We start from the raw sequence: 143191 nt of genomic DNA, 5'->3' as shown, positions 1-143191 counted from the left end.
TATAATAAAGGCTTCTTATGACAAGCCTACAGCCAACATATTACGAAATGGGGAGAAACTGGAAGCTTTCCACTAAAATCAGGAACAAGACAAGGGTGTCCACTATCCCCCTTTTATTTAATATAGTACTGGAAGTCTTAGCCATAGCAATAAGGCAAGAGACACTCATAAAAGGGATACAAATTGGAAAGGAAGAGATCAAAAAAATCATTATTTACAGATTACATGATTCTATATATAAAGGACCTTAAAGACTCTACCAGCAAATGGTTAGAGCTGATAAATACCTACAGCCATGTAGCAGGACCAAAATAAATACACAGAAATCAGTAGCCTTCCTATATGCTAACAACAAACACACAGAGGATGAAATCAGAGAATCACTCCCATTCACAAATGCATCAAAGAAAATAAAGTACCTTGGAATAAACCTAACCAAGAAAGTAAAGGATCTCTACAATGAAAACTATAAAACACTCAAGCAAGAAATTGCAGAAGATACTAGGAAATGGAAAAAACATCCCTTGTTCCTAGATTGGAAGAATCAATTTTGTGAAAATGGCAATCTTACCAAAAGCTATCTACACATTTAATGCAATCCCCATCAAAATTCCAAAGGCATTCTTCATGGAAATAGAAAAAAAAATCCAAAAATTCATTTGGAATCACAAAAGACCTTGAATACCTAAAATAATACTGAGCAACAAAAATGAGGCTGGTGGTATCACCATACCTGATTTTAACCTATACTACAGAGCCATAGTAACAAAAACAGCATGGTACTGGCACAAAAGCAGACATGTACATCAATGGAACAGAATAGAGGACCCAGATGTAAGTCTAGGTAGCTATAGCCACCTGATATTTGATAAAAATGCCAAAAATACTCATTGGAGAAAAGACAGCCTCTTCAGCAAATGGTGTTGGGAAAACTGGATATGCATCTATAGAAGGATGAAAATAGATTCTTCTCTCTCTCCATGCAGAAGAATTTAGTCCAAATGGATTAAAGACCTTAACATCAGACCTGAAATTCTGAAACTGCTAGAGGAAAAATTAGGGGAAACCCTTCAACATATTGGTCTTGGCAAAGACTTCTGAATATAACCCCAATTGCTCAGGCAATAAAATCACAGATTAACTACTGGGACCCCATGAAATTACAAAGATTTTGTATGGCAAAGGACACTATGAATAAAGCCTAGAAGCGGGCTGGAGAGATGGCTTAGCGGTTAAGCGCTTGCCTGTGAAGCCTAAGGACCCCGGTTCGAGGCTCGGTTCCCCAGGTCCCACGTTAGCCAGATGCACAAGGGGGCGCACGCGTCTGGAGTTCGTTTGCAGAGGCTGGAAGCCCTGGCGCACCCATTCTCTCTCTCTCTCCCTCTGTCTTTCTCTCTGTGTCTGTCGCTCTCAAATAAATAAATAAAAATTTAAAAAAAAAAAAAGGCTAGAAGCAACCTATAGAATGGGAAAAAGTCTTTTCCAGCTATACATCTGATAGAGGATTAATATCTAGGATATACAAAGAACTCAAAAAATTAAATAATAAGAAATAAAACAACCCAATTAAAAAGTGGGCTGTGGAACTAAAGAGAGAGTTCTCTAAACAAGAAATACAGATGGCAAATAAGCATCTAAAAAAAAAAATGTTCTACATCCCTAGTCATCAGGGGAATGCAGATTAAAACTACATTGTGCCAGGCATGGTGGTGCACGCCTTTAATCCCAGCACTCGTGAGGCAGAGGTAGGAGGATCGCCGTGAGTTCAAGGCCACCCTGAGACTACAGAGTTAATTCCAGGTCAGTCTGGACCAGAGTGAGACCCTACCTCGAAAAAGCAAAAAAAAAAAAAAAAAATACATTGAGATTCCATCTCACTCCTGTCAGATTGGCTACCAGCATGAAAATAAATGACCATAAATGCTGGCAAGGATGTGGAAAAAGAGGAACTCTTGTACACTGTTGGTGGGAATGCAATATGGTCCAGCCATTGTGGAAATCAGTGTGGAGGTTCTTAAGACAGCTAAAAATAGATCTACCATATGACCGAGCTATAGCACTCCTAGGCATATATCCTAAGGACTCATCTCATTACCTTAGAGATACTTGCTCAACCATGTTTACTGCTGCTCAATTCACAATAGCTGGGAAATGGAACCAGCCTAGATGTCCCTCAACTGATGAGTGGATAATGAAGATGTGGCACATTGATACAATGGAGTTCTACTCAGCGGTAAAGAAAAATGAAGTTATGAAATTTGCAGGAAAATGTATGGATCTGGAAAGGATCATACCAAATGAGGTAACCCGGGCCCAGAAAGCCAAGCACCACATGTTCTCTCTCATATGTGGATCCTAGCTACAGATGACTGGACTTCTGTGTGAGTAGGAAGAAGACTCAGCAGCAAAGGCCAGTAAGCTAGAAAAGAGATATAAAGGGAATAGAAAGGAAAGGAGGGGGTACTTAATAGGATGGTATTGTATATATGTAAGTAGAAGGATAGATTAATGGGGATGATAAGGCCCAAAGTGAAGTCAGGGGAAGAGATTGAGTACAGGAAAGGTAGAGGGAGAGCTAATCAAAATCTAAGAGGGCCAGGCATGGTGGCACACACCTTTAATCCCAGCACTTGGGAGGCAGAGGTAGGAGGCTCACTGTGAGTTCGAGGCCACCCTAAGACTCCATAGTGAGTTCCAGATCAGCCTGGGCTGGAGTGAGACCCTACCTAAAAAAAAATGAAACACTCAGGAGCCATAGATTGTTGCTAGAAAACTTTCAGTGCCAACGATGGGATACCTTCCAGTGAATTGCTGTCCAGGGAGGTCCCTGATGCCCCTAAAACATTATAGGCCATTGCCAAGGCCCTTGGTTTCCCCTCAGGAATAGATGGTAAGGCCCTATTGCTGAAGACTCCACATACTTGGACTGCAAGGCCACTGACAAATCCTGCCTTAACTGAGCTGATAACCTCCTTCATGTAGACCAGCTGACAGAAAGCTGGAAGAAGCCATTCTGCATGCAGTTCAATGGGAGAGAGAGAAAACACCAGTGAAGGTACTCAGCAGTGGATACTGCAAGCCTTATATTTGGCCAGCCAGGCCAAATGAGCCAACAGGTACAATAGTGGCACATCTGTTATGGGAAAAACCAACTGCCCTCTACTTGGACTGGAGGCCCACTCCATAGGAGGGAATATATCCCTGATACTGAAAACTTAAAACAGGGGTAGGCATGAGCCCTAGGGGTGTAATGTCTGCTGCTGTCTGGCTAAATGTATATACTATGCTTATCAAACTGCCCAGTAAGCACTTCTCTTAATGTTCATACCCTTATATTAATGCTACTCTCGCTTTTAATAGAAAACCTTCTCTTTTAAGATGGCAGTGACCTTGGGATGACTCAGAAGGCATCATGGTGCTGGGAAGAAGTGACAGAGGAGTGCTCAGCATTGCAATATCTCTATCACATCTTCCAAGGATCAGGCTATTGCGGAAGAGGTGGCAGAAAGAATGTAAGAGCCAAAGAAAGGGTAGGACTCCTTACAGTGTGCTCCCCCAGACACAAAATGGCCTGGATATCCATGACCTCATAGTGCCTGACACTACCTACACAAGACCATCATAAGAGGAGGAAAAGATCATGACATCAAAATTAAAAGAAAGACTGATTAAGATGGGGAGGGGATATGATGGAGAATGGAGTTTCAAAGGGGAAAGTGGGGGATATTGTTTATAATCATGGAAGTTAATAAAAAAATTTGAAAAGAAAATTATATCATGAAGCCCATTATTCTGTATCCTAAAAATAAACTAATTACAAAAATCATAAGTGGAAAGAAGTTTAAATATGTCACATGAAATTAATTGGGCATTATAACTCAAGTATAACCTCCAGTTAAAAGGTACAACAATGAAATGAAATGAAATGAAATGAAATGAAATGAAATGAAATGAAATGAAATGAAATGAAATGAAATGAAATGAAATGAAATGGTGTTAGAAAGTGGAATCCAGCTGATTTTAATGAGGTCAACTCTAGTGAGTCCCGAGTTGAGGAATACCAAAGGAGGACTTATTAAAGGACATTTTTGAGAAAATCCAGGACAGCTAACAGATAATTTTCCATGAGTACAAAATGTGAACATGAAGGTGATATGGGCTGGAGAGATGGCTCCACAGTTAAAAGTGTTTGCTTATAACGCCTGATGGGTCAGGTTCAATTCCCCAGTTCCCATGTAAAGCTAAGTGCACAAAGTGGTGCATGCATCTGAAGTTTGCAGTAGCAGGAGACCCTGGCATATGTATTCTAAATAAATAAATACTTTAGAAAAGATAGTGATGGTATTTAGGAAAGAAAGAAGGGAAGTAGGGAGAAAGGGTTTCAGACATTTGTTCTTGAGGTAAAAAGAAAATCATCAGGCCTTCTAAGACATCATTCATCTTTTTGGCTTGAATTAGTAATAATGTCTTGGCCATATGACTCTGAACTTAATGCAGAGAAAAAGAGCATGATTTAAAATGTTACACAGACCCGGGCGTGGTGGTGCACGCCCTTAATCCCAGCACTTGGGAGGCAGAGGTAGGAGGATCGCCGAGAGTTCGAGGCCACCCTGAGACTACAGAGTGAATTCCAGGTCAGCCTGAGCTAGAGTGAGACCCTACCTCAAAAAACAAAAACAAACAAACAGACAAATAAAATGTTACACAGAGGGCTGGAGGGATGGCTTAGCGATTAAGGCATTTGCCTGCAAAACCAAAGAACCCAGGTTCGATTCCCCAGGACCCACGTTAAAAAAGATTAGCTGAAAATCATATTTATCCAGTCATCTGAGCTGAGAGAGGAATGACTCAAACAAAAGTAGAGGAGAGGCTGGAAAAGAACTTTTTAGCCAGAGATATGCCCAATCATCCCAAGCAGAAATAATGAACTCATTAAGAAACTGAAAATATGGATAGCTTAACTCATGTCAAAATTTGAAGCCAATTTATAAAACATATTAGAAGTCAGTTTCCATTTTGTCATTTTCATGCATTAGTAGTTTTATTCAAGTGATAACTCAAAAACAAAAAAGAATTAAATATCTGGGCTTTTAAGGTAACTTATTCTATTACTTTACTGTGGTCGTATCTATGATTATATATGTATGCATGTTCGTGTGTGTGGATGCACATATGTGTGCATAGGTATGCACATACATGTATACATATATGTAGAGGCCAAAGGTTGATATTGGATGTCCTCCTCAATCATTTCCCACCTTATTTCCTGAGGTAAGATCTTGAACCCAGAGCTTGGGAGGCAGAGGTAGGAGGATCACCATGAGTTTGAGGCCACCCTGAGATTACATAGTCAATTCCAGGTTAGTCTGGGCTAGAGTGAAACCCCACCTTGAAAAAAAAAAAAAACAGAAATTCTTTAACTTGAAAGTTAAAATTTAAGCAATCATTTCTAAAGCAAATGTAAAAAAATAATCTTTTGTCAGACATTGGGACACACAATCCAGCACTCAGGGGATTATGATAAAAGGATCACTGGAGGCCAGCCTGGGCTAGTCAAATCCTGTCTCAAAAACATAAATTCATTTTTTATACTTCTCCTAGAAAATGGAGCAATCTGAGAGAGTAAAAATATTTTTTGAACACTACCATAACCAAATCTTAAACAAAACACCATAAAGAGTTATTTTTCATTAAAGGTCTTGCCCAGCTGAAACTTGGCTTCAAAAGCACTGGAGGGCTGGAGAGATGGCTTAGCTGTTAAGGCACTTGTCTGAGAAGCCTAAGGACCTATGTTCAACTCCCCAGATCCCACATAAGCCAGATGCAGAAGATGGCACATGTGCACAAGGTGGTGCATGCACCTGGAGTTCAAATACAGTGGCTAGAAGCCCTGGCTCAACAATTCTCTCTCAAGCTCATTCTCACTCTCACTCTTGTTGTGTTTCGTAAAGAAAGGCCAGTCAGTCTCAAGCCGGGTGGGGGGGGGGTGCACACCTTTAATCCCAGCACTCGGGAGGCAGAGGTAGGAGGATCACCATGAGTTCAAGGCCACCCTGAGACTACATAGTGAATTCCAGGTCATCCTGGGCCAGAATGAGACCCTACCTCGAAAAACCAAAAAAAGGAAAAAAAAAAAGAAAGAAAGAAAGGCCAGTCTGAGAATGGGCACCCCAGGACCTCTTCCAGCTGCACACGAGCACCAGACATAAATGCCCCTTTTCGTGTCTGGCTCACATGGTAGTGGAGAATTGAACGGAGGCCATCAGGCTTTGCCACAAATGCCCTTTAACCTTAAACCACCTCTTCAGCCCCAGAAATAAAATTTTGTTCTTCTGAGAGACCAGTTTAAAAATGTTTCATGGGGCTGGAGAGATGGCTTTGCAGTTAAGGCATTTGCCTGCAAAGCCTAAGGACCCAGGTTCAATTTCCAAGGACCCACATAAACCAGATGTACAAGGCAGCACATGCATTTGGAATTCATTTGCAGTGGCTGGAGGCCCTGGCATGCCCATTCTTTCTTTCTCTCCCTCTTTCTCTCTCTTTCAAATGAATAAATAAAATAAAATTTCTAAGTGTTTTATGACAAAAAAATTATCCAACAACTCCTATAAATAAAATCTTGCCCCAGAAAAGAAAGAAAGAAAGAAAGAAAGAAAGAAAGAAAGAAAGAAAGAAAGAAAGAAAGAAAGAAAGAAGGAAAGGCCAGTCTGTTCAGCTTGCCCCCCACAAAAAAAAGCACTGGAAAAAGACTTAGAGAACAGAACAGTAAGTGGCTCCGATACCCTTCTTACAGTTTACATGACTGTTAGTTGTTCTGCTAAGGTGGTGGGAGGAAGTTGCTATGGGAACAGCCTGAGGACCGAGGGGTCTATACAGGATCACGGGTATGCTGTGAGTCCCGCTCCTTTTCCTGTGCTTGCTCCTGTGTGATGCAAGCACCCAAATCCTGCAGACTCAGTCATCATCCTTCCCTTCAAAAGGGTACCTTTTGGGCCTATCCTTCTTCCTGCATAACTGCAGAAGAACTAGTCCTCTGTCAAAATTCCAGAGGATTCCAGGAGGACACATTTTAAACCAGTCTGGAACCCTCTACTCTGCTTGTGCCCTATGGACCATGGCTGGTGAATCTTGAGCCTCTCCTGTCCAGGGCTGTAACACTACAAACCATGGACCCTGGCCCATCCCTTTATTCCCCAAGCACAGCTGAGAACAAAGCTTAAAGAAACAAAAAGTGATTGTAAGACAAAAGCTTAACTGTTAACAGGATACAGTTTGTCTTCACTCCTGGTGTCACAAAGGAGCCCCCCTCTAGCCCTTTCTCACTAAATCTCTGGCTTGTACCTCCAGCACCCTCTGTGATAAGGTCTGTTCCCCTTTTGTGCATGGATATGTGTGGTACGTGGGTGCAGGTGTGCATGCACATGTGTGCACATGCATGTGAAAGGTCAGAAGTCAACGTCAGGTATCTCCCTCAATTGCTCTCCAACGTTTTATGAAGACAGGTTCTCTCACTGGACTCAGAGCTCACCAATTAGGCTAGTCTAGCTAACCAGTTCATGCTGGGGAGCCACCTGCCTTCACATCTCTAACACTAGAATTCCAGATACATGATTCCATACCCACTGTCCACATGGGTGCTGGGGATCTGAGATCAGGCTCTCATGCTTGCATGGCGAGTGCTTCCCAGCTGAACCAACGTCCAGCCCTACATCTGTTCCTCTGAACAATTAGCATGTCTGCCTGACATATCTCCACTACCTTTCTCCTACAAGCAGCTAGCAAGGCCAGATTCTCCTTATGGTCATTAAAAGCTCTGAAGAGGTGATTCCTGAAGTCATTAAGCAGAACATCTGGATCATGCGCAATACTTGTCGCTAATACTAAGGTCTCCCTAACCACCAAGGAGTAGTGAAAATCTCTGATTGGTCGCATGGCATGCCAAGTGAAGCAATACCAATCTCATCCCCAAAAGCAAGATCCATTCAGGTTACTTCCTGTTGGGATTTCCTGCTTTCCTCTCCCTCCTGCCATCCACATTGGGCATGTGCCTTGGGTCTACAGGACTAGAAAGGAAAATCCAAGTGGTCTCACTCAGAGCAGAGGTTTCAGTTTCTAGTGCAGAGTGCAGAAATGTTAGAGTTTGGTTTAAAAAAAGCACCAATAAATCTCATGTCTGCATCTTCAAGGTGTAAAGATGTATATTCCAGATATCATGGTTTTAAGGACAATCTGGAAGTACAAGGGGCTGCTATCCAGAAAGTGGCATGTACCCCATATTCCTTGGTGCCTTTTCTTCCCAACTGACTCAGAATGTCTCCTACCCACCCTGAACCACTGCTTATGGACTTGAGCAAAGGTGCAGGTGGTCATGGCTACCTCAAAAATTTCAGTGAAGGGCTGGAGAGATGGCTTAGTGGTTAAGTGCTTGCCTGTGAAGCCTAAGGACCCTGGTTCGAGGCTTGGTTCCCCAGGTCCCATGTTAGCCAGATGCACAAGGGGCCGCACACGTCTGGAGTTCATTTGCAGTGGCTGGAAGCCCTGGTGCGCCCATTCTCTCTGTCTCCTTCTATCTGTCTTTCTCTCTGTGTCTGTCACTCTCAAATAAATAAATAAATGAACAAAAAATATTTTTAAAAAATTTCAGTGAATAAATGAACATGACCACTGATACCCTCTACCTGTGTCTCTGACCATGGGGGTCAAACCAGAAAGAAGCCAGAGCAGCAAGCAAAAGATAGATGAATTTGCAGTTCCAGAGTAACTAAACACTTTTTGGAGAGGGGGTGGGTTGTTAAGCAAATTCCAGTTTGATTAGAAATCAGTATGGTCCATGAGTTGAAAGTCATCTTCAGATTAAAGGGTTCACTAAAACATAACGGAGTTAGTAAAGCTGAAAGAAATATATCTTACTAAATGCCTGCTTATTAAATGTTCTGTTTTGGGTTGGAGAGATGGCTTAGTGGTTAAGCGCTTGCCTGTGAAGCCTAAGGACCCCGGTTCGAGGCTCAATTTCCCAGGACCCATGTTAGCCAGATGCACAAGGGGTCACACGCATCTGGAGTTCATTTGCAGTGGCTGGAAGCCCTGGCGCGCCCATTCTCTCTATCTGCCTCTTTCTTTCTATGTCACTCTCAAATAAACAAAAATTAATAAAAAAATTAAAATTTAAATGTTCTGTTTCAATATAGGTTAGCAGAATAAGTTAAAAGACTGAAATACCGAGTGCTCAGTACTGCAATATCTCTATCACACCTTCCGAGGCTCAGGGTCCATTGCAGAAGAGGTGGCAGAAAGAATGTAAGAGCCAAAGGAAGGGTAGGACTCCTTACAACGTGCTCCTCCAGACACAAAATGGCCTGCATATCCATGACCTCACAGTGCCTGACACTACCTACACAAGACCATCATAATAGGAGGAAAAGATCATGACATCAAAATAAAAGAGAGACTGGTGAGATGGAGAGAATGGAGTTTCAAAGGGGAAAGTGGGGGAAGGGAGGGTATTACCATGGGATATTTTTTATAATCATGGAAGTTGTTAATAAAAAAAAATTGAAAATGGGCGTGGTGGCACACACCTTTAATCCCAGCACTCAGAAGGCAGAGGTGGGAGGATTGCAGTGAGTTCAAGGCCACCCTGAGACTACATAGTGAGTTCCAGGTCAGCCTGAGCTAGAGTGAGACCCTACCTGGAAAAAAAAAAAAAAAAAAAAAAGACTAAATGAAGAGTGTTGTAGTCTGGTTCACATTGCTGGTATAAATCACCCAACCAAGAGCAGCTTCTGGGAAAAAGAGGTTTATTTTGGCTTACAGGCTCGAGGGGCAGCTCCACGATGGCAGGGGAAAATGATGGCATGCGCAGAGGGTGGACATCACCCCCTGGCCAACATAAGGTGGACCATAGCAACAGGAGAGTGTGCCAAACACTAGCATGGGGAAACTGGTTATAACACCCATAAGCTCACCCCCAACAATACACCACCTCCAGGAGGTATTAATTTCTAATTGCCATCAGCTGGGGAACATAGCATCCAGAACACTTAGGTTTATGGGGGACACCTGAATCAAACCACAACAAAGAGTCACTGGGATCTCTGCTGATTTTCCAGGTATCAGGGATAGGTAGAAGAGGAGCTTGGGACGCTGGCTTCCACCTCATCGTGGGATGTAGAAGTGGAAGCTTGCCCCCCTGAAAGCACCCAGGACTGCCACACACTGAAGAGAACTGCTCAGGAAGGAAATAGGGAATAACACCAGAGACATGGCCCAGGCCCCAGCATCTGAAGAAGGCCGTCTAGTTTCCATTGCTGAGAAAGCGCTGGAACACAAAAACCAAAGCGGATCACTGAGTCTATCTGAAACCCTTAGAGGGTTTCATCTTGCTAGTGCCTTCCACATCCTCCTTGTTTCCTGGGCATTTCAAGAGCCACAGGAGAAACACTCTCAAGCTGTCTTAGCTGGCTTCGGCTTAGGCAGACCTTCCTTCCCACAAACGTCACTCCTTCCTCACTTTGGTTCTCACAGTAGTGATCAGCTGATGTAAATGTTTTAAACGTTCATCTGAAATAATCAGAACAGAAACTTCAAATTGGCAACTACCAGGCAGGAAAGCAAGCACTGGTCTTATTGATTGTATGTGTGTGTGCTGTGTGTGTGTGTGTGTGTGTGTGTGTGTGTGTGTGTGTGTGCATGTCTGCATGTGTATGAGTGCACATGTGTATGTGAGTGCATGCGCACATGTGTGTCAAAGGACAACCCAAGATGTCAGCCTCAAGGACATCATCCATCTCCTGTAAGATAGAGTCTCTCATGGCCTTAAGCTCATCTATTCAGAAAAATTCCTATCTCTGTCTCCCTGCCCCTTCTAGAATTACAGAGGTGTGTCACCATGCCTAACATTTTGATGTGGGTACTGGGAGTTAAACTTGGGTCCCTCATGTTTGCAAGGCAATATTTTATCCACTAAGCTATCTCCCCAGCCCTTCAATCATACTTTAGATCAACTATTTTTTTAATATTTTATTATTTTTTTTATTTATTTGACAGAGAAAGAGGGAGAGAGAGAGAATGGGCGCGCCAGGGCCTCCAGCCATTGCAAACCAACTCCAGACATGTGCACCCCCTTGTGCATCTGGCTAACATGAGTCCTGGGGAATCAAACCTGGGTCCTTTGACTTTGCAGGCAAATGCCCTAACTGCTAAGCAATCCCTCCAGCCCATAGATCAACTACTTTAAAAGAGAGGCTAGGGAGATAGCTCAGCAGTTAAAGGCACTTTCTTGCAAAGCCTGTTGGACGGGGTATGACACCCTCCACCCCCGTACACATGTAAAGCCAGATGCACAAAGTGGCACATGCATCTGGAGTTCATTTGCAGTGGCAGGAGGCCCTGACACGCCCATTCTCCCTGTCTCACTCTCTCTGTCTCTGCTTGTGAATAAATACATAAGCCATTCAAAACATTTAAACAGTAAGAAACAAATTCAATATATAAATTTTAAAAGTATTTGTCATAAATGTGTTCCCAAAATAAGAGACAGTTGGTCCTAAATAGTCAGCCATAGCTTTTCTTGAAGCCACCCACCACCCACCACCAACGTGCATTGTGTGTCCAAAAGAACAACATTAAAATGAATGGAAAGAGGCTAGAGACATTTTTAATTCAATAAAAAGAACTTCTGGGGAAAGTTCTTTGTTCATGGAAATGTTCAAGCAGATATTTTCAGGACAGGATGGTTTTCCAGCATCACAGACTAAAGTTGGCCTAAGAAACCAGCAAAGGTCCTTCCTACAAAGTGAGTAAAATTAAATTACAGTGGGCGGCACATAAAAGACACTCGACAGATAATCTTCCCATCCTGAGTCTGCAGGTCGGTGATCACATAGATCAGATGTATTTCTGGAAGGGTAATTAGATACATTTCAGATCTTCAGAAACACAATTTTCTGAAACAGGGCCATTGGGAGGGAACGGCAAAGAGAAAGAAGGGAGGCATCTTCTCTGTCCGCAGCTCTTCCTCTACTTGGAATTTCAGCACCTTCAAGCAGTTACAGGTTTGGGTTTCATGCTATCCACTACCGCAGAAATAAGGACGCCTGCAGCCTTGGCTCCCTCCCTCAGAGCGTGCTCTACCTGCAAAGCACATCAGTTCAAGGACAGTCAGAGCCAATCCCGGGCTTAGCCCCTCCTCCCCTTCCTCTACCCCACCGTTCCCCTTCAAGACCCACCCTACCTGGAGTCTTTTCCTAAAGGAGGTGCCCTACACTAGCCTACATTCCCAAACACCCCAGAGCTGCAAGAGACCAAGAGAAGCTGGGGTTGCTGAAGACAGACACCCAGGGCCACAGGCTTCCTTTCCCCTGGAAGGCACCCACACTTCCAGTCCTTTCCCTTCTGCAGACACAGTCAGCACAGGGTCTGCCTATAGACTAGTGCCCAGAGGCAAAAAGAGAAAGAAAACAATCTCTACAGAGAATCGATTATAGCCACTGAGGCCCTCACTCAATAACAGAGGTCTGAGAGCCAGAGGAGGGAATTCACTTGGGCAAAACCGGATAGTGAATCAGGATCCACATTTAACACTTGTGCTTGGGCCTTGCAACCCCTAGGCCAGAGGTCTTCAGAGGGCCTCCTATTATGCCCTCCATCTTTAGGGTCTTTTTTTCTTTATTCTGTGTGGGAGGGCAGGGGGTAGGTGCATTCATATGGGTATGGGTGTGTGGGCACAGGTGTACGCGTGTGTGGAGGCCAGAGGTCAATGTCAGATGTTTTCCTTGGTTGCTCTCCACCTTGTTTTTGAGGCAGGGCTTCTCATGAACCTGGAGCTCAGGGACTCAGCTAGACGACCCAGCCAGCAAGCCCCGGGGATCCTCCTGCCTTCACCTCCCCGGCACTGGAATCATAGGTGCACATTACCACTCCGGGCTTCCGTGTGAGAGCTGGGGGTCTGAGTTCAGGTCCTCGCGCTTACATGGCAAGCACCTGACCCACTGGGTCCTCTCCTCAGCCCCTTGTGGTCTTGTGCTCACTTGCAAATGCTCATGAGATAGGCGGTCCTTCCTACCAGAACCCACCGTGCTCAAGTACAATGCCTCATGAGAATGAGGGCAGGTGCGTGTGAGGTGCAGAGTTTGGAGGATGAAGATGCAGAAAGCAAATGGGGAGGGGGTGGGGGAGGACCCTGCTCACTGAGAGTGATTCGCAGGGAGACCAACGGGGATTCGAGAAGCTAAGAAGCACAAAGAAGAAAAAAAGAGAAAATTGGCATTCCACCTTTAATCCCTTTTTTTTTTTTTTTCATGTATTTCAGAGGGACTAATATGTATTATCTCTGGGCCTTTAGGAAGAGTCAGCTATTAACCATAGAAGCTTAACTTGGTACAGATACTGAGGCTTTCAAGGCTCTTTCACGTGTACTGTGTATACTGCATTTAGTTATCACTGCCCTGTATGGGGCAGGGGGAAGATCACAGAGCCAAATGCATTACAAGCCAAGCAGGTAATAAGACTGGAGCCGGCAGGTGGCATGCCCACCTTCACACATCACACAGAGCAGAGGGCACCTGTCCTGGAATGCTGACCTAATGTTCTCAGCAGTTGGTTGAAAACCCAGATGATTTTCTGTAAATTTTCTGTATTTTTAATTATAGAAAAGTCAATAAGTAACTCAAATTTGAAAATAGGCTGGGAGGATGGCCAGTGAGTATGGCTGCTTGCCACACAAACGTGAAGGCCTGAGGAGAGGCACAGTAGTGCAAGCTACTTTGCAGTAGCAAGAGGCACTGATACACCCATTTATACCCCTTCATTCTCTCTCTCTCTCTCCCTCTCCCCCCCCCCAGATAAGTAAAATAATTTAAAAAAAAATTTAAAACAGCCAGGCATAGTGGCACATACCTTTAATCCCAGCACTTGGGAGGCAGAGGTAGGAGGATTGCCATGAGTTTGCAGACACCCTGAGACTACACAGTGAATTCCAGGTCAACCTGACCTACAGTGAGACCCTACCTCAAATAAATAAATAAACCATAAGGGCCAGAATCACCCTGAGTTCAATTCCACAGCACCCACAGAAAAAGCTGGGTACAGCCAGGTGTGGTGATTTACACCTTTAATCCCAGCACTCAGGAGGCTGAGGTAGGAGGATCACCCTAAATTTGAGGCCAGTCTGGAGCTACAGAGTGAGTTCCAGTTCAGGCTGGGCTACAGCGAGACCCTGCCTTGAAAGAGACAAAAATAAATAAATAAATAAATAAATGTTGAATGTGGCCACTCATGACTGTAACCCCAATACTGTAGGGAGTGATCAGAGAATCACTGGGGCTCACTGATCATCAGTGTGACTGTACTGCGCAGCTCCAGGGAAAAACTGTGTCTCAAGAAAACACATGAATGAGCAACATTCTCTTCTGGTCTCTGCATGGGTGTGCAACACACACATGCTGTACATCCATCCATCCATACACACACACACACACACACACTTAGCCAAGATGTAACCTGTGGGCTACTAGTCTGCAATTTTAATGGCAAAGTATCTACCCTGATTTATTCACACTTAATGTAGAAAGGAACAGTCTGGGCTGCAGAAATAGCTGTTGGTAAAGTGCTTGCCGCACAAGCATGAAGATCAGAATGCCATCCTCTGAACCCATGTGAAGAAGACGGGCTGGGAGAGTGCTCGTCATGCAAGCATGAAGACCTCAGTTTGGATTCCCAAAGCCCACACAAAATGCCAATAATTGTAGTTCATGACTAATCCCAGGGCTGCAGAGGAGACAGAGAACCTTTGGGGCTCACTGACTAGCTAGCCTAACCTAGTTGGTGAGCTCTGGGTTCAGCAAGAGACTTGTCTCAAAGAATAAGGTAGGGAGTGACTGAGTAAGACCTCCAATGTCAACTTCTGGCCACTGCATATACATGCATGCATGTGCACATGCACTTGCACATACACACACACACACACATGCATTTCTTTTTCATTTTTAAGGGTTTTTTATATATTGATTTTCATTTATTTATTTATTAGAGTCAGAGAGAGAGAGAGAGGGAATGGGTGTACCAGAGCCTCTAGCCACAGCAAACAAACCCCAGATGCATGCGCCACCTTGTGCATCTGGCTTATGCGGGCCCTGGAGAATCTAACCTGGGTCCTTAGACTTCTCAGGCAAGTGCCTTAACCACTAATCCATCTCTCCAGCCTGTTCTTTTAATTTATTAGAGACAGAGGGATGGAGAGAGAGAGAGAGAGAGAGAGAATGGGCCTCTAGTCACTGCAAACAAACTTCAGACGCATGCACCACCTTGGGCATCTGTCTTATGTGAGTATTGGAGAATCAAACCTGAGTCCTTAGGCCTCACAGGCAAGCACCTTAACTGCTAAACTATCTCTGCAGCCCACACGTGTGCATTTACAATTGCAGCACTAAGAAGATAGATACAGGTAGATCCCTGGATCTCACTAATTGATAGGCAAATTCCAGGCCAGTGAGAGAACCTGTCTCAAAAAAGAAAGATAGCCAGGCATGGTGGCACACACCTTTAATCCCAGCACTTGAAAGGCAGAGGTAGGAGGATCACCATGAGTTCAAGGCCATCCTGAGACTACATAGTGAATTTCAGGTCAGCCTGAACTAGAGTGAAACCCTACCTTGAAAAACAAACAATAACAACAACAACAACAAAAAAGGATAGACAGACAGTACTGCCAAGGAAACAGCACAACCTGAGGGTTGTCCTCTGGCTCATACACACACGCACGCGCGCGCGCGCGCACACACACACACACACACACACACACACACACACACACAGGGAATAGCCAGAAACAGAACAACTGAAGGAAGGAGAAAGCCACCCTAGTCGATGGCTGAGCTGGGATTCCAACAGATGAGCTTAATGCTTCTTCTCCCTGGGGAAATAGAGGTGGCAGTGCCTCCTGAACCACGCAGTCCTGTAGAAATAGAAGGCCCCACTAACAACACAAAATGCGATGAAAACAGCAGCTGCCACCCTGCTCACTGATGAGCCGGCACCACCCACCGCAGTCCCACGAGAACCCCAGGAGAGCAAGCAGAAGCGCACCTGCTGGCTCCTGGGCACGCCGTATCTGAGGTCATTGACAAAGTGCTCACAGTTGCCCTCGATCAGGCTGTACTGCACGATCTTGTTGACCATCTCCTTGGTCCGCTGCATGATCTTGTCCACAGGCAGGGGCAGGTACGTCCCGTCCAGCTTGTTGTTGATCTTCCACGAGCAGCCATGCAGCACATCCTCCAGGCGACTGTACTTGACAACTGCTCGGTTGCTGAAGATGGAAGTGATGCTGCCGACTTCAAAGTCCTCACCTAGAGAGCAAAGACAAACAAAATTTGGAAAGCTGCACAGAGGGGTGGGGACAGGCCCAGACAGCTCCACCTGAGACCTCCGTCAGCTTCTTCCCGAGGGCCTCGGTGTCATCAGCAACAAAGGGCCCAGAAGAGAAGACAGAGAGTTGGAGTAAATGGACCAAAAAGGACCAACTTTCCCAAGGAATAGTTCATCCTGCACTATGTTCTTGATTCTCCACCTCCACAAGATCTTGCACTAGTAACTCTAGAAATACCTTCTGGGGGGGGCCTGGACTGAATTGTATTGACCTGACCAAGTCCTGGAATTTGAGTCTTGCTTTCTAATCAAACTTCACTAATATCAACTCTCCTGGATAAGAGCCTGTCATGTTCATGATCACAATGATTTTACAACATGCCTCCATGTGTGGCCACGTCAGGGGCAGAGGAGGGCTAAGCAGATGGGACTCAGGATGGTGTCCACTCCCACCAGCGTCCACGCAGACCCCCATGGCCTTCACCAGTATTCAAATATGGATTTTGTTTTTCAAACAGAGCTCCATGACATTGAGATAAAGAAGCAAGTAAAAACTGTTGCTTCCCATGTTTGAGCCTTAGAAGACACAGGGACTCTAAGAGGGTCAGGAACCTGCCCAAGGCCAAAGAGACGATTTTGAAACTTCTCACACACAAAAATATGAAAAGATACATGTTTGAGGTGGTGGATATGCTAGTTACCTGCACGTGATCATCACACATAATATACATGTATCTGAACATCATATTCTACCTCAACAATATCTACCATCATTGTATCAATGAAAATCAAAACCACCTTTTTAAAACATTTTTCTGTTACAACCACTTGGCTATACAAGTATGTGTCTCCTTCTTTCTCAGGCATCCAAGAGCAGAAAATGTTGCTTATTTTGGGGCTGGGGAAATGTCTCAGTGGATAAGAAAGCAAGCTGCACCAGCATGATGCCCTGAGTTCAATCCCCAGTATTCATATAGAAAGCCAGGCATGGCCAGACGTGCCCGTGACCCAAGTGTTGAGAAAAGCAGAACCAGGAGGACCACCAAGGCTCCTTGGTCAGAAAGTCGAACCAAAAAACAGCATCTCCAGGTTCAGTGCAAGACTGTCTCAGGGAAACAAGAGGGAAGTGGGATAGAGGAGGCCCCCCTCACATCCTCCACCACATGCATCTGTGCATACACTGTCTACACATACTCCAAAAAAAATGCTCCTAGACTGGGAAGATGGCTCAGTGATTTAAAGACACTTGCTTGCAAAGCCTACCAGCCTGAGTTCAATTCTCCAGTACCTATGGAAAGCCAGATGCACAAAATGGTACATTCATCTGGAATTTGCAATGACAAGAGGGCTCTGGTATACCCATTCATATTCTGTATGTCTTTCCCTCTTCTTGCAAATAAATAAATAAAAGATTTTAAGATGTTTCTTGTTTAGTTCTGACACATTCCAGGAAAAGCTACTGATATTACAACAGTGGTCCAGCACTCAGGAGCAGGGATGGCAGAACCTTTTTTTAGAGGAAGATCTAATGGCAGGGGTGTAACTCTTGACCATCTACTCAGTTATATACGAGGAGGGGAACACTCTTGGACACAGTCTGCAAGGTGAATTTTCATGTTCTTTTATTAGACAGGAAGTGGATGGAGTAGGACAGGAGAAGAAAAGGAGGATTCTACTATACAGGAAAGGCCCAGCAAGGTAGAAGATGGGGCCACAGGGAGAGCATCCAGAAAACAGAGTTGCAAACAAGTTGGAGCCAAAGACCCTTGGTGGTGCCCTTATGTAATACCATTTTGAACTAGCAATAGTCACAGAGATACAAAACTCAAAATGCATCCACGTAAATAACAATGTCCCCCACCCCCTAGGTCTACTGGGAGTGTCCCTGGCACCAGTAGCCATGGTTCTGGACATTCAACTTCAAGCTGTGTCACATTCTGCTGTGATCTCCCTCCTACCACCTGGCCTCCCGTCAAGTCTCCCCTAAGCTTTCATCAACCACAAATTCAATGTCAGCCTTGTGGGAATGCTGCTTTGAGGAGTGAAATGAGCACTGTGTGCATTTAGCTTGAAGCAGCCTGGAGCACAATAGAACAGGACAGGAAGGTATCAAGGATGAACAGAAAACTAGAAACAGCATTTGAGGACAATAGGAAACAAGTGGCATATAAGTGTCTTCCCCATTCCCAAAGTACCCTCAGAAGTGTGAGGACGGACGCAACAATGGTAACAAAGGGAACTCCACATTCATGTCCCTCTTAGGGCTGGACACACGGTGATGACTGGTGAACAGAGACCAAAGCCTATTATGTAGTAAATAAAGGTCCAGGCATGTTCTGCTAAAGAGGGACGCTGCGGAGGAGCATGGTGACTGGCTATATTTCTGTTTACTTTGTTGACTTCCATATCAATATTTCAACAGCGTATCCACTCTTACTCGGGGGAGCCAGATGGACCACGCAATCATCTTCCACATAGATGGCCCAGTGTTCATAGCCGATTCGAAAAATCTCAATCAGGTCTCCAGGTCTGGGTCTTGGTTTGCCCTGTGGTGGGGAAAAAAGCGAAAGGTAAACTCCACACGCCCAAGGAATTCCACAGACCTTGTCTGGAGATCACCTATCCGGCTCAGCAAAATGTAAGTCCGTGTGGATCTCTGAGGTTCAGCACTGGGCAGAAAGACCTCACCTAAGCCCTCTCTTCCCACGGAAGACCACAGGGTGTCCTGCTCCTGCTACAGTACACGCTGCCACAAGTACTGAGGTTGCCTGTGCCAGCGACCAACATTCAAATGTACCAATGTGCGCCTTGTTCCACTCACTGCCCCTTGGAAGTGGACCTGTTTAAGCTTCCAGGGTAGAGAGCTCCGAGGGCCACTGCAAGGGGAAGGGGTCCTCCTGAGGTCTCGGGCGGGGTGGGCAGGATGCTGGCCGTACTGAGATGGGAGGGTACCTGGGAGAGCTCTGCCTTGACCCTGACTCCTCAGCCCCACCCATCTTGCAGCCTTACCTCTCTGGAGCACATCGTCACAGGATGATCAATTTTCAAAGGTCTGTTGCCCTCCTGGCACCCTGCTTTCCTCAGCAAATCCCCTAGATGGCCCACCTAAAAGTGCCCACTTTCCCATGGGCCCAAACCAGTGGCTGGACACTCCAGCCCTGACTGCACAGTAAGGACACACCAGTTGCAGCCCAACAAAAGTCGGTGTCCTTCCCTGGGTGCTCCCCCTCGGTCCTGGGGCACCCTATACAGTGTCCTCACATTTTTATAGACAGTCTTTCATCATAATGATTCTCCAAACGCTTCCTGTTTAACCTACTATGTGGTTTGGATCTACTCACTGGACCCAGACTGCTGACAATATACTGGCTCTCAAAGAGGCTTGGACAAGAGAGAGTGATCATCGAGCAGGTAATGCGTGTGTGCATGAGTATGCATGAACGTGGGTGTGTTTCAAGGACAGACATAGAGAATGAGAATATACATAAAGGAGTAAATATGCCATTGGGAATATGAGGGACTTCCACGTTACTAAAAACAGTTACTGGGGGGGGGGGGTCTGAGGAAATGGCTTAGTGGATAAAGTACATGCCACAAAAGCGTGAAGACCTAAGTTCAGATCCCTAGCACCCATACAAAAGGTGGGTGCAACAGCATGTGCCTATAATCCCAAAGCTAGGTGGTGGTACCAGGATCCCTAGAGCTTTCTAGCTAGCTGGTCTAGCCAAAGAAGTGGGCTCTAAGTTTAGCAAGAGACACTGTTGACGAAGGGAGACAGTACTTAAGTGTCGGGAGCCGCGGGGGCGCTGCAGTTGGTATTTGACTTCGGGAGCTACAGGTGGTCTTTAATCTCTTATCCTACAGCCTAGGTGAGAAGGCAGCCCAGGTGAAATAACGCCAGGCATTACTGAACATAAGGCACAGGCACCTGATAGAGGGGCGTTACCACATGGCCCTGGCACGGGGGCATTGTCTTCTGTATATAAGCTTGTGTCTGCCTGAATAAACCTGAGCCTTGATCAGAACTTGTCTTGGCTCCATTCCTTGTGTTCTTGTCTCAGAACCATTCCCACTCCCCCTTCGGGGTCTGCTTCGACCTTCGTGCTGCAGGCCGGCACACTTAAGCCTTGAGGAAGGAGGCAGAGGTCAAGGAAGGGCGCCACCTCTCTTTGTAGAATGTGGAATGGGCCAGCCCCCCACCTCAGGAACTGCAGTTTCACAGACTGAAGACACGTCCATCACTGTAGGCAATGTGTAGAAAGAAGTCTTTGTGGTGTTGCTGGTATAGCTGGCCCATAGTGGCACTGGTGAATGGAATGACTTTGTTGGCAAAGACAAACCAGGCATCCTCTGAGATGAGTTCCCATCTGAATCAAGAAGTAGAACTGACCAGCTGTGAGATCACAACCACCAGGTACCGCTTTTTGTCCAGGTCTCCTAGCTGAACCTTGGGAACCATTTCTATTATCACTGGACAGGTGTGAGTATTTATGTTAGATCTTCTTTTTTATCATACATATATATATATATATATATATATGTATATATACATATATATAATTAATATAATTATAATATATATTATAGAATATATAAATTATATATAAATTATATATAAGATATAAATATAAATTTTAATATCAATATTAAATATATTTAATTTTTAATTATTGGAGAGAGAGATAGAGGCCGAGGGAGGGAGAGAGGGAGAGAATGGGCGTGCCAGGGCCTCCAGCCACTGCAAACGAACTCCAGATGCATGTGCCCCCTTGTGCATCTGTCTTACATGGGTCCTGGAGAATCGAACCGAGATCCTTTGGCTTTGCAGGCAAATGCCTTAACCACTAAGCCATCTCTCCAGCCCTCTGTTAGACATTCTTATCCTCAGATGCACCTCTTTGTTCACAAACTTCATTCTCCAGAACTGGGCTGCGCCGAGCCAGGTTGAGGGAAGTGGGGTGAGGGAGCTGGGTCAGGGGATGATGCGCAGACAGAGTCCTAACATAGTGTTTTGTTTTATCCATGTTGCAGCAGAGCTCAGATAGAACACGTTTTGCTTAATTATTCTCTTGATTTTTTTTCAATATTGATTTGGATATTTTGGGTCCTTTACTTTTCCATATAAATTTTAGAATCATTTATTTTATCAATTTATACCAAACAAAAAGAACTAAAAGCCTACTGTTATTTTAGAGAAATGTCACTTATTTATAAATGTTAAAGACTGATACATTAGTATTACAGCATTTTCCAATGCACAAACATAAAGTAACTTTTCATTTAAAATTTTAATCTCAGGCTGGACGGATGGCTTAGTGGTTAAGGCGTTTGCCTGCAAAGCCAAAGAACCCTGGTTCGATTCCCAGGACCCACATTAGGCAGATGCACAAGGGGGCACATGCATCTTGAGTTCATTTGCAGTGGCTGGAGCCCTGGCGCACCCATTTTCTCTCTCCCTCTTTCTCTGTCAAATAAATAAAAATAAACAAAATTTTAATCTCACTTTGCCAACACTTGGTAGACTTCATAATACTACACTTATTCCTGAGTGCCTTTATACTACTGTGAATAAAATTATTTTTAGTTCATTGTCATATGACTTGTAGCTAGAATACAGAAACAACACTGATTTTTGGACATTAATCTTCTAGCCTGCCTCCTTGCTGAATATAGTGATTATAATAGTTTTAAGTACATGTTTATAGATAACTGAGGTCTGTCGACATTCATTGATTAGAAGTGATTAAGTGAAAATCCTTGTCCAGATTCCAATCTAGTCATTCAATAGTAAGTACATTAGTTGCAGGGTATTCAGATTTCCTTTTTCCAGGCTAAAGAAATTCTCTCAGTTAGGTATTCTTTTTTTTTTTTTTTTTTTTCTTTCCACGTTTCATGATCCATTGCTTAGGTTGCCATACATGCAATGGGTTTCACTGGAGCATCTTCACCCCCAGCCCTGCCCTCCCCCCAGCTGGTTTCCTCTCTTCCTGCCGTTAGTCCCCCTTCTGCTTTCCCTTTACATGTATTCCATTATCCTGTTTTTTACCCCCATTAAGATCTCTTCCTCCTCTTTCATGATCCCTTTTCTAGTTTCATGTCCTATAAAAATACAAACACAGGGCTGGAGGGATGGCTAAGAGGCAAGGCAATTGCCTCTGAAGCCTTAGGACCAAGATTCAATTCCCCAGTATCCACGTAAGCCACATGCACATGGTGGCACATGCATCTGGGGTTTGTTTGCAGTGGCTGGGGGTCCTGGGGCACCCATTCTCTCTCTCTCTCTCATAAATAAACTACTTTAAAAATACACACACACATATACATATATGTCTAGATTCTGCATATAAGATATGTAATATTTGCATTTCTTAGTCTAATTTATTTCACTTAACATGATTTCAAGTTATATCCATCTTCCTGCAATTTTCATGATTTTTTTTTCTTTATGGTTGCATAAAGTTCCATTGTATATATGTATCACATCTTCTTTATCCATTCATCTGTTGATGGACATCTAGACTGGTTCTGTTTCCTGGCTATGGCGAATGTGGATGTGCAAGTATCCCTGAGGTGTGTCGACTTATCCTTCAGGTGTATACCCAACAGTAGTATAGCTGGGTCATAAGGCATCCTATTTTCAATTGTTTCAGGACCCGCCTAGCTGATTTCCATAGAGGCCGCAGAAGTTTACATTCCCACCAGCGGTGAATAAGAGTTCCTTTTCTCCACATTCTCACCAGCATCTGTCGGTGATAATAGCCATCCTGACTAGGGTGAGTCAGAGTCTCAAAACACTTTTAATTTGCATTTCCATGGGGGATAAGGCTGTTGAACATTTTTTCAAGAACTTATTGGCCAGGGCTGGAGAGATGACTTAGCAGTTACATTGCTTGCCTGTGAAGCTTATGGACCCAGGCTCAACTCCCCAGAACCCACATTAGCCCGATGCTCAAGCTGACACACGTACACAAGGTCATACATAAGCACAGGGTGGCGCAAGCATCTGGAGTTTGAATGCAGAGGCTAGAGGCCCTGGGGTGCCAATTCTTTCCCTCTTGCTCACTCTCATAAAACAAGATTAAATTAAATTAAATTACAAAGTATTGGCAGCCAGGCATGGTGAGGCACACCTTTAATCCCAGCACTCAGGAGGCTGAGGTAGGAGGATCACAGTGAGTTCAAGGCCACCCTGAGGCTACATAGTGAATTCCAGGTCAGCCTGGGCTACAGCAAGACCCTACCCAACACCCGCCCCCCCCCCGAAAAAAAAGTATTGGCCATTTCTATTTCTTCTTTAGAGAACCATATATTCAATTCACTAGCCTATTAATTAATTGGATGCTTTGGGGTTCTTTATATATCCTGGATATTAATTCCAAGTCTATTGATAGTTGACAAAGATATATTCTCCATTCTGTGGTCTGTGTCTTCAGTCTGCTAATGTTTTCTTTGGCTGCAAAAGCTTCTTAATTTCTTGCAATCCTATTTGCCAATTCATGGGGTTATTTTCTGTGCTGTTGGGAGTCCTGTTCAGACAATCCCTGCCTGTGCCTGTATCTTGAAATGTTTTACCTATGCTTTCCTCTAGCAACTTCAAAGTTTCAGGTAGTACAGTAAGGTCTTTGATCCACTTTGAATTAATTTTTGGACAGGTTGAGAGACTTTGATCTAGTTGAATGCTTCTGCATGGGGAAACCCAGATTTCCCAGCACCATCATTAAAGGGACTGTCTTTTCCCCAATATATGCAGTTGACAGCTTTGTCAAAACTTAGGTGACTGTAACTGTGTGGGTTTATTTCTAGTTCTGTGAAGAATATCACTGGGGGCTGGATGGATGGCTTAGTGGTTAAGGTGTTTGCCTGCAAAGCCAAAGGACCCAGGTTCAACTCCCCAGGAACCCACATTAGCCAGATGCACAAGGGGGCATATGTGTCTGGAGTTCATTTGCAGTGGCTGGAGGCCTTGGCATGCCCATTCGCTCTTTGTCTTTCTCGCTCCCTCTCTCTCTCTCTCTCTCTCTCTCTCTCTCTCTCTCTCTTTCTCTCCCCCATCCCTTTCTCTGTCAAGTAAATAAATATAAAACATTTTTTTAATATATATATATATATTTTAATTTTTATTTATTTATTTATTTATTTGAGAGTGACAGACACAGAGAGAAAGACAGATAGAGGGAGAGAGAGAGAGAATGGGCGCGCCAGGGCTTCCAGCCTCTGCAAACGAACTCCAGATGCGTGCGCCCCCTTGTGCATCTGGCTAACGTGGGACCTGGGGAACCGAGCCTCGAACCGGGGTCCTTAGGCTTCACAGGCAAGCGCTTAACCGCTAAGCCATCTCTCCAGCCCAAAACGTTTTTTAATAACAAAGAATGTCATTAGATTTGGCTGAATTGCTCCCTTGATTAATATGTTGTGGCTGATTGTTTCTCTGCTTTTGTCGGATCACTGTTCATTCTTTACTTTCCCCCTTTTAGTATCACGGATTCTCTCAACTGTGCTCAATATGGCAGAGTCCATCTTAGTGCCTTGTTCAGACAGTCCTGTCATGAAATTCATGATGTCTTGTGCTCTCATGATTGAAAATGCCTTTTTTCCTCCTGTATTCACATAATTCCTCTAAGTATCTTCTGTAATACTGACTTGGTGGTCATGAACTGCCTTAGTTTGTGCTTGCTTTCAAGTATCCTTATTCCTCTATCACCTTTCAAAGATGCCTTTCTCAGATGTAGCGGTCTCAGCAATTAACTTGATGCACAAAGTGGCACATGCATCTGGAGTTCGTATGCAGCAGCTGGAGGCCCTGGGTTTTGAAATATATCCTTCTCTGATCACTTGTCTTTGAGGATTGCTGTTGAGAGAAATATTATTCTGATGTTTCCACTTTTGTAAATGAGTTGAGGTTTTTACCTTTTAACATAATATTGTTCCTTTACTTTGTATTTTTTGACATTTTGATTAGTATGTTATGGAGATTCTTCTCTGGTTGTGTCTACTCAGAGTTCTAAATGCCTCTTAAGTTTGGATGTCTATTTCTTTCCTAGATTTGGGGGGGGGGTTGTTATAATAATATGCCTTTTACATTTATCTTAACTCATTCTATTATCCAATGGATTCTTAGGTTTTTGTTTCTTTGGGGAGGTTTTCTGGGGGTTTTGTTGTTGTTGTTTGTTTTGGGGTTTTTGTTTTGTTTTGTTTTGTTTTTTTAGAGGCAGGGTCTCATTCTAGCCCAGGCTGACCTGGAATTCACTCTGTAGTCTCAGGGTGGCCTTGAACCCACGGCAATCCTCCTATCTCTGCCTCCCAAGTGCTGGAATCAAAGGCATGTGCCACCATGCCTGGATGGATTCTTAAGTTTTATCTGTTGATCATATAGCCCAGCCTTGGATGTTGTGGCCATGATGATTTTTTTCCTTAATTATATTTAAATGCAGGATATTATCAACTTTTTCCTCCATCTCTGACATTCTTTCTTCAGTTGGTCAAACCCCACTGGTGATGCATTCCACTGTTTTTTATTTGACTTCAACATTTCTGTTTATTTTATTGTCAAAAATTTCAATTTCCTTGCTGAATCTTTCTTCCATGTTGCTGCCATTCCTCTCCAGGTCCTGGCCTGAATTCACCTCCTTGTTTCTATCCTCTTTCAGGTCATTGATCATTATTCACCAGAAAACTTCTAAATTTTCATCTGGCTTTTTACTCATTTCAAGTAACTTTGAGTTCAGTAGTTGAAGAATTATGATCTTTTGGAAGAATACTTTGCCTTGTGTTTCATGTTTCTTGCACTTCTCTGTTTTGAGTTGTTCATTTCTTGGTTGGGCAATCTCCTCAGGACTGGACAGAGTCGTTTTACTGATCAACCCAATCTTGAAGGCTTAATTCCCAGTACCACTCACTGAGGAGGAAGCAACTGCTGTAGCAGCAACACCAAACCATACAAGATCCAGAAATGCCCTTAAAATTATTACAGCTCACTAATACATCACCCATGAGCATAAAAACTGAAAATGAAGAACTCTAGAATGTGCTATCAGGTTAAAAATTATTAAGAGTAGCAGGTGTGGTGGCTCATGCTTTTAATCCCAGCCCTCTAGGGGCTGAAGGAGGGTTGTTGTGAGTTTGAGGCCAGCCTGAAGCTACAGAGTGAGTTCCAGGTCAGCCTGGGCTAGAGTGAGATTCTACCTCAAAAAAAAAAAAAATTATTTACAGTAACTGTGGAAATAGTGAATGAATGAGAATGTGGGAGTGATGCAGGGAAAGAAAAAGAACCAGACAAAAGAAAAAGAATAGTAAATACATGAAAGGAGAAAAAAGAAGAGGAAGAGAAAAGAAAAAAAAGATTTTAAAATCAAGAAGAAGGGCTTCAGAGATGGCTTAGCAGTTGAGGTGCTTGCTTGCAAAGCCTAAGAACTCACATTCAAATCTCCAGGTCCCACCTAAGCCAGACACACAGTGACGCAAGCGTACAATGTCACACATGTGCACAAGGGGTGTACGCATCTGGAGTGTGTGCACAGTGGCTAAAGGCCCTGGCACACCCATTCTCTCTTTCTGTCTTTTTCTCTCCCTCCTTCTTTTCCGATCTCTCTCTCTCTCAAAATTAAAAATAAAAAGCAAGAATAAAAAACAACCAAAGACTTTTAATAGTTTAAAAGTTCACAAACAAAATTGGAGAAATTTAATAAATGCTATTAAATTAAAATGTAGAGGTAATTAACCAAAAAAAAAAAAAAACTCAATAAGTTAAGTCAAGGTACAACTAAATAGAAAACAGGGAGGAAAAAACAGAGAACAAAAAAAAAAAAGTAACTGAGGAAAAGAACGAAATTGCCCAAACAGAAAATGCAGAAACAAAACTAAATAAATATATAGAGTGGAATAACAAAAACATTTTAAAAAATTTAGGGGAACTGGAGAGATAGCTTAGTGGGTAAGACACTTGGCTGTGAAGGCTGACCCAAGTTCAGGTCCACAATACCCACATAAAGCCAGATGCCCCAAGTGGCACATGCATCTGGAGTTCACGTGCAGCAGCTGGAGGCCCTGGCTTGCCCATTCTCTCTCTCTCTCTCTCTCTCTCTCTCTCTCTCTCTCTCTCTCTCTCTCTCCTTGCAAATAAATGAAAATAAAAATAAATATGAAGTGCTGAATACCTCAAAGGTTAAACAAAAAACTTTTAGGACTCAAGAAATGGCTCAGTGGTTGAAGGTACTTGTTTGCAAAGCCTGATGGTTTGAGCTCAATTTTCCAGTACAAATGCACAAAATAGTCCATGCATCCAGAGTTCATTTGCAGTGGCAGAAGGCCTGGTGCACCTATTCTCTCTCCTCGCTCCCTCTCTCCCTCTTTCTCTCTCTCTCTCTCTCTCTCTCTTTCTCTTTCCCCGCCCCCCCTTACAAGTAAACAAATAACTTTTAAATACAATGACATAATAATCCTTCTATTCATATAAAAAAGGAACATGGGGGGGGAAGGCAAGGAGTTTCATCTTACATTTTGGAGCCCTGTCCCCACACTGGGGAACCCTGCCTGAGACTGGTTGCCCTGCTTCTTTGCGCATGCTCATCGTTGTTCCTGCTCCTTCTGGTATCCTTTCACTTCCTTTGTGGATTTCCTAAACTGTCCCTTTACTTAACTCTTTACGATAAAATCTATGTTTTTCTTTCTCACTCTCCTTCACCAGCTCTCATAGAGGCAGCCACTAGTCCATCATCGTACCTGGAAATCCCAGCTCACCATAGCTTTTGGGGGAGAATTTTTATCATGAATGGTAGTTTTTGCCAAATGCTTTCCCTGTGATATTAAGAAGATTTCCGGCCCTTGGATTTCTTAACACAGTATACTACTACATTAGATTTGACGGTGTTAGACTAAAGTTGAAATCCTAGAATAAATCTCACATAATCATTGTGCATAATCAATTTATTAAAAGTATTACATATGCTGATAGAATTGCTAGGCTAGTATTTTTCTGAGGACTTTTGTGCCCGTCTGCCCAGAGCACTCTGAAATACTACAGACTTCCACTGCTCCCTCTGAGTCTGAGATCCAGCAGCTCATCCCGAATTAATGCTTCTCAACTTGAATGACTTGAGTCAGACGTCCAGACTTTAAATGGCTGCTTCAGGCAATTCCTAAAAGCTGTTTCATCTTGCTTTGGGGTGGAGAGGGTGTACTGAGGCCTGCACTAAAGCCATCCACAAATCCTCCCACTGGAGGAACTCCTTTTATGGGCACCAGGCATGCAGTCCACACCACAATGCTTCGTAGAAGAACTTGAAGCCCAAAGAAACAAAGTGATTTTCCAAGGTTCCGAAACAAGTCATCGACAGAGCTAGTGCTTAACCAAGCCTACTAAAGGGAAAAACGCAATGGCAGCTAGTCAACACTAGAGGGCATCCCAAACCGGGATTCTCACCCAGAAAGCACCATTCTATTATAGAAGTGAAAGGGATTCTACTTTTGCCGTAGGACTAGAGAAAGAGAAGGCGCTAGTGCAGGGATGGAAAGGAGGCTAAGAGCTAGGGCTGTGAGAACAGTGCATCAGTGGTGTCAAGAACGTGCACAGCAGAGGCAAGACGGCAAGCAGAGGGTGCGTCTCACCCTTTTGAAAACAGTGAAAAGAAATGATTGGTGAATTAGCAAGATTCTCTCTGTGATACAAAGAGTGACGAGATTATTTTACCCAGATGCTTCTGTCTTGATAAACAGAAAAAGAATCTGAGAGCAATATTTTAAAATGTCAGAAGGAAGTCTAAATTGTAAGCCCTTTTTTTTTTAATTGCTACATAACTTTATTTTCAGTTATGGGAATTCAGAATTGTAAGGCACATTGGAGAGATGATCTACCCTATCCTTTTGTTTTGGTTTGGGGTTTTTTTTTCGATTTAAATTTTATTTTATTTTTTCTTTTCACAATTTTTATTAACATTTTCCATGATTATAAAAAATATCCCATGGTAATACCCTCCCTCCCCCCACACACACTTTCCCCTTTGAAATTCCATTCTGTAAGCCCTTTTAAATTCTTTGTTGTTGTTTTGGGGGGAGTTGTTTGTTTTGTTTTTGAGGTAGGGTCTCACTAACCCAGGCTGACCTGGAATTCACTATGTAATTTCAGGGTGGCCTCGAACTCACAGCGATCCTACTACCTCTGCCTCCTGAGTGCTGAGATTAAAGGCGTGTGCCACACCACGCCCAGTTTAAATTCATTTTTTTTCTTAATTAACACAAGTTCAAATTTTTCATGTGCTGATGCAGGTAAAGAATTGAATTACCTTTAATTGTGAGCAGAATTTTTAATTCATAGACTTTCTAAATGATATTTTTCCTATTACACGTAAGTAAGAGAGGAAGATTATTTATTCAGTCTAATGTCTTTAAAGGGACACGTATGCACTAAGCTGAGGCTAGTTCTACTTTTATATCCTCATGACACACAAAAGCCCATGGGCCTATCCTTGACGAGATGGTAGCCTAATGGCCACTAATGTCTACATGCTGCAGCTAGGAGGAAGAAATGAAGATAAGGAGGAAGAAAAGAAAGACAAAGGGTAGCAGGAGGAGGACAAAAGGCGAGCAGTAAGTATCGTCGAGGGTCGAGGGGCGCACGCAGTGCCTGCAGCTCTGCTGGGGGGGGGGGGCGATGGCAGTGACGTGGGGCCGAGTCGGTCCACAGCGCCCCCGACAGGTGAGATGCTGTGTTACCTCGGAGACCACCGCCGACTCCCAAGCCTGAGTCCTGCGCAGTGACACTCCCTCCATCCGCCTGAGCCAGTGGACAGTCCTGTCTGCTCTTTCTAGGGACACGCAATCCTCCTGCCCACCAAGCGAACAGCCACTCCTCTCCCAGGCGACCTGGCTGGGCCATTCGCGTGGATGACTCAAGGAGGCAAGATCCTGGTTGGCTCTTCCTGGATCTGAGGGTCATTAATCAGGTACCTTTACTTTCAGGCAGTCAGCTAGGGATGGACCCAAAACGAACTCGGCGTTTCATCCAGTCTAGTCTCATCCTCATCCTTTGACGCCGGCACCTACTCAGGTGTTCTGGCCTCTTTCTGAGTCCGGACCGATCAGCCCTCCCTGAGAACTCACCAGAGCAAGAAAATTCTAAATAAGGCCTATGGGAGGAGCTCCCTCTTCTTCTTGGCTGCTCTCCTCTCCTCGCCTCAGCCTCGGGTCCCAGTACCACTTAATACCTCATCTCCCCCATTCTAGCAGCCAGGCTGAAATCTTTTTTCTCTGCTCTTACTACCTTTTAGTTTTTTTAAGCTCTGACCTTCCCCCTTTCATGTCTGCCTCCAACCCCAAGCTTAGCTTTCCGCATCGGCTCCCAGGCTGCGGTGGATCTAGCCCCTCCCCTGAACAAAGCTCCCTGAAGCTCGGGCCCTCCACTGCTGCAGCCTTTCCCTGGATATCAATTTTCTCAAATAAACCTTATAAGTTAACCTCTTTGGAATCTGCTTCCTCAGTTCTATGTGCAACGGACAAGGATCTAAAGTTTGGGATTCACAGGCCAGGGAAAAAAGCTCACTGGCCCTGGGATGTGGTTACCTAAAAGAGAGCAGTGTGGAGACATCTATGAGAAGAAAGGCCAAGGAAATCCCACTTCAATCTTCAGAGACTTGAACAGGCTTTGAGGCACAAGAAACAGAAAGCTGGGGTTGGGAGGAAGGGGAGAAGAGAATCTGAGGACCTTAAAGGGATTGCTGCAGCTTTTATTAATGCTCTCTTGGCTGCACCGTTACCATTGCATGTGCAGTGGGGTGAAAAACTGAATGAGATTCACACCGACTTAAGAGTCAAGAGGCGCTGGGCAGGTGGCTGAGTGAGCTAAGAGAGCTTGCCGCACAAGCGCGAAACCTGAGTTCAGTCCCCAGCACCCAACATAAAAAGCCAGGTATGGCTTTGCATTCCTGTAACCTAGCATTTAGGATGGGCAGAAACAGGAGGATCACTGCAGCTAGCTGGTCAGCCAGTTTAACTAAAAAAACAGCTAGCTCGAGCTAGAGAGATGGCTTAGTGGTTAAGGCACTTGACTGCAAAGCCAAAGGACCCTGGTTCCATTCCCCAGGACCCATGTAAGCCATATGCACAAGGGGGCGCACGCATCTAGAGTTCATTTGCAGTGGCTGGAGGCCCACGCCCATGCGCTCATGCGCTCTCTCTCTCCCTCTTTCTCTGTCAAATAAATAAATAAATAAAACAGCTAGCTCCAGGTTCTGTGCGAGGCTCTGTAGAAGAGTGACAGAGGAGGACATTGGGTGTCCTACCTCCGCTCCGCACACATCTACACACACGCATGCACAAGCACACATATATGCACCACGTGGGCATAGACACGTGCTGAAAGGAAGGAGCAACTAGGATGACTGGACCCCTAAGGTAAAGGTTAAAAACAAAGGCAGGAACGTCTGCACTTGCTGGAAATCAAGCATGACCTGACTTCTTAGCTCTTGCCTAGTTCCCTAGACCTGTTTTTCCACAAACAGCCAGGGCTCCTCCTGGGAGGGAGGGCTTTCATAGGATTTAGACATTGTGGTTGGTCAAGTTCAGCCCCTGGAACGTGGTACAAGGACTAACCTCTTCCTAAGACAGACCCGAGGCCTAACCAACCAGCTGGACCTCCAGTCACCAGAGCCCGAAGACAGCCCACCTCCACGAAAAGGTTATAAATATCTTTGCAAGGGGAGAGCAGGTTCTCTGAGCACTTGAGAACTTCCAGCTATGGGTGAGTTTTTCCCTCAACTGGGCCCTTAGTCTTTACTCTCCACATGGGCTTCTTTATCCCCTCCAGCTCCCCACAGGCAGGAGCTCCTTGAACTTTCTTTTCTCTTTTCTTTCCACACTTTTTTCCAGGCTCTCCTCGTGGGATCTTTAGCCACATGAGTACCTTTTCTTGCCTCTGTACTTTCCTCAATAAATATAATAATTTAATAATTATCCTTCTCAGTCTTCTTTCTTATTCAATTCTTTAATTAAAATTAGAAATGAAAGCTGGGCATGGTGGTGCATGCCTTTAATTCCAGCACTTGGGAGGCAGAGGTAAGAGGATCACTGTGAGTTTGCGACCACCCTGAGACTACATAGTGAATTCCAGGTCAGCCTGGGCTAGAGCGAGACCCTGCCTTGAAAATCAAACAAACAAAAATTAGAAATGAACCTAGGGTTTGGGATTCAAGGATTTTCCTGGAATCCCTAGAACCCTGTTACAATGCCACACACAAACACCAAAAAAAAAAAAAAAAAAAAAAAAAGTCATCTAGAGTTACCCATGCTAAATTTTCTCTCCCTATGAACTGGTTCTTCTGAGCATTGGTTCTGTCTTGATTATAGACTACAACCAGTTGTAGTGTGTTTTTTGTTTTTTGGGGTTTTTTTTTGGTTTTTTGAGGTAGGGTCTCACTCTGGTCCAGGCTGACCTGGAATTAACTCTGTCATCTCAGGGTGGCCTTGATCCTCTGCCTCCCGAGTGCTGGGTTTAAAGGCGTGTACCACCACACCCAGCTAGTTGTAGAGTTTTGAAAAGGGAAATGGGCCTGGATTATGGCTGTGGAATGCTAGAGTTTTAAGTATTCCCAGCTTCCCAGCAATTCTAATGTGCAATAAAGATTATGCTAGGCTGGAGCTCTTCCAAGAGCTCACCCTTCCCTTTGCTTTGCTTTCCCATTTCCCCAGCCTTTGTGGACCGCAAGAACCTCTCTCTCCTCTGAATGGCCTCCAGGCCCAGCCAACCCTCACTCCAGTCTCCATTTCACAGTAAGGTTTTCCTGACCTTTTTCTCCTTCTACAATAAGCTGTTATTTCAAACCATCCATCTGCTATTTACTTCCTTTGCACAGACTGGCAATCCAGCTCAGGCCCTTCTCCCATAAATAGGCACACACTTAGAAGTGGTCTTTCATAAGACACCCTGGGTAATGACAGACTCTAAAAGCTTTGCAAACCAAGCAGATGTGGTACAAGGAAGTGGGTAGAAAGTTTGTTCCTGCCTGTCAGAGGCAGGAGCATGATCACAAAGGAAGAGTATTGCCTTTAACTCTTGAGAGAACAAGATGTAAGGCCTCTAGATCATTTCTAAAGTACATTGACTCTTTAGCTAGTGTCTGACCAGGGCTAGGGATGTAACTCAGTTGATATAGTGCTTATCCAGCATGCATGAAGTCCAGGTGGAGGCAGGAGGTTCAGGAGTTCAAGGTCATCCTTAACTACATAGTGAATAAATAACTCAGAGCTGCCCAGACTCCTACAGTAAGTTTTTCCTAACTGTAAATCATCCAATAATATCAGATTATTAAAAAGTGATACTAGGGCTGGAGAGATGGCTTAGCAGTTAAGCACTTGCCTGGGAAGCCTAAGGGCCCCTGTTAGAGGCTCAATTCCCCAGGACCCACGTTAGCCAGATGCACAAGGGGGCACACGCATCTGGAGTTCGTTTGCAGTGGCTGGAGGCCCTGATGCACCCATTCTCTCTATCTCTATCTGCCTCTTTCTCTCTGTGTCTGTCTCTCTCAAATAAATAAATTAAAAAAAAAACAAAAAGTTAAAGTGATACTATGGGGCTGAAGGGATGGCTTAGCAGTTAAGGAAAACCCAAGGGACACAGGTTGGATTCCCCAGGACCCACGTTAGCCAGATACACAAGGGGGTGCATGTGTCTGGAGTTCATTTGCAGTGGCTGGAGGTCCTGGAACACCCATTCGTATTCTCTCTCACTCTCTCCCTCTTTCTCTGTCAAATAAATAAATAAATTTAAAAAATAAATAAATAAATTGATACTATGGGCAGGAGAGATGGCTCAGTGGCTAAGTGCACTTCCTGCTTAAGCATGAGGGCCTGAGGGAGCCTGAAACCACCCAAGTTTGAATTGTCATGACCCACATAAATGTCTAGGAGGCACTGTCATGCACACCTGTAACCAAGTCCTGTGGACACAAACAGGAGAATCACTGGAGCTTGCAAACGGAAAACAGTAGAATCAGTAACCAACTCCATCACAAGAAAATAACAGGCACGTGGTGGGAAGGGGGCACACCTGATGTTCTCTGGCCATCGCAGGAAATCCCAGGGGGTGTCACATCAGCACACACATGTGCATACACGATACATACCACACACATGGCACACACCACCACCACCACCACCAAAACCACTCCATTCTCCACCAAATGCTGGGATCACAGAAGCCCTCCACAGCTTCTGTTTTTTCCATGGGGCGTGGGGATCGAACTCACGCTTGAGTGACAAGCACTTTATCCATTCAGCGCACACACACACACTGTTTGTTTGGTGGTTGGTTTTGGGTTTTGTTTTTGTTTTGAGGTAGAGTCTCACTATAGCCTGAGCTGATCTGGAACTCACTATATAGTCTCAGGCTGGCCTCAAACTCACAGCAATCCTCCTACCTCTGCCTCCCAACTGCTGACATTAAAGGCACATGCCACCACATCCACTCCTTTACTTTTTTTTTTTTTTTTTTTTTGAGGCAAGCCCAACAAACTGCCATCTTTATACAAGAGTGAGTGAGAAAGTGAGAAAATTGATGCTCACAGCCTCCAGCCACTGAAATTGCACTCCAGATGTGTGTGCCCCCATGTGCACATGTGTGACCTTGTGCACTTGCATCATTGTGCACCTGGCTTATGTAGGACCTGGAGAGTTGAACGTGAGTCCTTAGGCTTCACAGGCAAGCACCTTAACCCCTTAACCACTAAGCCATCTCTCCAGCACCCCTTTATAATGTGTAAAAGTCTTATTTAAAACTAATAGCCAAAACATAAACAGGCAGCCTGGAGAGATGGCTTAGCAGTTAAGGCGCTTGCCTGCAAAGCCTAAGGACCCATGTTCAACTCCCCAGATCCCATGTAAGCCAGACACACAAGGTGATGCATGCACACAGGGGGTGCACACAGCTGGAGTTTTATTGTAGTGGCTAGAGGCCCTGGTGTGCCAATTCTCTCTTTCTCTTTCATAAAGGCATATGCCGCCATGCCCAACAGAAAAATAATAAGCTGGGCGTGGCGGCACATGCCTTTAATCCCAGCATTCAGGAGGCAGAGGTAGAAGGATCACTGAAAGTTTAAGGCCATGCTGAGACTACAAAGTGAATTCCAGGTCAGCTTGGGCTAGAGCGAGACCCTACCTCAAAAAAATTAAAATAGGGCTGGAGAGATGGCTTAGCAGTTAAGGTGCTTGCCTGTGAAGCCTAAGAACTCATGTCTGAATCTCCAGGTCCCACATAAGCCAGACACAGTGACACAAGTGTGCAATGTTGCACATGCACAAGGGGCACACGCATCTGGAGTTTGTTCACAGTGGCTGAAGGCCCTGGTGCACCCACTCTCTCTCCTTCTCTCTCCCTCTCTCTCTCTCTCTCTTTCTGCCTCTCCTCTCTCTTTCAAAAATAAATAAATAAATAAAATAGGAGCTGGAGAGATGGCTTAGTGGTTAAGGCGCCTGCCTGCAAAGCCAAAGGACCCAGGTTTGATTCCCCAAGACCCATGTAAGCCAAGGTGGCACATGCATCTGGAGTTCATCTGAAGCAGCTAGAGGCCCTGCCATGCCCATACTCATTCTCTCTCTCTCAAATAAATATTTTTAAAATAAATAAATTAAATAAAATAAGAGCCAGGCATGGTGGCTCATGACTTTAATACCAGCACTCAGGAGGCAGAGGAAGGAGGATAGCTGTAAGTTCAAGGCCACCCTAGGACTACATTGTAAATTACAGGTCAGCCTGGGCTACAGCAAGACCCTACCTCAAAAAAAAAGAAAGAAAAAGAAAATAGGGGCCAGAGAGATGGCTTAGGGGGTTAGAGAGATTTCTCAGTGGTTAAGGCACTGACTGCAAAGCCTAATGATCTAGGTTTGATTCCTCAGTGCCCACATAAAGCCAAATGCACAGTGGCACATGTATCTGGAGTTTGCAGCAATTAGAGGCCCTGGCACATCCATTCTCTCTGTGTCTGTCTCTCTTCTCTCTATTTTGCTCTACTTGCAAATAAATAATTTTTTAAAAATCAATGAGGACCCTACAGCTAGAGAACAGCTATAACTTATTCTCCATCCTAGAACTTATTTTTGAAATCCCACTAAAGTACTGAATTGAAAACATTTACAAGAACATTTAAAGGCCTTGTAGTATAATGCAATATGAAGACCTTGTGAATATTCCTAACAGTTACCGATTTGTTCTATTCTTTACTAATAATAAATCAGTCCTTGGAAGCATATTTCGAACCAATTCCTAACAACACTAGAAATTGTAACAGTCTGTGAAAAGAGCCTTCAAGAAGAACCTGAAATTGTCTTTGATTGAGGCTGATAATTCTCTAGTCTAGTAATCATTCTCCAATGGGTGACATTTCTATAATCCTAATAATGAATCTGTAGAGTCAATTGACAAGTTCCTTTTTGGTCATCTAACAAGAAATTGAAATCTGTGACTTCTAGAATTACTCTTTTGCTAAAGAAATCAAGAGTTTCCTCCCAGTTGACTAGCTGTCAGGATGTTGGAAAGAGATATGCAGCATGTAACCTTTTGGGGAAAAGATGCCATCAAAGGTCTTAACCAATAGTAGACCCTGCAAGTATTGCTGCCAGCCTGGCAGGCCACATGTGCCAGCTGGTGCAATGACAGCATGTCTCTTATGGAGAAGTCAACTCTGATTGGACTAGGAGCCCACTTCATGGGAGGGACTTCCTGTCTGGTACAGAAAACCCAGTAAAAAGCCTATGGTTAGGAAGTTCATAAGCCCTAAGGAGGAAACTACTACTGTTGTATGGCTAAACGCATATATTATGCCCACCAAATTGCACTCTAAACATTTATATTTATTCCCATATATTAATGCTACTCTCACTTTTGGTTAGAAAAACTTTTCTTCTCTGGGATGACTCAAAACTCACCCTACTGGCTAGACAGATGGTTTATTTGTTAAGGCGCTTGCCTGTGAAGCCTAAGGTCCCATGTTCAACTCTCCAGGTCCCACATAAACCAGACATGCAGGTTATGCAAGCACAGAAGGTCACACATGCACACAAGGTAGCACACATGTCTGGAGTTTGATTGCAGTGTCTGGAGGCCATGGAGCACCAATTCTCTCTCTCTCTCTCTCTCTCTCTCTCTCTCTCACACACACACACACACACACACACACACACATAAAAGAAACGCAAGCCAAACAACTTGTGAGCTGTGTGGACCTTCACAAGCCAATCAACTCATGATTTGTCATATGTCAGAAATCACATTCTTTCAATCCAGTTAAAAGGTCCCCATAGTTTTCTATTAATTAACCTTAAATAATAGCAACAAGTACAGCCAGTGTGGGGTTCTCTCTCCAGGGAACCTCCAACCCTCCTTTAAATGATACATTCTGTTGTGTGTTCATTTTGTGATCATCCAAACACTGACAGTCACCAATGGTGTGTACAGCCACTATGAAAGTCAGTATGGAAGCTTCTCAAATATCTAAAAACAGATCTACCAGTGGAGGAGAGAAGTGGATTAGAACAAAATATAATGGCACATATTTGTGAAAATACCATAATGAAACCTATTGCATTGTAGGCTAATTCTGAAAAAGAATTAAAACAAACAAATATCTATTTATATATGACATGAACATAGACTATGACAGGAGAGAAACAGGTCTAAACATAGAGTAAGCAGCTCATTAAATATGAGTGCTGCTCTCACTGATAACCTGAGAACTCCTCCAGGGAGGTGGTGACAGACACTGAGAAGACTCAAAACTCATCCAAGCAGAAAACCAGAAGTTGCTGAGAGCTCAACGCTAAGAGAGACTTATAACATGCCTCCAAGGCCCAGAGAACATTGCAGAAGAGGGGCAAAAGAATTTAAGAGGCACAGAGTGGGAAGGCATATTGTGAGACACTGTCTCCCCAATCCCTTCCTGGAGACTGACAGATGCATTCATGACCCCACAGTGAATACCAAAAAGCCCACTGAGGAGGGTCCTCAGTGGGATGGGGGAGGGGAGGGGCAACATAAAGTATAACCCAATGGGACTATGACCACTATGCAATATATTAAATAACTAAATAAAAATGGTTAGTGTCATTAGCTATTAGAGAAATACAAAATCAAGCCACACATAACACATATATAATAATAGAATAACAAAAATATGAAATGGTAGACAGGCATGGTGACTCATGCCTTTAATCCCAGCACTTGGGAGGCAGAGGTAGGAGGATCACCATGAGTTTGAGGCCACCCTGAGAATACATAGTGAATTCCAGGTCAGCCTGGGCTAGAGTGAGACCCTACCTCAAAAAAAAGTAATATATATATGAAGTGCTGATGAGAAAGAATGTGGAGGAACTGCTGAACTCTCATATGCTGTGGGTCAGAATGAAAAGTGGCAGAACTGCTTCGGAAAACCTACCATATGGTCTAGGATTCACCCAGAAAAAAAGGACACATCTGGACAAAGTCTTGTTCTCGCGGCATCAACAGCCAAATGAATAAGCAGTGACATCTCAATCTGATGAAACAGTGCTTAGCAGTAAAAAGGAACTGATTAATAACAACCAGCAGCAACACCGACGGGCCTCAAAAGAACTGTGAAAGGAGGCAGGCAAAAGTAATCGCACTAGAAAATTCAAACTGATCTATAATGACAGAAAACAAATTGGGTGTTGCCTGGGGATAGAGTAAATAGGGAAGGGTTAAGAGACATAAAAAAGAATGTGTGCTTGAGGTCTGGAGAGATTTCTTAGAGGTTAAGGTGCTTGCCTGTGAAGGCTAAGGACTCAGGTTGGATTCCCCAGGACCCATATAAGCCAGATGCACAAGATGGCACATGCATCTGGAGTTTGTTTGCAGTGGCTAGAGGCCCTAGCATGCCTATTCTCTCCCTCTTCCCCCCCCCCCCGTGTGTGTGTGTGTGTGTGTGTGTATGCCTCTTTCATGATCTCTCTCTCAAAGAAATAAATAAGAAATGAAGGAAGGAGCTGGGTATGGTGGTGCACACCTTTAATCCCAGCACTCGAGAGGCAGAGGTAGGAGGATCACCGTGAGTTCAAGGCCACCCTGAGACTACAGAGTTAATTCCAGGTCAGCCTGGACCAGAGTGATACCCCACCTCGAAAAACCAAAATAAATAAATAAATGAAGGAAGGAAGAAACAAACAAAACAAAAAGATTGTGTGTGATGAAGATGTTCATTATCTGGTTGTGGCAATGGTTTCATAATTGGGTATATACATCTACATGTATTAAAAGTTTTAAATGTGTAAAATTTAAATACATAATAATTCTACCTCAAAAAAAAAGCTGTTTAAGAAAAAAAAAAATGACTGGGGAGACAGCTTCAGTATTTTTTTTTTATTATTTGAGAGAAAGAGAAAGAGAAAGAGGTAGATAGAGAAAATGGGCACACCAGAGACTCCAGCCACTACAAACGAACTCCAGATGCATGTGCCACCTTGTGTATCTGGCTCATATTGTGTATCTGGGTCCTTTGGCTTGGCAGGCAAGCGCCTTAACCACTAACCCATCTCTCCAGCTCAGAATCAGTATGAAAAGTTTTTGCTGGCAAAGCCTGCTGGTCAGATTCCCCAGTACCAATGTAAAACCAGATGCACAAAGTGGCGCGGGTGTCTGGAGTTCCTTTGCAGCAAGAGGCCCTGACAGCCCCATACGCCCATGCTCATGCCTCCCCTCTCTCCCTCTCCTCTTTATTTTTTCTTGCAAATATATTTTTGTGGGTTTTTTGGTTTGGTTTGGTTTGGTTTGGTTTTTCGAGGTAGAGTTTCACTCTAGCCCAGGCTGGCCTGGAATTCACTATGGAGTCTCGGGGTGGCCTCGAACTCACAACAATCCTCCTGCCTCTGCCTCCCAAGTGCTGGGATTAAAGGCGTGTACCACCACGCCCGGCTGGCAAATATATTTTTTAAAAATAGCCAATATCCCAAGTCAACAAGTATAGATATTTCTTAGACCTGGTCTAAAAAAAATACAACACAACATAACACAACACAACACAGAGAAAAGTTGGCAAGAGATTAAAACATTCACGGTGCAAATCCTTGGGACACCCACCTCAGCTGCTTGCTTTCTCAGTTTGCCTCCACTCTCCTGCTTAGGTATTGAAATCAGCTCTGCCCTCTTCTTGCTGGGTATAATCTCCAAGTTGGTTACTGGCTTCTCTCTGTAAACAAATTTGCAATCACACTGTAAAAGCATTATTTCAGTTGTTTGAAAACATCTACTACTGATCGTTGGAGACCAATTCCATAGCAGGAGTCCAGCAGTCACCTGGACCAACCCTTGTGTCCTGCACAGCAGGAGGAAGAGGAAAAGCATTTTCAAGTGAACACTTCCAAGTGTTCACGGAAGAACTGTTAACCCTATGCAATGGATGAAGTCCAAAAGTGTTTCAGCATTTTTGCCATGCAATTCACATGTTTTTCGCACTGTTTTCTGTTTGCTAAGTCACAATGCTCTTGTTTAAGTTCTTTTTGTTGTTGTTGTTTGAGGTGGGGTCATGCTGTAGCCCAGGCTAAACTGGAGTTCATTATGTAGTCTCAGAGTGACCTCGAACTCATGGCAGTCCTCCTACCTCTGCTTCCCAAGTGCTGGGATTGAAGGCATGCACTGAGCTGGGCATGGTGGCACACGCCTTTAATCCCAGCACTTGGAAGGCAGAGATAGGAGGATTGCCGTGAGTTCAAGGCCACCTCGAGATGACATAGTGAATTCCAGGTCAGCCTGAGGTAGAGTGAGACCCTACCTCGGAAAAAATAAAAAATAAAAAAAAAAAGGCATGCACCATCACACCCCCAGCTCTGTAAATTCTTTTTTTTTTTTTTTCAAGGTAGGGCCTCACTCTGGTCCAGGCTGACCTGGAATTAACTCTGTCATCTCAGGATAGCCTTGAACTCATGACAATCCTCCTACCTCTGCCTCCCAAGTGCTGGGATTAAAGGTGTGTGCCACCACGCCCGGCTTTGTAAATTCTTATTAAATCCCCAGTGTACACTAACATAAGACACAAAAACGCTATTGTATTGTGATGTACTTTCCCATGTAAACTTGTTAATCACTTCCTTATATGCCTCTTACTATAAATGCCATACTGGAGCTAAGACGCAGAGACATTACCTGATAATATCCTCTCCCAAGCCAGCCTTTCTGCTCTAAGTCTGAGCATTGTTGTCTTCAATGAACTGGGACCAATTCTTTTTTTCCCCATACTGTCCAAAGCAAACATGCTAACTGAGGCAACTAATCACTTCAAGTTTGGGATTTTTTCTATTATTTTATTATATGGGTAGGTGCTTGCCATAGTGTATGTGTGGAGGTCAGAGGACCACCTCAGGTGCTTCTTCTCCCTGGCCACCCATGAGAGACAGTTTCTGTTACTACTGTTGCTTGTGGGCTTGGGATTCCCAGGGCTCCACCGCCCATTGCTATAGGCCTGTTGGGATAAGAGACATACGCGCCACTTTGCACCTAGCTTTTTACATGAGTGCTGGAGAATTGAACTCAAGCTCATAGGCTTGCAGGCAAATGCCTTTAGCCACTGGCCCATCTCCACAGCCCCCAGGTTTGTGATTTGAAGACAACTTTCAGGTTGTCAATGGAAGAAGCAGTCTCCAAGTGTTGCTCCCAGTCGTTTAAAATGCTGATGATGAGCCGGGCGTGGTGGCGCACGCCTTTAATCCCAGCACTCGGGAGGCAGAGGTAGGAGGATCGCCGTGAGTTCAAGGCCACCCTGAGACTACAGAGTTAATTCCAGGTCAGCCTGGACCAGAGTGAGACACTACCTCGAAAAACCAAAAAAAAAAAATAAAAATAAAATAAAATGCTGATGATGGAATGAAGTTATGAAATTTGCAGACAAATGGATGGACCTGGAAAGGATTATACTAAGTGAGGTAACCCAGGCCCAGAAAGCCAAGCGCCACATGTTCTCCCTCCTATGTGGATCCTAGCTACAAATGATTGAGCTTCTGCCTGAGAAGGAAAATACTTGGTAGCAGAGGCCAGTAAGTTAAAAAGGAGACATAAAGGGAAGAGAAAGGAAGGGAGGAGGGTACTTAATAGGTTGATATTGTATATATGTAAGTACAATGATTGTGATGGGGAGGTAATATGATGGAGAATGGAATTTCAAAGGGGACAGTGTGGTGGGGAGGGAGGGAATTACCATGGGATATTTTCTTATAATCATGGAAAATGCTAATAAAAATTTTAAAAAATAATAAAAATAATAAATATAAAGAGAAAAAAAATGCTGATGATGGGTTGGAGAGATGGCTTAGCAGTTAAGCGTTTGCCTGTGAAGCCTAAAGACCCTGGTTCAAGGCTTAATTCCCCAGGACAAACGTTAGCCAGATGCACAAGGGATGCACGCGTCTGGAGTTCATTTGCAGTGGCTGAAAGCCCTGGTGCGCCCATTCTCTCTCTCTGTCTGCCTGTTTCTCTCTGTCTGTTGATCTCAAATAAATAAATAAAATAAACAAAAAAATAAATGAGAGGGAGGGAATTACCATGGGATATATTTTATAATCATGGAAAATGTTAATAAAAATTTTAAAAAAATAAAAAAAAATAAATGAATAAAATGCTGATGATAGGGCTGGAGGGATGGCTTAGTGGTTAAAGCATTTGCCTTCAAGATCAAAGGACCCAGGTTCAATTCCCCAGGACCCATGTTAGCCAGATGCACAAGAAGGCACATGTGTCTGAAGTTTGTTTGCAGTGGCTGGAGGCCCTGGTGTGCCCATTCTCTCACTCTCTGTCCCTCTTTCTTTGTCAAATAAATAAACAAATAAAAATAAAATATTAAAATACTGATGATGGGAGTTCATTCCTTTGATCTGTTAGCTAGTGTCTGTGGATGATTAACCAAGGGGAAAGAACCAAGTCAAACTCTTCTAGGGTTATGAGGAAATCTTTTGTGAGATGCTAAATTGGGAGCAAATATTGATCAGTGAAGCTTTGAAGCTCCCAGGGAGGTAGCTGAGGTCACTGCTTCTCTGAGCATTTGTCCTTAGAAAGTTCTCTCTTAAAAACTGTGCATCGGCCAGGCATGGTGCACACCTTTAATCCCAGCACTCAGGAGGCAGAGGTAGAAAGATAGCCATGAGTTCAAGCCCACCCTGAGACTACAGGGTGAATTCCAGGTCAGCTGAGCTAGAGTGAGACCCTACCTCAAAAAAACAAAAAAAAAAAAAAAAAAAGGCTGGAGAGATGGCTTAGTGGTTACGGTGTTTGCCTGCAAAGCCAAATGACCTAGGTTTGACTCCCCAGAACCCACATTAGGCAGATGCACAAAGGGAGTTAGTTTGCAGTGGCTGGAGGCCCTGGCACACCCATTCTCTCTCTCTCTCTGTGTCAAATAAATAAATATTTAAAAATAAATAAATAAAATGCTGATGATAAAGCCAGAAGTGGTAGTGCACACCTTTAATCCCAGCATTCAGGAGGCAGAGGTAGGAGGATCACTGTGAGTTCAAAGACACCCTCAGACTACATAGTGGGGTTTTTTTGTTGTTGTTTTTTGTTTTGTTTTTCATGGCAACCCTCCTACCTCTGCCTCCTGAGTGCTGGGATCAAAGGTGTGCGCCACCACGCCCAGCCAGACTACATAGTGAATTCCAGGTCAGCCTGAGCTACAGTGAGACCCTACTTCGGAAAAAAAAAAAAAAAAAAAAAAATCCTGATGATAGTAGTGAGAAATGGGTGAGAGGTCACATCCAAAATAGAATCACTTGTGTCAAATGTCAACAAAGTAGAGCCAGAGGGAGGTCATGGAGGGAAACTGGACGTGTGCACGTTGCCTGCCAACGAGAACTACTGCAAGCAATTCCACAAAACCGTAGCATTGCACAAGCACCATCACACGGACCATCCGCTCTCAACTCTCCAGGGACGCCTGCCTGCCCAGCAACTGTTTGCTCAACGTGGCCCAGAGCTAATGTTGGTCCTTGTTATTAAAGCTGTAGCCAAAAAGTATTGCTTCAAAACAATTTACATCATCCTCTGTTTTGCCGTGAAACATTGCTCTTCACCCTTGCCCTTGGAAAACACTCATGGTTTCCACAGCAGGTGCATTGCAATATTTCCTACTTTCTTTCAACATTTTTCCTCTCTGTCTCCTCTCTCCCCCACTAATGATAGCTTTCAGATTCATTTATCTAATATGATAATCCTTATATCAGTGATACTTGCAGATCAATTTATAAAGGAAGGAAAGAACACGGTAATTTATAATAAAATACACCCTTCCTTCTTACCCCATCACACGGCCCAGGGATAAGCTCTCTTGCACTCTTCTCTATGGGTTAGTGAGAGTAAGGAACAATACTGTAATATCACCTCCAAACAATTTAATCTCCGGCAAGGATTCCAGGGAATTACCCTGTGGTTGAAATTACAAGGTCCCAGGTCCCAAGTCTAATGTGATCTGTCGCCCATCCCCACACACCAGACTCCTGCTCCCTGGTTAGTGGTAAAGTGAGGCACACAGAAAATACTCCAGGATTTGCTCTGCAGAACTACCACCCGAGTCAATCCTTCAGAAAGCCTTTCCCTTCCGCAAGACCTAGTCCTCTCATACAAAGAATCCTGCCCCTAAGCCACAACACCTTTAGTGTCAGCTAGAGACAGGTAGGAGGATCTGTGAGGTTAAGGCCAGCCTGGGGCTAAAGAGGTTCCAGGTCAGCCTAGGCCCTGCCTCAAATAGATAGAAAGGCCCCCAACACCTCAGCACTGAAGCAGACCAAAAATGAACCCAACATGGCTCAGGGAAATCTTGCGGAAGAGGGGGCGGAAAGAATGTCAGAGTTACATGTTGGGTCATGATTTTCAGAGACATTTATCATACTAGTAACTGGGGGCTAACTCCACAATGCACGACCCATTTTCAATAATAAGGAGGGTCTAAAGGGAGGGGGTAGATCACAGATGAGCCTAAATAATGGTACCAAACTGCCTGTATTTACTGAAAAGAAAACTAATAAATTAAATTAAAAAAAAATTATAAAAAAAAAATAGATAGAAAGATGATGGTCGATCGATCATCTTACCCCTGCTGAAGGCCTCGTCCCTGGTCTATCACGCAGTGCTGGGATTGTTTAGGCAGGAGCTGGACCAACAACGCTTTAAATCCCACGGATTCATCTGATTCAACTAGAGGAGAGAGTTATTTAATCTACAGTTACCTTCCATCGGGGATAAAAACTTGTAGATAAGCTGGGAGCTCTGGTCTAGAACCGTCCCAGCTCCTGGTTTGCCCTAGATACCATTTTGGAAAGGGGGTTGGGAACTCGGTGCTGGGGAGGGCTTCGCAAGGAGATGCTCGCAGAGCCTGAGAGGGAGGGAGGTGAGTCACTGGATGGCTGGCTGTCTCTGATTAAACAAAGGCCATCTGGAAATACCCATTGCAGGTGACGAGCGGTTAGCAAACATCACAAAACGTCTATGGGAAGAAGCGTGGAAGGCAAACTGCCATGCCTGTTGTGGGCATGGAGAACCACCCTGGGAGGCTCCGGCGCCCGGCGGGCCCCCTGGGGAGGGAGCCCACTCCCGGGCGGACCTGAGTGGGACCCGGCCCAGCGTCCGGGCGCAGCTGGCCCCTCCCTCGGCCAGGTACGGCAGCTTCTGGGGGCGCGCTCGGGCCGGGGCTGTGGGAGCGCCGAGCCGCAGGGCTCGCTGTCCCGGAGGGCGGCCGGGCTCAGACCCATCCCGCCGCTGCGGCCCGGCCCGCGGGGACCAGGCGCCGTCCGGGGTCGCAGGCTGCGATGGCGAGCAGCGCCGCCAGGGGGCGCGCGGCAAACGGCGGCGGGGGCGCGCGGGGCGGGGGCGGGGGACGAGGGCGCGGCGCGGGGCCCGAACCCTAAGCGCGGGAGAACGTGAGGGACTCCAATGGAGGCCCAGGCGTCACCGCAGCTCTGTGCGAGCGCCCCAACCGCTGAGCCACCCCACGCATTTTTAACACTACCTGAAAGTTGAATTAAAAGTTAAGATAATGAAGCCGGGCGGGCGTGGTGGCGCACGCCTTTAATCCCGCCACTCGGGAGGCAGAGGTAAGAGGATCGCCGTGAGTTCGAGGCCACCCTGAGACTCCATAGTGAATTCCAGGTCAGCCTGGGCCGAGTGAGACCCTACCTCGAAAAACAAACAAACAAACAAAAAAGTTAAGATAATGAGGGCTGGAGAGATGGCTTAGCAGTTAAGGCGCTTGCCTGCAAAGCCCAAGGACCAAAGTTCCATTTCCCAGGACCCCCATAAGCGAGATGTACAAGGTGATGCATGCGACAGGAGTTCGTTTGCAGCAGCTGGGGGCCCTGGTGTGCCCATTCTCTCTCACTCTGTCCCCACTGTCTCTCTCAAATAAATTTAAAAAGTAATTTTTTAATTTAATTTTTATTGACAACTTCCATAATTATAGACAATAACCCATGGTAATACCTGCCCTTGTCCCCACTGTCCCGTTTGCAACTCCCCTCTCCATCATACTCCTTTCCCTTCTCAATCAGTCTCTCTTTTGATGTCATCATCCACCTATTGATAGTCTTGTGTAGGTAGTGTCCGGCACTGTGAGGTCATGGCTATCCAGGCCATTGTGTATATGGAGAAGCACATTCCTTTGGCTCTCACACTCTTTCCACCACCTCTTCCACAATGGACCCTGAGCCTTGGAAGATGTGATAGAGATGTTTCAGTGCTGAGCACTCTTCTGTCACTTCTTCTCAGCACCATAGTGCCTTCTGAGTCATCCCAAGGTCACTGCCATCTAGAAGGAGAAGCTTCTCTAACCAAAAGTGAGAGTAACGTTAATATATGGGTATGAACATTAACTGAAGTATTTCCTGGGCAGTTTGGTGAGCATAGTATATACATTTAGCCAGACACCAGCAGACATTACACCCCTAGGGCTCATGACTACTCCTGTCATAGATTTTCAGTATCAAGCACATATTCCCACCTGTGGAGCCCATCTCCAGTCCAATTAGGGAGTGGTTGGTTCCCCCATAACAGACATGCCACTACTGTACCTGTTGGCTCATCTGGCCTGGCTGGCCAAATTTAAGGCTTGCAGTGTCCACTGATAAGTATCTCCACTGGTGATTTCTCTCTCTCCCACTGAACTATATGCAGCGTAGCTTTTTCTAGCTTTCTGTCAGCTGGTCTACATGGAGGAGGTTTTCAGCTCAGCTCCAGCAGGATTTCTCATTGACTTTGCAGCACAAGTATGTGGAGTCTTCAGCAGCAGGGTCTTAAGATCTATTCATGATGGGAAACCACAAGCCTCAGCAATGGCCTGTAATGTTTTAGGGCCATCAGGGTCCTCCCTGTCCAACAACTCACTGAATAAAATTTAAATTTTAGGGCTGGAGAGATAGCTTAGCGGTTAAGTGCTTGCCTGTGAAGCCTAAGGACCCCAGTTCAAGGCTCGATTCCCTAGGACCTACGATAGCCAGATGCACAAGGGGGTGCAGGCATCTGGAAATCGTCTGCAGTGGATGGAAGCCCTGGCATGCCCATTCTCTCTCTCTGCCTCTTTTTCTGTCTGTCACTCTCAAATAAATAAATAAAAATAAACCAAAAAAATTAAAACTTAAATTTTTAAAAAAGTCAGGCATGGGGCTGGAAAAATGTCTTAGCAGTTAAGGTGCTTGCCTGCAAAGTCTAAGGATCCAGCTTCAACTCCTCAGAACCCATGTAAACTAGATGCACAAGGTGGTGCATGCATCTGGAGTTCTATTACAGTGGCTCCCTCTCTTTCTCTCATAAAAAAAAGTCAGGCATGGTGGGTGTCAGTGCTTGTAAACCCAACCCTGTCAAGGTGGAGACAAGCTCATCTCTTGGACTACCTGGCCAGCTATTCCAGTCCACTTAGTGAGTTCCAGGCCACTGAGAGAGCCTGTCTCAGAGAAGGTGCATAATGCCCAAGCAGCAACACTCAGGTTACCCTCTAATCTCTACATGCACACGTGTGAGCACACATGAACACACATAAATACACACAATAAGTGAATGAATAAATAAAATTACTATCCCCACATCATCCTACTGAAGAAGTGGGTCATACTCAGTACACATGCTTTACTCCTGACTCCCTTCCCCTCACCATCCTGGGTCTTATGTCTATGTTGTCCTTGTTTCTTATTTGTTTTGCTTATTCATTTATTTATTGTAATGGGGTCTTACTATGTTAAACAAGCAGACCTTGAATTCTTGAATTCCTAGACTTAAGCTATCCTGCCTCATCTTTAGCTAGAAATACATACAGGTGCCTGCTACCCACCTGGCCTTGCCTTTGCCTTTTGTTGTTGTTGTTGTTTCCGAGGTAGGGTCTCACTCTAGCCCAGGCTGACCTGGAATTCACTATGTAGTCTCAGGGTGGCCTTGAACTCACAGCCATCCTCCTACCTCTGCCTCCCAAGTGCTAGGATTAAAGGCATGCGCCACCACACCTAGCCGCCTTTGCCTTTTTGATTCTTATTTTGTAACTAGGACATATTAATTGTACAAAGTCATGGCTTTCACTCACAATTTGATACATGTTTGTGATGTGCTTGACCAAATTCACCCTTCAAGGCCTGGAGAAATGGCTTAGCAGTCAAGGTGCTTGCCAGCAAAGCCAAAGGACCCAGGTTTAATTCCCCAAAACCCACATAAAGCCAGATGCACAAGGTGGTAAACATGTTTGGAGATCACTTGCAGAGGCTAGAGGCCCTGGCATGCCCATTCTCCCTCACAAAAAAAATAGAGACCCGGGATAGCCATATGAGAACACAGCAGCCATTGGCAAGTTTGGGAGAGAAGTCTCGGGAAAAACCACACCTTGATCTTAAACTTCTATCCTCCAGAGCAGTAACAAAATAGATTTCTCTTATTTCAACTTCCCAGCTTGGGGTATTCTGTCCTAGTCAATGCAAACATTCTTTCTTATTTCCCAGAAGAGCTGAATCCGGCTAGGAGGGGAGGAGTACCACTGGTGTCAGGGACTCCAGATCTGATTCCACCTTCCTGCTCAACTGGTCTGTCCACCTTTGATAGCTCTCCTTCCCAGGTACATAGATTACTCTCCCAGAACACACCCCCATCGGATCTCCCCACACAAGCCCCTTCAACTCCCCACCCAGCTTCAAACAAACTCCATAGCTCAGCACCCAGTGTTTTCAGTCTTGACCTAAGTCAGAGCTTCCAAAAATTACCACAAATCATAATCACAGGGCATATTAAAATGCAGATTTCTGGACCTTACCCACAGAGAGTCTTCTTCAATTTTGTATTTATTTTTTATTTATTTGTTTGTTTATTTGAAAGAGAGAGAAAGGAAAAGAGAAAGAATGGGCACACCAGGGCCTTCAGCTGTTGCAAATGAACTCCAGATTTATGTGCTACCTTGTGTGGCTGGCTTATGTGGGTCCTGGGGAATTGAACCTGGGTCCTTTAGCTTTGCAGGCAAGTGCCATCTCTCCAGCCCTTACACTTTTTGTTTGTTTGTTTGTTTCTTTTTTTCTAGGTAGGGTCTCACTCTATCCCAGGCTGACCTGGAGTTCACTATGTAGTCTCAGGCTGGCCTTGAACTCACAGCACTCCTCCTACCTCTGCCTCCCAAGTGCTGAGATCAAAGGCGTGCACCACCACACCTGGAAAAGGTTTTATTTTTGATAAGTTTCCAGGGGAGGAGCCAAAACTGAGTAGTCCCCGCCAGATGCCTCAGCCTGGGCCTTGCATTCGCTCTCCCCTCCATCCCAGGAGCGGCTTGGTCTTCCCAGCACCGCATGCACTTGACCTTTTTCCCAGCCGGTCCTGCCAGTAATTCCCTGCTGCCAATTGTAACTCCACGGTTAGATCCCAAGACCTCCCAACTCCGGCTAAAGTCGAGAAGTGCTACTTTTTCTTTGATTTTGCATGAGTGCACATGCATGTTCATAGGTGTGTGGCTGCGCATGTGGGGAGGTGTGCGTGCTCATGCATGTGGAGGCCAGAGGTCAAAGCTGGGTATCTTCCTCAAACACTCTCCACCTTATTTTTTCTTTAATATTTTATTTATTTATTTGAGAGAGAGAGAGTAAGTCAGAAAGAGAGAGAGACAGAAAGAGAATGGGCACGTCAGGGCTTCCAACCACTGCAAATGAAGTCCAGCTGCATGCGCCCCCTGTGCACCTGGTTTACATGGGTCCTGGGGGCATCGAACCGGGATCCTTTGTCTTTGCAGGCAATCGCCTTAACCGGTAAGCCATCTCTCCAGCCATCCACCTTATTTTTTTGAGACATGGTTTCTCACTAAACCCAGAGTCTCATCAATTTGGCCTGACTCAGGGGCCAGCAAGCGACAACGATCCTCCTGTTTATGCCGCCCCAGGTGGCCTTGCTCAGCCTTTACATGGGTGCTGGAGAGCCTAACTCAGGTCCTTTTTAGCCACTGGGCCATCTTTTTATCCACTGAGCCATCTCCTCAGCCCCAAGCTACTTTTGAGAAGAAAGTTTTACCGAAATCAGAACTAGACCTGGAAGGGCTCTCCTAGACCACAGGTATCTGGATCCGCTCTCGGTCACAGTCCTCCCGCGAGACCCTGCTTGGGCACACTCTCGGTACGCTGGGGAACAAGGTGCGGGAAGCGACTGGTCCAGGGACACCCAGCACCCTGGAGCAGCGGCTGAGCACGTGTCCTCCGCCAGCTGCGTGTCCCCGCGGACCCAGGCTGCTGCAGCTGAGACTCCGTCCCTCCCTTTCCCTCTTCTCACTCTGCTTTCTTATGACTCAGGCTGGCATTTCCAACTAAGACTGAAATGGGAGCCCCCGGGGACTGGGGACGTGGTGAAAAAAGAAGCAGATCGCGGGGGGTGAGCGGGGGGGGGGGGCAGGGAAATGAGGCAGGAGGCTGCAGGAAGCCCGGGCGGAGCTTCTCCTGGAACCTGCACACGTGTACCTACTGCAACACCCCTTCTTCGGTCCCGGTGGGAGCTCGGTAAGCCCCAAGACACACACCCTCGCTAGCCCCGAAACAACCGGTAGTCCCTGGCCAACCCCTTCAGTGGCCATGTGCTTCGGACGCAGCCAGGCCAGCTAGCTAGTTAGTAAGTGCCAGTGACCCGCCCCTGGACACTGCTGGCCGCCCCAGCTCAGCCCGAGCTGCCAGCGCTGCTGCGGACCTCCTCCAGGGCGCGGGCAGAGGCGAACCGTGCGCCCCGCCCCGGGCTGCTCGGAGTACCAGTCGGACCCCGCTGGCCGCACGTGAGACGAGCAGCTGGCGTCGCCGGTCCCCGGGCCGAGGGCACTGGCTAGGAAAGGTGAGTCCGTGCAGTGGGAAGCCGGACTCCCGGATTCAGGATCGGCCGCAGTGCTCGGAATTGCCCCACCCCCATGCCACCTGGAGAAAACCTGGACCCGATTCCTGACAGCTTCATCCTGCAGCCGCCGGTCTTCCACCCGGTGAGCGAGCCCACAGGGGAGCCTCCCAGGCCTGGGGCCTCCTCCTCTGTAACGGGGCCCAACCTCCTCCCCGCCCCCCAGGGAATGTGGGATGGTGAGGACTTCGGCTTGGACCTCCTGCCCAGGGTTCTGGGTGGCCCTCTTAAACTTTGTTAACCAGCTGCAAAACTGCTGGGCTCCCAGGCTCTTGCATTTTTTAAGTTGGTGAAACCCAGAAATCCAGTATTTTGTTCTCTCCTGGGATGCACAGCTAGGCCAAGGGACGGTTGAGTGGGACACTGGTTACTAGAAAGGACAGCCTCCTCTCTAGGCTGGAAGGGATGGTCCTGGGATCCTGCCAGTCAGGGATGGAGTGGGCAGTTCCTTCCTGTCTCCCTCCTCCTGCTCGGCTCACAGGAGAGTCTGAAGCCGGGCAGTGCTTTACAAAAGGCTGATCTCCCAGCAGGCTCCACAGCTAATGAGCACTTATTATCACTTTCGCTGGCGTGGCCCTCTCCTCCCTTGAGGGCTACATCAGCTCAGTTAATTACACTACCTGCCAGGAGCTTGGGAACTGGAAGCCGCTTAACTACTGAGCCCTGCAAAGCTATGAGTGCTCTGCCAGGTGGGAATCCTGGCCTCTGGCTCCTCTCCAGGTGCCTGAGTAATGGGCAGAAGCAGTTGACACCTCCTAGGTTCCCACATCTTCTTGCTTCACAGGCTGGGAGGTACCAACCAGGAGGGCAGTACTGGGGACTCCCTACCCGCGGGCAGTTTTGGCCTCTGCTAGGAGTTGGCAAGCAACACATAGGGACTGATCTTGTAATGCTGCCTGGGTGCACCTCTATTTTGCTCATATTCCTTCTGCAAGCATGTCTGCAGAGCCCACACTGTGTCCTGCTGGGTGCTAAGCCTACCTAAGAGTGAGGAATCAGCTGTGAGGGGCTGTGGCCTCCCAGAGCAGACAGCCAGCCAGCCCCTCTCTATTCAAGAGGCCAAGAGCCAAGCTACCCATGTAAGCAAAGGGCTCTGAGAACTCAGGGCAAGGGACTGCTAGAGATTGCTCAGTGGTTAAAGACACTTCTTTGCAAAGCCTAAAGGTCCAAGTTCGAGTCTCCAGTACCCACATAAAGCCAGATACACAAAGTGACACATGTGTCTGGAGTTGTTTGCAGTGGCAGGAGGCCCTGACTTGCCTCCTCTCTCTCTAATAAATGAAGTTTTTAATTTTTTTGTTTATTTTTATTTATTTGTTTGAGAGCGACAAACAGAGAAAGAGACAGACACAGAGAGAGAATAGGCACGCCAGGGCCTCCAGCCACTGCAAACAAACTCCAGATGCATGCAGCCCTCATGCATCTGGCTTACGTGGGTCCTGGGGAATCAAGCCTTGAATCGGGGTCCTTAGGCTTCATAGGCAAGCACTTACCCACTAAGCCATCTCTCCAGCCCATGAATTTTTTTTTTTTTTAACTCAGGGCAGAACTGGAAAGATGGCTCAGCAGTTAAGGCACTTTCCTGTAAAACCTAAAGACCCAAGTTCAATTCTCCAATATCCATGTAAAGCCAGATGCACAATGTGGAACATGTGTCTGGAGTTTGTTTACAGTGGCTAAATGCTCTAGTGTGCCCAATTATTTAAAAAAAAAAAAATTGGGGGCTGGAGAGATGGCTTAGTGGTTAAGGTGCTTGTCTGCAAAGCCAAAGGACCAAGGTTCAATTCCCCAGGACCCATGTAAGCCAGATGAACAAGGGGGTGCATGCATCTGGAGTTTGTTTGCAGTGGCTAGAGGCCCTGACACACCCATTCTCTCTCTCTAATAAATAAATAAAATAAAAATAAAAAATCTTGGTAGAGCATCTTGGGCATGGTGGTTCATGCCTTTAATCCCAGCACTTGGGAGGCAGAGGAAGGAGGACCACCATGAGTTCGAGGCCACCCTGAGACTACACAGTAAATTCCAGGTCAGCCTGAGCTAGAGTGAGACCCTACCTCAAAAAACCAAAAAGAAAAAACTTGAGCTGGAGAGGTGACTTAGCAGTTAAGGCACTGCCTGCAAAGTTTAAGAACCCATATTTGACTCTCCAGATACCACATAAGCCAGATGCACAAGGTGATGCATGCACAAAGCTGCACATGTATACAAGATGGTGCATGTGTCTGGAGTCTGATTACAGTGGCTGCTGGAGGCCCTAATGCATCAATATTCCCTCTCTCTCTCTCTCTCTCTCCAGTCTGTTGGCTTGCCTCAAAAGAAAAGAAAAAAAAAAACTCAGAGCAGAGAAAGAATCATTTGGGTATCCAAATGAATAATGTTAGAGCAAGAATCAAGATGGAGCTAAAGAGCTGGCATAGCAGTTCAGGCACTTGCCTGTGAAGCCTAAGGACCCAGATGTGATTCCCCAGTACCTATATGAGCCAGATGCACAAGGTGGTACATGTTTCTGGACTTTATATGCAGTGTCTGGAGGCCCTAGCATACCTGTTCTCTCTCTCCCTCTCTCTCTCTCTCTCTCTCTCTCTCTCTCTCTCTCTCTCTCTTTCATCTGCCTCTTTCTCTTTTTCTTTTTTTTTTGGGGGGGGGGTTGAGGTAGGGTCTCACTCTGGTCCAGGCTGACCTGGAATTAACTCTGTAGTCTCAGGGTAGCCTTGAACTCGTGGCGATCCTCCTACCTCTGCCTCCCAAGTGCTGGGATTAAAGGCATGCGCCACCACGCCCAGCTTGCCTCTTTCTCAAATCAATCAACCAATCAATAAAATATTTTTTTAAAAAATGAAAGGAGGGCTGGAGAGATGGCTTAGTGGTTAAGTGCTTGCCTGTGAAGCCTAAGGACCCCGGTTCGAGGCTCGATTCCCCAGGACCCATGTTAGCCAGATGCACAAGGGGGTGCATGCATCTGGAGTTTGTTTGCAGTGGCTGGAAGCCCTGGCGCGCCCATTCTCTCTCTCTCTCTCTCTCTCTCTCTCTCTCTCTCTCTCTCTCTCTCTCTCTCTCTCCCTCTCTCCCTCTCTCTCTCTTTCTCTGTTACTCTCAAATAAATAAATAAAAATGAACAAAAAATTTTAAAAAAAAATGAAAGGAGAGGAGAAGGTAGAGAACAAACCCAGAAAAGATCAGGGGATTAAGAAGTGCGGATGTGCTTTAGGAAGGCCAGGCCGCCTTCTGTGTGGAAAAGATAGGTCTGGGAGGGTGACCAGGGATAGACTGGCCACTGGTGGATATCTCTCCAGGATGTCCACATCAAGGTCAGCTCTGTTCCCAACTTGTCCATTCTTTTGCATGTGTGTATGTGTGTTCAGTGGGCATGCCTGTTTGTATGTGTCTGGGCTCACGTGTGTGTGTGTGTGTGTGTGTGTGTGTGTGTGTGTGTGTGTGTGTGTGTTTGCACATGTGGAGGCCAGAGGTCAACATAAAGAGTATGCCTGAATTGTCATCCACCTTCTTCTTTGAGGTAGGATCTCTCACTGAACCTGAAGGTCGCTGATGCAGCTCGACTGCCTAGAACAGATGAGCACCACGGATGCTCTGTCTCTGACTCCATAGCACTTGGAGTATAGGTGCGCATCACTATAGCCATTTGTGGGTGCTGGGCATCCAAATTCAGTCCCTCATGTTTGCTTGGCAAGTGCTTGCCAATGGAGCCATCAACCAGCTCCAACTTGCCCATTGTTTTTGCCTCCTAGCTCCCAGGCTGTGACCATGAAACAGGCCTCAGGACTTCTCCCACCAGGCCTCTGAGACCAGGGTGGCATTCTGTGGATGTCAGGCCTCAAGGGAAACATGGCAGCCTGTTGTGCCCTAAGAGGCCTGGGCAGAGCTAGCTGTTTGGTGCCCTGAGGCAAAGGAATGAGCTTTCCTAGGACAATATAGCTTTGATGTGTATGTCTAAGAAAAGAGAGTCGGTAGGAGAGAATATTCCAGTCAAAACTTTTAAATTTTTTATTTTTATTTATTATTTATTTGACAGAGAAAGGAGAGAGAGAGAGAATATGGGTGTGCCAGGGTCTCCAGCCACTGCAAAGGAACTCCACACGTGTGTGCCCCCTTGTGCATCTGGCTAACGTAGATCCTGGGGAATCGAACCTGGGTCCTTTGGCTTTGCAGGCAAATGCCTTAACTGCTGAGCCATCCCTCCAGCCCAAAACTGGTTTGTTTTCTATTGTTGTTGTTTTTGTTTGTTTGTTTTCCTATAAGGACATTTCTGCTTAAGGTTGGAGAAGCTGAGTTTTCTTATTCCCCAGTCCCCTGGGCACATAGCACACGTAGAGGTCCCTTGGCTCTGTCTCCAACCTGTATGCATGAGTCTGTCCCCTTGTTTCAGGTGGTTCCCTATGTCACGACAATTTTTGGCGGCCTGCATGCAGGCAGGATGGTGATGCTGCAGGGCGTGATCCCCCTCCATGCACACAGGTAAAATACTAGAGCTCAGCTGTAGGGGCATCTAGCTGGGGCTCTACTCTCCCTGCAGCACCCCTGTGGGCCTCTGACCAGAGGGGTACCCCGAAAGCCTCACACACCCACTAGGTTCCAGGTGGACTTCCAGTGTGGCTGCAGCCTGAGCCCCCAGCCAGATGTTGCCGTGCACTTCAGCCCTCGCTTCCACACCACCAAGCCTCATGCCATCTGTAACACCCTCCACGGCGGACGGTGGCAAAGAGAGACCCGGTGGCCTGGCCTCGCCCTGAAGAGAGGGGCCAGCTTCCTCATCCTCTTCCTCTTTGAGAACGAGGAGGTGAAGGTGAGTGGAAGGGATGCGCACGGAGCAGTCTAGATCTTGTATACTCTCCCACTGTCCCTTCTCTTGCCCGATTCCCCATGTCCCTGTGATGCATGTGGGGAGAAGATGTAGGTCTGGCCCATGCAGCAGCAAGAGGATGCCTGGGCTCCTGGCCCTTGAGTGGGAACCGCCACCGTGCTCATACAAGTGCTTAGATAACACCCGCTAGATGCCAGGCAGTGTTCTAAGCCATTTAAATATGTCCACTCAAGTTCTGAGGTAGGTACTTTCGTTATTCCCATCTTACAGCTGAGGACAGGCAAAGAGAAGTTCACTTCAAGGCTCTGACCTTTTGACCTTTGATGTGAACTACCAGAAGGATGATGAGACCTTCAGACAGTTCTAGGGGATGAGACAGCTGTCAAGGGGGAGGTACTAAGGAGTACAAGTTATCTCCCAGGGTTTTCTTGGAGGGGGGGAGAGGTTAGGTTTTGGGTTTTGGAGGTAGGGTCTCACTCTAGCCCAGGCTAGCCTGGAATTCACTATGTCGTCTCAGGTCTCAGGGTGGCCTCACACTCACAGCAGTCCTCCTACCTCTGGCCTCCCAAGCCCTGGGATCAAATGTGTGTGCCACCACGCCTGGCTGTCCTAGTTTCTTTTTTTAAAAACTTTTTAAATTAAAAATTGTTTATTTTCATTTATTTATTTGAGAGCAACAGAGAGAAGGAGGCAGAGAAAGAGAGAGAATGGGCGTGCCAGGGCTTCCAGCCACTGTAAATGAACTCCAGATGTGTGTGCCCCTTGTGCATCTGGCTAACATGGGTCCTGAGGAATCGAGCCTCAAACCTGGGTCCTTAGGCTTCACAGGCAAGCGCTTAACCACTAAGCCATCTCTCCAGCCCTCCTAGTTTCTTAAGCCTCAGTTTCCTCACCTGTAGATGGGATGATGATGATGTTCTTGATGATGATGGTGATGGTGTGCCAAGTCTTCTGAGAAGTATTTTGTGACAGGTAAAGAGGGGCATTGAAGGTACCCTGGTCTCAAGACCAGCTCCATGACCCCAGGAAGGTTACTTAAGCTTCTCAGTACAAATCACTTACTTTCCAAAGTCTGTATGAAGCCCAATGAGTAACAGTGGCTGCTGTTCAGCTAGACTCTGTCTGCTTCTCCAGGTGAGTGTTAATGGACGGCACTTTCTCCACTACCGATACCGGCTCCCACTGTCTAGAGTGGACACCCTGGGCATATTCGGTGACATCTTGGTAAAGGCTGTTGGATTCCTGAATATCAATGTAAGTTCCCATGGAGCCAAGGTTGAATCAGTGGTAATCTCTGACTTTCCCTCACCTGGACATGTCTGAAACCCATATACTCACCCCTGAGTGAGAGACAGAAGAGGACCCTGTACACCAAGATTACCTGTGCAAAAGAGTCAGATGAGCAGGGCAAAGAGGAAGAGAAGGTGACCACACACAGAAAGGGAACCCAGGGCTCTTGGGCAGGAGTCTGTCCTAGTGATGGGATCTGCATGGTCCTGAGGAGCAAAGGGCTTGGCTCATTGGGGTCCTCACAGGCTGTAGCTTGCTGGATGTGTCATTCCTACCTAATGAGTTTATTCAAAATACAGCCGGAGGGGAGAGTGGGAAGATGGCTCAGTCAGTAAAGTGCTTGCTGTGTAAGCATGAGGACCTGAGTTCTGATCTCCAGTAGCGGGGCATGGAGGCAAGTGGCTGTAATACCAACATGGAGGAGGCAGGGTAGAGAATCCCTGGGGCTTGCTGCCATATAGTCTAGCCTAATTGATGAGCTCTAGGTTCAATGAAAGGTCGACCTTGTTTCAAAAAACAAGATGTAGAACAGCTGAGGAAGACATTCAGCATCGATCTCTGGCCTCCACATGCATGCACACCCCCACACACAAGCGCATATGAGCATGCATTCGCACATGCATATGCATTACTCACACATACACAAAGCAAAAAACAGTAATAGCCCGGTGTGGGTGTCACACGCCTCTAATCCCAGCACTCGGGAGGCAGAGGTAGGAGGGCTGCTGTGAGTTTGAGGCCACCCTGAGGCTACATAGTGAATTCCAAGTCAGCCTGGGTTACAGCGAAAGCAGACCTCAAAATAATAATAATAATAATAATAATAGAGCTGTGGATATGGCTCAGTGGTAGAGCATTTGCCTAGCATGTGTGAAGTCCTAGACTCAATCCCCAATACTGCAAAATACACATCTCAGGACTGATTCACTAAGCCTAAGGAATAGAAAGAAAGAAGTAGGTTCAACATGCTGACAAGTTGTGTGAAGCAGTGAGGGGCTTAGAGTGATCTCAAGTGCTGTTCTCTCTCTTTCTCTCTCCAGCCGTTTGTGGAGGGCAGCAGAGAGTATCCAGTTGGATATGTGAGTTTCTTGGAAGCAAGTTTGGGCAGCCACGTGATGGGAGCCGGATGGCCCTTTATCCTGCCCCTGCATGACCTCACATTGCACAAGGCCCAGCCGCCCCTTCCCTCACAGCTGCAGTGCCCAAGTATACTCCTGGCTCCTTTCAAACCCTGAAGAACCTGAGCTTGTCTCTCCTCACCCACCTCTGGGCCAGCTTGGGAAGAGGGTGCCTGGCTGCCTGGAGGGTCCCGTTATTCCCATCAGGAGATGCCTTCAGTTGGAGTTTTGATTGTGAGCTCAACTCTGCAAGGTGGCTAAGATTGTCTCCATGGACAATATCCATGAACTTGCCCAAGGTTTAGGATGATAGATCATTGTCCAGCTGTTCCCCACTATGCAGGAATGGTGGGTGTCTTTACCCAAAAGATTCCCCTACGGGGGCTCCAGTAACTCGCCTGCTGCTATGAGAGACACAAAGCCCCAGCGTCCCCAATGTGTACGAGTAGTAGCAAGACTTTCCCTTTTCCTACACAAACACTAATGGCCTCTCCCCACCTCTTTCTTTCCTAACAGCCCTTCCTGCTGTTCAGCCCCAGGCTGGTAAGTGATCTCCCCCCACACACACCAGCTCCAGGGGGGTTTGGCTTCCTCAGCTTCATAGCTCCCCTTCCTTTGTGGGGAACTTCAGCTGTGGTAGGACCAGGCAGCGCCAGGCTGAACTCGAGTTCATCTTGCCTTCTCTCCACTTACTCATCCAATGGGGATTTAATACTTCTCTACGCTGAGCCCAGAGCTGAGTCTCCTGGCCGCAAGGCTATAGAGAAGCCTAGGCCTGCCTTTGTGTTCCCCTGGTCCCTGACGCAGGACCAGCCATTCCTGGTAGTGAGCATCCTCGCTGAGCCCAGGAATCACTTCTCCGTCATCTCCTATGTCTGTCAGCAGGTTCCCTGCTCACGTGCTCTTCCTCGGGGTCTCTGGCCAGGACAAGTCATCATAGTGAGGGGACTGGTGTTGCAAGAGCCGAAGGAGTGAGTATCCAACTGAAACAGCCCTTTTTTAAGTTCAAAATATTTCATCTCGTTCTTGCAGCAGAGTAAGTTATCCCATGTTGCAGAGTTTCTGCACATCCACTTGGGGTTCATCAGGCCCATTTGTGGGACGTCTTACCTACTAGTGCCTCTCTCTGGTCAGGCCAACTAGCCTCACATCACAGGTCCCAGGAAAGAGCCTTTGTGGGTACCAGATGAGGCCCAGGGAGAGGATTAGCCTTCCACCATGCTTGGTTTAGGAAACAATCAGACGGCGGTAGAAAGGAGGGCTAGTTGGTACCTGGAAACCAAGACCTGGAGGGACAGTTACTGAACGATGTTCCCTGGATTCTCCACCAGAGGGCGCTCCAACCCAGGCCTGTGACTCAAATCCAATTAAACCAGGGCAGACAGGTCACACAAAAACTAGACGGGAAGGCAGTGGAGGGGAAAGTATTTCCAGGGGCCCAGTCATGCCAGATGGTCTAGTCGTGTGTGTGTGCGTGTGTGTGTACTCACGTATTCACGAATGTTTGTGCACACACAGGTGTACATGCACATGTGTGCACGTATGGAGGCCTAAGGACAACTTTGGTGTTATTTCACAGGAATGCCATCCACATTTTTTTCTTCTTGGAGGCAGGATTTCACTCTAGTCCACTCTGACCTCACCATATGAGACTACATATTCACTATGTAGTCTCAGGGTGGCCTCGAACTCATGGTGATCCTCCTACCTCTGCCTCCCAAGTGCTGGGATTAAAGGCATGAGCCACCACACCCAGCCTCCATCCACCTTTATGTTAAATATTATTTGTTATATTTATTTGTGTGTGTGAAGGGGGTGCAAAAGTGTGCCACAGTACACACATGGAAGTCAGAGGGCAACCTTGAGGAGTCTGCTCCACCTTCTGAGGTAGGGTCTCTTTGCAATGGCAATCTTAGGAGTGTATCCAGATTTATGTGTGCTTTGAAGTTGAACACAGGCTTTTCAAACAAGCGCCTTTACCACTGACTCATCTTCTCAGTCTCCCCTGGCCCATCTTTCTTAAGACAGGCTCTCTCATTGCCCAAAGCTTGTTGCGTAGGCTAGGCTTGCTGACCATTGAGCTTCAGGGATCCTGCAATCTCAGCCTCCCAGGCACTTGGATTACAAGCACAGACCACCATACTTAGCTTTTTAAAAATATATATTTTATTTATTTATTTGAGAGAGAGGAAGAAACAGAAAGAGAGAGAATGGGCATACCAGGGCCTCCAGCCACTGCAAATGAACTCCAGATGCATGTGGCTCCTTGTGTATCTGGCTTATGTGGGTCTCTGGGGAATTGAACCAGAGTCCTTAGGCTTGGCAGGCAAACACCTTAACCACTAAGCCATTTCCCCAGTCCTTTAAAAAAAATATTTTATTTATTTGAGAGAGAGAGGAAGAGAGCCTTTTGTTTTTGTTGTTGCTTTTGTTTTTCCAAGGTAAGGTCTCATTCTAGCTCTGGCTGACCTGGAACTCATTCTGTAGTCCAGACTGGCCTTGAACTCACAGCAATCCTCCTACCTCAGCTTCCTGATTGTTGGGACTAAACACATGTCCCACCACACTTGGTCATAGCTTTTTATTTTTATTTTTTTAAGATATGAGAGAGAGAGAAAATTGGGGTACCAGGGCCTTAGCCACTACAATTGAACTCCAGACACATGCATCATCTGTGCACATGGGTCACCTTATGCATCTGGCTTATGTGGGTTATGGGGAGTTGAACCTGGGTCCTTAGGCTTCACAAGGCAAGCGGTTTAACCACTAAGCCATCCTCCCCCCTTTGGTTTCTTTGAGGTAGGGTCTCACTCTAGCCCAGGCTAGCCTGGAATTCACTCTTTATTCTCAGAGTGGTCTCGAACTCATGGTGATCCTCCTACCTCTGCCTCCCGAGTGCAAGGATTAAAGACATGTGCCACCATGCCCAGCTGCTCTCACTCTCTCTCTCTTTTAATGTAGGTTGTGAGGACAGAACTTGGGTCCTCATACTGCAAAACAAACACTAGACCAACTAAGCTATCATGTCCCCAGCCTCCTCCCAGTTATTTGTAAAAAGAAGTTGGAAACCATCTTTTATATATACTTTATCTCAGGGGGAGATTCAGGACAGAATCTCACTCTAGCCTAGGGCTAACCTGGGACGGACTCACTCTGTATCCCCAGGTTGGCCTTGAACTCATGGTGATCCTCCTACCTCTTCCTGAGTGCTGGAATAGAGGGATGCACCACTGTGCCCAGCTATAAACATTATTTTTTTTTTAATTTTTATTGTTTTTTGAGGTAGGGTCTCATGCTAGCTCAGGCTGGCCTGGAATTCACTATATAGTTTCAGGGTGGCCTCGAACTCATGGTGATCCTCCTACCTCTGCCTCCCAAGTGCTGGATTGTGCGCCACCACACCCAGCATATAAACATTATTTTTGAATTGGATATTTGCTTTACAACAATGAGTACCCTGGGCCAGGCAAAGCATTCCTATAGGCCATTTCAGTTGTGAGCCATAGCATCTACACTCAGCTCCACGCCTGCACTGGGCAAGGTGGCCAGGAACCTACTACCATTACTATGCTGCAGCTGTTTTCTGAAAAACTGATGGTGTGAGCAAAGGGTGGAAGAACTGGGCTTCATTTGCTGTGAAAATCGTTGTGTACACATACAGAGAGAGAGAAGGAAAGAATAGAAAATATGGCTGTAGCAAAGAGCTTAACAGTCTGGGGCTGTCCTGGCTGTGTGTGACATGAGGGGACAGTGAGGCTTCCGAGAGCTCTCAGGCTGGTGGGGAGGTGGCCTTGTCTGAGGTGGTGAAGCTGTCAGAGGCTTGGGTCTGGATCTTACCAGTTGCTGGGCACAGTGGGGCAGAGGCTCCATGTCTGCTCCCTAACACGCTTGCCTCCCAGCTTCTTCCCAGCCTTGTATCCTGGCTGTCTCCTTGCCAAAGCTGAAATCGACGGAGCCTCCTTCAGAGGAAATCTGGATATGGGAGTCTCTAAAAGCCAAACCCCCCCCCCCCAAGGCAGGGTTTCTCCCCTCCTTCACCCCATAATCTTCATTCGGTGCTTCCTCTTACCCTCAACTGCTTCCGCCGGCCAAGGGGTCAGCTAGATCAGCCCCAGCAGTGACGCTTCAGAGAAGGTGGGGGAGCTCCGCAGACATGGAGGGAGCCCAGGGCAGGGCCAGGCAGTTAAAAAGGCCTCACTGAATCTGGAGTCATCAATCCTGGTTCACAGGCCATGCAGCTTTTACTAACTTCCTCTCAGCTAAATTTCACAGCCCCGGCTTTCTGTGAAGACGCAGGAAAGGCAAGCCCTAGCTTCTGTAGAACACCAACTGTCGTCACATGCATTTCCTCCTTGCTTCTGTGTGTGTGTGTGTGTGTGTGTGTGTGTGTGTGTGTGTCCATGCACGTGTGTTAAATGATAGATACAATTTGAGTACTTATCATGTGCTGTTCTACACAAGTACTTTCGATGTTTCCCCCCATTTAATTCTAACAGCCCCGCAGGACAGGGACAGAGCTGTTACCATCGCTGATTTACAGATGAGCAAACAGACACAGAGATTAGGTGACTTGCCCAAGGTTGCAGGACTAGAAAGCAGCCCTCCAGGATTAATGCCCCCCACCCCCAAGCCTGGCTCTAGCCACTAAGCTATTTGCAAAAGTAACTGGAAGTGAATAGTACACAATAAATGTCATGATCATCACAAATATCCCCATTTTCAAGAGGACAGACCGCTGGAGAGATGACTTAGTGGTTAAAGAACTCCAACCTCCACAAGCATGCAATGTCACACATGCACACCAGGGGGCGCACGTGTCTGGAGTTTGTTCGCGCTGGCTAAAGCCCTGGCACACCCACTTTCTCTCTCTGTCTCTTTTTCTCTCTTTTTTTTTTTTCCTCAAAATAAGTAATAAGAATAAATTTAAAAGAGGACAAACTAAACTCCCCTTGCCCCTCCTCCTACCGCACACATATGACAGTCCTCCAGTCAGAGAATGGAAACTCAGGGATACAATCTCAGGTGTTCTTTCTCCTCCCTGGTGCTTTTATATGCCCAGTCCAGACTCTGACCACTTGAAAAACTACAGCCTCTAATGGCTGTCCCACTGCCGTCCTTCCCTTGGGGTGCACATGGCTGATGCATTGGAGGCTTATGCCCCTTCTGTGGCCTGCTTCCTGCAGTTTTACCCTGAGCCTGAGAGATGAGGCCTCCCACGTTCCTGTGACCCTCAAGGCTTCCTTCACAGACAGAACGCTGGCCTGGGTCTCCCAGTGGGGCCGCAAGAAGCTGATCTCAGCCCCCTTCCTCTTTTACCCCAAGCGATTCTTTGAGGTAGGTCTGCGCCAAGCAGCCACATCCCTGGGGGTGAAGGGGATGTGCGGAGCTGATTCCGTCATGATCTAAGAGACCATGGGCAGATCCTGGGGTAGGAGGGTAAGACGGTGCCATGGGGCTGGGAAGCTCGCAGAGCTGGCCTTCAACCCTCCATGCTGACGCCAGGCACCCTGGGCCCAGAAACTCAGACATCACCAATGTAGGTAGGTGCCAAGAATTACCGTTATTCAAAAGCTCCCCCAAGCCAGGCGCGGTGGTGCATGTCTATAGCTCCAGCCTTCAGGAGGCAGAAACAGGAAGGACTCCTGATCCTCGTGGCCAGCCTGGATTGTAAGAGACCTTGTCTCAATCTTGCCTAACGGTTCCCATGTGAAGCCAGGTTTGAAGCCTCCTTCTCAACAGAAAGCAATGCAGATGGTGAAACAGAGTCCCTGGCCTTCTCGAGGTCCAATCTTTGTGTCCTCTCCAGGGAGGGGGTTCTCTATAAGTAGCACATCAGGCAGGCAGGCAGGGGAAGAACTTTCCGAAAGCCCACTCAGGCTCTCCTTATCAGGTACTGCTTCTGTGCCAGGAGGGAGGGCTGAAACTGGCACTCAATGGGCAGGGGCTGGGGGCCACCAGCCTGGACCAGAAGACCTTGGAAGGAGTGCGGGAGCTCCGAATCAGCGGAAGTGTCCACCTCTACTGTGTCCATCACTGAAGGGGGCTCCAGGGGGACCTGGCCAGAGACAAGGAAGGGCAGCTATACCCAGGGCCCCATTGTGCCGTCTTCATCTACGATCTTGTCAGGCCTAGTTCACACCCAGGTGACAAGCCTCAATCTGCAGGGGACATTGGACCCCACATCAAGGGAGGCTCCAGCTGAGAAAGTGTCTCCAACGCTGTGCCTCTCCCTACTAGGAGCCTGGGATTTGGCTCCATCTGGACCTAGACTGCACTCAAAAGGGGACAGATTTAATAGCTTAATAAAGATGTGCAAAAGAAAACCGTGACTTACAGAACGCAGACGTGGGGCTGGGGCCAGGGCTCAGTGAATGAAGCGCCGGCCGCGGGAGTGGGCAGACCAGAGTTCGGACCCCCAGCACCCACGCAAATGCTGCACAGGCATGGCAGCCTGCCGATGGATAATCCTAGCACTTGAGATGAGAGACAGGCAGATTCTTGGGGCAAGCTGGCTCTTTAGAGTAACCAGACTAGCAAGCCTGGGGTACAGAGGAGAGAGACCTTGCCTCAGTAAGTAAGGCAAGGAGCAACCGAGAAAGGCACCTGCCATCAACCACTGGCCTCTGCAGTACATGCATGTGCACCCCCACATGTGCACACACCCATACACACATATGCACACATACATGCTCATTCAGACAAAAGAATTTAACTAAAATGTTTTTTGAAAAGAATTCAGACATTTATTGTATTTTTACCTATCCATTGTGGTGAAAATGGCCCAGGCCAATACAGCAACTCTATAGGCCTTGAAACTCGGGCTCTGTGTTAGTCATGTGGTTGAAGCTTCTGTTATCACCCCATCTAGGTCCAGCCACTGAGAAGGCAAACAGAGGGTGTGAGCAAGAGCACCCAATTTCATTTCTGGCCCAGGCTGGAGATAGATCCAGGCCACCTGTGCTAGAATTTCATCTGTATTCCCTCAGTCACATACATCTGGAGTTTGTTTGCAGAGGCTAGAGGCCCTAGTGTGCTCATTCTCACTCTCTGTCCCTCCCTCTCTCTGTCTCTAATAAATAACTAAATCAAGGTTGGGCGTGTGAAGCCTCTGCCCAAAGCTGCACACCCCACAGCTGTTCGTGTGCTTTTGGTCACAGCAAGGCACAGGGCCGCCCCTGTGCACACTAATGATAGGCCCACACGTTGGTCAACAACCACCGAAACAATGGCAGTCCTTTAAGACCATAATCTAGCCTCTGTGGGTCATAGGCCATGCCATCTAGATTTATGTAAGAATGCCTTCTAGTATTCACCAAGTAGCAAACTTACCAAAGAAAGCATTTCTCAGAAATTAGCCCCATCATTAAGTGACACATGATTGTATTTAACAGATTAAATAGACCAAGAAAAAGGAAGGCTATTGAGAATTTGAATTATGTAACCAGGTAGCTGAAATGAATAAGCAGTTTTATAACTTTGTACTCTTAAGTAGAGAGCAATTTCTTTCCTTACATCGCACTTACCAAAATTGGTCATGTATTATCACATGGGAAGAAATAAATGCCCCAAAGTAGGGCTTTCATAGCAAATATTCCTTTCTCATAATCCAATAGAAGTAGAAGCAAATGAGAAAGATAGCTGAGAAGTGGCCCCCTAAAAACCACCCTGGCAGAATCAGTGTCCAACAGGGAATGGCAAAGGGTGGCTGAGCTCGGGGTAGGTATGCGGTACCCAAAGCAAAGGCAGAGGGAGGGTGCGGGCAGCTCAGCTGGTCCAACGCACTGAGCTGCGCAGAGCCTGTGGCCTGATCTTACTCTCCGAGGTGTCTCTGTTATTGCTTTAAAGTAAACCTTAAAATCCTCTAGGGAAAATTCATTATTCTCCCTTTTTTTGAGTATTTTATAGTTTAGTTTAGTTTTTACTTTTTGGGTTTTTTTTGGTTTTGGTTTTGGTTTTTTTTTTTTTTTTTGGTTTTTCGAGGTAGGGTCTCACTCTAGCCCAGGCTGACCTGGAATTCACTATGGTATCTCAGGGTGGCCTCGAACTCACAGTGATCCTCCTACCTCTGCCTCCCAAGTGCTGGGATTAAAGGCGTGCGCCACCACGCCCAGTAATACTTTTTTTTTTTTTTCTAATGAATTATTTATTCTCCTTCAACATTTTCTCACTTGTACTTGGTCCTTTATTCTTCCACAAGAATGTTCAGAATAAGCCAGGTGTGGTGGCACATGCTTTTAATCCCAGCACTCAGGAGGCAGAGGTAGGAGGATTGCCCTGAGTTGGAGTTCACCCTAAGCATTCCAGGTCAGCCTGGGCTAGAGTAAGAACCTACCTCGAAAGAAAATATAAAAAATTAAAAAAAGATTTTCAGAATATACTTGTCAGCTTCCACAAAGGTATTTTTTAAAGATTTATTTATTTAAGAGAGATAGAGAGGCAGATAAAGAGAAAGAAAGAATGGGTGTGCCAGGGCCTTTAGCCACTGCAAACAAACTCCAGACACATGTACCCCCTTGTGCATCTGGCTTACATGGGTCCTGGGGAATCGAACCAGGGTCCTTAACCTTCACAGGCAAACACCTTAACTGCTAATCCATTTCACCAACCTTGATTTAGTTATTTATTAGAGACAGACAGAGGGAGGGACAGAGAGCGAGAATGAGCACACTAGGGCCTTTAGCCACTGCAAACAAACTCCAGATGTATGTAGTACCATGTGCATCTGGCTTACATGGAACCTAGAGAATCGAACGTGGGTCCTTAGGCTTCACAGGCATGCGCCTTAATCACTGAGCCATTTCTCCAACCCACAAATATATTTTTTATGAGTTGCATTAGAATGGAGTTGAATGTATGTATTTTAAAGATAAAGAAATATGCATCTCTACAGTGTTTCTTCTCAACCATAATCTCAGTATATCTCTTCATTTCCTTAGGTTATCCTTACATCCTTTAATATTTTGTAATGTTATTATTTATTTGCAAGCAGAGAGAAAGAGAGAATGAGTGCACCAAGACCTTCAGTGGTTGCAAACAGACTCCAGATGAATGCACCACTTTGTGCATCTGGCTTGATATAGGTACTGGGGAATTGAACTCAGGTCATTAGGCTTTGCAAGCAAGTGCCTTAACTACTGAGCCATGTCTCCAGCCCTTCAATATTATTTTGTTTACTGGGGACTTGTACAATATTTTTGTTTGTAGCTTTTTATGCTGTCTGTAATATTATCTCTTTTTGGTTTTTTGTTGGTTTGTTTTAGACAAGATCTCACTATAAAAAGATACTGACACAGTCCCCACACAGTCAGCAAGTCTAGTGCCAGAAGGCGCTACATGGGTGACTGGGGGAAAATGACCAATATCTGTCCAAGCAACTCATGGTCTAACTTACTTAGCAGCAAATAACCTGTCGTGATGCCCACACAAGTGCAATAGTAGCACACAGCCATGGTGGGAAACCAACTGCTCTTGATTTGGCTAACTGATCCCCCCACTGGTATGGGACCCATAGTTGGATCTGGGAAACAAGTCAGAACCATATCCAAACATAAGCTCGCTCTCCATTATCAAGCTACCATCCATCGTGGGCTACAAGAGGGCCTACACCTATTAAATTCTCGACAAAAAAAAGTAAGGTTATCTCATTTGTCTGGTGCTAACTTACTCTCCGTTGGAGAATCTGCTTCTCTTTTTCAGGTAGATGTAGATCCCAAGGAGAGAGCCACCCCATCATACCTCAAAAGGGCCCCGGCTGAAACTAAGAACAATTGGCAAAACAAGCAAGGGTGCTATTTTCTTGGTGAACTGGATACCAGCACAAGGGGGAAGGAGACCAACACAGAGAAAAATCAACTCCTACCAAATCAAAGAGTCATAGCCTTAGAGGCCCCCAACACCTCAGCACTGAAGCAGACCAAAAATGAACCCAACATGGCTCAGGGAAATTTTGTGGAAGAGGGGGCAGAAAGAATGTCAGAGCCACGTGTTGGATCATGATATGCAGAGACATTTAGCCTACCCATAACTGTGAGCTAACTCCAGAATGCATGACCCATATACCTCAACAAGGAGGGCCCAGGGGGAGGGGTAGGATGTGGATGAGCCTAACAATGGTACCAAATTGACTGCACTCACTGAGTACAAAACTGATTAATAAAAAGATAAAATAAAATAAAAATGAAGAAAAAAAAGAGACTGCCAGTCCCCACCTTCAGGACAAGCCCCCACAAGTCTCAAAAAGAAATGGAAGTTTTCAGCCAGGCATGGTGGCAGACACCTTTAATCCCAGCACTCTGGAGGCAGAGGTAGGAGGATTGTCATGAGTTCAAGGCTACCCTAACATTACATTGTGAATTCTAGGTCAGCCTGAGCTAGAGTGAGCACCTACCTTGAAAAAAAAAAAAAAAAAGGGAAGAAAGAAAGGAAAGATTTCAAGAGATAGTGATTTCTCCAGTGGGTGGATCAGTAGTGGAAAGGTATTCTATCTTGTCACTCTTTTTTTTTTTTCCACTGAGGCATTTTATTCATGTGTCTACTTTCTTTACACCCCTAGAAAAAGAAGCCCAGGAGTCTTCCTCCTGTGTGTTTTATCTTGCTTCCTCATAGTCCATGATGCCAGCTGAGGCTGTCAGTACAATGAAACCAAACTGACGGGATGGAAGCAAATTATTCTGCCATTTTTCTAAGTCTTTGAGCTGTAGGTCTGAGGCTGATCGCTGCCCACTTGTTTAACCTGCTGGTGAGGGTCACAGCAATCTTCCAGCTCTGTGATCATCGGTACTTCAAAGTCTGCAGTGTAACTGTGCTTCCCCGTCACTGTTAGAGACCGAGGAAGACGTGGGAGCCGGGCCTCATGCGACCTGGCGTTGGCCTCTTCTTGCAGCATCGCTGCTGCTCTTGAGAACATCTGCCCAGACATTCATGCACACCATGATGGCCTATGTCTGACTAACCCATGCATCTGCCCTGACGTTTTTTGAAATTGCCCAAAACTGTCCTAGTTGGCAGACACACGCGTGCACTTTGCAGGCCATCCACCTCGACGCTTCCAGGACGGAGCCCAAGCACATGTCACGCACCCTGAGCAAAGCTCCCAATCGCCTGCAGTTCAGCAGCGTCCGAGGCTGGCGGGCACTGAGCGCTGCCTGAGCCAGAGACGCTGCACCACCCGCCCCAGCCACCCATCCCAGAGGCTTCCCTATCTTGTCACTCTTTATGACACCATCCTGAAAGGGATTTTATTGTTCAAAATTGAGTTTCCCTGGGGGCCTGAGGACAGAGAACAGCCACAAGTCAGGAAACCTGAATTTAACCTGTGACAACACCAGGGTGAGACAGCCTTGGAGAAGCAGTTAGTCGAGAGTGGAGGGCCAGACACACCCAGGTGAAAAAGTCGAGGCTGCAGAAGGTTCAGCTCAGACAGGGAAGTGTACACCTCACCCTCAGTGCCAGGCAGGAGCATATCTCACCAACTGAAGCTAACATGAGATTGACAGCCCCCAAGTCTGAGGTCATTGAGTGATCAACCTCTGAAGACACCTGTCTGCCAGCCACTGACACAGAGCCCAAGAAATCTGAACTGGCATCCCATGCAGGGTGATCAATACGTCCTTTCTAAATTTTTTACTCACTTACTAATTTATTTGCAAGAGAGGAGAGAGGAAGTAACAGAGAGAGAGAGGATGAGAATGAAAGAATGGGCATACCAGGGCCTCCAGCTTCTGCAAATGAACTCCAGATGCACGCACCACTTTGTGCATCTAGCTTATGTGGGTCCTGGGGAATCGAACCTGGGTCTTTTGGCTTTATAGGCAAGCGCCTCACCTGCTAAGACATTTCTCTAGTCCAATACCTCTATCTTAAAAGAAAAAGAGAAAAGATGGGTCTTCTATGTAAACCAATATCAGGGCTTTGGTTCCTTTCCATGCTCCCAACACACTTAGGAGACACCTCCCACCACCCCACCCACCCCACGCACACTGGAATATTAGCCACCTCAGGCAGTACAATGTGAGGCGTTTAGAGGAGAGTGAGTAAAAAATCTAGCCAGCCCCACAGGCTGCAAAGCTAAGCGTGGCCAGCAGGGAATACAAAGGGAAGCTACTAGAGAGAAGACAACTCAGGCAGACATTGGACACTTGTCTACTACAAGCTCAGCATCAGGATAACCCAGAGGAAAGACAAAAGTCCATGAGCTCAACTGACTTTCTCTGCCCCTGTGCAGTTTCTAAGCTTAAGGACCCAAAAAGAACCTGCTTAAGCATACTACCTTTTCTCCCATTTTTTTTAATGTCAGGCATGGTGCCACATGCCTTTTTAAAAAATATTTTTGAGAGAGAGGAAGAGGCAGAAAGAGAAAGAGTTAATGAGCACACCAGGGCCACTGCAAATGAATTCCAGATGCATGTGCCACCTTGTGCATCTGGCTTACATGGGTCCTGAGGAATCAAACCTGGGTCCTTGGCTTTGCAAGAAAGTTCCTTAACTGCTAAGCCATCTCTCCAGCACCCCCATTTTTTTCTTTTTCTTCTGTATCTCTTGGCCTCTCTGCTTTCCATCTTAACTACATTTTAGGAGTATTTTTTACATTATCATATTCTTATTTTGGTTTTGAGTTTTTCAGGGCAAAGGTCTCACCTTAGCCAAGGCTGACCTGGAACTTGCTTTGTAGCTCCAGACTGGCCTTAAACTAGTAGCAATTCTCCTACCTCAGCCTCTCACGTTCGGAAGGCTTTGCAATCATTTAACTACTGAGCTATCTCCCCAGCCTGCTTTGATCAATTTTAAGTATATTTCTATGTCTTGTGTGGTTTGATGTTGTAGCTGTTAGACCAGTTTGTTTTCTCCTGCTGAGAAGAGCTGAGAGTGGGCTACCCACAGAAACACAAGAAACATGAAAAGGCAAAATGACTCCTCCCAAAGATCATACCTCTTTGAAGACTGAATTCACAGGTAGACAAATAGGTTAAATACAGGGCGAAGATTCCAAAAGTTTATTAATTTAAAATGACTAATGGGGGCTGGAGAGATTGCTTAGTGGTTAAAACACTTGCCTATGAAGCCCAAGGACCCAGGTTGAATTCCCCAGTACCCAAGTAAACCAGATGCACAAGGTGGTACATGTGTCTGGAGTTTGTTTGCAGTGGCTAGAGGCCCAAGTGTGCCCATTCTCTCTCTTTGTGTCTCTTTCTTTCTTTCTCTCTCTTTCTCATAAATAAAAAAATAAAAATAAAGCTTTTGGGCTGGAGAGATGGCTTAGCAGTTAAGCGCTTGCCTGTGAAGCCTAAGGACCCCGGTTCGAGGCTCGATTCCCCAGGACCCACGTTAGCCAGATGCACAAGGGCACATGCATCTGGAGTTCGTTTGCAGTGACTGGAAGCCCTGGCGTGCCCATCCTCTCTCTCTCTCTCTTTCTGTCGCTCTCAAATAGATAAACAAATAAAATAATATAAAAATTTTTTAAATAAAAATAAAAATAATTTTTTTAAATGAGTAATGATCTCAAACACAGTAAAAACAAGCAAATGAATTCAATTCAATGACTGGATAGGAAAAATCAAACATAAAGGAAAAGATCATCCAAATGGGGTGGATGGGGAATGAACCCAGCAACATGGAAGACTTGAGATTTGGGGGTAATAAAAATTTTAGAGCTGGGCGTGGTGGTCCACACCTTTAATCCCAACATTCGGGAAGCAAAGGTAGGAGGATCACTGTGAGTTTGAAGCCACCCTGAGACCACAAAGTGAATTTCAGGTTAGCCTGACCTACAGCAAAACCCTACTTCAAAAAACCAAAAAAAAGAAAAAAGTTTTCTGGATATAAAAAGCTTAGTGAGAGGCTGGGGAGATGGCTCAGTAGTTTTCTCAGTGCTTCCTTACAAAGCTTGCTGGCCCTGGGTTCAATTTGCGAGCAACCCACATACTGCCTGATGCAAAAATTGACACAAGCATCTGGTGTCCCATGAGTAGTTGGGTGTCATAAACATATATGCAAATAAAATAAACTTTTAAACTTAAGAAATCAAATAAAAAAACACAGTGGGAAGCATTAGCGATAGGCTTGGCTGAGGAGGAAAAAGACTATCAGAGCCAGAGAGATGGCTCAGTGGTGACGTGCCCTTCTTACTCAAGCGTGAGCACCTGAGGGGACTTGAGACTGTCTGGGTTCCAATCTTCAGAACCCACATAAATAGCTTGGCGTGGCCACACACACTGGTAATCCCAGTCCTGTGGAGAGCAGAGACCAAAGAATCTCAGGGGTTCACAAATGGCAAGCCCACAATCAGTGGAAGTCCCCAGCCCAAGGAGAAGCAGTGAGTGATGGAGAGAGACACCTAATGTTCTTCTCCAGCCATCACAGGGGAGCTCATGGGTGCCACATCAGCACATACATGTGCATATGGCACACACACATCACACCACACATATCTCACACACACACACACACAGCTATCAGGAATAGACGACAATATCATATTCAAACATCAATATAAAAAAACTGAGAGCTGGAGAGATGGCTTAGCGGTTAAGTGCTGGCCTATGAAGCCTAAGGACCCCAGTTCAAGGCTTGATTCCCCAGGACCCACATTACCAGATGCACAAGGGGGCCCACGCGTCTGGAGTTCGTTGGCAGTGGCTGGAGGCCCTGGCGCGCCCATTCTCTCCCTCCCTCCCTCTCTCCCTCTCTCTCTCTCTCTCTCTCTCTCTCTCTCTCTCTCTCTCTCTCTCTGTCGCTCTCAAATAAATAAAAATAAAAAAACTGGGCTGGAGAGATGACTTAGCGGTTGAGCGCTTGCCTGTGAAGCCTAAGGACCCCGGTTCGAGGCTCGGTTCCCCAGGTCCCACGTTAGCCAGATGCACAAGGGGGCGCACGCGTCTGGAGTTCGTTTGCAGAGGCTGGAAGCCCTGGCATGCCCATTCTCTCTCTCTCCCTCTATCTGTCTTTCTCTCTGTGTCTGTCGCTCTCAAATAAATAAATAAAAATTTAAAAATAAATAAAAATAAAATTAAAAAACTGAGCTTGAACACAACATGCAAGAGTCCAAACCTAAGAATCCACAGGATAAAAAGAAAGAGCTCAGCCTGGCATGGTGGCGCACACCTTTAATCCCAGCACTCGGGAGGCAGAGGTAGGAGGATTGCTGTGAGTTCACGGCCATTCTGTGAAGGTCAGCCTGAGCTAGAGTCAGATCCTACCTCAAAAAACAAAACAAAAAAATCTCTAGAGAATCTATCTGATGTAATTATAGCAAAGATGGTTTGTGATTTCTTGCAGAAGATGGCAGCTGTCGCCCAGGAGCAGTCTGCCAGAGTCTCCAGGGAAGAAACTGCAGAAAGATAAAAGCTCTCACAAAAAGTGAGTCGGGCTGGAGAGATGTCTCAACAGTTAAAGGCACTGGCTTGCAAAGCTTAGCAGTCTGGGTTTGATTTCTGGGTACCTACGTGGGCCAAATGCACAAGGTGGCACATGTGTCTGGTGTTTGCAGCGGTAGCAGGCCCTGGTGTGCCCGTATTGTCTGTCTGTCTCTCATTTTCTCTCTCTCTGCTTGCAAAGAAACAAATTAAAAATACTTTTGTAAAGAAGTGATGGGCTGGAGAGATGGCTTTGCAGTTAAGGCGCTTGCCTGCAAAGCCAAAGGACCCAGTTTTGATTCCCCACGTAAGCCAGATGCACAAGAGGGTGCACGAGTCTGGACTTCATTTGCAGCAGCTGAAAGACTCTGGTGCACTCACTCTCACTCTCTCTGCCTGCCTATTTCTCTTTCTCTCTCAAATAAATAAATATAAATTTAAAAAAAAAAAAAAAAAAGGAATGAGGCACATGCCTGTGAAGCCTAGGGGCACAGGTTCGATTCTCCAGGTCCCATGTAAGCCAGATGCACATGGTGGCACATGCATCTGGAGTTCGTTTGCAGTGGCTAGAGGCCCTGGTATACTCATTCCCCCCATCTCTAATAAATAAATAAATAAATATAAAATATTTTTTAAAATATAAAAGTAAGCGTTTCCGTTCTTTTCGGCTTTCCCTGCTTTCTGGGTGCTCAGCGGGTGGCGGGTCCGCCCTGTCTGCGCTGCTTCGCCAAGCGTCGGAAAAGTGAAGGACTTCCCGCTGCCGGCCAGGCGGAAGGACGCCAAGAAGAACAAGGACGACGTGCAGTTCAAAGTGCGCTGCAGCAGCGACCCGCACACCATGGTCATCACAGACTCGGAGAAGGCAGAGAAGCTACAACAGTCCCTGCCCCCCGGGTCTGGCAGTGAAGGAGCTGAAACGAAGCAGACACCACCGTTCGGAATGTACTAAAATATTGAAAAGTCAATAAATAAATAAATAAAAATAAAAAAAGAAGTGAGCGATGCTCAAGTATTCCTGGATTGACCAGCAAAGTGAAAGAGGGAACTTGACCAAGCAAGCGAGAAGGTGCACGGGCTGCCCTGGAGGAACTGGCTGGCTGGGGAGCTGCCCACTCCCGGGGAGAGCGAATGCCAGCTGTGGGAGCTGAAAAGGTTCAGAAAATCGGCGCGGCGCTTTCAGTGATGGGTACGTTCAAGAGCAGAAAAGCGCGGGGCGGGGAGGGCAGCGGAGGGCAGTTCCAGGGCAGCAGCGCCCGTGGCAGAAGAAGGTGCCGGGGAAACCCTCTCACGCCCGGGCTAAGCCTTGGCCCGTGGTCCTGGGCACTCAGTCCTCGACAGCGAGCAGCCATGAGAAGGCCCCTGCTTGGCAGCCTAAGACTGTGAATCGCGCTCTCGGGAAACGCACGGCAAGTGTGGCTGGCCTGGATGCTGAAAGCCGGCCGGCAGAGCGTGCTAGCCCGCGGCGAAGGTGCCTGGAGTCAGACACGTGCGGTGTCCGGGGAACGGGAGACACGGTCACAGCCAGGGTCGTCGGGGGTCCAGGCAGCAGGCCCCGCACTGGGAGCGAGCACGTGGGATGGGACCAGCGCTCGCCACCGCGCTGCGGAAGGCTTGCCCGGAGCTGTGGCCAGTGTCCGAGACGCCACCTGTGGTCACGACCCACAGATCGAACCCGCATCTGTATCCTTAGATTTCAAAGGAAATGCCTAGAAGGAAGAACAGGGCTGCCCAGAGGTGTGGCAAACATTCATGACCTGACACTGTGAAGGAACGCCCAGGGGCGACGCAGGTTTCTGGAAGCCAGGGAAATAGTGCCAAGACCCTTGAGATGAAACCCAGGAAGCAGGCTGGACAGTATTCATTCACCGTTTCACTATCCAGCGTGCTCTCCTTCTCACGCATTCCTGCCATCTCTGTCCTCCACTGTTCTTGTCTTATAACTCCTCCCTCTTTTCTCCCTGTTCCTTCACTTTTCTTTTTTCTCTCCCAAAGAATGTGGACTGGCCTGGTTTGTGGGGTATCTGTGTCTTGACCTCCTGAGATCTATGATTGTTCTGTTTCCTGATCTTATTTCTTTATCTCTATTCTCAGCGTACCACTAACTAGCCAAACCAGCCCTATGTCCCCCACTTTGTTCCTACCATCCCCTTCTATTTACATTTCCTCTGCTTTTCTCTATCACTACAACACTAATTACTAGTTTTACTCTGCTTTTTTCCCCCTTTTCCACTCAAACCCACAATAACTAATATTTAGTGTACATGGTTACTAGCATGTCCCTTTACCTCCTAAAAGATAGATGTTTAAGAAGTTATTGCTGGAGCTGGAGAGATGGCTTAGCTGTTAAGCGCTTGCCTGTGAAGCGTAAGGACCCTGGTTCGAGGCTCAGTTCCCCAGGACCCGCCTTAGCCAGATACACAAGGGGGCGCAGGCGTCTGGAGTTCGTTTGCAGTGACTGGAGACCCTGGCGCACCCATTCTCTCTCTCTCTAACTGCCTCTTTCTCTGTTACTCTCAAATAAATAAATAAAAATACACAATAAATAAAAATAAACAAAATGTTAAAAAAAAAAAAGAAGTTATTGCTGGGCTGGAGAGATGGCTTAGTGGTTAAGCGCTTGCCTGTGAAGCCTAAGGACCCCAGTTAGAGACTCAATTCCCCAGGACCTAGGTGAGCCAGATGCACAAGGCGGCACATACATCTGGAGTTTGTTTGCAGTGGCTGGAAGCCCTGATGTTCCCATTTCTTTCTCTCTCTCTCTCCTCTGCCTCTTTCTCTCTCTGTCACTCTCAAATAAATAAATAAAATAAACAAAAAAAAAGAAGTTATTTCTGGGGGGAGGGAGGGTATTACCATGGGATATTTTTTATAATCATGGAAAATGTTTTTAAAAATTGAGAAAAAATAAAATAAGATTTTTTAAAAAAGAAGTTATTGCTGGGCTGGAGAGATTGCTTAGTGGTTAAGGCACTTCTCTGTGAAGTCTAAAGACCCAGGTTCCATTCCCCAGGACCCACATAGCCAGATACACAAGGTGGCACATGTGTCTGGAGTTCATTTGCAGTGGCTGGAGGCCCTGGCGTGCCCATTCTCTCTCTCTCTCTCTCTCTCTCTCTCTCTCTCTCTCTCACACACACACACACACACACACACACACATACACACACACACACACACACACATAAATAAATAGATAAATAAAATATTTTTTTCAATATTTTTTTGTTCATTTTTTTATTTATTTATCTGAGAGTGACAGACACAGAGAGAAAGACAGGTAGAGGGAGAGAGAGAGAATGGGCGCACCAGGGCTTCCAGCCTCTGCAAACGAACTCCAGACGCGTGCACCCCCTTGTGCATCTGGCTAACGTGGGACCTGGGGAACCGAGCCTCGAACCGGGGTCCTTAGGCTTCACAGGCAAGCGCTTAACCGCTAAGCCATCCTTCATGCACAAATAAAATATTTTTAAAAAGAAATTATTGCTTACTTGGCTATTACTGCATTTCCACAGTGGGCTTAACCCTTCACACTCATTGTTGTTCCTGATAGTATTCTACCTCAGGAGAGCAATGATAATCTAAACCTGGTTCAATGGCCACTAGTCTGACAGAGGAAAGCAACGCCTCCACCCTACTCTACCCTAGTCATTCTTTGGTGTGTGTGTTTGGAAGTTTGATTATATAATATGGCGAGGAGAGGTTCTTTCTGGGTTTTGTCTGGCTGGGGTTCTAAAGGCTTCCTGTATCTGTATTGGCACCTCTTTCCCAATTTGGCGGAAATTTTCCTCTATGATTTTGTTGAAGATGCCTACTATGCCTCTGGAGTGGAGTTCTTCTCCTTGTACTATGCCCTGAATTCTTATATTGGATCTTTTCATAGTGTCCCGAATATCTTGAAATTCCCACTCATACTTTTCTATAAGTTTGTCTTTCTCTTTGTTGGACTGCATTAGGTCTGCCACCTGGTCTTCTAGCTTAGATATTCTGTCCTCTCCCTCATCCATCCTACTAGTGAGATTTTCTACAGAGTTTTTTATTTCATTAACTGTGTTCTTCATTGCTAGTAATTCTGACTGGTTTTTCTTTATTATTTCCATTTCCCTATTTATGTCTTGTATTGCCTTCTTTATTTCATTAAATTAGTGTCCTGCCTCTTCTTTGATTCCTTTGATTTCCTCTTTGATTTCCTCTTTGATTTCTTCTTTGATTGTTTTCATGTGTTCTTTGACCTCTTTGAACATATTTATAAGTATTCTTTTGAACTCTTTCTCAGGCATTTCCTCTAACTCTTTCTCACTGGAGGACATTTCTGATGCATTAATACTTTTAGGTGGATTTATATCGTCTTGCTTTTTAGTGTTTCTTGTGTTATAATGTATATATTTTTGCATCTTGGATTAAGTTAATGCTTGGATTTTCTAGCTAGCTGTGTATTCTTAGCTGTATCAATTGATTTGATGTAATATATTTTCAGGGTAGGACCTTAAGGTATTAGGTGTGACTCTTAAGACTCTCAGAGTATCTACAAAGATGTTCTTAGGGGTTGAGTTTCCCTGCTATAGGAGTGTTCAAGCAGGCTGAGTGGAATAAAATACAGGTAGATTCTAAAATTTAACTAAACACTGTACACATTCAATCAAAAACAGCCCCGAGTATGTATGCAAGAGTAGTTATTATAATGACCAGATCCTCTATCAACAAAGAGGTTTAGATTTCTGGTCTGTTGAGGGATCCAAGTCAGCTTGCGACCAAGTGAGACCCTTCCCTGGTGCAATCCCAGTTACCTTGGGTGATTTTGGTCTCAGTCAAGTTGCTGCCTGGGTCGTCCGGCTGCTGTTCTGATTTCTGGAGCTGGGCACTTGCTTTTCCTACGGGGCAAACTGAGCCGCTGCTGCTGCCTCTGCTGCTGCTGTAGCTGCCACTGCTGGAGCCACCACTGCTGCTGAAGCTGCTGCTGCTGTGTCCACTGCCGCTGCTCCCCCTGAAGCTGCTGCTGCGGGATCTGCCGCTGCTGCCACTCCTGGGTCTGCTGCTGCTGGGGCCGCTGGTACCGGTGCTGGAGCCGCTGATGTTGCTCCTGAACTCTGCTCCTGCTTGGGTCCCGCTGTCAGCCCAAGTTGGCGTGGCCGGTCCCGGGCCGCTGCTCTGTTCACTGGAGCTGGGCTCAGGCGGTGGGGGAGGGGAGGGAGCCGCGGCTGCTCTGGTTCTCTTGCTGCTCCACGTGTTCTTCTACCTCGCGGTCTTCTCCTCCGTTGCTCGCTGCCGCTCTCCCCTCACGTTTCCCGAGTTGCGGAGAGCGCGGTGTGAGGGGAAAATCCCGCACCTGGCTTTTCCTGCGGCTCGAGCCGAGTCTGGCGGCTTTCTGGTGCGCCGCGGCCACGGCGGTTGGCGGAGCTGCCGGAGCCGCTTTTCCCGCCTGTGCAGGCTCTGGATGCTCTATAACTCTTCTACTTCTCCGCTGCCGCTTCAATTTCCTATACACCTCACTTTTTAGTAAAAGTGTGTATTTTGCTGAGTTTTTTTGGTCTTTTTCCCCCCTAGGCTCCTTTGGCGTGGTACCTACGCCGCCATCTTAACCAGAAGTCTGCCCTAGTCATTCTTAAACACTGCAAACACTTGCAAGGAAAGAATAAAGGTGACTTAAACTTTAAAGCATTCACCTAGTGACTAACCCCAGATGTGCAAGTCCCAATGCAAAAGCACAAGAAACATGAAAAATCAAGACAACCCAGCTTCTCCAAAAAGTGCCAACCCCAAAGTAATGGCCCCTAATGAGAATGAATTGGATGAAATTCCAGACAAAGACTTGAAAAGAATAACTATAAATATGTTCAAGGAAATCAACTTCTGCATGAATTGTAAGGGAACACAAATAATTGAGTGAGAAAAGGAAGTTAATAGAGAATTTGAAAACAGAAACACTAAAGGAAATCACTGAAATACTGGGAAATGAAAATTCAGTAAGTTAAATAAAAAGCTCCATGGAAAACATGACCAAGGTAACAGCTCACAGGAGGAACAGAATATCAGGGCTTGAAGACAAGGCAGAAGAATTGGAACATTCAGCCAATGACAAGGATAAGTTAATAAAAACCATGAACAGAACATGTGAGATCTATGGCACATTATGAAAAGACAAACTCTATGAACAATGGACATAGAAGAAGAATTTCATGACAAATCCATAAAAACATTTTTAAAATATTTTTATTTATTTGAGAAAGAGAGAGAGGGATAGAGAGAGAATGGGCACACTAGGGCCTCCAGCTGTTGCAAACGAACTCCAGATGCATGCATCACCTTGTGCATCTGGCTTATATGGGTCCTGGGGAATTGAACCTGGGTCCTTTGGCTTTGCAGGCAAGTGCCTTAACCAGTAAGCCATCTCCCCAGACCACATAAAAACATTTTAAATATTCTTTTTAAAAAATATTTTATTTGTTTATTTGAGAGAGAGAGAGAGAGGAAGAGCAGAGAGAATGGGCACACCAAGGCCCCCAGCCACTGCAAACAAACTAGATGCATGCGCCACCTTGTGCATCTGGCTAATGTAGGTCCTGGGGAATCAAACCTGGGTCCTTTGGCTTTACAGGCAAACAAACACCTTAACCTCTAAGCCATCCCTCTAGCCCTAAATATCCTTTTAAATTTTAATTTATTTTAATTTTTATTTATATACTAGAGAGACAGAGAGATAAAGAGGCTGATAGAAAATGGGCATACCAGAGCCTCTAGCCACTGCAAATGAACTCCAGACACATGTGCCACCTTGTGCATCTGGCTTACCTAGGTACTGGGGAATCAAACTTGGGTCCTTAGGCTTTGCAGGCAAGTGATTTAAAAAACAGAAAGACCATGGATGATAGCCAAAACTATTATACCCAACAAAATTATCCCTCTTTTAAAATAAACTTTTAAAAATATTTTTTTATTTTTAATTTGAAAGACAGAAAGAGGCAGAGAGAGAGAGAGAGAAAATGGGTGTGCCAGGGCCTCCAGCCACTGCAAGCAAACTCCAGATGCATGTGCCACCTTGTGCATTGGCTTACATGGGTACTGGGGAATCAAACCTGGGTCTTTTGGCTTTGCAAGCAAGCTCCTTAACTTCTAAGCCATCTTTCCAGCACCCTTTTTTCCCTTTTTTTTTTTTTTTTTTTTTTTTTTTTTTTTTTTTTTGAGGTAGGGTCTCACTCTAGTCCAGGCTAACCTGGAATTTACTATGTATTTTCAGGTTGGCCTCAAACTCACAGTGATCCTCCTACCTCAGCCTCCTGAGTGCTGGAACTAAAGGTGTGTGTCATCACACGTGGCAGTAATTATAGGATTTTTTTTTTAATTTCCTTCCTTATTTCTTCAATGAACCACTGTTCATTCAAAAGTGTGTTTTTAGCCGGGTGTGGTGGCACATGCCTTTAATCCCAGCACTTGGGAGGCAGAGGTAGGAGGATCGCTGTGAGTTTGAGGCCACCCTGAGACTACATAGTGAATTCCAGGTCAGTCTGGGCTAGAGTGGGACCCTACCTCAAAAAAAAAAAAAAAAAAAAAGTGTGTTATTAAATCTCCAAGTACTCATTTAGTTTCTGTGGTTTCACATGCTGCTGACTTCTAGTTATACAACTATGATCTTCTAAACTATAAGGAATTATTTCAGTTATTCTGTATTTGGTAAAGCTTGCTTGGTAGCCTATAAATGATCAGTTTTAGAGATGGTTCCATGGGTTGCTAAGAAGAATGTGTCCTGCTGCTATTGGGATGTAATGTCTGCAGATATGCTAAATCCAATTGTATTGTACAGTTTATCTCTATAATTTCTTTGTTCATTTTTAGTTTGGAAGACCTATCCGAAGGTAAGTGTGAAGTTGAGATCTCCCACTATGATCGTATCAGGGCCCATCTGACCTTTCATGCCTTATAGTGTTTGTTTTATGAAATTGGAAGTCCCAATATTTGGTACATAAATATTTACACTGTCATGTCTTCATGATGAATTATTCCCTTTATTAATAATGTAGTTACCTTCATTGTCTCTTATTAGTTTTATTTATTTATTTTGTTGTTATTATTATTATTATTTTGTTTTTGTTTTTCGAGATAGGGTCTCACCTTAGGCCAGGCTGGCCTGGAATTCACTATGTAGTCTCAGGGTGGCCTTGAACTCATGGTGATCCTCCTACCTCTGCCTCACAAGTGCTAGAATTAAAGGCATGTGCCACCAGCTCTTACTAGTTTGCAGACAGAGAGGGGGAAGAAAGAAAGGGAAAGAATGGATACAACAGGGCCTCTAGCCACTGCAAACAAACCATGTGTATCTGTCTTATGTGGGACCTAGAGAATCGAACCTGGGTCCTTAGGCTTCACAGGCATGCACCTTAACCACTAAGCCAACTCTCCAGTGCAGTAGTTCTTTTCTTTCTCTCCTATTACAATCAGGGGTTACTGGCTTACTGTGCTGGATGTGATGAATTGTTTTTCAGTTCCCCTTTGCTCCTCTGTTCCTCTCATGAAATGTGTTCTTTCCTGTGATGCTGTGAGTGAGACTTCTGCTTCCTTTGTGCAAAGTATTCCTTAGGTTCTTACTCCAGTGTTGGCTTGGTTGTCTTGAATTGTCTTAATTTGTGTTTGCCTTGAAATGTTCTTACTTCTTCAGTTTTAAAAATAATTGGAGGGGGAGAGGCTGGAGAGATGGCTTAGTGGTTAAGGCATGTGTGTGTGTGTGTGTGTGTGTGTGTGTGTGTGTGTGTGTGTGTGTGAGTCTGTGTCTGTATCTCTCTTATTGCACATAAATAAATAAAATAGTTTTATAAATAACTTTGGTAGATACAACAATCCTGGTTGATAATGATTTGCTCTCAGGGCTTGAAATATATTTTTCCCTTTATATTTGACAATTTCATACATGCATATAATATATTTTGACCACACTCAGCCCCCATTATCCTCTTTTTTTATTTTGAATATGAGAGAGTGAAAGTGATTGAGGGGAGAGAGAGGGAGAATTGGTGTGCCAGGGTATCTAGCCACTGCAAACTCCAGGCGTGTGTGTTCCTTGTGCACATGTGACTTTGTGCACTTGCATCACTGTGTGTCTGGCTTACCTGAGACATGGGAATCAAGCATGAATCCTTAGGCTTCTTCTCCCAAGTAATCCTCTTTTGACTTTCATGTCTTTTTTCTTGTGACCCATTAAATTAAATTCAGGTTGCTTGCATGAGCATGGATGGGGGGTTATTTGCTAGAGTATAGGCACTTTACCAGCGGCTGAAGATCATGGCTCCTCCTCCCCAGCAACCATCAATTGCCGATAGCTACTCTGGAAGGGGTAGGGTCTTGGGCTCCCCTTCCGCATCTGTGATGGGTTTTGATGGGCTCAGTCTTGTGGATTCATACATGTAACAGCCATGTTGTGTCCAAAAGACAGCCTTCCACAGCACTCCTCCCTCTTAACATTCTTTCCACCCATCTCCTGCTGAGCCCCCGAGCCATGGGGGGAGGTGTAGCTGTCCTGCTCAGGGCTGAGCATACGATGGTCATTTGTTCTCAGCACTTTCACTGGCTATGTGGCTCTCTATTAACGTCTGCCTGCTGCAAAAAGTCACTTCTGTGATCAGACTGAGAGAAGCACTCATCTATAGACATAAATAATTACTTATTTGTTCTTTTTTTTTTTTTCTTCTGGTCCTGTTCTCTGATGGATGGTAACATCAGGTCTTGGTTATGAAGGTTTAGGAATCCAATTGTATTGTACAGTTTATCTCTATAATTTCTTTGTTCATTTTTAGTTTGGAAGACCTATCCGAAGGTAAGTGTGAAGTTGAGATCTCCCACTATGATCGTATCAGGGCCCATCTGACCTTTCATGCCTTATAGTGTTTGTTTTATGAAATTGGAAGTCCCAATATTTGGTACATAAGTATTTACACTGTCATGTCTTCATGATGAATTATTCCCTTTATTAATAATGTAGTTACCTTCATTGTCTCTTCTGGGTGTGTGAGAAATTCTAATTCTGAACTCTGAGTGATGTTGACCCCTAACTCCTTTTTCTCTGAGAGACAGAAAGAGAGAGAGAGAGAGAGCTTGGATCCCCAGTTTGAAGATCAAGTGACGCCCCCACCCCCACCCACCAGGCAGCCCCTAATACTCACAGCCCAGCTTCACTCCAGGTAGAGGGAACTGCACTGCAGCTGCAGAGAACGCTGCAGCCTCGCCTTGCTCCACTGACCCAACAGAAATCCTGTGGTTGGTGCAGCGTAAGGCCAGTGATTGGTGAAACTGGGAGTCCTGTGGTGATGGGTGGGGATCTCAAAGCAACCACGGGTGTGCCCTGCACCTTTACCAGCTATACAAATGGCTTGCTTGCCACTCTTTGTGAGACAGCCTAGGAGGTATTTCTTCTCCCCAACCCTGGCGCAACAGTCGGCCCTAATAAAGGTTTTTCTTCTAATGGTCATTTTGCCTTCTTGTGGTCTTCATAAAGCAGGCTGGGCTGGCTACAAGAACAATAGGCAAGACATCAGGGTTTCCAGAGACAGCAGTGGCTGTGGCAGTGAGGAGGGGCTGAAGAGCCCCGAGAATCACTGGGAACACAGGACTCAGAAGGCAGTACCAGGAAGCCAGGAGCTAAAGAGGCTAGCACATGGAGCTCTGAGATACACATTAGAGGGCAGCTGAAAAGCTCCAAGAGAGTGACAGGGGCGGAAACTTCAAGAAGCCATGGTTGGCAGAGAAGCTGGAGTTACAAAAGACAATTCTAGGGAGAGGAAAATGTGCGAGGTGAGGCCATGAGGCCCTCAAGTTCTGTTGCTAGAAGAGCTCCACAGGTCCACAAAGGAGCAAACAGACCATGGTCCAGGCACCTAGAGTTCAGGGTCTGTGCAAGCTGCTGGCAAAGGCACAGAGCCTAAAGCAGAAAGCTTGAACGTAGAGCAGAAAGCCTTTGGCTCTGGAAGCTTGCAGCCAGAAGGTGCCAGTCCTCAAGGATGAGGGCCACACGTGCCTGGGCTTGGAAACTCAGCCTGTGAGACTCTGAACTCAGGGTCACCTGAACACCAGCACAGCTGAATCTTGCTTCTCTGTAGCTCTGCTGGGTAAAACAAGAGGACCCGGTCAGCTGTTGGTAACATTGAGGTCCAGGATAAAGTCAATTTTCACAAATCTTCCTTTCTGTGCTTATGCTCCACAGTCATACTGAACATGTCTGTGAAAATCAGCTTGTTGAGGCTTTGGGTTTCCCATCAGGAACAGATCTTAAGACCCTATTGCTGAAGACTGCACATACTTGGGCTGCAAAATCACTGAGAAATCCTGCTGGAGCTGAGCTGAAACCCTCTTCCATGTAGAAAAAGCTATGCTGCATGCGATTCAATGGGAAAGAAAGAAATCACCAGTGGAGATACTCAACAGTGGATACTGCAAGCCTTAAATTTGGCCAGCCAGTCCAAATGAGCCAACTGGTACAATAGTGGCATGTCTGTTATGGGGGAAACCAACTGCCCTCTAATTGGACTGCAGGCCTGCTCCATGGGAGAGAATACATCTCTGATAGTGAAAACCTACAACAGGAGTAGTCATGAGCCCTAGGAGTATAAAAGATCATGACATCACAATAACAGAGAGGCTGATTGAGCCAGGGGGGAGGGAATACGATGGGCAGTGGGGTTTCAAAGGGGCAAGTGAGGGGAGAGAGGGAATTACCATGGGTTATTGTCTACAATTATGAAAATTGTGAATTAAAACTATAAATTAAATTTTTTAAAAAGCAGCTTGTTGGTAAAGCTTGCTTGCTTGCCTGCCTGCCTGCTTTCTTTCTTTCTTTCTTTCTTTCTTTCTTTCTTTCTTTCTTTCTTTCTTTCTTTCTCTCTCTCTCTCTCTCTCTCTCTCTCTCTCTCTCTCTCTCTCTCTCTCTCTTTCTTTCTTTCTTTCTTTCTTTCTTTCTTTCTTAACATACACACAGAGAGAGAATTAGTGCTCCAGAGCTTCGGCCACTGAAATCAAACTCCAGATGCTTGCACCACCTAGTGGGCCTGTGTGAACTAGCACTTGCCTCACCTTGGTGCATTTGGCTTAGGTGGGATCTGGAGAGTCAAACGTGGGTCCTTAGGCTTCACAGGAAAGTGCCTCAACCTTAGCTAAACCATCTTTCCAACCCAAAGTTTTCGATTTTTCTACATTTTTGTGTTCCCTTGATTTATCAGTTCCTGAGCAACATATGTTGGTCTCCAGCTATGATAGTGGATTTATCAATTTCCTCTCATAACCAACCAAGTATTCATGATCTGTTTTGAGACTATTACATGCAAACAAATTTAGAATTAGTATCTGTAGCAGTTACTTTCTTATTGCTGGACAAGATACCCAGCCAGAACCAGATCATGGACAGAAATGGTTAATTTCAGTCTACAGGGTTTTTGTGTTTTGGTTTGGTTTAGTTTGGTTTTCCAAGGTAGAGTCTCACTCTAGCCCAGGCTGACCTATAATTCACTATGTAGTCTCAAGGTGGCCTTGAACTCACAGGAATCCTCCTGCCTCTTCTCCCAAGTGCTGGGATTAAAGGTGTGCACCATCACACTGGCTCAGTTTACAGTTTTGAGAGGAGCTTTTATCCTGGAAGGGAAAGCATGGCAAGAGCTCACAGCAGGGAGTCATACCTCCAAATAGCAGCAAGGCTGGAAGCAGAGAGTAAGTGAGCCAGTACTGGCAAGTGTGGCTGGACTATAAAATTCCAAGGCCTGCCCTCAATGACACACCTCCTCTATCAAGACTACCTTCTGAAGGTCTCACCCGCTGGAAGTCACATATTAGGTTAATCACAAACACATGAGGCTATGGGGACATTTTTTTTCATTCAAACCACCACAGTATCTGTCTCTACTGAGTTGAGACTTTTATCCTTTCTGTAATAATTTTTGCCTTAAAACTTATATGTGCTAATATAAGATGCTAGCTTTTCATTAGCATACTAATATTTTTTTATTTACCTATGAGAGAGAGAAAGTGGGCATGCTGCAAATGAACTCCATTCAGACACATGCACCACTTTGTGCATCTAGCTTTACATGGGTACTGGGGAATTGAACCCAGATCAGAAAGGCTTTGAAATCAAGTGCCTTTAACCACTGAGAAATTCCCCTAGTCCTGTCTTTTTAATTACTTTTTACCAAATTATTATATTTATTGAGGGAAGTACAGAGCCAAGGAAATGCACCCTGTGGTTAGAGATCCCACGTGGAAGGCTTGAAAAAACTGTGGGAAGAAAAGAGAAAAGAAAGTTCTAGGAGTTCCGGGCATGTGGAGATCTTTTTTAAAAATTTTATTCATTAATTTGTACCTCTGTGTGCATGTGTGCCAGGGTCTCTTGTTGCTCCAATTGAATGCCAGACATACGCATAACTTGTGTGTCCAGTTTTACATGGGTGCTAGGGAATTGAATGTAGGTCAGAAGGCTTGGCAATCAAGTACTTTAAAGCACTGAGCCATCTCCCCAGCCCCTACTCCTTTCTTCTTTTTTTTTTTTTTAATTATTTATTTATTTAATTCTTTGAGAGCAACAGACACAGGGAGAAAGACAGATAGAGGGAGAGAGAGAGAATGGGCGTGCCAGGGCTTCCAGCCTCTGCAAACGAACTCCAGACGCGTGCGCCCCCTTGTGCATCTGGCTAACGTGGGACCTGGGGAACCGAGCCTCGAACCGGGGTCCTTAGGCTTCACAGGCAAGCGCTTAACCGCTAAGCCATCTCTCCAGCCCCCTATTCCTTTCTTAATTATTTTTAAGTTTTATTTATTTATTTGCAAGCAGAGAGAGAGAAGAGAGACTGAGAGAATGGGCATGCCAGAGCCTCTATGCGCTGCAAACAAGATGCATGTCCCACTTTGTGCATCTGGCTTTATGTAGGTACTAGAGAATTAAACCCAGGTTGTTAGGCTTTGCAGGCAAGTGCCTTAACCACTGAGCCATCTCTCTAGTCCTTAATTCTATTTTTTTATATTTTATTAGTTTATTTTACTTTTATTTTTGAGAGAGAGACAGAAAAGGGAGAAAAAGGGAGTGAGAAAGAGAGAGAGAGAGAATGGGTGCACCAGGGCCTTTCATCCACTATGAACAAACTCCAGATGCATGCGCCCTCTTGTGCGCTTGTGTGACATTACATGCTTGCATCACTTTTTGTGTCTGGCTATACATTGGACCTGGAGATTTGAACAAGCATTCTTAGGCTTCACAGGCAAGTGCCTTAACCTCTAAGCCATCTCTCCAGCCCCAACCCTTAATTCTTAATCAGCACATCATTTTTGTTGTTTTTTTCCAAGTCAGCTGACCTGGAACTCACTCTGTAGCTCCAAGCTGCCCTCAAACTCAAGGCGATCTCCCTACCTCAGCCTCCTGAGTGCTGGAATTAAAGGCATGTGCCAAAAGGTGGGCATGGTGGCGCACACCTTTAATTCCAGCACTCGGGAGGCAGAGGTAGGAGGATGCCGTGAGTTTGAGGCCACCCTGAGAATGCAGAGTGAATTTCAGGTCAGCTTGAGCTAGACCCTACCTCGAAAAACAAAAATAAAATAAAATAAAATAAGATAAAATAATAAAGGCATGTGCCACCATAGCAGACATCATGATTTATTTTTACATAATTTTTATTTATTTGACAAAGTATGGGAATATTAGGGCCTCATGCCATACCGCAAATGAATTCCAGACACGTGTCACATTGTGCAACTGGATTTACAGGGGTACTAGGAAATTAGAGCCAGGCCCACAGGCTTTGCATGCAAGTGCCTTTAACCACTGAGCCATCTCCCCAACCCCTAATACATGATTTATTGAAGTAAGATCATCTTATTTTATCTTATTTTGGATGAGGGTTTCAAGGTAAGGTTTCACTCTAGCCTAAGCTGACCTGGAATTCATTCTGTAGTCTCAGGGTGGTCTTGAACTCATGATGATTCTCCTACTCTGCCTCCCAAGTACATAGATTAAAAGCGTGTGCCACCATACCCAACCCTCATCTTAACTTAAAAAAAATATTTTATATTTATTTATTTGCTAGTGAGAGAAGGAGGAAGAATGGGTGCATCAGGACTTCTAGCCACTCAAATGAACTCCAGAAACATGCACCACCATGTGCATCTGGCTTATGTGGGTCTGGGAAATCAAACCTGAGTCCTTAGGCTTTGCAGGCAAGTCACTAAGCCATTTCTTCCACCCCTTAACTTTTTTTAAATATTTTATTTTTTATTTATTAGAGACAGAGAGAGGGAGAGAGAGAATGGGCACACCAGGGCCTCTAGCCACTGCAAACAAACTACAGATGCATGTGCCACTGGCTTATGTGGGACCTGGAGAGTCAAACTTGGGTCCTTAGCCTTCTCAGGCATGTGCCTTAATTGCTAAACCATCTCTCCAGCCTGTTGCCTTAACTTTTTTTAAAAAAAAGTCATGTTTTAAGCCGGGCATGGTGGTGCATGCCTTTAATCCCAGCACTCGGGAGACAGAGGTAGAAGGATTACCATGAGTTCAAGGCCACCCTGAGACTACATAGTGAATTCCAGGTCAGCCTGAGCTAGAGTGAGGCCCTACCTAAAAAAAAAAAAAAAAAAAAGTCATGTTTTAAAAAGTCTTTTGCTTCTGCAAAGGAACACCAGATGCTTGTGGTGTCTGGCTTTATGTGGGTTCTGGAGAATAAAACCTGGGCCAGTGGGCTTTGTAAGCAAGCACTTTTAACCACTGAGTCCTTTCCTCAGCCTCATTATCTTAACTTTTTTCAAATTTTTTTTAATTTTTATTTATTTATTTGAGAGCAACAGACAGAGAAAGAGGCAGAGAGAGAGAGAGAGAGAGAGAGAATGGGCGCACCAGGGCCTACAGCCACTGCAAACGAACTCCAGACGCATGTGCCCCCTTGTGCATCTGGCTAATGTGGGCTGTGGGGAGTCAAGCCTTGAACCGGGGTCCTTAGACTTCACAGGCAAGCACTTAACTGCTAAGCCACCTCTCCAGCCCCACAACAGGCTTTTTATTTCAAAATAATTTTATTTATTTATTTATTTATTTTTTGTTTTGTTTTTTTTTGTTTTTTTTTTTTTTTGGTTTTTCGAGGTAGGGTCTCACTCTAGCTCAGGCTGACCTGAAATTCACTCTGCATTCTCAGGGTGGCCTCAAACTCAAGGCGATCCTCCTTCCTCTGCCTCCCGAGTGCTGGGATTAAAGGTGTGCGCTACCATGCCTATCTTCAAAATAATTTTATTTATTTATTTGCAAGCAGAGAGAGAGAAAGAAAAACTGGCCACACCAGGGCCTCTAGCCACTGTAAAGGAACTCCAGATGCATGTACCTCTACTATCTCCAGACCTCTATGTGCTTTTTTTGGTGGGGGGGGTTGAGGTAGAGTCTCACTCTAGCCCAGGCTGACCTGGAATTCACTATGTAGTCTCAGGGTGGCCTCGAACTCAAAGCAATCCTTCTACCTCTGCCTCCTGAATGCTGGGATTAAAGGTATGCACCACCACGCCCCGCCAGCTCTCTTTAAAATATATATATATGTATATATATTAGGGCTGGAGAGATGGCTGAGCAATTAAGGTGCATGCCAGTGAAGCCTAAGGACCCAGGTTTGATTCTCCAGGTCTCCCACATAAGCCAGATGCACATGATGGGGCATGCGTCTGGAGTTCGTTTGCAGTGCTTAGAGGCCCTGGCATGCCTATTCTCTCTCTCTCTCTCTATTCCTCTCTCTGTCTCTAATAGATAAATAAATAAAAATAAATCTTAGGGCTAGAGATATGGCTTAGTGGTTAAGGCATTTGCCTGCAAAGCCAAAGGACCCTGGTTCAATTCTCTAGGACTCACATAAGCCAGATGCACAAAGAGGCACATGCATCTGGAGTTTGCAATGGCTGGCAGCCCTGGCATGCCCATTTTGTCTCTCTTTCTCTCTCTCTCTCTCTACCTCTTTCACTGTGATAAATAAATAAATGTTTTTAAAAACTTTAAAAATAAAAAAAATCTTAAAACGAAGAAAATGTTTTATTTATTTACTTGTGAGAGAACAGGCAGATAGAGAACAGGCACACCACACCAGAGCCTCCAGCCACTGCAGACGGATTCCTCCTTGTGCACCTGTCCAGCCCCTGTGTCCAGTTTCTTAAATGAGGACATGTGCTTACATAAAACTAATACCACTATCACATTTCATAATATTAACAATTTCCCAATATTTAGTAGCTAGTCCAAATTTGAACTTTCCCAACTTAATAGCTAATGTTTCTTTCGATCTAGAACAGTGGTCACACACCCCACATTTTCCTCTGATAACATTAACTTTTTTAAAATAACAGACCTGCTTCCATGTAAAATGTCTATCCCATTCATTTCAAACTTTATCTCCTCCGTTTTCTTCTTCTTCTTTTTTTGTTTTTTTGAGGTAGCTCAGGCTGACCTGGAATTCACTCTGTAGTTTCAGGATAGCCTCAAACTCATGGCAATCCTCCTACCTCTGCCTCCCGAGTGCTGGGATTGAAGGCGTGCGCCACCATGCCTGGCCTCCTCCATATTTTTGTGTCTGCTGTAATCTACATTTCTAGATTTTTTATTTGGTTTGGCTTGGTTTTGTTTGGAATCAAGGTCTCCCATTGTAACTCAGGCTGGCTTCAAGCTCACAGTTTTCTTGCCTCAGCCTCTGTAGTGCTGAGATTCCAGGTACGGCACCACCACACTGATCTAGACACAGTTTCTTAAATTTTTTATTTACTTATGTATCTGCATATGTGGGTGTGAATGCACCAAAACCTTTTGCTACTGCAAACAAACACCAGATACTTGTGCCATTTTGTGTGTGTGTGTGTGTGTGTGCGTGTGTGTGTGTCCAGCTTATGTAGGCACTAAGAAATTGAACCTGGGCCAGCAAGCTTTGCAAACAAGTACCTTTAACTGCTTAGACATCTTTCTAGCCCCTAGATTAATTTATTATTAAAATATTTATGTGTTTATTTATTTAAAAAAGAGAGAGAATGGACACACCAGGACCTCTAGCCACTGCAAACTCCAGATGCATGTGCCACCTTATTCATCTGGCTTATGTAGGTCCTAGGGAACTGAACCTGGGTTCTTAGGCTTCGCAGGCAAGTGTCTTAACCACTAAGCCATCTCTCCAGCCTGTTTTTGTTTTTTTGAGGTAGAGGCTCGCTCTACCCCAAGCTGACCTGTAATTCACTATGTAGTCTCAAGCTGCCCTTGGATTCAAGGCAATCCTCCTACCTCGGCCTCCTGAGTGCTGGGATTAAAGGTGTGCACCACCACACCCAGCTAGATTTTTTTTAATACAATGTAAAGTCTTTCTTTTAATTTGTAGTCAGTCCACTTATGGTGATAACCATTATATTTGGAATCAAGTCATTCATTTTATTTATTTATTTATTTTTTTTTTAGTTTTTTGAGGTAGGGTCTCACACTAGCCCAGGCTTACCTAGAATTCACTATGTAGTCTTAGGGTGGCCTATAATTCATGGCAATCCTCCTACCTCTGCCTCCCAAGTGCTGGGATTAAAGGCATGTGCCACCACTCCCAGATTTATTTCATTATTTTGATACAGGCCACTATTTTTGTATGTAACTTCTTCTTTATTAGTTAGATTTTTCTAAAGAATGATGGTGGTGTATTTTGTTTGGCTCCCTTGTATTTGTTGTTCCTCTTTCTTTTCCCCTTCTCTTCCATTGAGTTTGGAAGTTTTCACATGTCCACTTTACTTTCAGCCATATTTTAAAAATTAAAGTATGGTTAGAGAGATGGCACCATAGTTAACAGTGCTTGTTTGAAAAGCCTGAAGGCCAGGGTTCAACTGCCCAATGCCCATGTAAAGCCAGATGCACAAAGTGCCACATGTATCTGGAGTTTATTTGCAGTGGTAGGAGGCCCTGGTGCACCCATTCTCTCTCTCTCTCTCTTCCCTCTCTCTCTCTATCCCTCTCAAATAATTTTTAAAAATTAAATAAATAAAAGCAGACAAGAGCTTCAAGAGACTCACCCTTTGGGCTTGAGGAGCCTCAGAGCAGGCATGAGACACTACATCAGCAGAGGTGAGCGAAGAGGGAAGGAAACTACCCCCTTTTTTTTTTTTGGTTTTTTGAGGTAGGGTCTCACTCTAGCCCAGGATGACTTGGAATTCACTATGTAGTCTCAGGGTGGCCTTGAACTCACGGTGATCCTCCTACCTCTGCCTCCCAAGTGCTGGGATTAAAGGCGTGTGCCACCACGCCCAGCTACCCCTTTTTAAAAATTAATTTTTATTTATTATTTATGAGAGAAATGGACTCCAGACACCTGTGCCACTTTGTGCATCTGGCTTACATGGGTATTGGGGAATCAAACCTGGGGCCTTAGACTTCGCAGGCAAGCCATTTCTCCAGCCAGAGGTCTATTCTTTCAGCACTGGGGCCCAGAGGGCACAGGTATCTCCCGCATCAGATGTGGTGAGGCAGGAGCAAGCTGCCATGGGGCCACAGCAAATGCTGACCAGGACTGCAGTGGACAATATGGTCCAATAAAACCTGATCTGGGCAAGGAAACATTTCCGACCACGCAGAAGGGAAGGATGGCCCTGCGGAAAGAAGGGCAGTGGGTCCCAGCAGAATATTCCTAAAGAACACACAAAAGTCCCCTTCAGAGCCATAGCCATTTTGAACCCCTGCCCTTCCCAAGCAGCTGTGAGACCAGCACCCCAGTGACGTGGCCTCGGCCCCTCCAGCGAGGGTTAGTGGCAGGCCATGAGCCTCGGGTTTGTTCCAAGTGACCCTGATGTAGGCACAGCTAATTGACTTAATAGAAGCCACCTGTCCCCAACGCAGCCAATGGGAAGCTTTGTAGTGCACTGAGCCAATCAGAGTCTTTGGGGGAACTTGTGGGAGGAGCACTGAGCTGGGGGTGTGGGTGATGCTGACTGAGATGGGAAGCGAATAGCAAAGGGAAATATGAGGTCAGAGGTAAGGTCAAGGTGGCAGCAAGTGAAGAGGTGAAAACCATAGGGCAGAAGGACCTAGAAAGCAGGGTAGGAGGTTTGGGGAAGACTGCTGAAAGCATATAGGGATTATTTGTGACAGAAGGTTTCTTTTTTTTCTTTTTTTTTTAAAGATTTTTATTTATTTATTTGAGTATTTGAGAGTGACAGAGAGAGAAAGAGGCAGATAGAGAGTGAGAGAGAGAATGGGTGCGCCAGGGCTTCCAGCCTCTGCAAACGAACTCCAGACGCGTGCGCCCCCTTGTGCATCTGGCTAACGTGGGACCTGGGGAACCGAGCCTTGAATCGGGGTCCTTAGGCTTCACAGGCAAGAGCTTAACCACTAAGCCATCTCTCCAGCCCAGAAGGTTTCTTTTAAACTTCACTGAGCATCTACATACCCCAGCTCCTGAGTCTTGAACACCATTATGGGCAAGTGGTAGGCCCAGAATCCTGAGAGCTGGTGCTGTGTTTCTGGGTGTATCCATCCTGACAAAGGGAGGTGGCCTTCCCTTGAGATAAGAATGCTGGCCAGCACATGTTCTCCCTCATATGGGGATCCTAGCTACAGATGCCTGGGCTTCTGTGTGAGAATGAAAATACTTAGTAGCAGAGGCCAGTAAGTTGAAAAGGAGACATAAAGGGTGGAGAAAGGAAGGGAGGAGGATACTTAATAGGTTGATATTGTATATATGTAATTACAATGATTGTAATGGGGAGGTAATATGATAGAGAATGGAATTTCAAACGGGAAAGTGTGGGGGTGGGGAGGGAGGGAATTACCATGGGATATATTTTATAATCATGGAAAATGTTAATAAAAAATTAAAAAAAAAAAGAATGCTGGCCAGTTGTATTGGGGCACACCAGTAGGATATGGCGGAGGCAGAAAGACCAGGAGTTCCAGGTCAGCCTGGGCTACACATTGAGAAAAAAGAAAACAGATTGTTGGGCTCTGTGTTCTGCAGTGCAAAGGGTATCGGGAAATAGAGGAACGAGGAAAAGGTGTCGCCAGTGTTGCCGTCAGCTTGGAGTTGCTGGCACAAAGAACCCAACCAAGAACAGCTTGTGGGAAGAAAGGGTTTATTTTGGCTTACACACTCCAGGGAAAACTCCATGATGACAGGGGAAAGCTATGGCATAAGCAGAGGGTGGACATCACCTCCAGACCTACATCAGATGGACAACAGCAGCAGGAGAGTGCGCCCAACCCTGACAAGAGGAAGCTGGCTGTAACACCCATAAGCCCGACCCCAGCAATACACTGCTTCAGGAGGCTTCCATTCCCAAACTGCTATCAGGTGGTGACCTAGCATTCTGAACACCTAAGTTTATGGGGGGACACCTGAATCAAACCACCGCACCCAGGAACATGTTTTAGCAACACGGGTGGTTCTGCAGCATTTCCTCCCGTGTAACCCTCTAAATGCTCTATATTTTATCCTGCAAATATAACTCTCATTATAAAACAGAATGAAACACACATACAAAACCCCAAGCTCCTAGCAAAAGGAGAACCCCTAATTCGGACTCATGAATGGCCCTTCCCACTTATTGCTTTTGTTTCTTGTTTCTTGAAAACATGACTCCAAGGAAGGCTCCAACTGCCAATCCCATTCCAGCGATGCCCACTGTTGTGATGGCATCTCTGACCTGAAACAAGAAGAGGGGGTGAGTCAGGCTTGAGGTGGGAGTCTGGGAAGAGGCTGTTTATTCAATGGGATCTTTCGGCTCATGGTGGCTCACGTACCCCTTCACCTCCCTGACCAAACTTCTGAGTCAACCAGTATTGGCAGGGACGGTGGCGGAGAGGGTGAGAGGGAGAGGGCAAGAGTGGTTGGAGCCAGCTGACCTGGCATTTACATGGGCCCAAATAAGGGACCTGGCTTCCCTCCATGGCTACTGGAAGCATATGAATCCTCACAGGGAAGCAGTGGAAAGGATAGGGAAATGATGTCAGCAGGCTCAAGACTCTGGCTGGCCAGGGTACTAGTGTGAAGCTTAGGAGTGACTGTGGCTGAGGACGCAGTAAAACCTGAGCTCCGTGAGAACAAGGGCCGCCCTCACCGCAACATCTGTCATGTCTGGTCCTGGAGAGGACTGGACGAGTTCTCTCTGAGCTCATTATGTTATGATTATTCAGCATTGTTTCTTTCGTTTTGTTTTCACAGTCAAGGTCTCACTATATTACCCTAACTAGCCTTGAACTCAAGGTCCTCTTGCCTCAGGTTCCTGAGTGCTAAGGTTACAGAAATGCATGATCCACACACACCCAGATTTCCCTTTGCATGGATTCTGGTGTTCACATAAAGGAGTGGATCTCCATCCCACAGCGCAGGTTGCTGCTGCTGCTGCTGCTGCTGTCATTGTTTTGAGACAGGGTCTTATGTAGGCCAGGTTGGCCTCAAACATGAACTCACTGTATAGCCAAGGACAACCTAGAGCTCCTGATCCTTCTGCCTCCACCTCCCAAATCCCGGCATGAGCCACCACATCTGGCTCTCTTTCTATTGTTAAATAAATTACTCAGCTAGGAGTAGTACTGATGTTAAATAACTTAAAGATATAAAGATAGTGGACTCGTGTTGCTTGCAATAGGAAAAGAAAGTATTGCAAATGTAAGAGCAAATTACATGGTAAAAACCCAACAAACATCGAAGTTCACTCCCTCCTGAAACTCAGCTGTTAGAGATGGGAATGTAGTTGAGAGGTACAGGACTGGCCTGGCATATGTAAGGCCCTGGTTTCAATCCCCAGCAGTAAATGAAAAAATATAATAAGGATTTGTCTTATGTACAATTCAGCAAAGGACACAGAAGCCTAAGGTTGCATTGAGAAAGGCCTAGAGGCAACCACAGTTAGAGAAGAGGAACCCCTAAAATGTTCCTAGCTTGCCAACCCCAGGTAGCTCTGAATTGACAGGAGAGAGCACTTCAGTAGGTTCCATGGGCCTCCTCCCTCAACCTGATAGGAGTGTGAAAGCTTATTTTCTGGAGAGGATAAAACAAGAGGTTTGGGGGGGGGGGGTCTAGAAATCTAGAAGCACATGTGAGGTATCATATGACAGCCAAGGCCTGAGAGACTAAATGTGAGACTCCTTCCCACAACTCCGCCCCTACACAAAAGTCTGAAAAAGGGTCTCTGGAGAATCTGGCTATCCAAGTGGAAACAAACAAACAAACAAAAAAAAAGATACCCATGCTGGGCACTCCTAAACAGCACCCCCAGTTTTGTTTCACATGAACTTCAAATTTAATAAACCAAGAGCTGAACATGGTGGCGCACGCCTTTAATCCCAGCACTCGGGAGGCACAGGTAGATGGATTACCATGAGTTCCAGGCCACCCTGAGACTACATAGTGAATTCCAGGTCAGCCTGAGCCAGAGTACGATCCTACCTCAAAAAAACAAAAACAATTTAATAAACCACTGTCCTCCATCCCGCTCACTGGCCCCTGAACCCAAGAGCCTAGCTTCAGCATACCCTGTCTTCCTTGGTTCACTCTGTCATTCAGCTGGAAGTGTGGATGGAGCTGCCGGCAGACAGAGAACTGCCACTAGTCAGTCTTCAAACCATCCCAAAACGCAACTACTTATGGTTAGGCAGCCAGAGTTCTGGGTTACCTTGTTAGGGAGCCTCATAAAATCACTTATATCCAGGCTGAAGAGAGTGCTCAGTGGTTAAAGGTGCTTGCTTGCAAAGCCTGATGGCCCAGGTTCAATTCCCCAGTATCCAAGTAAAGCCAGATGCACAAAATGGCACATGTATCTGGAGTTATGTTTGCACTGGCAGGAGGCCCAATGTGCCCATTCTCTTTCTCTCTCTCTCACCCTGCAAATGATTTTTTAAAGAACCTTAAAAAATAAGCAGGGCTTAGTGGCACACACCTTTAATTCCAGCACTCGAGAGGCAGAGGTAGGAGGATCATGGTGAGTTCAAGGCCACCCTGAGACTACATAGTGAATTCCAGGTCATCCTGGGCTAGACCCTACCTCAAAAAAACAAACAAACAAAAGAAAAAAAATTAAGGGCTGGAGAGATGGCTTAGCTGTTAAGACACTTGCCTGAAAAGCCAAAGGACCCAGGTTCAATTCTCCAGATCCCACATAAGCCAGGTGCACATGGTGGTGCATGCATCTGGAGTTCGGTTTGCAGTGGCTAGAGGCCCTGGCACACCCATTCTCACTCTCTAATAAATAAAATAAATCTTTTTTAAAAATCAAAAACTTAGCCAGGCGTGGTGGTGCACGCCTTTAATCCCAGCACTCGGGAGGCAGAGATAGGAGGATCACTGTGAGTTAGAGACCAGCCTGAGACTACATAGTGAATTCCAGGTCAGCCTGAGCCAGAGTGAGACCCTACCTCGAAAAACCAAAAAAAAAAAAAAAAAAATCAAAAACTTAAAAAATAATTTAAATTTTTTTGAAAATCACATATATCTAGGGTTTTCTTTTCTTTTACTTTTTTTTTTAATATTTATTTATTTTATTTGAGAGTGAGAGACACAGAGAGAAAGACAGATAGAGGGAGGGAGAGAGAGAATGGGCGCGCCAGGGCTTCCAGCCTCTGCAAATGAACTCCAGACGCGTGCGCCCCCTTGTGCATCTGGCTAACATGGGACCTGGGGAACCGAACCTCGAACCGGGGTCCTTAGACTTCACAGGCAAGCGCTTAACCGCTAAGCCATCTCTCCAGCCCTTCTTTTACTTTCTTTTACTCTCTTTTTTGGATTTTCGAGGCAGGGTCTCCCTCTAGCTCAGGCTGACCTGGAATTCACTGTGTAGTCTCAGGCTGGTCTCTAACTCACAGTGATCCTCCTACTTCTGCCTCCCAAGTGCTGGGATTAAAGGCATGCACCACCACATCCGACTTTCATATCCAGTGTTTTTGTTTGCTTACTCTGTGTCAGAGTTAGACGCACAATGTGCAGATAATAGAGAAGGTACAATATGGCCCTAGATATTTACAGAACCTCATAGTGTGAGAGTAAATGCTGATGCTCTAGTTCTATAAAGCAGATTTTGTCAAGGAAAACAACAATCACCTCATTGTTGTATGGTCACACTTTGTACAGAAACAGGGTAATTAATACTAGAAGCTGGTATCTCATTAGTGCTGATAGCACAAATGTTTTTGAGAAAAGTTCTTCTAAAAGTCATGCTACCTTGGAAATCTTGCTGCAGCCACTGTGCAGACAGTGTGGGGATCAGATGGTAAAAACGGAGCACCCAGTGCATGTCACAGGGCTCAAGTCAGAATATTATGGAAGAGTAAAGATGGCACCTTATAAGAAAGGTGAAAAGGGCTGAAGAGGTACGTGGCTTAGAAATTAAGGTGCTTGCCTGTGAAGCCTAAGAACTCCCGTTCAATCCTCCAGATCCCACTTATAGCCAGACACGGGACACAAGTGACATGCATGCCCACAAGGGAGCACATCTGTCTGTAGTTCTTCATGGCCACTGAAAGGCCCCCGCGCACATACTCTCTCTCAAAAAAAAGTTATCAAAAAAGAAATGTGGGGCTGGAAGGATGGTTTAGCAATTAAAGCGTTTGCCTACAAAGCCAAAGGACCCAGGTTCAATTCCCCAGGACCCATGTAAGCCAGATGCACAAGGTGGCACATGTGTCTGGAGTTCATTTGCAGTGGCTGGAGACCCTGGTGTACCCATTTTCTCCCTCCCTCCCTCCCTCTCTCTCTCTCTCTCTCTCTCAAATAAATAAATAAAACTTTTAAAAAATGTGAAGAAATTGGGCTGGGCAGATTGCTCAGTGGTTAAAAGTGCTTGCTTGATGGGCTGGAGAGATGGCTTAGTGGTTAAGCACTTGCCTGTGAAGCCTAAGGACCCCGGTTCGAGGCTCGGTTCCCCAGGTCCCACGTTAGCCAGATGCACAAGGGGGCGCACGCGTCTGGAGTTTGTTTGCAGAGGCTGGAAGCCCTGGCGCGCCCATTCTCTCTCTCCCCCTCTATCTGTCTTTCTCTCTGTGTCTGTCGCTCTCAAATAAATAAATAAATAAATAAAGTGCTTGCTTGCAAAGCCTGCTGGCTGGGATTCAATTCCCCAATATCCACAGAAAGCCAGATGCACAAAGTAGTGCATGCAGAGTTCATGGAGTTCATTGCAGAGGTGGGACACCCTAGCACACCCATTCTCTCCACACCAACCCTCATTTGCAAATAAATAAGTATTTGAATTTTCTTGTTTGTTTGTTTTTATTTATTTATTTGAGAGCGACAGACCGACAGAGAGAAAGAGGCAGAGAGAGAGAGAGAATGGCATGCCAGGGCCTCCAGCCACTGCAAACAAATTCCAGATGCATGTGCCCCCCTCATGCATCTGGCTTACAAGGGTACTGGGGAATCGAGTCTCATATTGGGATTCTTAGGCTTCACAGGCAAGCACTTAACTGCTAAGCCATCTCTCCAGCCCCATAAATAAATATTATTAAAATAAATGTTAAGAAATAAGCCTCTATTTTTTTCAAGTGGGAAAACTGAAGTTCTGACAAAATGCAGACATTCAGCTGTTTATGCTATACAGTGCTTTTGAGAGAATAAAGAATAAAGAAGCTTGAAGGGCGTCTGCAAAACTACAAGTGCTAATGCTCTTCTTTTGCTTTCAGCCACACAGTGCTCTCTGTGGAATAAAGCAGCGAGGAGAATGACACTATTCTAAGAGTACCTGAACTTATATCACCAGTGTATCCCGAGTAAGAATGGTTGCAGGGCTGGTGGGAATGGCGCAGTAGTGGAAAGCACTTGCTACTGCAAGGCTGACAACCGGAGCTTGGACCCCTAGAACCCAGATAAAGCCACACACAAGTAGCACACCTATCTGTAATCCCAACACAATTATGGCAATGGGAGATGGCGTCAGAATCTCAAAGCTCACAGGCCAGCTGGCCTAGCATTTGAAGTGGCAAATGACCAGAGAGACTCTGCCTCAAGCAAGGTAGAAGGTGAGGACCAGCAGACACACTGGGGTTGACCTCTGACGTCCACATGTGCACTGCAGTGTGCATGCATATATACATGTAACACACACACAAGAACAGTTATAGAATATTTGCATAGGAATTTGGCTTTACTTATAGCAATTGAAAAGTCATACCTAGTTTCCCCAGACTTAGCAGTATACATATGTTCAGTCTTGTTATTTTATCTAACACAAACTAGATTTACAGTACAGTTCCTGGTTGCTAGTGGTTACTTTTGTTTTGTTTTGTTTTCTTCAAGACAGAGTCTCGTGTAATTCAGGCTGGATTTTAACTCACTGCATAGCCAAGTTGGTCTCGAATTGCTGACCATCCTGCCTCAGCCTCCAAGTGTTGTGTTGACAAGTGTGTGCCATCACACTCAGGTGGTGGTGTTCTTTATGAAGGCTCCTTCACACTAAATCATACCTTGTTTGAGCATTTTTATGTAGGTAGAAAGTGGAGAGGCAGAGGTAGGAGGATCGCCATGAGTTCGAGGCCACCCTGAGACTACATAGTGGATTCCAGGTCAGCCTGGACTAGAGTGAGACCGTACCTCGAAAAACCAAAAGAAAAAAAAAAAAGTCCAAAAGGAAGAAAAGGAGAGAAGGAAGGAGGGAGAAAAGGAAGGGGGGATGAAGGGAGAGAGGGAAGAGGAGAAGAGAAGGAAGGAGAGAGAAGAAGGGAGGAGAGGAGAAGATATTCCAGTAAAGGAAAACTATTCCACTTTAAAGCTGTCATCACATATAAACAGTAATAACTTACCAGATTCTTCAAAACAAACAAAAATGGCCTGCGTTGAATGAAAAAAGAGTTGCAAACTTGACAGCACTTACAAAGAAAAACACTGCTGGGCTTTTTAAATCTCTAGTCAGATGGGTCACGAGTAGAGGTTATATTTCAGTCTGGCTCATGGTACATTATGATCGTTACTCTCCATCCCTAGACTTGTGTTTCTCAACTGGGAGCAATTTTCCCCTCCAGAAAGAACTACACAATGCCTATAGACATTTTTGGTTCTTATACCTGGACTGAGATGGTACTGCACCTAGTGTTAGAGCCAAGGACGCTGCTATACCTCTTACACACTCACAATAGTGAACTGTCTGATCCAAAATTGTGAGTATTGTTGAGATCACTGAACAGCACATCCCGTATCAAAAAAAGTTAAAGAGGCCGGTGTGGTGGCTCATGCCTTTAACCCCAGCACTTAGGAGGCAGAGGTAGGAGGATTGCCATGAGTTAGAGACCATCCTGAGACTATATACATAGTGAATTCCAGGTCAGCCTCAGCTAGAGTGTGACCCTACCTTGACAAAACAAAACAAAACAAAAAAAAGTTAAAGAGGAAGTATTTGAAACAGTACAGATGACAGGTCTTCTTAGTTTTATTTTCTTGTTGTTAACTGCTTTTGTTTTGTTTTCCTTAAAACAGCATATCATTATGTAGCCTAGGCTGCCCTCAAACTTGAGATCCTCCTACCTCCGTTTCCTGAATTCTGAGATTACAGGTATGTACCATGACACTCACCTTTCTTTTTATTTTCATTTACATTCTGGTTTCATTTTCTATGATGGGGTCAAGTAGAAGTTTATGCTACTCACTGTATTGTTGTTATTTTATTTTTATTTTTTATTTTTGGTTTTTTTGAGGTAGGGCCTCACTCTAGCCAAGGCTGGCCTAGAATTCACTATGTAGTCTCAGGCTGACCTTGAACTCATAGTCACCCTCCTATCTTGGTCTCCCAGGTGCTGGGGCTAAAGGCTTGCATTCTAATTGGGTAGGTAGGTTGTAGGGAGGGTTACAGCCACATGAAGAAGAGTGCAATATATCTCATTCGTATCATTTCATTTTGCAAAAGGAGGAGAATTACTTACAAAAGTAACAAATGAGCCTGGCGTGGTGGCACACGCCTTTAATCCCAGTACTTGGGAGGCAGAGATAGGAGGATCACTGTGAGTTTAAGGCCATCCTGAGACTACATAGTGAATTCCAGGTCGGCCTGGGCTATACCAAGACCCTACCTTGAAAAATTAAATAAATAAAGGTAACAAATGGTAGAAAACAGTTCTTCTTCATTCTTTATTTATTCATTATTTATTTATGTCAAGATTTGGGATTTTACTTAACATTAAATAATAGTTAAGTAAATGGCTAATGACTTTGTTGTGCTAAATTATGTAACAAGTTTGCATTGACATAAAATCTTTTACTTATGTAAACTTATAGATCTGTTCTTTTGTAAAAAATATTTTATTTGTTTATTTGAGAGAGAGAGAGAAGAAGAGGCAGAGGGGGAGAAAAATGAGCATGCCAGGGCCTCCTGCCAAGGCAAACTTCAGATGCATGTGCCACCTTGTGCATCTGGCTTACGTGGGTACGGGGAAATCCAACCTGGGTCTGTAGACTTCACAGGCAAATGCCTCAACTGTTAAGTCATCTCTCCAGCCCCATATCTGGTCTTTTAAAGTAATTTTATTTATAAGCAGAGAGGGAATGGGCACCCTAGGGCCTCTTCCCACTGAAAACTAACTCCAGATGCATGCACCACTTTAAGCACCTTGGCTTTACATAGGTACTGGAGTATTGAACCCAGAACATCAGGCTTTTGCATGCAAGTGCCTTTAACCACTGATCCATCTCTGTAGCCCAATCTGTTCTTTTTATATTAATAACTGAAATTAAAATAACTAGGCTATATTTGGGGGCTGGAGAGATGGCTTAGCAGTTAAGGTGCTTGCCTGTGAAGCCTAAGAACTCATGTTCGAATCTCCAGGTCCCATGTAAACCAGACAAACAGTGACGCAAACACACAATGTCACAGAAGTGCACAAGTGGGCACATGCATCTGGAGTTCACTTACAGCAGCTGAAGGCACAATCTTTCCCCCTCTCTCTGTCCCTCTCTCTCACACACACACACAAATAAATAAGAAAATAAAGTTTAAAAAAATAACTAGGCTATATTTTAGATTTTGTTTATTTTTATTTATTAATTTGAGAACAACAGACAGAGAAAGAGGCAGACAGAGAGAGAATGGGTGCGCCAGGGCCTCCAGCCACTGCAAACGAACTCCAGACGCGTGCGCCCCCTTGTGCATCTGGCTAACATGGGTTCTGGGGAATCGAGCCTTGAACTGGGGTCCTTAGGCTTCACAGGCAAGCGCTTAACCACTAAGCCATCTCTCCAGGCCTAGGCTATATTTTAGAATCTACCAGATTCTCCCTGAACTCATGGAGTATCTTGCTGCTTCCCAAGGTTGTTCTATAACATCCCCTGGGAACTTTTCACTGTATAGTGGTATGTAGAGTTGCCTGAAGGATCAACAGTAAGTGAATGAGAACCACGATGTTTATGCACTCAACAATGATTAAATCAGAATTTTTATGCATAACTTTTTCTTTTCTACATCAAAGAAAAACTTTTGTGCACATCTGTAATCTCAGTACTTGGGAGGCAGAGGCAGGATTGCAAATTTGACGCCTGCCTAAGCCTACATGGTAAAGCCTGTCAAAAAGAAAGAAAGAAGGTCTTGGGCCAGGTGTGGTGACACATGTCTTTAGTTCCAGCGCTCGGGAGGCTGGGATAGGAGAATCCCTGTGAGTTTGAGGACAGCCTGGGCTAGACTGAGACCCTGCTTCAGGACTAGCCTTAGCTACCCCTGAGAAAGATTCTGCCCCTGCCAAAATAAAAAGAGGAAGGCTAGGGAAATGGCTCAGCAGTTAAGGTGCTTGTCTGCAAAGCCAGATGAGCATGTGGAATTCATTTGCAGCGGCTACAGGCCCTGGCACACCCATTCTCTCTCCTCTCTCTCTCTCTCCTTGCAAATAAATAAATAGAAAGATAGACCAATAGGAGGGGGAGGAAGGAGGGAGGGAGGAAGAAAGAAAAGCAAGGAAGGGGACAGAAAGAAAAGTGAAAAGTTAAGGTAAAGAAAAGAAGAAAAAGAGGGGCTGGAGAGATGGCTCAATCCATAAAGTGCTTGCTGAGCAGCATGAAGACCTGGGTTTGGATCCTTAGCACCCACAGGAAAGCAGGGTGCAGTGGTTCACACCCGTAATCCCAGCTCTAGGGAGGCAGACAGGAGAATCCCTCAGGCTGGCTGGCCAGCTCGTCTAGACACATCAGTGAGCTCCAGGTTCAGTGGAATAAATACTGTGTCTTAACAAATAAGGTAGAGAATTGAGAGAAACACCCGATGCCAACCTCTGGCCTCCACACACAATGAATGCGCACCTCTGCACACATGTGCACGTGGACACACACACACACACACACACACATACATGCAAAAAAATGGGGAAGTGGTACAAATGGAGAAAGGGGAAGAAGAGTTGGGAAAATAGTGAGAGCGAATGAGAAAGAGAAAAGGAAGAGAAACCAAACAAATGAACCAAACTGTACCCCTAAGGTATCCGGGGTGCCTCTTGGCCTAGGCAGGGCTGAGAACAGTGCTGTCTGTCCTGCAGAGGCTGATCACAGCCCCCACGGTCAAATCTCACCTCTTCCACTCATCAGCACAGATGCATCCAATGCCCAGGAAAAGTCAACACGGGTCTGAGGTTTCAAAAAGGCTACAGACAACAAACTAGAGTTCTGGGAGCCTCAGTCTCCCCATCTATAAAGTGGAGCTAGTTAAGCGTGCAGCCAGGGTGCTAGGACGCCCCTGTGGAGGTGGGCTATGACTCCTTCCTCGGTGTCTGCAGCAAGCACCTCCAAAGCAAAGCATTCCACCCTGAAAGCGGGGGTCACTGAGCCTCAGGAAGGAAAGGAAACTTCAAAAGGTCAGGAGTTAAACAACTAGCGAGTCTCGGGAAGGTTCTGGAACTTGAAAGACTCACAGGATCCCTTTTCAAGGTTGCACAAGCAGTAACGATTAATTGGCAAGAGTTTTTTTTTTGTCTGGATTGACATTGGGAGCTTCAAGGATGCGGCTTCCAAGAGCTATCACCCGTGTTCAGGAGGGCTTCCCAGTGACACAGCTGCCTTTGGGTTATCCAGGCTCCAGTAAGTCGCCCTCACCCATGCTCTGTAAGTAACCCCAATAAGCTCATTAGTCCACCAAGCTGGATTTTGGTGGAGCCGTTACTTTGGTCTGTGGTTGGTTCCCTGTCTAGGATAAATGGATACTTGTTTCGGTGTCCCCAGGAAAAGTCACACTTCTTGGCCATGGCTCCACTGATCTACTGCTATACTTCTACATTGCCAGCTGTGCCAGCCCGTCTCCCCACCCTGACTGGGACGTGTTCAGAGACAGGAAGCACATCTCTGCTAGTCTGTTCTCTTCCTGCTCATGCCTAGCCCCCGTCAGCTGGGCGAACGGTCCATCACCTGAGGGAGGGGATGAGGGCTAAGGACGCACCTGGTCGCTGCGGGCGACTCTGTAGCGCAGAGCGTTCACAAAGTGTTCGCAGTTCTTGCTGGTCAGCTTGTAGGGAACCTCCTGGCCCACCATCTCCTCTGCCTGCTGGATGATTTTGCTGGGGGGCAGCGGCTGGTACTCGTCATCATGCTTGTTGTTAACCCTGTACTTGTCACTCCCGGCCACATGGCACAGCAGTTCCTTCTTCACTATGGCCTTTTCCGACAGGGCAGAAAGGATGCTGGTCATCCCGGCACCTGCGAGTTCACCTGTGGATGCGCAAAGAACAAACAGAGGATTTGGTACCAGGCCAGGACACAGGCGCTGAGATCTGAGCCTCACCTGGGATCCCACTGTTGACACCATCAACAGGGATGAAAAAGATGTGAAAGGTCCAACGTGTGTGTGGCATTGGGAGAGGGATTGTGGTATCTGGGCTTCCTTATCTGAAACAGCAACTGAAGTTCCAAAATTTACTGTGATATGTTGTTGGGGGGAAGGGTTAGACACAGCATCTCACCCTGTAGCCCAGGCAACTCATCTTCCTGAGAGAATAAAGTGAAACCTTTTGTGATTCTTTCTGGGCCACGGGCTATGGACCTCACAAAACTGACAGTTGGCCACTTGGCAGAACTCTCCATCCATTTGGGAGCAAAGCAACCAAAACTTCTCAGCTGCTCTCCAGAAGTGATGCTAAGGAGGCCCAAGGATACCAGGGCAGCCCCTGGGCAAGGTCCAGGGACAAGAAGGGACAAAAAATTTCCAAAACGTAAGTGACCTGGAGAAACAGGATGGCGGTAAAAGGCTAGCTGATACCAGCACAACACCTGGGCCTTCCAATTCAGCCAGCCCATATGGTGAGGGAGGGGCACACACTGGATCTGATGGCTACAATGAGCCTGTGTCCCCCACAGATCTGACCAGGAGCCCAGGGAGCATCCTAAGAGGAGGCTCACTGCCAGGACCAGGGTCCCCTAGGTACAGCAACAGCACCCCAATAAAGTGATCAGGGCCAGTCTTTAGCTGTGACACAGTGTCAAAGAATGGCAAGAAAGGATGATCAGATTACACATCCTGTTTAGCTTGGCTTTCGGAAGAGCATGGGAAATTTGAACAGCTCAGAATAGGGCATGTGGTACTTGAGAAGGAGCATTGAAGTAAGTGAGTCAGTATCCCAGCACCTGGGACTGGGGACATAAGAGGATACTGAAGAGGCAAGAGGGAGACTTCTAGGTTGGTTATTACAATGTTCTGGGTCTCAATCTGGGTCACTATCTCATGGATAGAGTTTTTAAAAATCACTGACATGGGCCGGGCGTGGTGGCGCACGCCTTTAATCCCAGCACTTGGGAGGTAGAGGTAGGAGGATGGCTGTGAGTTCAAGGCCACCCTGAGACTACATAGTGAATTCCAGGTCAGCCTGGGCTAGAGTGAGACCCTACCTCAAAAAACAAATCACTGACATGGGCTGGAGATATAGTTTAGTGGTTAAGGCACTTGTCTGCAAAACCTAAGGACCTGGGTTCAATTCCCCAGGACCTACATAAGCCAGATGCACAAGGTGACACATGCTTTTGGAGTTCATTTGCAGTGGCTGGAGACCCTGGCATGCCTATTCTTTCTCCCTCCCCCCCCCTCTCTCTCCTTCTTTCATAAATAAATAAATAGGCCAGTCATGGTAATGCATGCCTTTAATCCCAGCACTGTGAGGCAGAGGTAGGAGGATCGCCAAGATGTTGGGGCCATCCTGAGACTACATGGTGAATTCCAGGTCAGCATGGGCTTAAGCGAGACCCTACCTCCAAAAACCAAAAATAAATAAATAAATAAATAATTTTTTTTTTCTCTTTTTGGTTTTCCAAGGAAGGGTCTCACTCTAGCCCTGGCTGACCTGGAATTCACTATGTAGTCTCAGGCTGGCCTTGAACTCACAACAATCCTCCTACCTCTGCCACTGAAGTGCTGGGATTAATGACATGTGCTACCACACGTGGCATTAAAATATTTAATTTTTTTTTAATTCACTGACAGACACTAGGCATGGTGGTACATGCCTATAATCGTAGCACTTGAGGGGAAGAGGCAAGAGGATTGCTTCTTCAAGTTTCAGGCCTGCCAGGGCTACATAGAGAGATCCTGTCTCCAAAGAAAAAATATCAGTGATTGTACGCTTTACTACATTTTTGTTTGTTATATATAAACTCTATTTTAAATAAAAGGTTTAAGAATGTAAGAGCCAAAGAAAGGGTAGGACTCCTTACAATGTGCTTCCCCCAGACACAAAATGGCCTGGATATCCATGACCTCACAGTGCCTGACACTACCTACACAAGACCATCATAATAGGAGGAAAACATCATGATATCAAAATAAGAGAGTGATTGAGAGGGGGAGGAGGTATGATGGAGGATGGAGATTCAAAGGGAAAATGGGGGGAGGGAAGGTATTACCATGGGATATTTTTTATAATCATAGAAGTTAGCTTAAAAAATTTGAAAAAAATAACATAAAACGTTTAAGAAAAATCACCTATCATCTGCCATGGTAAGTATTCTTTGTGTTAGTTTCTAAATAAAGACATTAGGGATGAAATGTAAGACTGGATTCTTAGCCAAGTTTCTCTACCCAGACACTGGGGTCCTGTTTCCAGGACTGTTAATGCTTAAGAGTTGAATGTGTTATTTATGAAATCACAGTATATGAAATATATAAGAACAGGACCAGAGAGATGGCTCAGTGGTTAAGGCACTTGCTTTCAAAGCCTAAAGGCCAAGGTTTGATTCTCCAGTACCCACGTAAAGCCAAATGTACAGGGTGGCACATATATCTGAAGTTCATTTGCAGTATCAGGAGGCCTTGGTGCCTCTCCTTCTCTGCTTGCAAACAAATTTGTAAGCAGAGAGAGAGAGAGAGCAAGAGAAAGGGGGGGAATGGTGTCCCAGGGTGTCCAGCCACTGCAAACAAACTCCAGATGCAGGAAACAATTTGTGCATCTGGCTTTAGATAGGTACTAGGGAATCCAACCCAGGTCATTAGGCTTTTCAGGAAAGCGCCTTAACTATTGAGCCATCTTTCCAGTCCAATAAGAGATGGCTTAAAGGTTAAGGTGCTTGCCTGCAAAGCCTAAGGATCCATGTTCAACTCTCCAGATCCCACGTAAGTCAGACACATAAAGGTAAAGCAAGTGAAAGGTCACACATGCCCAGTAGGTGGCACAAGCGTTTGGAGTTTGATTGAAGTGGCTGAGGCCCTAAATACACACACACACACACACACACACACACACACACACACACACACACAGCATATTTTTTTAAAAAATGTAAGCCAGGCATGGTGGCACATGCCTTTAATCTCAGCACTTGGGAGACAGAGATAGATGGACTGCTATGAGTTCAAGGACAGCCTGAGACTACATAGTGAATTCCAGGTCAGCATGAGCTAGAGCGAGACCCTACCTTGGTACAAAAAAAAAAAAAGACATGTAAAACCAGAGCTATTCTTTGATGCTCACTTCAGCCTATCTATAAGAAGCTCCTGGGATAAAAGTTTGGGCTGGAGAGATGGCGTAGTGGTTAAGGCACTTGCCTGTGAAGCCAAAGGACCCAGGATGCCAGATGCACAAGGGGCACATGCATCTGGAGTCCATTTGCAGTGGCTGAAGGCCCTGGTGTGCCCGTTCTCTCTCTGTCTATCTCTCTTCTCTCTCTCTCCTTGCAAATAAATAAATAATTTTTTTTTAAAGTTTAGAAACCATTGTCACACATCACACGTTTTCATGGAAAACATAGGAACAAACCACTAGTGGAGGAATACGGAGAAAGCTGGGGCCCCCTGTTACCCACGGTTCCCTCACAGCCCTCTTCCCCATTGCTAGGCCCAGCACAGTGGAGGCCTGGTGCTCTTACTTGGAGGAGCCAAGTGGACCACATATCCATCACCAACATAGATGGCCCAGTGACTGTAGAAAGGACGGAAAATCTCAATCAGGTCTCCAGGTTTGGGTTCTTGCTGCAAAACCAAGAACAGGGATGTTAGAGGACTCGAGCTCTCATGTCTAGGGGCAGACCAGGCTCACGTAGGAAGGTGCAGCTTAGCAAACCCCCAGCAAATCAGGACCCATGTAAACCACATGCACAAGGTGATTCATGCATCTGGAGTTCATTTGCAGCGGCTGAAAACCCTGGTGCACCCATTCTCTCTCTCTCTCTCTCTCTCTCTCTCTCTCAAAAAAATTAAATTAAATTAAATTAAAAAGCTACAGCCAAAAAAAAAAAAACAAAACCTACAAATACGTCTTTAACAGAGAAATCATGTTCTCTTATTGTACAATCTTCCAAAGAAAGAGTGCCCAGCTCCCTCAGAGCCTATTTCAGAACAGTGGATGGTGACCACAATGAACTATGCCATTTGCTTTCCAGAATAAGAGGAGAAAAGAAAAAAAATCAATTGTCTGGTCAGAGTTAGGGGGCCTTCATGGATCCCCAAAGGGGAAATCGCTGTACTGTCTGGTGTCTTAATTACGGCTGTGATTCCACAGTCATGTTTCCCAAAACACAGCACTGGAAACTTCAAAAGAGGCTATTTATCCATTAATTCTTTGATTTTTTTTTTTTTTTTTTGAGACAGGTTCTCTTGTATCTCAGCTAACCTCCAGTTGGCTATGCAGATGAGCATGGCCTTGAACTCGTTTTTTTTAAGTTTTAAGTTTTTTAAGTTAAGAACCCGTTTTTTTTAAGTTTTAAGTTTTTTAAGTTAAGAACTCATTTTTTTTAAGTTTTAAGTTTTTTAAGTTAAGAACCCGGACTAGTTACTTATAGCTTTGGCTATAAGACTGTGTCAAAAAAGTAAATAAATAAGTAATAAAATTGGAGGCAATAAGGCAATGACTAAGCGGGTGAAGTGCTTGACACAGAGCATGAGGACCTGAGGTTGGAGTCCCAGGACCATGTAAAGGGGGGCACAGTGGTGTGCGCCTGTAACCCCCGCACTAGGGAGGTGGAGACAGGCAGATCCATATGGCTCGCTAGCTAGCCAAATTGGTGAGCTCCAGGTTCAGTGAGAGACCTTGTCTCAAAAAAATAAGATAGCCCCAGTACTTGTGAGGCAGAGGCAGGTGTATGGCTATGAGTTCGAGGCCACCCTGAGACTACATAGTAAATTCCAGGTCAGCCTGAGCTAGAGTGAAACCCTACCTCGAAAAAACAAACAAACAAACAAACTATGTGTGTGTGTGTGTGTATGTGTGTGTGTATGATGGGAGCTGACTGAAAAAGACAACCAGCATTGACCTCTTGTCAACACACATACATGCCTCACACATTTGACCACATACACACCAAGAAAAAAAAAAATAAAACAAAAGAATGGATCGGCGTAATTTGGATCAGCCATTTTTTAAGTGGATACCTAGCCAGGTGTGATGGCTCATGCCTTCAGTTCCAGCACGTAGGAAACTAAGATAGGAAAATCACCTGGAGTTCAAGGCCAACCTGGAGCTACAGAGTGTGTTCCAGGTCAGCCTGAGCTAGAGTAAGACCCCACCTCAAAAAAAAAAAAAAAAAAGATAAATAAAATAAAAAGGATGTCTACAATTTAGAAGAAAAACAAATTTTTACCAATATATTCAATTATATATGATTGATTTTTAGAAAGACAGGTATTTTCATAAAATGCAAGAATATTTTTACACCAAAGAAAAACTTTATATTCTGGTTCTAAGGATAATTCACATTATAAACTTGGACAATGGTAAGAGGAGCCATTGTTCAAAAGATATAGAACAAGTCATAACTTTTTAATCACGAAAATTCCTGTAGTAGTACAAGAAATGTCTCTTTTTATATTCATTCGCAGTTCTTTCATTGACTTCTTAATCTGAGACGAGAAACTGAAAAATCTAAAAATTGGCATTACCCTATTAAACCTCCCTTTCCTTGCCTGTTCCAACCCCTTATGCATTCCATGCTCAGCAACAGCAGCAGAAATAACAGGACCAGACCCCAAAGTTTTTCCCCATAAGTCAAATAGAATGTTTCCTTTTGAAACCATACTGAGTAAGTATGTTTGCCAGTCAAATGGTTTCATAAAATGGTACATTCACCCTAAGAATGTATACTAGCATACAAAAGTCTTATGTACATTAATTATTCTCAGCTTAAAGAAGATAATAGACTAGTAAGTCCCATAATGCAATGTCAAAAAATTTTGTTCTGAGCCGGGCGTGGTGGCTCACGCCTTTAATCCCAGCACTCAGGAGGCAGAGGTAGGAGGATTGCCGAGAGTTCGAGGTCACCCTGAGACTACATAGTGAATTCCAGGTCAGGTCAGCCTGAGCCAGAGTGAGACCCTACCTCAAAAAACAAACAAAAAAAAAAATTTGTTCTGTAATTAAAAAATTATTAACCAGTGATGTTAGAAATCTTAATAGAACAAAAAAGTTAATGTTTGATTTTGTTTTTTTGTTTTTCGAGATAGGGTCTCACTCTAGCCCAGGCTGATCTGGAATTCACTATGTAGTCTCAGGGTGGCCTCGAACTCACGGCAATCCTCCTACCTCTGCCTCCCGAGTGCTGGGATTAAAGGCATGCGCCACCACGCCCGGCTTCTCTTTGATATTTTTAAGGGGACAGGCATTACAGAATGAACCCAGGGCCTATACATGAAAAGCATGTGACCTATCACTGAGCTCCACCCCAGCCCCCAAATGCTCTTTCAAATACAGCACTAAGTGGAAAAATGAGGATGAACTCTGGAACATGATATACTAATGTGCACAGATATGTGCACGCAAACCTACAGTACATATCTCACCAAACCCACACCTGAAAAGTACTATGTGTATATATATCCTCAGGCATGAGGATCAAACCTTAGGACTTATAACATTGAAGGCAAGTACTCTGCCACTGAGTTATATCTCCAGCACTTAAAGTAATCCTGAAGGGCCAGAGAGATGGCTCATCAGTTAAGGCACTTGTCCGTAAAACCTAAGGACCTGAGTGTGATTCCCCATACCCACGTAAAGCCAGATGCACAAAGTGGCACTGTGTCTGGAGTTCATTTGCAGCAGCTGGAGACCCTGGCATACCCCATATTCTCTCTCTCTCTCTGTTTCTCTCTCTCCCTGCATATATACATGTAGATCCTGGGGAATCGAACCTGGGTCCTTTGGCTTTGCACTCCTCAAGCCCATTAAAAAATAATTTTTAAGGGCTGAAGAAATTGCTTAGCGGTTAAGACATTTGCCTGCAAAGCCAAAGGATTCCATTTCAATTCTTCCGGGCCCACGTAAGCCAAATGCACAAGGGGGCACACACATCTGGATTTTATTTGCAGTGGCTGGAGGCTCTGGCATGCCCATTTTCTTTTATTTATTTATTTATTTATTTATTTATTTATTTATTTATTTATTTGAAAGCAACAGACACAGAGAGAAAGACAGATAGAGGGAGAGAGAGAATGGGCACGCCAGGGCTTCCAGCCTCTGCAAACGAACTCCAGACGCGTGCGCCCCCTTGTGCATCTGGCTAACGTGGGACCTGGGGAACCGAGCCTTGAACCGGGGTCCTTAGGCTTCACAGGCAAGCGCTTAACCGCTAAGCCATCTCTCCAGCCCATGGCATGCCCATTTTCATTCTCTCTCTCTCTCTCTCTCTCTGTCATTAGTAAATAAATAAAATTTAAAAGAAAAAATATTCTTTTGGTTTTTCAAGGTAGGGTCTCACTGTAGCCCAGGCTGACCTGGAATTCACCATGGAGTCTCAGGGTGGCCTTAAGCTCTCGGCAATCCTCCTACCTCTGCCTCCCGACTGCTGGAACTAAAGACGTGTACCACCATGCCCGGAAAAAAAATAATAATTTTTAAGAAACAATAATGGCAAAAATAATCATGCAGGACTGGCACTTGTTTGCAAACCTGATGGCCTGAGTTCAATTCCCCAGAACCCATGTAGGGCCAGATGCACAAGGTGGCACATGCGTCAGTTTGTTTGCAGTGGTGAGAGGTGCTGGCATGCTCATATTCTTTCTGTCTCTCTCTCCTCTTGCAAGTAAGTAAGTAAGTAAAAAGAATCATGCAAACCAAAACACATCAACATTGGCCTCTAGCTCCATACCTACACACACACAAACACACTGTACGAGAAATAAAAATAAAACAAAGGAATGGATCAACCTCTTTTTAAGTTTAGAGAAACTTTATTAGATTAAGAGAGGACAAGAGGAGAGAATACAAAGAAGTCCTGCCCATGAGAAGGCAGGAGGGGGTAAAGCCCCCCAACCTTTCTTTTTTAAAATGGATATCTACACTTTGGAAGGAAAATAACATTATTCTCTATTATACTCAGTGCTTTACATTAGGACACTGATCCCTGAGGAGATGGACTAAGTAAGCCACGATATGAAATGGAACAAATACGCACACGTTCAAGAGCGAGAATGGGTATGAACAGAGGATATGAGTAACTCATCCTCCACTATTGAGATCTAACTAGAGGGCCGGGGAGACGACTCAATGGGTAAAAACACTTTGCCATATAAGTATGAAGGCCTGAGAGGGCCAGATTTGCCTTGAGTTCAACTCTTCAGCACCCACATAAACTGCTGATTGTGGCTACACAGTCCTGTAACCCCAGTCCTGTGGGGAGCAGACACAGGAGAATCACCGGGCATTGCTGCCCAGCAAATCTGACCAAAACCAGCAGCTCTGAATTCAGTGAGAGATTCCATCTTAAGGAAACACATGGATGAATAATAGAGGACAGCCCACATTCTCCGCTGGCCTCCACATATGCTCATAGGGCGGGCACACCTGCACATACACATGCATATACCATATACACACCACACATGCCACATGTATGCATGCAAAAAAAAAAAATCCAGCTAGAAAAGCAATTACTTAATGATACACATACACCAACTCAGCCAAGTCAAAATTAAGAATATGGCCAGGCATGGTGGCGAACACCCTTAATACCAACACTCAGGAGGCAAAGGTAGGAGGATCACTGTGAGTTCGAGACCAGCCTGACACTACATATTGAACTCCAGGTTAGCCTGGGCTAAAGCAAGACTCTACCTTGAAAAACAAAAAGAAAAAAAGAAGAAGAATATGAAGGTCAGTGGGGCCAGGGAGGGATGGAGGAAAGGAGGGACGGGAGGAGGGCTAAACAAAATTAAAGATGTTGCCAGGCACATGCCTTTAATCTCAGAACTTGGGAGGCAGAGGTAGGAGGGTTGTCTTGAGTTCAAGGCCACCCTGGGACTACACAGTGAATTCCAGGTCAGCCTGGGTAGAGTGAGATCCTACTTCAAAAAACTACAAAAATAAAATAAAATAAAGATGTTATGAATAAGCCATATGGAAACCTACACTTCTTCACTAGCTAAGTAATAGATGTGATTTTAAAAAAAAAAGAGAGAGAAATTGAGCAGAAGTACCCTATGGGGGAGAATAAGGCTATGCTCAAAGGCCATAGATGTTTACTAGGAAAATTCAGTGCCAAGGGTGGGATCATCTCCAGTGATTTGGTCTAGGAGGTTCCTGATGTCCCCCAAATATTACAGGCTATTACCAAGGCTCTTGGTTGATTGACCACCAGAAGTAAATGGTGAGACCCTATGGCTGAAGACTCCATAGGCTTGGACTGACGGATACCTGGGAAATGAAGCTGGAGCTGGGCTGGAAGCCACCTCCCTGTTGACTAGCTAACAGGATGCTGGAAAGAGCTATGCAGCCTGCTGGGGGAGAAAAGCCACCAACAGTCTTCACCAGCAGTGAACCCTGCAGGTTTTAGAGTTGGCCAGCCAGATCACATGTGCCAGCTGGTATAATGGTGACACGTCTGTTATGAGGGAAACCAAACTGCTCTCTTATTGGATTTGAGGCCCACTCCATGGGAGGGAATTCTTGCCTGGTACTGAAAAACCTAATCAAAATCTGCACTTAAGAGATGGCTCAGCAGTTAAAAGCACTGGCTTGTAAAGCCTGATGGATCGGGTTTGATTCCCCAGTAACCAGATAAAGCCAGATCCACAAAGTGGCACATGCATTTGTAGTTTGTTTATAGTGGCAGGAGGCCCTGGTATACCCATTCTCATTCTCTCTCTCTCTCTCTCCCTCTCTCTCCCTCTCTCTCCCTCTCATTCTCTCAAATAAATAAATATTAAGCCTGGACCAGAGTGAGACCCTACCTCAAAAAAAAAAAAAAATTAAGAAAAAAAACACCTATGGCTGGGGAGGTCATAAGCGCTAGGGGAGAAACTACCATTGTTGTTTGGCTAAATGGATATAAATGGATATATTATGCCTACCAAACTGTCCTCTAAATATTTATGTTTATGCCCATATATTAATGCTACAGTCACTTGGTTAGAAAAGCTTTTTTCTGAAGATGGCAGTGACTACTGGGGAAACTTAAAATTCATCAAAGTGCTGAGAAGAGACAGTGGAGTGTTTGGCAGTAAGTCAGACATCTCCATCACACCCATCAAGGCTCAGGAATCTTTATGGAAGAGGTAGAAGAAAGAACGAAAGAGCCAAAGGAAGGGGAGGAGTGCTTACAATACTGTTTTCCAGATATAAAATGGCCTTTGCATTCGTGACCTCACAGCGACTGATGCCACCTACTCAAGACCTGCATAATGGGATGGGGACAAATATGATGACATCAAAATAGAAGACAGACTAGTTGGAGGGAAGAGATTCAGTGGAAGGAGGTTGAGAAGGAGGAAAAGAGGGAGTTATAGAAGGGAATTAGGTCATGGTATATTCTCTACCTTTATAATGGTTGTCAATAAAAAGTGAACAATTGATTTAAAAAATATGAATACTATCACCCTCAATTTCAAGGTAGGAAAACTATAGTCCAAGAAACAAATCTGGACCTTTGCCTGGTTTTATATGGCCTGACCTCTTAAGTGTGTGTGTGTTTGTGTGTGTGTGTGTGTGTGTGTATACATGCATGCAGAAACAAAAGGTCTATTTTGGGTATTTTTCTCAGTTGCTCCCCACCAGATTTTTGAAACAGGGTCTTTAACTGATTCAGTTAAACTAGCTGGTTGGCAAACACAGGGATCTTCCTGTCTCTACCTCCCAAGAGCTGGAATTACAGAGCCACAAAACCATGTTGTGGGTGCTAGGTCCTCAAGCTTCTGCAAGCATTTTACTGATTAAGCCATCTTCCTAGCCCCCACAATGTTTTTTACATTTTTTTAAAATAGTTGAGGGAAGCCAGGCACACGCCTTTAACCCCAGCACTTGGGAGGCAGAAGTAGGAGGATCGCCATGAGTTCGAAGCCACCCTGAGACTACACAGTGAATTCCAGGTCAGCCTGGGCTACAGTGAAACCCTACCTCAAAACAACCAAAAAAAAAAAAAAAAAAAAAGAAAATGGGAACAAAGAAGATTACTTTGTGGCACATGAAAATTATATGAAATTCAAATTTCAGCACCCATACAGCTTTACTGGAATACAACCATGCTCAGCGGTAAAGCTTTCTCCCTTCACCACAGCAGCACTTTGAGGAACTGTGACAACTGAGTGTTTACTCTCCTGCCCTTTACAGAAAAAGTTGCCAATTCTTGTTATAAAAGACACACAGCAACCCTAGGAATCCAGGTAGGTGGTGTTGTCAGGTGGTTCCACACAGCAAATGAAGCTCAAATCAGGTCACCCTTCTAGCCAGAGCAACAAATCTGAGACCCCACGCTAGCACAGCGACCTACACAATGACCATGCCGAAGCTGAGACTGTGCCCACAGGATTTCAGAACAAAGAGCCTCTATCTCCCACAAAACAAAGTTACAAAGAACTGCGGAACAGCTGTTTTCCTTAGCAAGCAAATCGAGAAGCAATTTCTAGCCTTGGAAATTCATATTAAAAAACAACCCAAGCTACCTTAATAAGGACCAGATGAAAAACTCACCCTACGTACACACACGCATTAAACCACTCAAGAGAACAAGGTGGATTTGCATGAGCAGGAATGAGAATAATAGTGTTTTCAAAAAAGTGAGTTGTGCCAGGTGTGTTGGCTCACGCCTCTAATCCTAGCGCTCAGGAGGCAGAGGTAGGAGGATCGCCATGAGTTCAAGGCAACCCTGAGACTACATAGTGAATTCCAAGTCAGCCTGGGCTAGAGCGAGAACCTACCTAAATTAAAAAAAAAAAAAAGTGAGTTGACATTCATCAGAGCTGGAAGTGTAACTAGGTGGTAGAGAACTTGCCCAGTATGCCTAAGGTCCTGGGTTTGCTTCCCAGAAACATCACCACCAACAACAAAAAGACGTCAGTTTGTTCCTCAGACAAAATTTTATACACACACACACATATATATCTCCTGTGATCTTACTTTCGTATATATTTTCCAGATCCTCTGCTTCCATCTCAACTTTATGTCATACTTTATGTTGTTATGAAATGTTTCCAAACATACAACTTGAATTTTCAAGCATTCTAAGTTTGGGGAAGTTTTGGAACGAACCTCTATAGATCCAATACTTCATTTGCTTTATCACAAGTATGTCTATTCATTTCTATTCCATGGTATCTTTAAACTCTATTGTTTTTATTATGGTGGTGTTTTCTCATCTACTTGCTTGTTTTCTGTGGTGCTGGGACAAACCCCAGGGTCTCATACATACTGAACAAGCAGATTTTGTTGTTTTGAGATAGGGTCCCACTCTCTAGCTCAGTCATGCTTAGAATTCACTATGTAGCCAGAGGCAGGCCTCAAATTCATGGCAGTACCCCTGCCTATATCTCCAAGTGCTGGGATTACAGGTGTGACCCACCATGCTCAGCTTTATTTATTTATTCATTTACTAAATATTTTATTTATTTATTTGAGAGAGAAAAAGTAACAGAGAGAGACAGAAAGAAGCAGAGGGAGAGACAGAGAATGGATGCACCAGAGCCTCTAGCCCTCCAAATGAACTCCAGACACATGCGCCACCTTGTGCATCTGGCTTACATGAGCCCTGGGGAATTGAACCTGAATTCTTTGGCTTTGCAGGCAAATGCCTTAACCGCTAAGCCATCTCTCCAGCCCTAATTATTTATTTTTTAAATTTTTTTAGAACTTTTTTATTGACAGCTTCCATAATTATACATAATAAACCATGATAATTCCCTCCCTCACTCATATTCTCCCTCTCTCAAATCCACCCTCCACCAAATCCCCACCCCTTTCAATTAGTGACTCTTTGATTTTGATGTCATCCTCTTTCCTCCTATTACGAGGGACCTGTACAGGTAGTGCCAGGCACTGTGAGGTCATGAAGATCAAGGTCATTTTGTGTCTGAAAGATTGCATTATAACACAGTTCTACCCTTCCTTTGGCTCTCATGTTCTTTCTGCCACCTCTTCCGCAATGTCCATGGCTTCACCACTGAAGTAGTTCAGAGCAATGACAACACAAAGACCCACGTGTGAGGTGCGCTGACTGAGCTCTCCGAAGCTAGCTGGACTCCTGACTCCAGCCCCTCTGCCCTATCCCCAGCTGAGGGCTCCCAGAAGAGTTACAGCAGAGGACAGGGCTGACCTGTGGAATTACCCTGCATGTTTAACAAATTCCCTCCCCTAATGCCAGGGAAGTAAGTGGCCAGTTAAAAACCCCTGGAGGGTCCCTTCACCTCGGAGACAGCTACCTGTGCCTTGAGAGGTCAAGAAGCTCATTCATTCCTAATTTGCTCTCTGAGCTGTGTGCCATGCACCAAGTGGGCACCTGGACTATGTCTATGAACAAAGCAAAATCTGTGCCTTTATCAAAATAGAAGAGAAGCTGGGTGTGGTGGTGCATGCCTTTAATCCCAGCACTCAGGAGGCAGAAGCAGGAGAATCACCATGCGTTCAAGGCCACCCTGACACTACATAGTGAATTCCAGGTCAGCCTGAGCAAGAGTGAGATCCTACCTTGAAAGAAAAAAAAAAAATCCATGTCTTTGCGAGGCTTTAGTTCAGTAGTAGGCAAAAAGATAAATGGCTTAAAAAAAAAATCCTGAGTCTGGCATGGTGGCCCACACCTGTAATTCCAGCATGTGGAAGGTGGAGGCAGGAGGATCAGGAATTCAAGGCTATCCTCAGCAACATAGGGAATCTGAGGCCAGTCTAGGATGCATGACATCCTGTCTCATCAGAATTCTACTCCAAAAAAAAAGTAAGGCAGTAAACTCAGTGTATAAATAAATCATCTAAGATATTAAAAGAGGGCTGGAGGAATGGCTTAGCACTTAAGGCATTTGCCTGCAAAGCCAAAAGACCCAGGTTCGATTCCCCAGAACCCACATATGCCAGATGCACAAGGGGGCACACGTGTCTGGAGTTCATTTGCAGTGGCTGGAGGCCCTGGCATGCCCATTCCCTCTCTCTCTCTCTTTCCCCTCTCTCTCTTTCTCTGTCAAATAAATAAATATAGAATATTTAAAATATTAAAAGGGATACCAAACAAAACAGAAAGAATAGTCCAGCCATGTTGGAGCTGGTGTAAAGGGGAATGAGGGGTGGGATGCAATACATAAGGGGTCTGGGAGTCCCACTGTTCAGCAACCTGAAGGAGGCTGGGGAGGGAGCACAATGGATGTCCCAGGAAGCCCAGGAAAGGCCCAGGTGAGACCAGGTCTGAGAAACAGCCAGGAGGCCAGTGTGGCTGGAGTGGACCTATGAGAGGGGACAGTGGTATCTTGGAGGTTGAAGGGGACACAACAGGAGAGGAAGTAAACGGCACAGCCCATGAAGGCCTTTGGCTTTGAAGTTGACTGATGGGCCACTGCAAGACGTGAGGCACAGAAGAGACGATCCTGTGCAGGTGGCTGAGAGTCACCTAGCTGCTGCATTGGGAAGAAGTCATACTTAGGGCACAGGAGGAACGAGGGCACCAGGTCAACAGAGGCTCAATGATGGTTCAAATAGGCCAGGACAAAGGGTGGTGAGAAGTGAGATGTGACAGAAGCAGGGTTGGAGAGATGGCTCAGTAATTAAGGTGCTTGCCTGTGAAGCCTAAGGACCCCAGTTTGATTCCCAAGAACCCATGTAAGCCAGATACACAAGGTGGCACATGCATATTCTCTCTCTCACTCTCTCATAAATTATATTAAATTAAAATAAGTGACAGAGACTGGACCAACTTTGAAGGCAGAGTCAACAGGTTTTGCAAAAGGAACAGGGGTTAGATGATCTTAAGGTTTCTGGCCAGGGTAACTGGGAGGCTGGGACAAGGCTAACTGTAGAAACACAGGCCAGGGATACCAGAATGCAGTGAGTGGCCTATGCTGAGGAGAACAGTCTGGGTTGCAAGTTGTCTACGGCCTTAGCCTTGTGTGGGAGAAGAGAAGAGGTGTTCTGGGGATGCAGCCCAGGCCTAGGGCATGCTAGACAAGTGTTCTACCATCGAACTGTCTCCAGCCATACATGACCTTTATGAGTACAGGCCCTACTCGAACATCGAGGCAAAAGCCTGGCTGAAATGATTTAACAGAGGACTTCTGAAGGTGAGACAGAAGATGAGCACCTGAGATTTTGTGGGTCTTGAAGGATAATGGAGAATGTCATGAGGTTAAGACAGAATTCAAACTCAGATCTAAGGACACCTAAGTCCTGTACTCTGCCCTATAATCAGAAAAAGGGGTGGGGCTAGAGATATGGCTTAGGAGTTAAGGCAATTGCCTGTGAAGCCTAAGGATCCAAGTTCAATTGCCCAGGTCCCACGTAAGCCAGATGCACAAGGTGGTGAATGCATCAGGAGTTCATTTGCTGTGGCTGGAGGTCCTATAGCACCCGTTCTCTCTCTTTCTCTCTCTCTCTCTCTCTCCCTCTCCCTTTCCCTCCCTCCCTCTCTCTCTCTCTCCCTGCCTTTTTTTCTCTGTCTCTTCAATAAATTTAAATAAAATGGTTTTTAAAAACACTCAACCCCAAATGGGCCTGGACCAGGACCCAGGTTAAGTGTGTTTTTCACTCAAGGCCAGTTCAAAAAATATTCAAGAGATGGCTCAGTGGTTAAGGCACTGCAAAGCTTAACCATCTGGGTTCAGTTCCTCAGTACCCATGTAAAGCCAGATGCAGTAGCTGGAGGCCCTGGTATACCCATTCTCCCTGTCTGTCTGTCTCTCTTCTATCTCTCTCTTCTTGAAAATAAATAAACAAAAATATTTTAGAAAAAAGGCATTCCAATCTACACAGGTCCAAGCCGGGCATAGTGGCTCACACCTTCAATCCCAGCACTTGAGAGGCAGAGGTAAGGAGGACTGCCGTGAGTTCAAAGCCATCCTGAGACTACATAGTTAATTCCAGGTTAGCCTGGGCCAGAGCAAGAACCTACCTCAAAAAACAAACCAAACAAACAATCTACACAGGTCCATTGTTGTCATCAGGATGTAGGAGTTTTGTTTTCTTATGAAATATCTCAAGACTACTAAAAACACAGGAAGTAGGGAAATAAACATGGCAATTTTGTTTATTGGTTATTAGGGCTTTGTTTTGTGTTATTTTTTGCTTTTGCTTTTCATTTGCTTTTGGTTTTGGTTTTGTTTTGTTTTTCTTTCAAGACAGGGTCTCACTATGTAGCCCAGAATGACCTGCAAATTCTTGGCAGTTCTCCCACCTTGGCCTCCTGAATGTCAGATTATAGCCATGAGCCACCATGCCCAGCTAATGACTGCTCTATTTTTTTTTTTAATTTTTATTAACATTTTCCATGATTATAAAATATATCCCATGGTAATTCCCTCCCTCCCCACCCCCACACTTTCCCGTTTGAAATTCCATTCTCCATCATATTACCTCCCCATTACAATCATTGTAATTACATATATACAATATCAACCTATTAAGTATCCTCCTCCCTTCCTTTCTCCACCCTTTATGTCTCCTTTTCAACTTACTGGCCTCTGCTACTAAGTATTTTCATTCTCACGCAGAAGCCCAGTCATCTGTAGCTAGGATCCACATATGAGAGAGAACATGTGGCGCTTGGCTTTCTGGGCCTGGGTTACCTGACTTAGTATAATACTTTCCAGGTCCATCCATTTTTCTGCAAATTTCATAACTTCATTTTTCTTTACCGCTGAGTAGAACTCCATTGTATAAATGTACCACATCTTCATTATCCACTCATCTGTTGAGGGACATCTAGGCTGGTTCCATTTCCCAGCTATTATAAATTGAGCAGCAATAAACATGGTTGAGCATGTACTTCTAAGGAAATGAGATGAGTCCTTTGGATATATGCCTAGGAGCGCTATAGCTGGGTCATATGGTAGATCAATCTCTAGCTGCTTTAGGAACCTCCACACTGTTTTCCACAATGGCTGGACCAGATTGCATTCCCACCAGCAGTGCAGAAGGGTTCCTTTTTTTCCACATCCCCGCCAACATTTATGATCATTTGTTTTCATGATGGTGACCAATCTGACAGGAGTGAGATGGAATCTCAATGTAGTTTTAATCTGCATTTCCCTGATGACTAGTGACGTAGAACATTTTTTTAGATGCTTATATGCCATTCGTATTTCTTCCTTTGAGAACTCTCTATTTAGCTCCATAGCCCATTTTTTGATTGGCTTGTTTGATTCCTTATTATTTAACTTTTTGAGTTCTTTGTATATCCTAGATATTAATCCTCTATCCGATATATAGCTGGCGAAGATTTTTTCCCATTCTGTAGGTTGCCTCTTTGCTTTTTTCACTGTGTCCTTTGCGGTGCAAAATCTTTGTAATTTCATTAGGTCCCAGTGGTTAATCTGTGGTTTTATTGCCTGAGCAATTGGGCTTGTATTCAGAAAGTCTTTGCCAAGACCAATATGTTGAAGGGTTTCCCCTACTTTTTCCTCTAGCAGTTTCAGAGTTTCAGCTCTGATGTTAAGGTCTTTAATCCATTTGGACTTAATTCTTGTGCATGGCGAGAGAGAAGAATCTATTTTCATCCTTCTGCAGATATATATCCAGTTTTCAAAACACCATTTGCTGAAGAGGCTGTCTCTTCTCCAATGAGTATTTTTGGCATTTTTATCGAATATCAGGTGGCTATAGCTACTTGGGCTTACATCTGGGTCCTCTATTCTGTTCCACTGATCTACATGTCTGTTTTTGTGCCAGTACCATGCTGTTTTTGTTACTATGGCTCTGTAATATAGGTTAAAATCAGGTATGGTGATACCACCAGCCTCTTTTTTGTTGCTCAGTATTATTTTAGATATTCGAGGTTTTTTGTGATTCCAAATGAATTTTTGGATTGTTTTTTCTATTTCCATGAAGAAAGCCTTTGGAATTTTGATAGGGATTGCATTAAATGTGTAGATTGCTTTAGGTAAGATTGCCATTTTCACGATATTGATTCTTCCAATCCAGGAACAAAGGATGTTTCTCCACTTTCTAGTGTCTTCTGCTTGAGTGTTTTAAAGTTCTCGTTGTATAGATTCTTTACTTCCTTGGTTAGGTTTATTCCAAGGTATTTTATTTTTTTTGATGCAATTGTGAATGGGAGTGATTCTCTGATTTCATCCTCTGTGTGTTTGTTGTTAGCATATATGAAGGCTACTGATTTCTGTGTATTTATTTTGTATCCTGCTACATTGCTGTAGGTTTTGATCAGCTCTAACAGCTTGCTAGTAGAGTCTTTAGGGTCCTTTATGTATAGAATCATGTCATCTGCAAATAATGATAACTTGATTTCTTCCTTTCCAATTTGTATCCCTTTTATGTGTGTCTCTTGCCTTACTGCTATGGCTAAGACTTCCAAAACTATATTAAATAGAAGTGGGGACAGTGGACACCCTTGTCTTGTTCCTGATTTTAGTGGAAAAGCTTCCAGTTTTTCCCCATTTAGTAATATGTTGGCTGTAGGCTTGTCATAAATAGCCTTTATTATATTGAGATATGTTCCTTCTATTCCCAGTCTCTGTAGGACTTTTATCATGAAGGGATGTTGGATTTTGTCAAATGCTTTCTCTGCATCTAATGAGATGATCATGTGATTTTTGTCCTTCAACCCGTTTATGTAATGTATTACATTTATAGATTTGCGTATGTTGAACCATCCCTGCATCTCTGGGATAAAGCCTACTTGGTCAGGGTGAATGATCTTTTTGATATACTCTTGTATTCTGTTTGCCAATATTTTGTTGAGAATTTTTGCATCTATGTTCATGAGGGAGATTGGTCTGTAATTTTCTTTTTTTGTTCTATCTTTGCCTGGTTTTGTATCAGGGTGATGCTGGCCTCATAGAAGGAGTTTGGTAGAATTCCTTCTTTTTCTATTTCCTGGAAAAGCTTAAGAAGCAATGGTGTTAGCTCTTCCTTAAAAGTCTGGTAAAATTCAGCAGTGAATCCATCCGGGCCTGGGCTTTTTTTAGTTGGGAGATTATTGATAACTGTTCGGATCTCCATGTTTGTTATAGGTCTATTTAAGTGATTAATCTCATTTTGATTTAATTTAGGTAGGTCATATAGATCAAGGAAATCATCCATTTCTTTCAGATTTTCATACTTTGTGGAGTATATGCTTTTATAGTATGTCCCTATGATTTTTTGAATTTCTCTGGAATCTGTTATGATGTTACCTTGTTCATCTCTGATTTTATTAATTTGTGTCTCTTCTCTCTTTCTTTTGGTCAGATTTGCTAAGGGTTTATCAATCTTGTTTATCCTTTCAAAGAACCAACTCTTTGTTTCATTAATTCTTTGGATTGTTCTTTTTGTTTCTATTTCATTAATTTCTGCCCTAATCTTTATTATTTCTTCCCGTCTACTAATTTTTGGTTTGCCTTGTTCTTCTTTTTCCAAGGCTTTAAGGCGAAGCATTAGGTCGTTTACTTGCGACCTTTCTAATTTCTTAATATAGGCACTTAAGGCTATAAATTTACCTCTTAGAACTGCCTTCATTGTGTCCCAGAGATTTTGGTATGTTGTGTTCTCATTATCATTTGACTCTATAAATTTTTTGATTTCCTTTTTGATTTCTTCATTGACCCACTCATCATTTAGTAGTGTATTGTTTAGTTTCCATGATTTTGTGTATGCTCTATAGCCTTTCTTGCTACTGATTTGTAGTTTAATTCCATTGTGGTCAGATAGAATGCAAGGAATTATTTCAATTTTCCTGAATTTGTTAAGATTTGCTTTGTGTCCTAATATATGGTCTATTTTAGAGAATGTTCTATGTGCTGCTGAAAAGAATGTATATTCTGCAGCCTTTGGATGAAATGTCCTGTATATATCTGTTAGGTCCATTCCTTCTATGACCTCATTTAGTCCAGATGCCTCTCTGTTTATTCTTTCCCTGGATGACCTGTCAATTGATGAGAGTGGGGTGTTAAAGTCACCCACCACCACTGTGTTTGGTGTTATTGAAAGGCCCAAGAATTCAGAAGCTTAGAAATACTATCATGCTCCAAAGGGAGCTTAAGCGGGCCACCTGCATACCTCAAACTCCAGGTTTTACTCTCTGTCAGAAGCAAGTAAAGAATCCCTCTTCTCATTGTATCAGAGCCCACTCCTAATATAAAACTAGGTAAAAGGGCATGAGATAGCCCTCAAGGATGGGAAATGAGTAATGAAGTGAACCACTTATTTGGTTTCTGTAAATAGCCTGCACCATAAGCCTTAATAGCCCACACTATAAGCCTTAGTAGCCTACACTGTAAGCCTTAGTAACTCGCACCATAGGCTGTAGCAGCCTGCCTCAGACCACCAAGGTCATAGGAGGCTGATACCGTACTCTGTTACCCCCACCTAAGGAATTGCACAAGTGCTGACCTCCAAGGTCACAGGAGACTGATACCACACTCTGCTACTCCCACCCAAGGACCTGCGCAAACGCTGATCACCAAGGTCATAAACTAATTGGCTTAGAAACTATGGGGTGGCACCAACTGACTGGCTAACACCCTGCGGGGCTCCTAATATTAGAAAATGATTGGTCTAAGGCACAGGCTTTGTTAGAAACCCTATAAAAACTACCCCATCCCTGCATTCGGGGCTCTGCAGTCCTCTACCCCTGTGCGGTGTACGACTGTGGGCCCCAGCGCGCTTGGAATAAAATCCTCTTGCAGTTTGCATCAAGACCGCTTCTCGTGAGTGAGTGATTTGGGGTGTCGCCTTATCCGGGCAGAGCGTGGGGACCCCCTGTGGGGGTTTTTTCCTACATTATCTGTGACCTTAGTTCTAATAGTGTTTGTTTGATGAATCTGGGAGCCCCCATGTTAGGTGCATATATGTTTAGGATTGTAATGTCCTCCTGTTGGAGTGTGCCCTTAATCAATATAAAGTGACCTTCCTTATCTTTCTTGACTAACGTCGGACTAAAGTCTACCCTGTCTGATATTAGGATAGCAACCCCTGCTTGTTTTCTAGGCCCATTTGCTTGAAACACCGTCTTCCAACCTCTCACCCTAAGATAATGTCTATCCTTTGTAGAAAGGTGAGTTTCTTGGAGACAACAAATTGTAGGATCCTGCTTTTTAACCCAGTCTGCAAATCTATGTCTTTTCGTTGGGGCATTGAGACCGTTGATATTAAGAGATATTATTGAAAGGTGTGTATTTATGTTTGCCATTTGTGTGTGTGTGTGTGTGTGTGTTACTGGTTCTACCTGTGCTCTCTTCTGTTAACTGGTATTTGAGTATAGCTTGTTTTTTCTAGGTTCCTTATATGTGTGCTTTTCCTTTTTTTCAGCATGGAGGATTCTATCAAGTATTTTCTATAGAGCTGGTTTTGTCTTCAAATACTCCTTTAACCTGCTTTTGTCATGGAATGTCTTTATTTCTCCATCTATTTGAATGGATAACTTTGTAGGATAAAGTAACCTTGGTTGACAGTTGTTATCTTTCAGAACTTGGAATATATCACTCCAAGCCCTTCTGGCTTTAAAAGTTTGTGTTGAATAATCTGCTGTAATCCTGATGGGCTTGCTTTTGTAGGTAACTTGAATTTTCTCTCTAACTGCTTTCAATATTTTTTCTTTGGTGTGTGTGTTTGGAAGTTTGATTATAATATGGCGAGGAGAGGTTCTTTCTGGGTTTTGTCTGGCTGGGGTTCTAAAGGCTTCCTGTATCTGTATTGGCACCTCTTTCCCAATTTGGCGGAAATTTTCCTCTATGATTTTGTTGAAGATGCCTACTATGCCTCTGGAGTGGAGTTCTTCTCCTTCTACTATGCCCTGAATTCTTATATTGGATCTTTTCATAGTGTCCCGAATATCTTGAAATTCCCACTCATACTTTTCTATAAGTTTGTCTTTCTCTTTGTTGGACTGCATTAGGTCTGCCACCTGGTCTTCTAGCTTAGATATTCTGTCCTCTCCCTCATCCATCCTACTGGTGAGATTTTCTACAGAGTTTTTTATTTCATTAACTGTGTTCTTCATTGCTAGTAATTCTGACTGGTTTTTCTTTATTATTTCTATTTCCCTATTTATGTCTTGTATTGCCTTCTTTATTTCATTAAATTGGTGTCCTGCCTCTTCTTTGATTCCTTTGATTTCCTCTTTGATTTCTTCTTTGATTGTTTTCATGTGTTCTTTGACCTCTTTGAACATATTTATAATTATTCTTTTGAACTCTTTCTCAGGCATTTCCTCTAACTCTTTCTCACTGGAGGACATTTCTGATGCATTAATACTTTTAGGTGGATTTATATCATCTTGCTTTTTAGTGTTTCTTGTATTATAATGTATATATTTTTGCATCTTGGATTAAGTTAATGCTTGGATTTTCTAGCTAGCTGGGTATTCTTAGCTGTATCAATTGATTTGATGTAATATATTTTCAGGGTAGGACCTTAAGGTATTAGGTGTGGCTCTTAAGACTCTCAGAGTATCTACAAAGATGTTCTTAGGGGTTGAGTTTCCCTGCTATAGGAGTATTCAAGCAGGCTGAGTGGAATAAAATACAGGTAGATTCTAAAATTTAACTAAACACTGTACACATTCAATCAAAAACAGCCCCGAGTATGTATGCAAGAGTAGTTATTATAATGACCAGATCCTCTATCAACAAACAGGTTTAGATTTCTGGTCTGTTGAGGGATCCAAGTCAGCTTGTGACCAAGTGAGACCCTTCCCTGGTGCAATCCCAGTTACCTTGGGTGATTTTGGTCTCAGTCAAGTTGCTGCCTGGGTCGTCGGGCTGCTGTTCTGATTTCTGGAGCTGGGCACTTGCTTTTCCTACGGGGCAAACCGAGCCGCTGCTGCTGCCGTAGCTGCCACCGCTGGAGCCACCACCGCTGCTGAAGCTGCCGCTGCCGTGTCCACCACCGCTGCTCCCCCCGAAGCCGCTGCTGCCGGATCTTCCGCCGCTGCCGCTCCTGGGTCCGCTGCTGCTGGGGCCACTGGTACCGGTGCTGGAGCCGCTGATGTTGTTCCCGAACTCTGCTCCTGCTTGGGTCCCGCTGTCAGCCCAAGTTGACGTGGCCGGGTCCCGGGCCGCTGCTCTCTTCGCTGGAGCTGGGCTCAGGCAGTGGGGGAGGGGAGGGAGCCGCAGCTGCTCTGGTTGTCTCGCTGCTCCATGCGTTCTTCTACCTCACGGTCTGCTCCTCCGCTGCTCGCTGCCGCTCTCCCCTCACGTTTCCCGAGTTGCGGAGAGCGCGGTGTGAGGGGAAAATCCCGCACCTGGCTTTTCCTGTGGCTCGAGCCGAGAGTCTGGCGGCTTTCTGCTGTGCTGTGGCTGCGGCAGTTGGCCGAGCTGCCGGAGCCGCTTTTCCCGCCTGTGCAGGCTCTGGATGCTCTATAACTCTTCTACTTCTCCGCTGCTGCCTCAATTTCCTATACACCTCACTTTTTAGTAAAAGTGTGTATTTTGCTGAGTTTTTTTGGTCTTTTTCCCCCCTAGGCTGCTTTGGCGTGGTACCTACGCCGCCATCTTAACCGGAAGTCCCCAACAAAAAAAAAAAAAAACGACTGCTCTATTTTTAAAATCAAGCTGGGAGCTGGAGACATGACTTAGCAGTTAAGGTACTTGCCTGTGAAGCCTAAGGACCCAGGTTCCACTCCCCAGAACCCACGTAGATGCATAAGGTGATGCACATGCACAAGGTCACATATGCGCACAAGATGATGCATACATCTGGAGTTCGCCTGTAGTGGCTAGAGGTCTTGGCATACCAATTCTCTCTCGCTCTCATAAAATAAAATTTAAGGGCTGGAGAGATGGCTTAGCGGTTAAGCACTTGCCTGTGAAGCCTAAGGACCCTGGTTCGAGGCTCAGTTCCCCAGGTCCCACGTTAGCCAGATGCACAAGGGGTCACACGCGTCTGGAGTTCGTCTGCAGTGGCTGGAAGCCCTGGCGCGCCCATTCTCTCTCTCACCCTCTATCTGTCTTTCTGTGTCTGTCGCTCTCAAATAAATAAATAAAAAATGAACAAAAAATATTTAAAAAATAATAATAAAATAAAATAAAATTGAAAAATCAAGCTGGACTTAAATATGTATAAGAATTTTTCTCAATATTACAATAATTCTGAACTTTAAAAAATAATATCTATATACATATTTTTTGTTTGTTTGAGGTAAGGTCTCTCTCTTGCTCAGGCTGACCTGGAATTCACTGTGTAATCTCAGGGTGGCCTCGAACTCTTGGCAATCCTCCTACCTCTGCCTCCCGAGTGCTGGGATTAAAGGCATGCCCACCATGTCTGGCTTATAATTCATTTATTAGAGACAGAGGGAGAGAGAGAGAATGGGCACAATCGGGGCCTCTAGCCACTGCACACGAACTCCAGACACATCTGCTACCACGTGCATCTGACTTACATGGGACCTGGAGAATCAAACCTGGGTCCTTAGGCTTCGCAGGGAAGTGTCTCAACCACTAACCCATCTCTCCAGCCCTGGACTTAATTTTTAAAAGCAGTATAGTAATTCCATGAGGGCCCTGTCTTCAAAGTGAGGCTTAGCTACTTATTGTATATCCCTGAGTAAATGTATGCAACCTTTCCCAGCCTTAGATTCCTCAGCTGTAAAATAGGGATGGTCATATGTGCCATCCTGAGACTTACATAAATCAGGAAATGCTAAGTAAATGGTGGCTTCCACTGCCACAGTGCCTGGGGGGAGTGTGTCTTTTTTTAACTGGAAGGGTTGCAGGTGGCTCCAAAGCAGCTGCAGACACCAGAGCTCCTGTAACACAGAGAGGAGAATCTCCTCTTTTTCCCCTGAACCACATGTCCAGTGGAGTGAAAATCCCTCCTGTGACTGACTTTCACTTTCACTTCCAACACTCCCCCAAACCCCCCACCCCCTCACCTCTGGGAGAAATGCCCAGCACCTTGTGATAAAGCCAGGAAGGGACGGTCCAGCAAGGAGCTGGGAGTTTCCATGCCAAGAAGATGTTAGGAAAAGAAGACAGCTGTGCGAGGCTGGAAGCTAATCTGAGACTGGATCCCCAGAAGCAGATATAGAATCCTTGAGAGCCTCAAATGAGCCCTGTGTGCTACTGTTGTGTTACATTCACTGGTTAAACAGGACTACTGACACCCATCCAGCAGGGTTTGTGTGAGGAATAACTGCGATCACAGGCAAACACCATTAAACCACTTCAACCTACAAGAAGGCTGAATGGCTGCATACAGCCCAGTAGGGGCAGGGCAGGGTGGGAACACAAGGGAGAGCCTGGCTGCGCAAGCTTCCCAGACTCAGACCCAGAGGAAAAGCAGACAAGAGCTAGCCTGACACACTGCCTTTCCCTTACTGTCCCGTACCCAGGCACTAAGACAGTCGAGGAGGGACAATGGCAGCCCCTGCAATTACCAGACCCAACCTCAGCAGCACAAAGGCATCCTGGGAAAAGAGGCAGAACTTGACTGCCCAGCCCTCACCAGGTTCTCCACCAGGCCCCAGGCCTGCCTCTCCAGAACAAACCTAACCCCTTCATGCATCAGCACTGCCCACCCCCACACACACCCATCACCCACAAGCACTGCTGGGGGATTTCACAGGTCAGCTGGAATCCTTACAACAACCCGCGTTGACAAACCAGGAAACTGAGGCCAGAGGTTGGAATGAACTTGTCTAAGGTCTCAGAGCTCCCTGAGAAGCCATAACAGGATTCTACCCCAAATCTGCCTGGGCCCAAGGATCTAATGATACAATGGGTAGTGGTGTGGGTGCTCGGGGATGTGAAAAGTGAAAGTGATCCTAGGCAGAAGGAGCAGAAGTTCAAGGCTAGCCTCAGCTACATGAAGCTTTCAAGGTTCTTCTGGGCTACATGAGACTCTGTCAAAGAGAAAAAGGGCTGGGGAGATAGGTCTGTGGGTAAAGCACTTGCTGTACAAGTGTAAGGACCTGAGTTCAGATTCCAGAAGCCATGCCAAGCCACATAAGCATCTGGAAACCTCGCACTCGCAAGGCAAGATGGGGGGTGGAGACAGGAGAATCCAGGGACCAGAGACTCTGTCTCAAACAAGGTGGAGGACAAGGAACAAGATTCTGGGTGGTCCTCTCACCTCCACATGCCCACCATCGCATGCACACACATAGGAAGGGAAGGAAAAAAGAGAAAAAGTGAAAGAAAAACTATCTTTGAGCTGGAGAGATGGCTTAGCAGTTAAGGCACTTGCCTGCAAAGCCTAAGGGCCCAAATTCCATCTCTCTCCAGATCCCACTTCTAGCCAGATACACAAAGGTGATGCAAGCGCAAGTTCACACATGTGCACTATGTAGAGTAAGTGTCTGGAGATCCATTACAGTGGCTGAGGCCCTGGCATGCCAATTCTCAATCTCTCTCTCTCTCTTAAAAAAAAAAAGGGCTGGAGAGATGGCTTAGCGGTTAAGCGCTTGCCTGTGAAGCCTAAGGACCCCGATTCGAGGCTCGGTTCCCCAGGTCCCACGTTAGCCAGATGCACAAGGGGGCGCACGCGTCTGGAGTTCGTTTGCAGAGGCTGGAAGCCCTGGCGCGCCCATTCTCTCTCTCTCCATCTATCTGTCTTTCTCTCTGTGTCTGTCGCTCTCAAATAAATAAATAAATAAATAAAAATGAACAAAAAAAAAACTATCGTTTTTTTGGAAACAGTCTACAACATGGAACTTGTAGCAGATCTACTGTAATTTGGAGCCCAACACATGAAAATGGGAAAGTTCCTCAAAAGTGCCTTTGTTAAACTAGAGGCCCAAGAGAGAAGAGGCCTTGCTGCCTACTGCCTCCTTGGTCTGTAGAAGTACTAACGCAGGGTATTTATGGGAAGGAGGAAGCTTAGAGGGGGCTTCCCCAAGGTTTGGAGCTATGCAGGGAGGTCACATTCTCCCATCCCTCTTATTACTTCCCTCTGGGTATGTGTGTGTGCACAAATGTGCTTTAATTTTCTTTATGGAAAAATGGACCCAAAAAGGAAAGAAGGAAGTAAGGAAGGAAAGAAGGAAGGAAGGAAGGCAGGCAGGAAGGAAGGAAGGAAAAAAGAAAGAGGGAGGGAGAGAAAAAGGAGGGGAAGAATAAGAAAAAGAGAGGTGGGAGAGGAGTTCATCGTCAGTGTCTCCACTCCTCCATGCTTCCCTAATGAAGTTACTGCTGCCTCCCCACCACAGCCCTTTGACACCCTGACTGTAATTTGTTGAGCAGGGCCTGGGAAGACACTGTGCGCAGCCTGAGCACTAAATTATTGGTGCAGCACACCGAGGGGCCTGGACCCATCCACCAGTATCCAGACTGGCATATATAGCCTTCTCAGTGGAGGTCTGTGGGATGGAGGGAAGCAGTGCTTTGCTCCAGCCCGTCCGTCTCCTGAGTGAGGAAAGCCCTGCTCTGCTTGAGAAGGTCCTCTTCCCTCTCCTCCCCTTTGCATCCTAAGGAGTTCCACAGAAAGTCTCAAGATGCCAAGAAAACTTGATGGCAAGGCAATCCGATAAGGAATGGACTGTGGACTCAAGGGACAGGAAAGGACAATTAGTTTCTTCATATGGTGGTCCAGCCTCCATTTCAGTTTCAGTTTGAGTCCTCACTTCTTGCAGCATCTGCTCAACCTGGTTCAGATGGTGGAGGAAGAAGGCAATGGCTACAGGCCCACCCATTCTAGCAAGTTTAGAATACAGACAGATGTGAACGGAACATGATATCCTCCCTTCCACCTCCCCCATGCCCTGCAAAGCTGCTCTGGCCTCCACAACTCTGCTTTTTTTTTAAGTTTTGGTTTTAGTTTTATTTTTAGAAACAGTCTCACTATGCAGCCTAGGCTAGACTCCAACTCTGTGCCCTTCTGCATCAGCAAGACCCTACCTTGAAAAAAAAAAAAAACAACTTATTCATTACTCATGCCTATTTTTCATTATCACATAATCACTTAAATAGACCCATAACAAGCATGGAGATCCAAGAAGTTATCAAAAATCTCCCAACTAAAAAAATGATTACTATTAATTTGGTGGTTCTTTCTTTTATTTTTATTTATTTATTTGAGAGAGAGAAGCAGAGAAAGAGAATGGACACGCCAGGGCCTCCAGCCACTGCAAATGAATTCCAGATGTATGTGCCACCCTGTGCATCTGGCTTACGTGGGTCCTGGGGAATTGAACCTCGGTTCTTTGGCTTTGCAGGCCAAGTGCCTTAACTGCTAAGCCATTTCCCCAGCCCAATTTGTTGGTTCTTGCTTAAAATTATGCTATCATATACAGGAGAGGGATATTAAAAGGTGATCAAACGGAGATGGAGAGATGGCTTAGTGGTTTAAGGCACTTGCCTACAAAGCCAAAGGACCCAGGATTGATTCCCCAGGACCCACATAAGCCAGATGCACAAGGGGGCACATGGGTCTGGAGTTCATTTGCAGTAGCTCGAGGCCCTGGCACACCCACTCCCTCTCCCTACCTTCCTCTCTCTCTCTCTCTCTCTCTCTCTCTCTCTCTCTCTCTCTCCATCTTTTCCTCTCTCAAATAAATAAATAAATATCTTTTAAAAACTTGATCACTCCAAGGGTCACATTTTATGCCTGACTTGCCCGATACCTGGTACTGTGTAAAGCTGTTTCCATCGAGGATAGTGAATTATGAGTGAGTACTCAATGTATGTGCACCAGGTGCTGTTTTGAGAACTTTCTAAGTTTGAAATTCACTCTGGGAAGCAGTGAATTTGAACTTGGTGAAAGTCCCACAACAGTCTGCTAGCACGAAGGCCATCATTTGTCTGGTTATGATCTCTGAACATCACAGTTTGGAAAGAAGAAAAGCCAGAGCTGGGAATTTGCTGGCAGGGCTGGTCATGAGCTGTGTCAGCTGACATTAGAAAAGCCCAGGTCCAGCTGTAGACATTAGACCTCAGGAGTCTGTCCAGAGTCCTGGTTTGACTGGGGAGTAGCCTGGGATGAAAAATCCAGGCGCCTTACTGGCCTCTACCTGCCTTTTGCTGGACTTGCTTCCAGCATGGTGGCCTCAAAGCCCCATCTATTCAAGGACGAGTTCTGAGAGCCACTGGACTAGGTGACAGCTGACACCTGATGCCCAGCAGCAGACGGAGATATGGCTCCCACTTTGGCCAAGGATCCTCAATCGAAAGTAATTAGCCCCCAAGAGGAAGACGATTCGCCATTAGAACACGGCTCGCCACCCTGCACGGGCGCACACACGCACACTTACATTGGGTGCACCCATCTTCTTTCAGGAAGTGGACTCTCAACACCAGAAGATTTCACTTTATCAGGGGTGTGAATGCCTGCGAGTGGGGAGAAGGAACTCTTGTCATTAGGAGAGAACTGCTTCCCCAGGACTCCAGAGCTGGTGGCCTCTGACCGAGAAGCCCTGGCGGTTAGCGTGCCAGCCTCCAGCTGACTCCCAGCCCCGCGCTTCCCCGGAGAGCACAGGCTCCGGCAGGCAGGCGGGGCCCGCTTACCAGCTCTCGGCTCGGCCGAGGCGGCGGCGCTCCGCTGGCCTTCCCGGAAAGTCAGCCTCGCGCCTCCGTTGCTCCTCCTCCTCCATGCCCCACTCAGCCTGCAACTCCCCGACAGCCCACCCGGACCCGGAGACACCCAAGCGCCTCACCGTCCGGTAGCTCCGGGTAGCAGCGCTCCGCCCACCTCGCTCCCGCGGCGCTGGCCTGCGCACTGGGTCTAAAGGCGCCGAGTGCGCCCCCGGCCCCCGCGCCGCTGGCTAATAAGAGCCCCGCCCCGAGCTCCGCCCGCGCCCATCCCCGACAGCTGGATGCCTCCGGCTCCCCGCCCCGCCTCCCCGACCTCAGGCTCGGTGCCTAACACCTGTTACACGTTGTATCGCACTTGTTATTAGACATGTTATATTCCACCTGATCTTTGCACATACATCACACTAGCGATCACGATCGATTTGCTTATCCCCTCCACCTGCCTGGGATCCTAGGATTTTGGACAGGGGAGGCAGGAGGATCGCTAAAAGCGTTCGAGGCCGGCCTGACCTATTTTGTGAATTCCAGAAGGCCAGCCTGAGCTGGGATACAAAAAAAAAAGAGTTAAAAAGTACACCAACTGGCGTTTTACTTTATTTACTGGAAAGAGAAAGAGGCAGAGAGAGAGAGGGAGAGAGAGAGAGAGAGAATGGAGCACACCAGGGCTTCCAGCCGCTGCAAACAAACTCCAGATACATGCACCACCTTGTGCATCTGGTTTAAGTGGGTCCTGGGGAATAGAACCTGGGTTCTCTGGCTTTGCAGGCAAGCACCTTAGCCGCTAAGTCATCTCTCCAATCCCACCAACTGACATTTTGATAGAGATATTTGAAAACCACTAGGTGCAAGACAATCATCTGGACCTCTTTTCTGTTTCTGAAAAGCAAGAGATAAAAATTTCCCTGTGAAAACACCCAAAGGCCCTGCACTATCCCCAGAACCACAAAATATATATATAGTAATAACTCTTCTTTTTAGCCTTCCTACATAATTTAAGTGCTTCTTTCCAAATTAATATTTTTTTTTTTCAAGGTAGGGTCTCACTCTAGCTTAGGCTGACCTGGAATTTACTATGGAGTCTCAGGGTGGCCTTGAGCTCACGGCAATCCTCCTACCTCTGCCTCCCAAGTGCTGGGATTAAAGGCATGTGCCACCACACCCAGCTACCCAACTTAACTATTTTTGTTCAATTCAGTATATAAGTGAATGACTCCTCTAGCTACTTCTTAAGACCCTCCTTCCCCCTCCCTCCTTATCCTTCCCCTCCTGTTCTTCCTCCTCCTAAATTCCTTTCTAGTTCTGGGATTGAAACTCAGAGCCTCATTTACGCTGGAAATTACATTTAAGCTTTCTTTTTCTTTTCTCTTTTGAATGTGTGTGGTGTGTACTGTTGTGGTGTGTGCACATGTGTGTGGATGCATGTGCATGTGTGTGAAAGCCAGGGGAGACATGGGTGTCCTCCCCTATCTCTTCTCTGCTGGTTTCCCTTGGAACAGTCTCTGACTGTATCTGGAGCTGGCTGTTTTTCAGATACAGTGGCTGACCAGTGAGATCCTCCTCTCTGCTTCCCTCAGTGCTGGGTCACAGATGTGTAGTGGTTTAAATGCATGGCCCTATAGACTCAGGCTGGAATCTGACTCCAGTGGGCAGAGCCCTGCTATGGAAGAGGTATGTCATGGAAGAGGTGGATCTTGAGTCCAGCCCTAAGGTATTGAAAAGTTGGAGCTCTGGTGGATCATGCTTGCTGGTGTCTGCTGGATGTTTGGTGGTGTCTCTCTGCTTGGATCTATGGAAACAAGCCAGCTTCTTCCACCATTGATGGTGTTCCCCTGAAATTTTTAAGCCTGAAATGAACCCCTTCCTCCTATAAGCTACTTTTTTTTTTTTTTTTTTTTTTTTTTTGGTATTTTCAATGTAGGGTCTCACTGTGGCCCAGGCTGACCTGGAACTCACTCTGTAGTTCCAGGCTGGCCTTGAACTCACAATGATCCTCCTACCTCTGCCTCCCAAGTGCTGGGGTTAAAGGCATGTGCCACCATGCCCAGCTCCTATACAATGCTTTTGATCTAGTATTTGTCCAGCCACAAGGTGTGTGCAGCCATACCTGGATTTTTCTTTTTTCTTTTTCTTTTTTTTTTTTACTTTTTATTGACAGCCCCCATATAGATACACAATATACCATGATCATAATCCCCTTCCACTACTCGCCTTTGTCCTCCACTCTTATCCCCTTCTACTGAATCCCTTCTTTCCTATTAGTTCCTGTTCTATTTCAGTGTCATCATTTTCCCCCTCCCATTATTACAGGTTTCATGTAGGTAGTGTCACCAGTGTGAGGTCATGAATGCCATAGCCACTTTGTGCCTGGAAGACAGTATTGCAAAGCATTCCTCCCCTTCCTTTGGCTGCTACATTCTTTCCACCTCTTCTGCAATGGTCCCTGAGCCTTGGAGAGTGTGATAGAGATGTCTCAGTGCTCAACACTCCACTGTTACTTCTTCTCAGTAGTTTGGTGAGTTTTGAGTCACCCCCGTAATCACAGTCATCTGCAAAGCAAAGCTTCCCTAACTAAAAGTGAGAGTAGCATTAATATACATTAACATGTGGGCATAAACATAAATATTTAGAGGACAGTTTTATGGACATAATATATCCATTTAGACAAACAGCAATAGATGTTTCCTCCTAAGGCTTATGACCTTCTCAGCCATAGGCTTTTTAAAGTATATTTTATTTTTATTTATTTATGCAAGAGGGAGAGAGGAAGAGAGAAAGAGGGAGAGGGAGAGGACTTCCAGTCACTGCAAATGAACTCCACATGCACTCACTGCCTTGTGCATCTGGCTTATGTGGCTCCTGGAGAATCACAACTAGGTCCTTTGGCTTTACAGGCCAGCACCTTAAGAGCTAAGCCATCTCTCCAGCCCAGCCATAGGCTTTTGATTAGGTTTTCAGTACCAGATATGAATTCCCTCCTGTGGAACAGGCCTTGAATCCAATCAGAGAAGTTGGTTTCCCACCTAACAGACATGCCACCATTGCACTAGTTGCATTCCTGGCTTTTTATATGGGTTCTAGGGCTTGAACTCAGGTCCTCATGATTGCACAAATGTTCTTGTCCACTGAGCCAGCTCCCTGATCCTAAACTTTCTTTATGAAGGATCCTGTGACACTTAAAACTTGCTTTAGAAACTTTTGTATGTTGTTCTCCTGTTAATCTGTCTTATGAATTCTCAAGACCAAGTAGATTGGTAGAGGCAGACTTTTGCTTCTTCCTACAAAATTATATATTAGGACTTCCGGTTAAGATGGCAGCATAGGAACCACACCAAAGCAGCCTTGGGGAGAAAAAGAAAAAAAAAAAAAAAACTCAGCAAAATACACACTTTTACTAAAAAGTGAGGTGTATAAGAAATTAAAATGGCAGCAGAGAAGTAGGAGAGATTCAGAGCATCCAGAGCCCACACAGGCCGGCAGCAGCGGCTCCGGCAGTGGCAGATCCAGCAGCGGCAGCTCCAGCAGAGCTCCAGCAGCAGCAGCAGCAGAGGCTACAACAGCGGCAGTGCCAGGTCTGTGGGTCACAGCTGCCAGGCTTGGCTTGAGCTGCAGGAAAAGCCAGTGTCCAGCTCTAGAAAACAGAACAGCAGTCCAGCAACCCAGCAAGCCTATTTGAACCCACAGGGCACCAAAGAAGGATCTAAGTAGTAGCGCAGCATAACTGAGACCAAAATCATCCCAAAAGGTAACTGGGATTACACTGGGTCAGTACCCACTTAATAAACCTGGTATATAGCCCTGAACTGGAAGTGCTGATTACTCATTCCATATCAGGATAAATTATATGTTAAGTCTGATGCATGGTCAGATTTGCCATTCTTAAATAAGCTATATTTTGGGCTTGTTATTTGTTGCTTCTTGATTTATAGTGGCTTTGTTTCCTCTTCTGTTATACATTAGGGAAGGGTCTCACTTGGTCACAAGCTGACTTGGAGCCCTCAACAGACCAGAAATCTTAACCTCCATGTTGATAGATGATCTGTTGATAGAGGATACCTACTCTTGCATAAATACTCTGTGCTGTTTTTCATTGAATGTGTACATTGTTTGATTAAATTTTAGAATCCTGGGCTGGGGAGAGATGGCTTAGTGGTTAAGCTCTTGCCTGTGAAGCCTAAGGACCCCAGTTCAAGGCTCGGTTCCCTAGGTCCCACATTAGCCAGATGCACAAGGGGGCGCACGCGTCTGGAGTTCGTTTGCAGAGGCTGGAAGCCCTGGCACGCCCATTCTCTCTCTCCCTCTATCTGTCTTTCTCTCTGTGTCTGTCAATCTCAAATAAATAAATAAATAAATAAATAAATAAAAATAAAAATGTTTAAATTTTAGAATCTATCTGGATTTTGTTCCACTCAGCCTACTTGAATACTCCCATAGCAGGCAAACTCAACACACTATTTGACTGTGGGGTTTTTCTTCAGCAATTTTTGGACCCTTACATATATGATAACACAATTTCAAGCAAGAACCACCAAATTGGTCTGGGGAGATGGCTTAGTGGTTAAGCTTGCCTGCAAAGCCAAAGGACCTACGTTTGATTCACCAGGACCCACATAAGCCAGATGCACAAGGTGGTGCATGTATCTGGAGTTTATTTGCAGTGGCTGGAGGCCCTGGCACACCCATTTTCTCTCTCTCTCTCTCTCTCTCTCTCTCTCTCTCTGCCTGTGTCTTTCTCTTTCTTTCTTTCTCTCTCTCTCTCTCTCAAATAAATAAATAAATAAATAAAGTAGGTTTTTAGAAAAAAATTCAAGGTTGAGTTGGGCGTGGTGGCATATGCCTTTAATCTCATCACTCAGAGATATGAGGACTGCTGTGAGTTTGAGGCCTGCCTGAGACTACATTCACTGAATTCCAGGTCAGCCTGGACTAGAGCAAGACCATACCTCGAAGAAAGCAAAACAACAACAAAATTCAAGGTCATCCTTAGTTATCAAGTTTGAGGCTGGCCTGGGTACAAGTGACCCTGTCTCAAAAAACAAAAACAAGTCTGCCTGCGCTGCCCGGCCCCCTTCGGTGGAGTCTATCACCCAGTGCAGAAGCGCCACCAGCATGTCTGAGAAACTACCCTACAAAATCGCGGACATCGGCCTGGCCGACTGGGGACGAAAGGCCTTGAACATCGCGGAGAATGAGATGCCAGGCTTGATGCACATGCGCGAGCTGTACTCAGCCGCTGAAAGGTGCCGGCATTGCTAGGTGCCCGCATCGCTGGCTGCCTGCACATGACCATGACCGTGGAGACTGCCGTCCTCATTGTGACACTCGTCGCCCTGGGCGCAGAGGTAGGGTGGTCCAGCTGCAACATCTTCTCTACGCAGGACCATGCAGCAGCCGCCATTGCCAAGGCCTGCATTCCAGTGTATGCCTGGAAGGGTGAAACGGATGAGGAGTACCTGTGGTACATTGAGCAGACACTGTACTTCAAGGATGGCCCCCTCAACATGATTTTGAGTGATGGTGGTGACCTCACTAACCTCATCCACACCAAGTATCCTCAGCTTATGTCAGGCATCCGAGGTATCTCTGAAGAGACCACCACAGGGGTCCACAACCTATACAAGATGATGGCCAATGGGATACTGAAGGTGCCTGCTATCAATGTCAACGATTCTGTCACCAAGAGCAAGTTTGACAACCTCTATGGCTGCCGGGAGTCACTCATAGATGGCATCAAACGGGCCACAGACGTGATGATTGCGGGCAAGGTGGCAGTGGTAGCAGGCTATGGAGATGTGGGCAAGAGCTGTGCCCAGGCCCTGAGGGGCTTGGGGGCCCAAGTCATCATCACCGAGATTGACCCCATTAATGCACTGCAGGCTGCCATGGAGGGCTATGAGGTGACCACCATGGATGAGACCTGTAAGGAGGGAAACATCTTTGTCACCACCACGGGCTGTGTTGATATCATCCTTGGCCGGCACTTTGAACAGATGAAAGATGATGCCATTGTGTGCAACATTGGACACTTTGATGTGGAGATTGACGTAAAATGGCTCGATGAGAATGCTGTGGAGAAGGTGAACATCAAGCCACAGGTGGACTGCTACAGACTAAAGAATGGGCACCGCATCATCCTGGCTGAGGGCCAGCTGGTCAACATGGGTTGTGCCATGGGCCACCTAACCTTCATTATGAGCAACTCCTTCACAAACTAGGTGATGGCACAGATTGAGCTGTGGACCCACCCAGACAAATACTCTTGGAGTTCACTTCCTGCCCAAGAAGCTAGATGAGGCAGTGGCTGAAGCCCACCTGGGCAAGCTGAATGTGAAGTTGACCAAGCTGATGGAGAAGCAGGCCCAGTACCTGGGCATGTCCCGTGATGGCCCCTTCAAGCCTGATCACTACTGCTACTAGAACTGGGACTGCCCCTCTCCTTCCAGCTGCCATCCTGGTCCAGACTTCACCTCTTCGTCTCCAGAGCAAATGGCATCAACTTTGCAGTTGCTTTGTCAGTGTCCCCCATTGAGACTCTGGGCTGGTCACTTAGTCTTTGGCCTGTATTTATTAAGCCTCATGGGTCCAGTATGTTGAAGGGAAGTGAGAGGCTTCAGTGAAGGTGGTGGTACAAAAGAGCCATCCACAAGGTGACCATGGGCTCAGGAACCTTGGAAGGGGTGGTCACAAGCCCGTGCACTTACCATCCAGCTCCTCACTTGGTTTTTAGACCCGTTTGTAGTCTTACAGATTG

General features: G+C 45.4%; 3 protein-coding genes and 1 pseudogene across 5 annotated transcripts; 2 read left to right on the top strand and 2 right to left on the bottom strand.

Annotated features, from left to right (window-relative positions):
* Positions 1-11844: 11844 nt before the first annotated feature.
* Plaat5 (phospholipase A and acyltransferase 5) lies at positions 11845-47343 on the bottom strand. Its single transcript, XM_045137576.1, has 7 exons — positions 47331-47343; positions 45939-46238; positions 45430-45532; positions 40436-40544; positions 18803-18911; positions 16084-16346; positions 11845-12132 (listed from the first exon to the last, which is right to left on the bottom strand). Exons 1-7 carry the CDS (start codon positions 47341-47343, stop codon positions 12040-12042), a joined length of 990 nt encoding a protein of 329 aa, XP_044993511.1. The 3' UTR covers positions 11845-12039.
* Positions 47344-51581: 4238 nt separating this feature from the next.
* On the top strand, positions 51582-65243 carry Lgals12 (galectin 12). Of its 2 annotated transcripts, none has more exons than XM_045134157.1 (9): positions 51582-51794; positions 56097-56185; positions 56300-56513; positions 57666-57785; positions 58862-58900; positions 59456-59482; positions 59825-59910; positions 64123-64273; positions 64830-65243. In XM_045134157.1, the coding sequence occupies exons 1-9, from the start codon at positions 51726-51728 to the stop codon at positions 64974-64976; spliced, it is 942 nt and encodes a 313-aa protein (XP_044990092.1). In that variant the 5' UTR covers positions 51582-51725; the 3' UTR covers positions 64977-65243. The 2 variants fall into 2 exon arrangements, with proteins under 2 accessions (XP_044990092.1, XP_004656631.1); XM_004656574.2 differs by having other exon boundaries at positions 59822-59910.
* Positions 65244-95398: 30155 nt separating this feature from the next.
* LOC101616517 (phospholipase A and acyltransferase 3) lies at positions 95399-136664 on the bottom strand. Of its 2 annotated transcripts, none has more exons than XM_045133234.1 (5): positions 136566-136664; positions 136164-136239; positions 110520-110622; positions 106612-106880; positions 95399-95928 (listed from the first exon to the last, which is right to left on the bottom strand). In XM_045133234.1, the coding sequence occupies exons 2-5, from the start codon at positions 136176-136178 to the stop codon at positions 95827-95829; spliced, it is 489 nt and encodes a 162-aa protein (XP_044989169.1). In that variant the 5' UTR covers positions 136179-136239; positions 136566-136664; the 3' UTR covers positions 95399-95826. The 2 variants fall into 2 exon arrangements, with proteins under 2 accessions (XP_044989169.1, XP_044989173.1); XM_045133238.1 differs by lacking the exon at positions 136566-136664 and adding an exon at positions 136417-136549.
* Positions 136665-141536: 4872 nt separating this feature from the next.
* Positions 141537-142864, top strand: LOC101616829 (annotated as a pseudogene).
* Positions 142865-143191: the final 327 nt, after the last annotated feature.

The sequence above is a fragment of the Jaculus jaculus genome, chromosome 1 (assembly GCF_020740685.1).
Source record: "Jaculus jaculus isolate mJacJac1 chromosome 1, mJacJac1.mat.Y.cur, whole genome shotgun sequence".
Taxonomy (NCBI): Eukaryota; Metazoa; Chordata; class Mammalia; order Rodentia; family Dipodidae; genus Jaculus; species Jaculus jaculus.
Note: the sequence above shows the minus strand (reverse complement) of the source record. Positions and strands in the feature narration are given on the sequence as shown.

What these genes read in the sequence shown, in the direction of transcription:
- Plaat5 (XM_045137576.1), bottom strand. An exon ending in GGACGAGGCCTTCAGCAGGG is followed by an intron (nt 40,545 to 45,429) that starts GTAAGATGATCG and finishes ATTTGTTTACAG; the next exon opens with AGAGAAGCCAGTAACCAACT. An exon ending in TGAGAAAGCAAGCAGCTGAG is followed by an intron (nt 18,912 to 40,435) that starts GTGGGTGTCCCA and finishes TCCCCACCACAG; the next exon opens with GGCAAACCAAGACCCAGACC.
- Lgals12 (XM_004656574.2), top strand. Translation starts at nt 51,726, where the DNA reads ATGCCACCTGGAGAAAACCTGGACCCGATTCCTGACAGCTTCATCCTG. An exon ending in TTGGATTCCTGAATATCAAT is followed by an intron (nt 57,786 to 58,861) that starts GTAAGTTCCCAT and finishes TTCTCTCTCCAG; the next exon opens with CCGTTTGTGGAGGGCAGCAG. An exon ending in ACCCCAAGCGATTCTTTGAG is followed by an intron (nt 64,274 to 64,829) that starts GTAGGTCTGCGC and finishes TCTCCTTATCAG; the next exon opens with GTACTGCTTCTGTGCCAGGA.
- LOC101616517 (XM_045133234.1), bottom strand. An exon ending in GGTCCACTTGGCTCCTCCAA is followed by an intron (nt 106,881 to 110,519) that starts GTAAGAGCACCA and finishes GCGCATCCACAG; the next exon opens with GTGAACTCGCAGGTGCCGGG. An exon ending in GAGTCGCCCGCAGCGACCAG is followed by an intron (nt 95,929 to 106,611) that starts GTGCGTCCTTAG and finishes TTCTTGTTTCAG; the next exon opens with GTCAGAGATGCCATCACAAC.